The 144179-nt window shown below is 41.7% G+C and overlaps 1 protein-coding gene across 1 annotated transcript; it reads left to right on the top strand.

The window, feature by feature from the left end:
• Positions 1 to 49580: 49580 nt before the first annotated feature.
• Positions 49581 to 114557, top strand: vstm2l (V-set and transmembrane domain containing 2 like). Its single transcript, XM_024386049.2, has 4 exons — positions 49581 to 49923; positions 105539 to 105705; positions 113502 to 113546; positions 113705 to 114557. Exons 1-4 carry the CDS (start codon positions 49806 to 49808, stop codon positions 114017 to 114019), a joined length of 645 nt encoding a protein of 214 aa, XP_024241817.1. The 5' UTR covers positions 49581 to 49805; the 3' UTR covers positions 114020 to 114557.
• The last annotated feature ends 29622 nt before the right edge of the window (positions 114558 to 144179 follow it).

The raw sequence follows: 144179 nt of genomic DNA, 5'->3' as shown, positions 1-144179 counted from the left end.
GGTGTACAGCAATCTTTAAGTCATACCACAGATTCTCAATTGGATTGAGGTCTGGGCTTTGACTAGGCCATTCCAAGACATTTAAATGTTTCCCCTTAAACCACTCGAGTGTTGCTTTAGCAGTATGCTTAGGGTCATTGTCCTGTTGGAAGGTGAACCTCTGTCCCGGTCTCAAATCTCTGGAAGACTGAAACAGGTTTCCATCAAGAATTTCCCTGTATTTAGCGCCATCCATCATTCCTTCAATTCTGACCAGTTTCCCAGTCCCTGCTGATGAAAAACATCCTGCTGCCACCACCATGCTTTACTGGGGTTGGTGTCCTTGGGGTGATGAGAGGTGTTGGGTTTGTGCCAGACTTAGTGTTTTCCTTGATGGCCAAAAATCTACATTTTAGTCTCATCTGACCAGAGTACCTTCTTCCATATGTTTGGGGAGTCTCCCACATGCCTTTTGGTGAACACCAAACGTGTTTGCTTATTTTTTTCTTTAAGCAATGGCTTTTTTTCTGCCCACTCTTCCATAAAGATGCCAGTTGTGGAGTGTACGGTTTAAAGTGGTCCTATGGACAGATACTCCAATCCCCGCTGTGGAGCTTTGCAGCTCCTTCAGGGTTATCTTTTGTCTCATTGTTGCCTCTGATTAATGTCCTTCTTGCCTTGTCCGAGATATTTGGTGAATACATATGCACGCACCACTTTTCCTTTTAATTTTTCTCTTTCATTCCACTTCACCAATTTGAACTATTTTGTGTTTTTCCATCACATGAAATCCAAATAAAAATCCATTTAAATTACAGGTTATAATTAAACAAATTAGGAAAAGCGTCAGTGGGGATGAATACCTTTGCAAGGCACTGTACCTCTGTCAGAAACTGGGGACCTTTTGTGCTCAAAGTGCATTCGTCTTTGAAAGTAGTAATGGGAGACTTGGTAAACTCTTCGATGGCACTCAAGGTGTACAAATACTGGAAATGTTCACCATCTACCAACACATCCCGACACTACTCACTATTACATTCAGCACAGAATCAAACCAAGCTAGCAAAAGGTTTGTTGAAGATATGTTAAGGGGCTACAAACTCGACAACAAATGTTAAAAAAGAAGACTGTATTTTTACTAGGGTATCCTGTTGCACAGAACCCTACATCAAGGGAGGCTTTTCTCCTTGGAGAACTACAGAACTATCTTTAATATGAATTGCATTCTTTCCAAAACAGAAAGCACCTTATCGAAACGAGTAAACCATGTAGTCATCACCTATCATGTCAGTGGGGATGGTCAGGTCTTTTGCTGACATTGGCAGTGAAGTGGGCTATGCTTTTATAGCCCAACAAATTGGAGATTGTATGAGAAAGGGTTGACCCGCTTAACTTAACTGGAAACAACTTTATTTTACATCGTATATATTTATTCAGAAAATGTATGAATGAAGGTGCTTCTGGCAGCATGACCAATGCATTATTACATTGACATTAATTACATTGACTGAACTGTGTGCCTATTGAAACCATTATCAATTGTGTTGGTATCTATCGAATAAAAATAGCATACTCTATATTTATTGCATGTGGACATTGTCATTTATTACATTTCTCATCTGCTGAGTTAAAATGTCTGGTATTGCACTACATTTCAAAAGTATCTTATTTCTGTTTTCACAACATACCGTATCTCACATCCTGTAGTTAACTTGAAATTGCCATATCCTGCAGGAATATCAAAATCCTGCAGGTTTTGGTCCTGCATGATTCCTGCAGGAGTGTACTTGGTCCTGCAGGTATTGCCATATCCTGTACGAGTATCACAATCCTGCAGGTTTTTGTCCTGCAGGACTCAACCTGAAATTGACTTGGTCCTGCTGGAATTGCTATATTCTTCAGAAATATTCAACGTTTCTGCAGGACAAGCCATACTCCTCCAGGAGTCCTGCAGGAGGACACCTGCACAATAACTTCACAAGAGGTTGAATTCCTGCAGGATTCCTTAGGACTTTTTTGTAAGGGTTGCAACATTGCAGAAAATTCAATTAAATTCTGTTTTGTCAGAGGTGTGCTCTATAGACATTATCAACATCAATATTTTTTGATGGTGTTTTAATCTGCTATTCTCACCATAGACTGTAAAAAGAATCGTCACACACTGTTGCACCTACTACACTAATCTGATGAGCACTGTAGGCGCTCCGCCCAAGCAAGGCAATTGATTGGTTTGACATTTAGCGAGGAGTCACTGATTTACACTGGTTTGCCACCCTTATTTAGCTATTTTTCCCCCCATGAACTTCCCCAAGCTTACCTGTATTAGAGAAGCCTGGTTCTCGACAAGGGTAGCTTCGTAGAAACCAAGCCCCGGGCCCTTAGGCTCTATTAGGATACAATACGCATTTCTCAGACTGGCCTCTGCCTGGGGCCACCAAATCACTAAGTCCACCCCTGGAGGGAGGGGAAGGGGAGAAAGAGAGGAAGAGAATGGGAGATAGAGGGAGAACAAGTAAGCCTCCTACCCAAACTGCCACTGCCTCGAACGGAACCAACTCAATTACTGGCACTTGTTTGTCCCAAGGACTCCAAGGCATTCAATCTTCTGATTGGATAGCTCAGGAAATTCCATCACCCTGCTCCATCTCAGAAAATAAGTACAAACCAGCCAGTCCAGGTAATATAATGTCAGAGGTTCTGTTGGTAAATGCAGCCAGATTGGTGGGTGATTAGATCTCTCCTGCATTATGTAATTGACAACATTAAAGAAGATTAAAATTGGTTGATCGAAAGCCACCCGTTTAAACATGTGCAGAACACTGTAGAAATGCATTGTAAGATAAACCTTTTTTTGTGTGCATTTCATTAAGTTTCCATAGCTCAGTCCTAGCACTTATTTTTGGACTTAACTGCCAAGATATTTAAATGGATACTGTAACTCTCACCTGGCCTTGTTGGTGCGTGAAGACAAATTCTTCATAGATCAAAATGAATAGATATGCGGCAAGAACTTGTGAGCTTGTAATATGCTAACCGTGATAGCCTTTATAACCTTTATAATGTTATGGATCATAAGATTGATAACATACTCTGACTTGGTGTCACTATATTGGTGTCAAAAGTTGGATCTTTCAAACTATCAAATCTCATAAAATCCTCTTGCATTGAGGTTTGTTAGCACATTCGCATGCTTATTATTTCTGCAATATGCAAAAAACAAGACCTCAATTTTTCTTGCTTCAAAAACATCCCGAAGACACTTCAGAACACTTTTCTTTCCCCTACCAGTGTAAACGCTATCCTCTCTGCTTCTCTGTAGTAGAATTGAGCCGTATGCTATGAGGAGGGAACACATTTGAGCAAGCCAATTTTTTTATTATCCAAATTGGCAGCCTGGTGGTCAACACCTCGGTGAAAATGGAAATACCAAATCTCATCCAATGGCACTATTATAGAGCTCAGTTTCAATCAGACAATGAAGTGGCCTCAATGAGATGTGATAAAACTCATACATTTTAACAAAGCTGCTGGTCTCTCTCACTGCCCGGCAGCCCTGATTCCAGGACATCCCCTGTCCGCCCCATCAGCTGAAGTGTGGACAGACACTCTGGGGTTAATCAGTGTCACTAATGGAGGACCGGCCGCTTAGAGACGTGTGGCTATTACCAATGGAGCGCAGGATCATGGGCTACGGAATGGTACAGTCAAAACTAATTGAAGTCAGTTGACTGCATGGGAGGGTAGGAAAGAGAGGGTACGCTGAGAATGGAAATGTCCACTACTTACCAGATAACTTATGTAGGAGAAGAAAGAAAATCTGAGACAAGTTTCCAAACTCAATTTGTGTATGAAACAGTTGTTTATTGAAAATTAAGATTATTTGGATGTCTTTCCAAGAGTTGAATACAGTAAAAACAAAGACATACTATTTCAGAAATTCATAATAATTGTATAATAAAAACACAAAAATTGGTACAGTATTATTGTATATAAACGTGACAGAGCCATAATTTGCTGTAATGGATTATTTGGGTTACAGTTCAGTGACAGGTAGGCCATTTTATGACATATTCAAAAGTGCCATCTGTTTGCACACTGCAGCATACCAACTCTCCTCTGGGGTAGAAACATCAGACCATCGTGCAGCACAATCCTCCATGCCCCAATCAGGCTGTCCTCTCCACCAGTACGCTCTGGTCAGTGATGTGCCATCCACCCAATTGACCCTTCACTAAGCCTCTCCCCCCTTGGTTAGATTTTCCCAGGAATCCTAATTTCCCATTCAACCACTGGCAAAATCCTCTCACAATGATCTCAAACTGTGTTTCTAATAAATAATGATATTAAACACAGACTACCCATTGATAATTAGGAAACTATTGGGTATGGTAAACTGGTCAAATTAGGTTTTTAATGTAGCTAGCCACAAAATGCCGCTGAATTCACTGTCAGCATGCAGTCAAAGCTATAATTATTTTGGAACTAACTAGTGCTCTCATTGTATCCTGAGATCGACAGCAGCTGGGAATTAGTACATTAAACTGGTAAATTAGCTAGCAAACACATTTTGAGAAAACAAGTTAGATTTAGTGGCTAGCTAGCTAGCGTTAGCAACGTTTGGTAGTCAATGAGAATGAGCGCTTGCTAACCAGTTGATCTAGCAAACAATGTAACAAAAGTATAAATTCAGATTTGAAAAATACTCCAAGAGCCTCTGCATTTCAGGAATCACAGTAGCAAGTACTCCTGGTGCACTGTTCAATTATTCAGCCATTTAAACATTTATTTTTTAAAGAAAACTGTTTTTTTGTCATTGCCCTCACTGGCTTTCATGCGATTTAAGTGAGCTTGTCCAGGTTTTTGGACTTTATGACCGTTACTTCTCTGTATACATCAATGATGTCGCTCTTGCTGCTGGTGAGTCTCTGATCCACCTCTACGCTGACGACACCATTCTGTATACTTCTGGCCCTTCTTTGGACACTGTATTAACAACCCTCCAGGCAAGCTTCAATGCCATACAACTCTCCTTCTGTGGCCTCCAATTGCTCTTAAATACAAGTAAAACTAAATGCATGCTCTTCAACCGATCGCTGCCTGCACCTGCCCGCCTGTCCAACATCACTACTCTGGACGGCTCTGACTTAGAATACGTGGACAACTACAAATACCTAGGTGTCTGGTTAGACTGTAAACTCTCCTTCCAGACCCACATCAAACATCTCCAATCCAAAGTTAAATCTAGAATTGGCTTCCTATTTCACAACAAAGCATCCTTCACTCATGCTGCCAAACATACCCTTGTAAAACTGACCATCCAACCAATCCTCGACTTCGGCGATGTCATTTACAAAATAGCCTCCAATACCCTACTCAACAAATTGGATGCAGTCTATCACATTGCAATCCGTTTTGTCACCAAATCCCCATATACTACCCACCATTGCAACCTGTACGCTCTCGTTGGCTGGCCCTGGCTTCATACTCGTCGCCAAACCCACTGGCTCCATGTCATCTTCAAGACCCTGCTAGGTAAAGTCCCCCATTATCTCAGCTCGCTGGTCACCATAGCATCACCCGCCTGTAGCACGCGCTCTAGCAGGTATATCTCTCTGGACACCCCCAAAACCAATTCTTTCTTTGGCCGCCTCTCCTTCCAGTTCTCTGCTGTCAATGACTGGAACGAACTACAAAAATCTCTGAAACTGGAAACACTTATCTCCCTCACTAGTTTTAAGCACCAACTGTCAGAGCAGCTCACAGATTACTGTACCTGTACATAGCCCACCTATAATTTAGCCCAAGCAACTACCACTTTCCCTACTGTATTTATTTTATTTATTTATTTATTTTGCTCCTTTGCACCCCATTATTTTTATTTCTACTTTGCACATTCTTCCACTGCAAATCTACCATTCCAGTGTTTTACTTGCTATATTGTATTTACTTTGCCACCATGGCCTTTCTTTGCCTTTACCTCCCTTATCTCACCTCATTTGCTCACATCGTATATAGACTTGTTTATACTGTATTATTGACTGTATGTTTGTTTTACTCCATGTGTAACTCTGTGTCGTTGTATGTGTCGAACTGCTTTGCTTTATCTTGGCCAGGTCGCAATTGTAAATGAGAACTTGTTCTCAACTTGCCTACCTGGTTAAATAAATGTGAAATAAAAAAATAAAAAAATAAACTATCTATTGGAGCGTTGCAATTGGTTGCCCAAAATTCTGGGACAGGGCTTAGCGAAGGGTCAAATCTAGACCTGATCTTCTCTACTGTTTATGATCACCAGGTCTGCTCCTCTTCTCAGACAGTCCTGTCTGCTCTCTTCCCAGGTTTTCTTCTTTGTAGAGATGAAGTACAAACTGGACTTGTAATACCCCCATCCCTATTTTACATGTTGTTCTAGCACAGTGAGCTTTGCCTGGAGATATTCTCTCTATGCCTGGGGTTGGTCTCTCTCTTTAGTCATGGCATTGTACCTGGTCTGGAACTGGTCTCTTTCTGTTGAGGAGTTGGTTTTATAAACTAAGATGTTCTCCTCAAAACTGCCCATCACTTCATTATAGTCACACAGAGGCCTATGATCCCAGTCAGTAGGAGAACACACAGAAGTACAAGACACACTGCAGCAGTCTCCTCTCTGAACTCTCAGTACCTGGGTTTTTAGCCCATGGTCTGCTCTTCGGGGTGAAATAATTTTCCTTGTTTTTGGAGTCATGAGAATTGATATAAAGAAGTTATACCATCTTCATTGGTATAAAGATTCTCAACCCGTTCTGCAGCCCCATAATTGTCAATGCCAAATTCATCATTGGTGTAGATCTCGGACATCTCCATTGTCTACCACTGTCTCTGTGATTTTACCTGACACAATCAATGCTCTAATTTCAGAGCTGTCCAGCTTTCTGGGACTTAACATATCCTATGTTTCACTAACCAGTGCTTAACTTGGGGCGTAGCTCTATTTTTGGGGGAACTGTGTACTGACTCCTCTATAAAACAAAGCAGCCTATCACCGGCCCGGATTCACACACAGTGGCTAGGAGGCTGTTCGAGATTAAGAATGCACACCTTGAGAATGAGCACGATGCGCTGTTTCAAGTTGTCAAATCCAGGGTTGGTATGGTCATGAAAATCCTGGAAAGGTCATCAAATGTTTATTGTTTTTTTTGGCCTGGAAAAGTTATGGAAATTAGTTTCAGAATGTAAGGCACACGTAAAAATCTACATTGGAGACATACAGGCTTCTCAAAGCCACAGCTCCAAGAGGCCATGGCACTTTCATGTATGTCCATCAGTATTTACACCTGCCCGCTTTTGACATCATCCTTTGCAGCAAAAGATGGACTAAGACCTTTTATCTGTCTTGCTGTCGAGCCTTCATTGACAAAGGACACCAGAGCACACAAATCACCACATCCTACATACACTTGCAGGGTCTTTGTAATGTAGACGCAGGGATTCAGGAAGCAAGTGCAGTTAGTGAGTTTAATGGCGAAGAACATGGAACAATACAAAACAAGAGAGGCATCTAACATGGAAACATGAACAATATTGCCTGGTGGGTGACAAGCAGAGTCTGTTAGCAGGTCGATGGTACAGTCCCAGGGGAGATGAGGAGGGAGACAAGTGGCACAAGTCTTGGACAAAACCTCCGGGAGATCCTGGTAAACCTCCAGGTCAAAAGAAGGGAAGGAGGCGACGGGAGTGCCGACGCTCCTGGAGGAGGTTATTCAGATGGGTGGCCATCGTGATGAGTGCATCCAATGAGAGAGTGATGTCTCGGCATGCCAGCTCCGACTGGACCTCCTCACCCAATCCACTTCTGAACAAGGTGCGGAGCGCCGGCTCATTCCATTCACTGGATGCAGCCACTGTACAAAATGTGAGGGCGTACTGCGCAGCAGTCTGGTCTTCCTGCCATAGTTGGAGTAGCCACTCACCCCCTCTCTGCCCTCCGGTGGATGATTGAGAACTCATCTGAACAGAGCCATGAACCTTCCATAGGTATCCAGCTCCTCCTCTCCTCTCTCCCAGGTGGTCGTATCCCATTCCAACACCCGCCCGGTCAACTGGGAAATAACCGTGGCAACCTTGGACCTCTCGGGGGTGGGGGCTCCCTCTATTTTTGAAGAGAAAAATAGAGGGAGCCATGGCATTTGTATGGAGTCCCATTATATTTGTCTGACAGGGACAAATGGGCATCGCTGACCTGGGCAAACTGCTGAATTGGCTGGGGTTGGGGGTGATGCCCCTTGGGGAAGATCTTGATGATGAAGAATGCAGAGGACCTCATCATTCGCTGTCCCCAGTTGTGCCAGCTGATCGTGGTGTTGGCGAAGTTGGTCTCCCTGTTCGCCGACCATCTGGGAGATGTCTTGGTTGGCTGCTGCTTCCATTTTGTGAGGCAATATTCTGTAACATAGACGCAGGGAGTCAGGAAGCAAGTGCAGTTAGTGGTTTAATCTTGAGACTAGGGGGCAGTATTTTCATTTTTGGAAAAATAACGTTCCCAAAGTAAACAGGCTATTTCTCAGGTCAAGATGCTAGAATATGCATATAATTTACAGCTTAGGATAGAAAACACTCTAAAGTTTCCAAAACCGTAAAAATATTGTCTGTGAGTATAACAGAACTGATATTGCAGGCGAAAGCCTGAGAAAAATCGAATCAGGAAGTGACTCTTATTTTGAAACCTTTTGCATTCCTATGCCTCCCTATTGAGCATTGATGTGTCTACAGTCACAAGACATAGTTTCAGGCTTTTATTTTGAAAAATGAGCGTGAACGACAACATTGCGTCAGTGGTCAGCTGGTGGCTATGGGACAAAAGGCCCGCCATGTTAAGCAATCACGAGCAGTCAGAACAAAGGCAGGCCGCACGCTCAACCAGCGAGCAGCAGACAAAGACTTGTGGTAAAAGACACAAACCAAAGAGTTGTCCTGCATTCAATATTGAGTGTAAAAATGTGGCAAGATAAATCCCTTTTCAGCTCTGTGTAGGTAAGGGACATGTACTGTCACGAAGTCCATGCCTCTCCTTGTTCGGGCGGTGCTCGGAGGTCTACGTCGCCGGTCTTCTAGCCATCGCCGATCCATTTTTCATTTTCCATATGTCTTGTCTTGTTTTCCCACACACCTTGTTCTCATTTCCCTCATTATGTGTTGTGTATTTAACCCTCTGTTTCCCCCATGTCTTAATGTGGTATTGTTTATTCTGTTTCATGTTATGCGCACGTTAGTCTGTTGCGCTGCGTTATGTTAACTTTTATTGTTATTTCGTGTTTACTTTGCCGAGTGCTTTTGGTTCGCCTAAATAAAAAGCTCTGTTGGCTACCCAATATCTGCTCTCCTGCACCTGACTCCCTTACAGCCATTTATGCATACCTGACAGCCCATATAAAGTCTGTTACGACCGAGTATACTTTTTTAAAAAATGTCTTCAATTGGTATTACCAAAAAGAAATGTTAAATCTTTGGGAGCCATGCCATTCTAAAGAGGTTTATTCAACCTGTAAGATTCTTTATATATTTGTTGTTTGTTGTTAAGCATCCTAAGTATTTCATATTTTTTTGTGGTCCACTTACAGGAATGCTGTAGATCATGAGATATTATTTGTATTTTTCCCATTTCATTTTTTTCCCACATTCATTTCATATCCTGAGATTTTAAGAGTATTCTGATTTTTTTTTTACAAGGGGGGCATTGATTTGTCAATTTTAGTCAGGTATATCAGGAGATCGTCTGCAAATAAGGCTACCTGCCACCCCCCAAAAAACATTTATCAGATAATGTATTATTGGTGTATACTTTTGCTTTACAATATTTATATAATGTTTTTCCAAAATGTATTTGACGGCTTCCAAAGTTTGGACTGAAAAAGGCCATTCAAGACAGTCAAAAGTATTTTGACATCAATAGCTACTATTGATAAATCTACATCGTATTGTGTTATACTGACACATTTGTTTGTTAGTGTCTATTTTGAATAAACCCACGTTTGATTAATATGTATGAAGTCTGGTAAGACTTTTGCTATTCTGTTGCTTATAAGTTTTGTTATTATTATATTGTTGCAATTTATTACATTTATAGGTCTGTAATCTGCAGGGGACTCCAGGTTTTCCTGGTTTTAAATAGAACTGAGATTACTGTTTGATACATGGAACTAGGAAGCACTGAATTGAGTGACGTGTGTTGTCATTTGAGTAAATAGGTGCGCTACTCCCAGAATGCTGAGTAAAATTCTATGGGAAATATACCTGGTGCTTTTCTCTGCGCGAATGTTTTAACAGTGGCTAACGGAACACATTTCCGTTTGTTGGCAATGTCAACTCTTGCTAGCTGGACAGGCAAAAGCTGTTGAGTACTAGACTCTAAACCAATCAAAACCCATGGACTATCCATGGTACTATCTCTGCTGATCACGTCAGTCAATCACGTTATCTGTACCTAAGGTTGTAGACAGCTGGTCACAGCTCGAGAGAGATCTCCATCCAACAAACTGCTATCGTGATACCATCAATGCAAGCTGTAAAATAATTCCCAACTTAGAACACAGCAAACTTAGTAATGTAGTTAGCTTGCTAGTTACCTAGCTAGTAATCTCTCGTTGAGAGATTCACATGTAATTGTCTAATTATGTAATTACGAGCAGCAGTAGTTCCTCATTTTGGGTTTTCTTTATTGATTATTTGGACGAATCAGGATTAGCTAGATCCCATTAGCTAGCTAGCTAGATCCTACAGATGTAACCTGTATAATCCTGGTGTAACTCCCTGTCAGAGAGATTAGAGGGTTAGGCAGGAGGCCCTGGGCCAGTAGGAGGTCAGGGGTGAGGGTTCTATTTCAAGCACACTCACTACCTCTATCCATCTCTTTCCAGATGCTACAGAGACCGAATGGTCCAAGGACCTCCAGAGCCTTCTGACCAACGACCTGAAATCTCTCCAGAGCACAAAGAAATAAGCTGCACTCATAATAGTATACTAGATGCACCCTGTTAAATCTTCTTCACTATAGCAGTCTGCCTGTGTGGTTGCATTGCATATTATCCAGGGCGACTCATTGGATAAGATTTAAAATACACTAGTTATGCTATTTTGGAACCACCAGCCTGTTTATACTTTTTCATAACGACAGTGACAAGTTTGACGTCGGATGACAATATAATGTTCATTATGTCACTGCGACAACTGTTGATAGACGTAGTATACACCAGTCTTTAGTCTTGAAATCTTTGGTGGTTTAGTACATGGCCTCACATGAGAATCCTTAAAGAGATAGATGGGGCTAAGGCTTAATAGGGTCTGAACAATCCAAGGGCCATTTTCTCAAATGTGAGGTTACAAGTTTATCAACTTTCAAAGCAGAATTACTTTCCCATTGTTCCTCAACTGTAGTGTATGATATCAAATGTTCTAGCTCTGAGTCTTTTATCCTATGTAAAAAACACAATTTCAAATTTTGCTAAATAAGACTGAATCGAGCCGGTCCATCACATATGTTGCACTAAGAGTTGATCAAAGTTGGTAGAATATTATAAAAATGATTCACAGGTGTAAAACCCAATATATGCTTGATCCGAAAATGTGGTCAGAAGCTTCTTATGGAGGGTGTGGCGCAATTGCGGAGCCTCTGGAGGCACACAGAGGCCTGATTAAGCTCCGTACTGCATCGCCGTGCTCCTCTTAAATTTGGTAACAATGCAGAGTGCTCCTTAAAGCTCTGCATCGAAATGATTGGTTGACAGTAGGTGGGGGCGGTACGTTCTCTATAAACACAAACTCACTTCCTTGACAACTTCCTTCTCAGTAGCTCTGCTCTGCTCCGCTAAGCGCAAAATGTATGAACGCCCTGATGTCTGCTGCGGAGGCTGCATTGCATAAATACAGCCACTTCAGACCACTGATTAACCATGCAAAGCCTTTAAGGATTCCACCAAGTATTAACTCTGGGATGTGAAGACCTACCCAATCAAGACATCTTCATTTTTTTTTATTAATTAAAAAAAAACATCTTTAACTTTCTATCACTTTGAAAATGTGGAGTAAGATATGCAAATCTGTTGGAGGAAAATCTAATGTAATCCCTTTGTAGATTGAATTTTAAGGCAGCAAAATGTGAAGATTGTGCAAGGGATGTGCAGACTTTCACTTTTTTACTTTGTTGCCGTGCATAAAGCTACCTTTTCATCTACAGTTTCCACCAGCAATGGGTATCCTGGGGTAAAATAGACTTTATTACAATTACCACCAGTAAAGAGTTTCCTGGGGTAACATGTAATCTCTTGAATCATATGGAGCCCCAAAGTTTCACTCCTGCTATGTCCTCCTAACGTGAATGCAGGAACCTTGAATCGCATGGAGTTGCAACGAAGTATCACTCCCGCTACTTTCACAAACATGACCGCAGCAACCTTGAACCATCTGGAGTTGCACCAAGATATCACTCACACCACATTCCCCTGACTTAAACACAGCAACCTTGAATTGTGTGGAGTTTCCTCCAGCTGAAGTTTCAACTTAATGGTTTCCACCTCAGCAACTTGTCTTACATTTCTATTTTCATTCCCCTACATCACATTCACACCCAGCAGCATCCACCAGCAGCACACATATCAGTACAGAGATAATAGAGCTTATTAAACAAAGAGCTGGAGAGCTTATTAAACAGAGATAAGAGTCAAGGCAACATAACATAAGAACAAATGCAATAACAGCTAATGCAAAGCAATTGATATTCTACATCTCAAGGCAATAACAGCAAGTTGAATGCAACTGATATATATATATATATATATAATTGAATAGATTACAAAACAATTACACTTAGATCTATCTACCGAGCTATGTGGTTTCTGAGCTAGATTCACCTTCAATATCAGATTTTCACCTTCAGGACCTGTTTTTCCACTTTGTTGTCCTGCACAAAAAGTGTCTAATCAAAATCAAAGATCAGCGGCATATTGAGTTTGTCTTGTGGGAATGTAACAATAGAGACAACCTAGTTCTCTTTCATTTACAAATGTCATGATGTGGCTCAGAGACGTTGTTATGAGATATACTGTGGTAAAGTATTTTGCGGGATTTTTTTTTTACCTGAGCCTGCTAGCTAGCTAGAAAATTGTTGTATTGGTATAGCTAGCTGGCTAACTAGCTAGCTTATGCTGTTAATGATACCTATGCCAGAAAATAATCATAAATCATTTGTACTATGCAAATTGACGCAATAAGACCAAACAGATTTAACAAAAACGTTGTAATTTCAAATCTTGATTACATTGGTACACCATTGCATACTGTATTTCTCTGTATTTATGAGTGGAAATACTTGGGGATAGATTTCCTGAAACAATTTTGAGCTGAATACTACAGATTTGACAGTTTTTTCTGTCCAAATATAATAATGCTCACAAAACATTGGGGATCTCGGCATCCTGAGTGGCACAGTGGTCTAAGGCACTGCATTGCATTGCTAGCTGTGCCACTAGAAATCCTGGTTCTGTCGCAGGCGGCCGGGACCGGGAGACCCATGGGGCTGCACACAATTGGCCCAGCGTTGTCCAGATTAGGGGAGGGTTTGAACGGAAGGGATTTTCTTGTCCCATCGTGCTCTAGCGACTCCTGAGGCGGGCTGGGCGCAATGCACACTGACACGATCGCCAGGTGTTAACAATTAACTGTCACGTGTGCTCCCTCTTCGGCCTCTAGGTCACCAGGCTGCTCGCTTAGGCGCACACCTGTCACCAGTGTTACGTGCATAATGACACTCACCTGGACTCCATCACCTCCCTGATTACCTTCCCTATATGTGTCACTCCCTTTGGTTTCTTCCCCAGTCATCACTGTTTCTGTTTCACGTCTGTGCGTTGTTCTTGTTTCTTGTTTTGTATTATGTTTAGTTTATTAATTAAATCACTCACTCCACGAACTTGCTTCCCGACTCTCAGTGCACATTGTTACATTAACAAGCTTGTTAGATACCACATTTTCTTGTCAAACTGTCAATAGTTGCTAGCAAGCAACAAGACATGCCAAATAATTGTCTAAAAACCACTTGAGAGCAAATAAATCAGATTTGACACATCACATGGCCAGGAATCAGATTTGTCAGATTTATCTGACTTCAAACCACCTAAGAAGGTGGCTTGGAATATCTGATTCCATTTGCTTTTTGGCTGTTCAGACTACAGGAAAAAGAACAGATTTGAATCGGAAATGCAAATAAATAGGATTTGAGTCACTTCAAACTGCCAATGTGAACATGGCTTAAGAGCTTTCCACACCTGGAAAAGCAATATTTGCCCATTATTGTTTTCAAAATTCTTCAAGCTCTGTGAAATTGGTTGTTGATCATTGCTAGACAACCATTTTCAGCTCTTCCCATAGCTTTTCAAGTAGGTTTAAACTGTAACTCGGTCATTCAGGAACATTCCCTGTCTTCTTCGTAAGCAACTCGAGGGTAGATTTGGTCTTGTGTTTTAGGTTATTGTTCTGCTGAAAGGTGAATTAAATCTCCCAGTGTCTGGTGGAAAGCAGCCCGAACCAGGTTTTTGTCTTGGATTTTTCCCGTGCTTAGCTCTATTCTGTTTCTATTTTATCCTGAAAAACGCTCCAGTCTTTAACGATTACAAGCATACCCATAACATGATGCAGCCACCACTATGCTTGAAAATATGCTGAGTGGTACTCAGTAATGTGTTGTATTGGATTTGCCCCAAACATAACACTTTGTATTAAGGACAAAAACGTAATTAGGTTGCCACATTTTGTTTTGCTGTATTACATTAGTGCCTTGTTGCAAACAGGATGCATGTTTCGGGAATAATTGTATTGTATTGTATGTACAGGCTTCCTTCTTTTAAATCTGTCAATTAGGTCAGTATAGTTGAGTAACCACAACGTTGTTGATCCATCCTCAGTTTTCTCCTTTCACAACCATTAAACTCTGTGACTGATTTAAAGTCACGGAAGGACGCCTGTATCTTTGTAGTGACTAGGTGTATTGATACATCATCCAAAGTGTAATTAATAAGTTCACCAATGCTCAAAGGGATATTCTATGTCTGCTTTTTTTGTTTGTACCCATCTACCAATAGGTGCCCTTCTTTGTGAGAAATTGGAACACTTCCCTGGTCTTTGTGGTTGAATCTGTGTTTGAAATTCACTGCTTGACTGAGGGACCTTACAGATAATTGTATGTGTGGGGTCCAGAGATGAGGTAGTCATTCAAAAATCATGTTAAATACAATTTTTGCACACAAGTCACAACCTTATTACATGACTTGTTAAGCAAATGTCTACTCAAATTCTTGGTTAAATACACGTGTTTAGCAGATGTTATTGCGGGTGTAGCGAAATGCTTCTGATTCTAGCTACGACGGCGCAGTAATATCTAACAAGTAATATCTAACAATTTCACAACATATACCGAATACACACAAATCTAAGTAAAGGAATGTAATTAAGAATATAAAAAAAATGGACGAGCAATGTCAGAGCGGCATAGACTAAGATACAGTGGAATAGTATAGAATACAGTATATACATATGAGATGAGTAATGCAAGATATGTAAACATTATTAAAGTGACTAGCGTTCCGTTTATTAAAGTGGCCAGTAATTTCAGGTCTATGAATATAGGCAGAAGCCTATATGTGCTAGTGATGGCAGTTTAACAGTCTGATGGCCTTGAGATAGGAGCTGTTTTTCAGTCTATCAGTCCCAGCTTTGATGCAGCTGTACTGAGCTCGCCTTCTGGACGATAGTGGGGTGAACAGGCAGTAGATTGGGTGGTTGTTGTCCTTGATGATCTTTTAGGCCTTCATGTGACATCGGGTGCTGTAGGTGTTCTGGAGGGCAGGTAGTTTGCCCCCGGTGATGTGTTGGACAGACCGCACCACCTTCTAAAGAGCCCTGTGGTTGCATGCGGTGCAGTTGCCATAACAAGCGGTGATACAGCCCGAAAGGATGCTCTTAATTGTGCATCTGTAAAAGTTTGTGAGGGTTTTAGGTGCCAAGCCAAATTTCTTCATCCTCCTGAGGTTGAAGAGGCTCTGTTGCACTCTCTTCACCACACTGTCTGTGTGGGTGGACCATTTCAGTTTGTCAGTGATGTGTACGCCGAGGAACTTGAAGCTTCCCACCTTCTACACTGTGGTCCCGTTGATGTGGATATGGGGATGCGTCCTCTGCCCTTTCCTGAAGTCCACGATCATCTCCTTTGTTTTGTTGACATTGAGTGAGAGGTTATTTTCCTGGCACCACATTCCCAAAGCCCTCACCTCCTCCCTGTAGACTGTCTCGTCATTGTTGGTAATTAAGACTACTACTGTTGGATCATCTGCACACTTGATGATTGAGTTGGAGGCGTGCTTGGCCACACAGTCTTGATAGGGCAGGGAGTACAGGAGGGAGCTGAGCACGCACCCTTGTGGGGCCCCAGTGTTGAGGATCAGCGAAGTGAAGGTGTTGTTTTATACATTCACCACCTGGGGGCGGCCCGTCAGGAATTTTAGGACCAAGTTTCACAGAGCGGGATTCAGACACAGGGCCTCGAGCTTGGTAATGAGCTTGGTGGGTACTATGGTGTTTCATGCTGAGCTAGAGTCAATGAACAGCATTCTTACATAGGTATTCCTCTTGTCCAGATGGGATAGGGCAGTGCGCAGCCTGATGATTGCATCATCTGTGGATCTTGGATTGGGGCGGTAAGCAAATTGAAGTGGGTCTAGGGTGACAGGCATGTTAGAGGTGATATGATCCTTGACTAGTCTCTCAAAGCACTTCATGATGACAGAAGTGAGTGCTGCAGGGTGACAGTCATTTAGTTCAGTTAACTTTGCTTTCTTGGGAACAGGACAAATGGTGGTCATCTTGAAGCATGTGGGGACAACAGACTGGGATAGGGAAAATTGAATATGTCCGTAAACATACCAGCTAGCTGGTCTGCACATTCTCTGAGGACGCGGCTAGGGATGCCGACTGGGCCGGCAGCCTTGCGAGGGTTAACATGTCTCAATGTCTTACTCACGTCGGCCACGGAGAAGGAGAGCCCACAGTCCTTGGTAGCGGGCCGCTTCGCTGGCGCTGTGTTATCCTCAAAGAGTGCAAAGAAGGTGTTTAGCTTATCCGGAAGCAAGACGTGGCTGGTTTTCCTTTTGTAGTCCGTGATTGTCTGTAGACCCTGCCACATACATCTTGTGTCTGAGCCGTTGAATTATGACTCCACTTTGTCTCTATACTGACATTTTGCCTGTTTGATTGCATTGCGGAGGGAATATCTACACTGTTTGTATTCTGCCATTTTCCCAGTCATCTTGCCATGGTTAAATGTGAAGGTTCGTGCTTTCAGTTTTGTGCAGATTCTGCCATCTATCCATGGTTTCTGGTTAGGGTAGGTTTTAATAGTCACAGTGGGAACAACATCTCCTATACACTTCCTGATAATCTCAGTCACCGAGTCAGTATACAGTGGGGAGAACAAGTATTTGATACACTGCCAATTTTGCAGGTTTTCCTACTTACAAAGCATGTAGAGGTCTGTAATTTTCAACTGTGAGAGACGGAATCTAAAACAAAAATCCAGAAAATCACATTGTATCATTTTTAAGTAATTAATTTGCATTTTATTGCATGACATAAGTATTTGATCAACTACCAACCAGTAAGAATTCTGGCTCTCACTCTCACTCATTACCTGTATTAACTGCACCTGTTTGATCTCGTTACCTGTATAAAAGACACCTTGTAAAAATCCAAATAACTTCACAGATCTTCATTGTAAAGGGTTTAAACACTGTTTCCCATGCTTGTTCAATGAACCATAAACAAGTAATGAACATGCACCTGTGGAACGGTCGTTAAGACAATAACAGCTTACAGACTGTAGGAAATTACGGTCACAGTTATGAAAACTTAGGACACTAAAGAGGCCTTTCTACTGACTCTGAAAAACACCAAAAGAAAGATGCCCAGGGTCCCTGCTCATCTGTGTGAACGTGCCTTAGGCATGCTGCAAGGAGGCAGGACGACTGCATATGTGGTCAGGGCAATAAATTGCAATGGCCGTACGGTGAGAAGCCTAAGACAGCGCTACAGGGAGACAGGATGGAAAACTGATCGTCCTCGCAGTGGCAGACCACGTGTAACAACACATGCACAGGATTGCTACATCCGAACATCACACCTGAGGGACAGGTACTGGATGGCAACAACAACTGCCTGAGTTACACCTGGAATGCACAATACCTCCATCAGTGCTCAGACTGTCCACAATAGGCTGAGAGAGGCTGGACTGAGGGCTTGTAGGCCTGTTTTAAGGCAGGTCCTCATCAGACATCACCGGCAACAACGTTGACTATGGGCACAAACCCACCGTCACTAGACCAGACAGGACTGGCAAAAGTGCTCTTCACTAACGAGTCATGGTTTTGTCTCACCAGTGATGATGGTCAGATTTGCGTTTATCGTCGAAGGAATGCGTTTTACACCGAGGCCTTTAGTCTGGAGAGGGATCAATTTGGAGGTGGAGTGCCGTCATGGTCTGGGGCGGTGTGTCACAGCATCATCGGACTGAACTTGTTGTCATTGCAGGCAATGCGTTACAGGGAAGACATCCTCCTCCCTCATGTGGTACCCTTCCTGCAGGCTCATCCTGACATGATCCTCCAGCATGACAATGTCACCAGCCATACTGCTTGTTCTGTGCGTGATTTCCTGCAAGACAGGAATGTCAGTGTTCTGCCATGGCCAGCAAAGAGCCCGGATCTCAATCCCATTGAGCACGTCTGGGACCTGTTAGATCGGAGCGTGAGTGCTAGGGCCATTCCCCCCAGAAATGTCTGGGAACTTGCAGGTGCCTTAGTGGAAGAGTGGGTTAACATCTCACAGCAAGAACTGGGAGATCTGGTGCAGTCCATGAGGAGGAGATGCACTGCCGTACTTAATGCAGCTGGTGGCCACACCAGATGCTGACTGTTACTTTTCGTTTTGACCCCCCCTTTGTTCAGGGACACATTTTTTTTTGCCGAGTTTACATCTGTTGAAGAGCTCTTCTTTGTCTACACCCATTCAGCATTGTTCACACCCTCTTAAGCCTTAGCCCCACCCACCTCTTTAAGGATTCACATGTGAGGCCATGTGCTACATCCATAATGAGTCCCAGTCACACCTGGCTAACTTTAGGGTTCATGTAATCATCTGGTGAAGTGGAGTCTTTTGTTTAGAGATGCAGCTAGCTAGCTAGCTAAATAAAGAATTAACCATGATCACAACCATACAGTATTAGTACTAGAAATACCTACGGATTGTCATAGCTAGCCACCATCAATTAAATGCTGTTGTCACGCCCTGGTCTTAGTATTTTGTGTTTTCTTTATTTATTTGGTCAGGCCAGGGTGTGACATGGGTTTATTTTGTGGTGTGTTTGTGTATTGGGGTTTTTCGTAGGTTTTGGGATTGTGGCTTAGTGGGGTGTTCTAGCAAGGTCTATGGTTGCCTGAGGCGGTTCTCAATCAGAGGCAGGTGATTCTCGTTGTCTCTGATTGGGAACCATATTTAGGCAGCCATATTCTTTGAGTGTTTCGTGGGTGATTGTTCCTGTCTCAGTGTTTTGTATTTCACCAGATAGGCTGTATAGGTTTTCACGTTCCGTTTGTTGTTTTGTATTGGTCGTGTTTATTCTTTATTAAACATGTATGTAAATTACCACGCTGCATTTTGGTCCGACTCTCCTTCGACGGAAGAAAGCCGTAACAGCTGTAGTATGAATCTGCAGGTAGCTAAAGCTAACCAACTAGGTTAATTGTTAGATAGCTAGCTAACATTAGGCTTTAACTAGCAATTCAAAAGGATTTTTGAGATATAAATAATATTACTACACAGATCATCACGTAAAGTTAGCTAGCGAGCGAGTAAACTAGCGTTAGCTAACAGTACAATTTAACTTGCAATGAAAATGACTTTCTGACAAAATTAGAAACATAATATCTGAAAATGTAGCTCGAAACTTACCAGAATTTTCTCCTCTCATACTCTGTTTCCAACAGGGATTACACTGATTTCTAAACTAAGTCAACTTCTTCCGTGACAATAACACTGTTGATCGCCGTTTTTCCCCCGTCACTGTCATCAGAATACAATGTCTGGTTCAATGAAAATGTTTTTACCTAAGTCAGGGATGTTCTCATCGTCGTATTCATTTTCAGAGTCAGCATGGCACGATCGTCATCCAGAAAGTAATCCATCACAACTTTTTCCCACTGGTCTTTGTCGATAGCGCCTGCTAAATTCAGGGCAGCAATCTTGTTGAGAGCAGTAGCAACACCTTTGCAGTTCTCTATGGCTACTATATCTTCAAAAGATCCACAGTAGCAAGGAATATCTACACTGAGCGGCTCACGTTATAGACAGAAGCATGCTACATGACAGACCAATCTGAACTCATCTCTCGACAAGTCCAGCTCATCCGTTATCTCAGCCAATCATGGCTTGCAGAAAGGTTCCTGTCTTTTTCTGTGGCTACACCAACTAGGCTCGTAATTTAACAATGTTATATGCATTTACAGATGGCTTAAACGTTTGTTATTAATGCACATGAACTTTCACATGTTCCAGAAGCCATTTCTGCCCAAAATCCCATTTTGAATAAAAAAAACATTTTAAAAAAATGTTCAAATGCCTCTCCTGTGAAGTAGTGATGTGCAACATTTGCCTAGCTTCCTGAATCAGATAACAAATATCAATTACTTAAACACCTCAAACCAACAATAAATTGAGGATATTCATACAAATACTGAAAGCATTTGATGAGAAAACAAAAAGGTGTGCAACATGAAAATATGGTCTCATTTACCTTTTGTAATTCATTGATGGTCCCTTACTAGCCTCTGAGATAGGCTATCCATGTCAAACCAACTTTGCAACAGTCACACATCAGCATCCGCAAGCTAATTGGCTAAATAATTTGGCTAAGTCTTCCCACCTGTAAACACACACGAGACACCCAAATCAAACCACCTCCCAAAACCAACTTGTTTGAATTAAGTCATGGCCTTTAGCAAAATCTAACACGAGGCCAAATCAAGAAGTGCAGTCTTTAATAGTGCAGAAGTGCAACCTTTAATAGTGCAGCTCTTCAATGTATTACGTGACTCGTTTAAGGAAATTAGGCGCATGTCGCAAGTCAGGAGAGGCATTTGAATGTCATCATAATTCAAAAAATCTAAATGTGTTTTTTTTTTGCAGAAATCCCTTCTGAAAGATGTGAACTTTCATGTGCCTTAATAACAAACTTGTACTACCTTTCTGTAAGTTGTTCTCCACAAGACGAACAGTTTCAGAAAACATCAGTTCAGAGAACTGGACTAACTGGGTAGCAGCCATGTCACAGCCTACTTGAGGGACCATTGGCTATCTTATGCAAAATTGTGGGCCAATTTTAGATGATCCTTCTTTAACCATAACAGTGAAATGAAAAACAAGGCAGAGAGGCTGGTACTCTTTGTAGCAATACATTGAAGCTAATCTGTACTGTCTGATGTAGTTTAACCAAGAGAGGCAGTTAGACAACCACCCCCCACCATTAAAACATATATATTTTTTGCAGATTTTTCCTTACTCTTAAATATCAATATCTGCAAGGGCAAGCTAATCGTAGCGTGGACGAGTTTCTGCAACTGCTGTGCGGGGATGTACAGAAGTACTATAGGTAATATCATTTGACTGTTCTCTATGGACTCCTCCTACTATTGTCTTTAATATATTCATCATCCTACCCTGCAGAAATTAGCCAAATATGGGTGTACTTTGATGGAAGTTGAGTTGTGGGATTGTCCTCTTTTTTTCAATTTTCACCTAAAATGACATACCAAAATCTAACTGCCTGCAGCTCAGGACTTGAAACAAGGAAATGCATATTCTTGATACCATTTGAAGGGAAACACTGAAGTTTGTGGACATGTGAAATTAATGTAGGAGAATATAACATATTAGATCTGGTAAAATATATTTGATTTTGTACCATCATCTTTGAAATACAAGAGAAAGGCCATAATGTATTATTCCAGGTTAGGCACAATTTAGATTTTGGCCAATAGATGACAGCAGTGTATGTGCAAAATTTTAGACTGATCCAATGAACCATTGTGTTTCTGTTCAAAATGTTGTATCAAGACTACCCAAATGTGTCTAAATGGTTTATTAATACATTTTCAAGTTCATAACTGTGCACTCTCCTCAAACAATAGCATGGTGTTATTTCACTGTAATAGCTACTGTAAATTGGACAGTGCAGTTAGATTTACAAGAATTTAAGCTTTCTGCCCATATCAGATATGTCTATGTCCTGTGAAATTTTCTTGTTACTTACAACTTCATGCTAATCACATTAGCCTACATTAGCTCACCCGTCCCACAGTTATAACAATCATTCTATTATCAAGAAGCTTTTTTCACCTGAAGTCCAAATATTTGGTCTAATGTACATTTAGTTGAGATTAATGTTTTCAGCATCATTGCCTTGAATAGGCATTTCTCATTCCAATTCACCTTCTTCAGAGCGAAAATAAGCTGTCCCCGAATTAACTTCCTGGCACGCTAAAAGAAGAACCCAGTTTTTACAATCTAAATTCAAAACTGCTGGTGAGGAAAATAATAGCGAGGGAAGGGTAGTATTGCAACCGTGGCAGGGCGCTTTGTCGACACCCATCAGGGAGAAATGATTACCTCTATTAAACAACCTTTCACACCTTACCACAGGCACCCGCATACACACACACACACGAAAACATGGTATTAAATTCATCTAAGATGCTGCTGAAAAGCCTTGTTGCAGACCAGATACACTGGAATACTTGTAAAGTATGATTGAATGAGCATATGCAGTTTTCAGGGTGTATGCATTATTCATTATCCAAACGTATAGGCACAGAAGCTGGAGATCACTGTGAGTGGACATTTACCTTCTTTCAGTGGCCTATGCAGTATCCCCTTTCAGTAAACACATGCTTTTTTCAACGAATGAGCCCAACCTTACAGAGAGAAAACATTGTGAAAAGAGATGGCATTTGGCATTACATCTGCTGAATTTGTGCATTGATATACTGTGGGACATACAGCATTCTAAACTGAATTCCAAGTGTATGTCCCAAATGGCACCCTATTCCCTGCATAGTGCACAGCTTTTCACTAGACTTTGTTCAAAAGTAGTGCACTACATAGGGAATAGGGTGCCATTTGGCACATATTTAAGTATGCAGCTTGGATCAATTCATATCACTGGCCCTTGAGGCTTTACATGTAATCAGGTCATCCAATGGCAGAATCCAATATGGAATACGCACTCCTTAGCATTCACATAGCATCATTAAAATCTATGGCCAGGGAGGCAGGCAATGGCAGAATGCTATTAAAGGGCATACTGTAGCATATCCCTAGGATATACCTATGCTGTTATGATTAATGCCATTGTAATGCATGTTAATGTTTCTTACGCTCTTCACATTCAACAGAAGTCTGTGACATAGTCATTAGCAGTGTATTTCAAGAGGTCACTGACTTTTTTGAATAGCCTCCTAAAGCAGTATATTGCATTAAAAGGGTCATTGTTGAATTAAGGCTGTCTAATACAGAGCCTTCAGAAAGTATTCACACCCCTTGACCTTTTCAACATTTTGTTGTGTTACAGCCTGAATTTAAAATGGATTAAATAGATGTTTGTTCTCACCCATCTACACACAATACACCTTAATGACAAAGTGACAACATGTTTTGAGAAATGTTTGCACATTTATTGAAAATTAAATATCTCAAACACATACGTATTCACAGCCCTGAGTCAATACTAGAAGCTCATTTGGCAGAGATTACAGCTCTGAGTCTTTCTGGGTAAATCTCTAATCTCTTTCCACACCTGGATTGTGCAACATTTGCCAATAATTATTTTCAAAATTATTCAAGCTCTGTCAAATTGGTCATTGATCATTGCTAGACAACCATTTTCAGGTCTCTATATAGATTCCCAAGTAGATTTCAGTCAAAACTGTAACTCGCCCACTCAGGAACATTCAATGTATTCTTGGTAGGCAACTCCAGTGTAGATTTGGCCCTGTTTTAGGTTATTGTGAATTCATCTCCCAGTGTCTAATGGAAAGTAGACTGAACCAGGTTTTCCTCTAGCTTTTTGCCGGTCCTTAACGATTACAAGTACTGTATAACCATAAAATAATGCAGCCACCATTATGCTTGAAAATATGGAGAGTGGTATTCAGTAATGTGTTGTATTGGATTTGCCCCAAACATAACACTTTGTATTCAGGACTAAGAGTTAATTGCTTTGCTACATTTTTTGCAGTATTACTTTAGTGCCTTGTTGAACAGGACGCATGTTTTGGAATAGTTGTATTTTGTACAGGCTTCCTTTTTACTCTATCTTTGTAGTGACTGGGTGTATTGATACACAATCCAAAGTGTAATTAATAACTTCACCACGCTCAAAGGAATATTCGATGTCTGCTTTTTTTACCGATCTACTGTACCAATAGGTGCCCTTCTTTGATAGGTATTGGAAAACCTCCCTGGTCTTTGTGGTTGAATCTGCATTTGCTCGACTGAGGAACCTTACAGACAATTGTACGTGTGGGGTACAGAGATGAGGCAGTCATTCAAAAATCATGTTAAACATTACTATTGCACAGTCCATACAATTTATTATGTGACTTGTTAAACACATTTTTACTCCTTAACTTATTAGGTTTGAAATAACAAATGAATACTGAATACTTATTTTTGAATACTTATTTACTCAGAATATTTCAGATTTTCATTTTTGATTAACTTGCAAAAAATAAATAAAAATCCACATTGACATTATGGGGTAGACCAGTGACAAAACACCTCAATGTCATCCATTTTAAATTCAGGCTGTAACACAACAAAATGTGGGGGAAAATCAAGGAGTGGGATGACTTTCTTGAAGGCACTGCATAGGTGACATATAACCAATACATCTTCATAGGTGACATATGCCAACATGAAGGAAACGGCAACATAAAGTGTCTTAATATGTCGTTGGGCCACCACTAACCGCCAGAACAGCCTCAATGCATCTTGGCATATGTTCTACAAGTCTGGAATCATATGTTCTACAAGTCTGAAATCTGGAATTCTATACACCATCTATACACCATTCTTCCACGAGAAATTCCATCATTTGGTGTTTTGTTGATTGTGGTGGAAAACGCTGTCACAGACGGCGTTCCAGAGTCTCCCATAAGTGTTCAATTGGGTTGAGATCTGGTGACTGAGACACACACACACACCATTTGAGACCCCTCTTTCAAAGTCACTGAGATCTCTTCTTCTAGCCATGGTAGTCATAATAATGGGCAACTGGGAATTGTTATACATGACCCTGAGCATGATGGGATGTTAATTGCTTAATATTCTCAGGAACCGCACCTGCTTTCAATATACTTTGTATACCTCATTTACTCAAGTGTTTCCTATTTGAATAATTAAGGTTTTGTACAGCCTGATTTGTTTTTGGGGGTATCTAGATAGGGAGTATCCATTCTGCCTTCCAGCACTGAACAAGCCATGGGCATACGGTTATATAAACACTGTCTCCTGATAATTGGCATGGTAATGGTTAATAAACTGTCCCTCTCTCCCTCTCGCCCACCCCTCTCTGTTTCCTTCTTTCTCCCTATCTCTCTCTCTCTCTCTCTCTCTCTCTCTCTCCCTTAAGTGGGGTAACTATTAAAACAGCAGGAGTAGATGAAAAGAGCCGACTGGGAGTCAACAAGAGAGGAGTGGCCTATCTGTCAATGCCACGAAGGCCGTGTGCATGACATGCCAATAGCCTAGTCTACCCACCAGGCTCCTTTCACAATGTCCCATACCTGGGAGACTGAGAGCAGTGTTGGGGCCCTGCAAGAAATATAGGAAGTTCATTTGTTATTCTACAACTACAGTGTATCAGTCATATGGGCAGCCCATGTCACTGGTCCAGCTCTCTGTGAGGTATTCACTGTGGTGTAAAAAATAATTGACCTTCTCTCTGTGTGTGTGTGTGTGTGTGTGTGTGTTCGCACATTGCACTCTGACCATAAAATTGCATTAGGAAATAGAGATGGATGTCCAAGTACAATATTAACCTCAGTGGAAAAGCGTCAGAAACCTGTGTCTTTCTTCCCTCAAGACACTGTTCCGACAAGGATTCTGTTACATAACCAGGTAGTTCACTGAAATCGTAAATGCTTCTCTTTTCAATTTCAAATCCTACCGGAATAAAGTTTGTCTCTTTCGTAGATCATTCAAATCAACAAACATATACAATGTGTATCCGCAAACAGCCATACAACTGTTACGGCAAACCTTACAGAAGCTGGGGTCACACCATATCGAAAATATTCTATGGAGCGATATCCATCTAGAATTGTATACATTTTGTATTGATTGGCAGCATGACTACGGGAGCGTTAACTACCTTTCCATAACCTCTCCAATATCCCTAGTCTCTTCACCCTCTCTATCCATACCAGAATATCCATCTCATCGATCTGTCTCAGCCTGCAGAAGGACACGTTCATTTCAGAGGTCAATTCATTTTAATTACCCAGCATCTCAATAGCCCATCATTGGGGTGGAGTGGTGTGTGTATGTGTGGTGGGAAGGAGAACTTAATTAACCTTAAAGTTCTGAGACACCTATTCACCCAGGCCACGAGTCAAGACACTTTAAATGTAATTTGACAAGACACGGCAAATCTACGGGGTTTGAGATGACAGACTGAAACATGATAGTTGTCTGAAGCTTCACGTGCCTCCTTAACTTTTACTTTTAGTCTAGCCTATCTGTACCTTTTTGTCGACAACCTCAATAAATTGTAGCTCTACCTGTTCTTGCAGCTATTCATGTCTGTTGTCATCCCCACCCTCATCCGTTTGCTTAAATGTAGTGGTTTTGTACTTAAGAACACTTGACCTTAACCAATGCTACCAATTGCAATCTCTAACCATTGTGTACCACTTGCGGAAAAAGAACACCATGTTGCTACGCTATCTTCAATTGAGCCAAACCATTTGTCATCACGAGAGTGTGGAGATTATTTGCCACCGACGAAACGATCGAAGGCTATATTTGCAGAAAAAAAGGTTCTCGATGGAGGTGGGCCAGACAAAGAACGTTCCGGTCAAAAGCCCAGCAAAGACCAGCTAAAGTAGCTTGTTTCTGCACGAACACACCCACGTTCCAGATCACCGTCCCCTGCCTCAGCTCATTATCCACCTGCTCTCTGCGTTGAAGGTAATTTGGCACCAACTGATTTAGATTAATGCTGAGCCCTGTGCGCAACAGCTGCTGCCAGCCAACCACTTTTTGTTGCTACCCTAGAGCGGCTGTAGCCTGTTACATTGCATTCCAATGAAGGCCATAGTACTTATTCAACATTTACTGTGCAACACTGCGATTGTTACAGCTGATGGAGGACTCATCTCTGATGCTTACTAATAAGGGCAACAGCGAACGCCCAAAGCATACCATCACCATTTTTGTTTACTTTGAACATTTTGGGGTGGGATATGGCTTGGTTTGTAGTGCGCCTCTCGATTCTTTCCAATTCACAGAACTTAAATGAAGTGTCAGAAACAATTTTAAAAAGCACCCGCACGTCTGAGTTATCTTGTGACAGGTGCATGGGAACAATGCGATAATAAAACGAGAGAAGAAAAACTCCCAGACTGCTCTAGCTAGTATAACTTATTTTATTCAATGTTGTCCTTTTGGCCTTCGTCAGAGCTTTTTTTCAGATGTCATATACACTAATGATAGTTAAAGTGGACAAAGCGGTGTTAACAACTGAAATATGAACTAGATCAAATGCAAATACTGGCTGAGAGAACTTCATTGGCCTACAATTCAGTTATTTTCCGCCTTTAAAACCAAGGTGAGACCCAGATGCAGACACGTGAGGCAGATGGAGTCTTTGATATTTATTATAATCCAAAAGGGTGGCAAGATAATGGTCGTGGACAGGCAAAATGTCAAAACCAGTTCAGAGTCCAGGATGTACATTATGGCAGGCAGACTCAAGGCTAGGGCAGGCAGAAGGGTTAGGCAGGTGGGTACAGAGTCCAGAAAACAGGCAAGGGTCAAAACCGGCAAAGAGAGACAGGAAATACAGGGATAAATACACCGGGGAAAATAAGCAACACCTGGAGGGGGTGGAGACATTCACAAGGACAGGTGAAACAGATCAGGGCGTGACACCAAGAGTGAATTGACAAACCGGTGCGTCAATCTAAGTAACATAATAAAAAAATCCCCATCAAAATCTGTCAGTTTAAGCTAGAGATATCTGTTTTTGCATTGGGTTGTATCTCAATCCTCCACAGCCACTGATGTCGCACTTCTGCTTCATCAGGTGGCAGAGCTAGAGCGGTGTTTGTCAGACCATGAGACATCCCAAAAATCGGTTTTCTCACAAAAATGTGTGTATGGTTGACCTACAAACTAATGTAAAAAAAGGGGAGATTCTCACGAATACGATGGTTTTCTCCGTTTTGCTCTTCGACTCCCACAACTGTCACAGGACTCGCTGGAAGGTAACCGGTACCGGTTGTAAAAAATGAATTGAAGTATGAAGATAGTTTTGTGCCTACCCCAAAAAATTGGTTAAAAAAAAATATATACAGTATATTTCCTGATCTTTCTTATTTTTCATAGATATAGGACACACTTCAAAACCTTGTTTCTTATCATTTATTTTTGGACTGTCTTTTTTGCCTTTCATTAATGTGTTATTCAATTTGTTTCTCTGGGCTATAGTAGGTAAGGCCATATTCAATATTTGTGACTTGTTTCAGGAAACTAGGAGTATGTCGCACATCACTACTTCACAGGAGCGGCATTTGAACTTAAACATGTCTTTTTTTATCAAAATGTGTTTTTTGGGCAGAAATGCCTTCTGGAACATGTGAACTTTCATGTGCCTTAGTAACAAACTTGTATTCCATCCACGAGCCTAGTTGGTTTAGCCACAGAAAAATGGAGGAACCTTCCAGCAAGCCAATTGGCTGAGATAATGGCTGGGCTGGACATGCCGGTAGATGAGTTTTGATTGGTCTGCCATGTAGAATGCTTTTGTCTATAACGTGAGCTGTTGAGTATGTGTTGACAGTCCTTTCTACCACGCTGTTTTGGAAAGATATAACGTTAGCCATCGAGAACTACAAAAGTTTTGCTACTTTTCTCAACGACATTGATGCCCTGAATTTAGCAGGAGCTATCGACAGACAGAAAAAGTGATGGGCTACTTTCTGCACACGCCACAGTCAGTGTGAACTGGAGTGCCTTGACACAATGCTGGCCAAACAAAATGTAGCTACAAACAAAACAGAGTTAAATGGTTCCTGTCTGCTGTGAAGTGTTCATCCATGTATACGCATAAGAGTCTAGCTACATTTTCCGATATACGTTTCTAATTTTGTCATAAAGTTGTTTTTATTGTAAGTTAGCTAGCAAATGTTAGCTTGCTGGCTCGCTAGCTAACGTTACGTGTATGATCTGTATGGTAATATTATTTGAATCAGAAATCCATTTGCATTGCTAGTTATAGCCTAATGTTAGCTAGCTAACATTGAACCGAGTTTGTTAGCTTTAGGTCCCTGCAGATTCGTGCTACAGCTATGACAATGTTTGTATTGGTAGTAGAATGAGTCGGGATTATGCCGGTTCATTGTTTAACTAGCTAGCTACGTCTAAACAAAGGACTCCACTTTGGCCAGATTATTACATTACCCATCAAATTAGCCAGGTGTGTCTGGGGGTGATTATTGCCATTTATTGTATTTCAAGAACAAGTGTACATGTCTAGAAAATAGTGATCCATCCACTTAACTAGATGGGGCTGGGGGGTGGTTAGAGAATTTCCTTCACATTACCCATCAATTTAGACAAGTGTGTCGGGAAAGTTATAATTTAATATTAATTAAATATTTACAAAATATTTTTATCGCGACACTTTCTGTTTTTGATGTTGATACCACTTCACTGTACCATTTACACCTTCTGTATCCTGTGCATATGACAAATAAACCTAGATTTTCTTTGATTTACGTTGCTTGTGTTTACCACATGGCCTCACATGTGAATCCTAAAATAGATGGGTGGGGCTAAGGCTTACGAGAGTGTGAACGATGCTGAATGGATGTCGATAAATAATAGTTCTCCAGTAGGTGTACCAAAACATTCAAGGACCTTTTTCTCAAAAGTGGGGTTACAAGTTTATCAACTTTCAAAGCAGAATTACTTTCCCATTGTTCTTCAACTGCAGTGTATGATATACTATTTTGTAGCTCAGAGTCTCTACTTTTATCCAATGTAAAAAACACAATTTCTAATTTTGCTACATACACTTTTTTATACATAAAGGGGACCTGAAATTCAAAATCAACTAGCTAAAAGATCCATAGTATGACCATCTTAAATCAATTCCATATGTCAGTCAAAAAATTTGCACAACAAACAAGGTTTTGAAGTGTTTGTCCTTTGTCTATGAGATATAAGAAAGTTCAGGAAATATTTATATATTTTTTGTTACACATATTTAACGGCCCGTCTGGAAGTCCAGGATCAGGTTGCAGAGGGAGGTGTTTAGTCCCTGGGTCCTTAACTTGGTGATGAGCTTTGAGGGCACTATGGTATTGAACGCTGAGCTGTAGTCAATGAATAGCATTCTCACTTAGGTGTTCCTTTTGTCTAGGTGGGAAAGGGGAGTGTAGAGTGCGATAGTGACTGCATCATCTGTGGATCTGTTGGGGCAGTATGCAAATTGGAGTTGGTCTAGTTAGGGTTTCTGGGATGATGTTGTTGATGTGAGCCATGACCAGCCTTTCAAAGCACTTCATGGCTTCAGACGTGAGTGCTTCGGTCGGTAGTCATTTAGGCAGGTTACTTTAGTGTTCTTGGCACAGGGACTATGGTGGTCTGCTTAAAACATGTTGGTATTATAGACTCGGACAGGGAGAGGTTGAAAATGTCAGTAAAGACACTTACTAGTAGGTCAGCGCATGCTCACAGTACACGTCCTGGTAATCCCTCTGACACTGCGGCCTTGTGAATGTTTACCTGTCTCTCTAAAGGTCTTACTCTCATCGGCTGCAGAGAGCATGATCACACAGTCGTCCGGTACAGCTGGTGCTCTCATGTGTCAGTGTTATTTGCCTTGAAGCGAGCATAGAAGTAGTTTAGTTCGTCCGGTATGCTCCTGTCACTGGGCAGCTCTCGTATGGGCTTCCCTTTGTAGTCTGTAATGGTTTGCAGGCCCTGCCTCATCCAACGAGCGTCCGAGCAGTTGAGTAAGATTGAGTCGTACCACATCTATTGACGCTTTGCCTGTTTGATGGAACGTCGGAGGGCATAGTGGGATTTCTTATAAACTTCCATGTTACGTACTGTCACTGTGGGGACAATGTCATCAATGCACTTATTTATGAAGCCTTATTTATGATGTGGTGTACTCCTCAATGCCATTGTAGGAATCCCGGAACATATTACAGCCTGTGCTAGCAAAACAGTCCTGTAGCTGCTTAGCATCTGCTTTATCTGACCACTTTTTAATTGATCTAGTACTTCCAGCTTAAATTTGTGCTTTTAAGCAGGAATCAGGATGATGGAATTATGGTCAGATTTGCTCAATTGAGGGAGAGGGAGAGCTTTGTATGCATCTCTGTGTATGGAGTATAGGTGGTCCAGAGTTGTTTTACCTCTAATTGCACATTTAACATGCTGATATATATTTGGTAACACTAATTGAAGTTTTCCTGCATTAATGTACCCGGCTACTAGGAATACCGCTTCTGGATGAGCGTTTTCTTGTTTGCTTATGGCAGATAATGATCATTCAGTGCTATCTTAGTGCCAGCCTCTGACTGTGGTGGTATGTAAACAACTACAAAGAATATACAGTTGAAGTCAGAAGTTTACATACACTTAGGTTGGAGTCATTAAAACTCGATTTTCAACCACTCCACAAATTTATTGGTAACCTCTTGAGTGTATGGGGCAGTATTTTGATGTTTGGATGAAAAACTGCATATTTCTCACGCCCAGAATCTAGAATATGCATACACTCTAAAGTTTCCAAAACTGTCAAAATATTGTCTGTGAGTATAACAGAACTGACATTGCAGGCGAAAACCTGAGGAAAGTTACTTTTAAGGGTGGAACCAACATGCAGTACTTACAGCAGGCAGAGAGGCAAGAACCATTAATTCGCACACTCAGGGACATGCAACAATGTTCACAGCCCTGTGTAATGTTCAATATAATGTCATTACTTTACTTTTTGAAACGCAACGTATTTGTATTTTTTTACTTTTTAATTTGACATCCCATGTGTTAGGGATAGTGAGGTTGTTAAGTGGGGGGTGGGGTATTAATGGGAAGGGGTTTAACATGTAAAAAATAAAATAAATATATGGTTTAACCTCTCTGGTACAAGTGGGACGCTAGCACAACAGCCAGTGAAATTGCAGGGCTCCAAATTCAAAACAACAGAAATCCCATAATTAAAATTCCTCAAACATACAAGTATTATACACCATTTTAAAGATAAACTTCTTGTAAATCCAATCACAGTGTCCGATTTCAAAAAGGCTTTACTGCGAAAGCACACCATGTGATTATGTTAGGCCAGCGCCTAGTCACGGAAAACCATACAGCCATTTTCCAGCCAAGGATAGGGCTCACAAAATTCAGAAATAGCGAATAAATTAATCACTAAGCTTTGATGATCTTCATCAGATGGCACTCCCAGGACTCCATGTTACACAATAAATGTGTGTTTTGTCCGATAAAGTTCATCTTTATGTCCAAAAACCTCACTTGAAATTGGCGCGTTATGTTCCGAAATGCATTGTCTCAAACAAACATCCGGTGAAAGTGCAGAGAGCCACATGAAATTACAGAAATACTCATCATAAACATCGATCTAAGATGCAAGTGTTTAACATTAAAGATAAACTTCTCCTTAATGCAACCCCTGTGTCAGATTTTTAAAAAAAGGCTTTATTGCAAAGCACACCATGCGATTATGTTAGGTTAGCGCCTAGCCACAGAAAACCATGCAGCCATTTTCCAACCAAGGAGAGGTGTCACAAAAGTCAGAAATAGCGTTAAAATGAATCACTTACCTTTGATGATCTTCATCTGATGGCACTCCCAGGTTTCCATGTTGGACAACAAATGTTTGTTTTGTTCGATAAAGTTTATCTTTATGTTCAAATACCTCCTTTTTGTTCGCGTGTTTAGTCCAGTAATCCAAATGCACAAGCTGCGGGCTCTAAGTCCAGACAAAGTCAAAAAAGTTCCATTACAGTTTAGAAACATGTCAAACGATGTATAGAATCAATCTTTAGGATGTTTTTATCATAAACCTTCATTAATTTTCCAACCTGACAATTCCTTTGTCATTAGAAATGAAAGGGAACGGAGCTTGTGCTCACTGCCACGCGCGTGACTAAACTAAAGGCTTTCAGCCTGACCACTGGTTCAAACAACTCTTATTCTCTCCCCTTTCATAGTAGAAGCCTGAAACAATGTTCTAAAGACTGTTGACATCTAGTGGAAGCCTTGACCCCATAGACACAGTATATTGGATAGGCATTCACTTGAAAAACTACAAACCTCAGATTTCCCACTTATTGGTTGGACTTTTTCTCAGGTTTTCACCTGCCTCCTCTTCTGTTCCCATGGATGAATGTGTCAGAGACCTGACTGGGCCCAGCACCGCATGGTATGGATTGCTATATTGTCGTGTGGGTGTTTGTGTACTGGGGAACATGGAACTTGGTTACAGAAGAAAGCCACTTTCAATGTCCTTATGTTGGAGGCTTTCATCAAGGTAACATGACTTTAGAGCGTGTGTGATCCTGCAGCACAACACGTCACCCTTCATAAAGCACATGTTTATGTCATATTCGACATTGGTGATTATGTGACACACTTATGCCACATTTTTGAACACGTTATAAAGCATGACATACAGTTATAGATGATTTGTGACACATTTATGAGACTTCAAAAGGGTGCTTCATCGATCACTGAGTCATATAGAGTAGATGTCAGCGCCTCCGCTGAAATCTAATTAGCGTAATAGCAAAATCCCTATCAAAATCCATCTGTTTAAGCTAGAGATATCTGGGGGGTTTTGTACCGGATCCGACGATGTCGGCCTTCCTCACCTGGGGTAAAAGGTGACAGAGCTACAGCTGTGTTTATCAGACCAGAAGACTTCTCGAAATTGCGTCAGTATGGTTTGGCCTACAAACTAATTAACTCTCTATGGAAAGATGAGACTCTCATGAACACGATGGTGTTCTCCGTTTTGTTACGACCCCCACAAGCATCAGGGGACTCATCTGAAGTTGGTACCGCTGATCTGACAACTTTTGTCTGTAGCGTCTGAACCGTTTGGGCTACACACTAAATGACATCAGAAATAGAGGAAGGACCAAATAGAGTAAAGACTAAAAACAAACAAAATATAACTATTGTAAAATAGATTGTGTCTGTAAAATGCCTATAAGATGTATAAACTGAAGGTAGAAGCCTAAGTGTTATTGTTTATTAGTTTACTCCAATTGGGGGAAGGGTGGTAGGGTTTGCGGGGAATAATAAAGGTATATTCTAAAAAAGTATGTATGTCTATATGTGTATATGTATGCATGTATATGTATGCATGTGTATGTATGCATGTGTATGTATGCATGTGTATGTATGCATGTGTAAGTATATGGACATTGACATTTAGCCCCAAAAATATATGGGGGATTGGAAATGATGCAGACAATTACATTGATGGAAGCAACAATCTTTCCCCAATATTAAGCTGATCCACCCCTTAATATTTAAAAATAAAGAAATAAAATGAATGAACCCTCTATGGAAAGATGAGACTCTCACAAACATGATGGTGTTCTCCGTTTTGTTACGCCCCCACAAGCATCAGGGGACTCATTTGAAGTCGGTACCGCCGATCCGACAACTTCTGTCTGTAGTGTCTAAACAGTTTGGGCTACACACTAAATGACCCCGCCATCGAAAGGTGAGACTGTCACGTTCGTTATAAGGATCGGAACAGCGTACTATGCGTACATTCTTATTTATTTAAAGAATGAAACACTGAACAAACTAACAAAATAGCAAAATGAAACGTGAAGCTATACAAACGAGTGCTGACAGGCAACTACACATAGACAAGACCCCACACCAGAAAGTGGGAAACAGGGCTGCCTAAATATGATCCCCAATCAGAGACAACAATAAACAGCTGTCTCTGATTGGGAACCATATCAGGCCAACATAGAAATACAAACCCCCCTAGACCTACAACAACCCTAGACATACAACAACCTAGATATACACTCTAGTGTACGAGACCTTCAGTTTCTTTGCAATTTCTCACGCAGAATAGCCTTCATTTTACAGAATAAGAATAGACTGACACGCTTCAGAAGAAAGTTATTTGTTTCTAGCCTTTTTGAGCCTGTAATTTAACCCAGAAATGATGATGCTCCAGATACTTAACCAGTCTAAAGAAGGCCAGTTTTATTGCTTCTTTAATCAGGACAACAGTTTTCAGCTGTGCTAGCATAACTGCAAAAGGGTTTTCTAATGACCAATTAGCCTTTTAAAATGATAAACTTGGATTTGCTAACACAACGTGCCATTTGGAACAGCGGAGTGATGGTTGCTGGTAATGGGCCTCTGTACGCCTAAGTAGATATTCCATATAAAATCTGCCGTTTCCAACTACAATAGTCATTTACGACATTATCAATGTCTACACTTAATTTCTGATCAATTTCATGTTATTTTAATGGACCAAAAATGTGATATTCTTTCAAAAACATGAAAGGAAATATCTAAGTGACCCCAAACTTTTGTTTTGCACTAGGATGCCCAAAAGCCTGACAAGACTCATCTGAAGGTAGCCCAGTACCAGTTTAAAAAAGAAATGGAAGTATACACTGTACAAAACATTAGGATCCTTCCTAATATTGAGTTACAGACCCTTTTGCCTTCAGAACAGCCTCAATTTGTCTGGACATGGACTCTACAATGTCTCAAAAGTGTTCCACAGGGATACTGGCCCATCTTGACTCCAATGCTTACCACAGTTGTGTCAAGTTTGCTGGATCTCCTTTGGGTTGTGGACCATTCTTGATACACACAGGAAACTGTTGAGTGTGAAAAACCCAACAGCGTTGCAGTTCTTGACACACTCAAACCGGTGCGCCTGGCACCTTCTACCATACCACTTTCAAAGGCACTTAAATATTTTTCTTGCCCATTCACCCTCTGACACATATCTCAATAGTATCAAGGCTAAAATGGTTTTTTCCTGCACCTAATGTCCCCTCCCCTTCATCTACACCAGCGTTTCCCAAACTCGGTCCCCGGGACCCCAAGGGGTGCACGTTTTGGTTTTTCCCTAGCCCTACACAGCTGATTCAAGTAATAAACTAATCAAAAAGCTTTGATCATTTGAATCAGCTGTGTAGTGTTAGGGCAAAAAATCTAATCCTGCATCACTTGGGGTCCCGAGGACTGAGTTTGGGAAACGCTGATTTTCACTGATTGGATTTCACTGATTGGAAGTGACATCAGTAAAGGATAATAGCCTCACCTGGGTTCACCTGGTCATGTTTTGTACACTCAGTGAATATGGAAGTAATTTAGTGCCAGAAGAAATTCGATAATATGGGTAAAATGTCTGTCACGACTCCGACCGAAGGACACTCCCCTTCCCGTTCGGGTGGTGCTCGGCGGTCGTCATCGCCGGCCTACTAGCTGCTACTGATTATTTCCTCCCCTCCTTATGTGTTGATTGTGTGCACCTGTTTTGAGTTAGGTAGTAGGCTTTATTAGTCAGCCGGCCCGCAGGGTTCCTTGTGCGGGATTAATTATTGTGATCGTCTGTTTGGTGTACTTATGTGCACGTCTATTTGGGTTTTGTGTTTTCCCATTTTGTGGGTTTTCCCTGGACGGTTTAAGTCCCCCTGTTTGGGGCATTTGTTTGTTCAGTACGCCCTGTGTTTTGTGAGGGTTGGCTTATGTTCAGCGTTTGTGTCAGTGCATTAAAATAGCACTCCCCTGAACTCTCTGCTTCCTGCGCCTGACTCCTCACCCACTACACTCAGACCGTTACAGAATCCCGCACCTCTGGAATGGAGTCAGCAGGAGCAACAGCCACTCCCCTCCCATCGATGGAAGAGAGGGTTCTACATCACACCACCGTACTCCATCGGATTGGAACGGCGATGGATCTGGTGATGGAGAGAATGGACCGATGGGAGAGAAGCGGTCTCCTCTCCCTCTCTCCACCTTCGGCCCCTCCTCCTCAGGACTCCCCATCTCCCGACTCCAGCACCCTCCGTCTTACGCTCCCAAGGGTCTATGATGGAACGGCAGCAGGGTGCCAGGGGTTCTTACTCCAGCTAGAACTGTACCTGGCCACCGTCAGACCTACTCCCTCGGGAGCGGAGAGGGTGAATGTCCTCATTTCCTGCCTCACGGGTCGTGCTCTGGAGTGGGCAAATGCAGTTTGGAATGGCCCAGACTCAGCGAAGGAGCACTACCCCGAGTTTTTCGCCGTTTCCGCGCCGTGTTTGACCATCCTCCAGATGGCCGAGCGACAGGAGAACGACTATTCCATCTCCGGCAGGAGAAAAGGAGCGCCCAGGATTACGCGTTGGAGTTCCGTACCTTGGCAGCAGGATCCGGGTGGAACGACAGGGCCCTTATCGACCACTACAGGTGTAGTCTCCGGGAGGACGTCCGCAGGGAGCTAGCGTGTCGGGACACCGCTCTTTCCTTGGATGAGCTAATTGACATGTCCATCCGACTGGACAATCTGCTGGCGGCCCGCGGGCGTTCGGAGAGGGTCCTGTGTGTTCCACCACCCAGCACCTCCACTCCTGTTCCGATGGAGTTGGGAGGGGCTTTGCCGAGGGGTACCGGAGGAGGAGGCTCCCTCTGCACCAACTGTGGTCGGAGAGGACACACGGCCGATCGGTGCTGGGGGTCCGTCTGGGAGTCGAGATGGTAGGCGGAACATTTCTCGATCACCCCAGGTGAGTCAGCACCAAACTCACCCAGAACCCCTGTTGGTCACATGTTTGTCTTGATTTTTTTCTTAACTTTTTCCCCTCTTCCCAGCATAGGGCGCTAGTCGATTCAGGCGCAGCTGGGAACTTTATGGATCGCGGACTTGCTATTAAATTAGGTGTTCCGCTTGTGCCGATAGATTCTCCCTTTCCCGTGCACTCCCTAGATAGCCGGCCATTAGGGTCAGGGGTGGTCAGGGAGACCACAATCCCACTGGACATGGTAACGCAGGGGAATCATAGGGAGCGTATCAGTCTCTATATTATTGATTCGCCTGCGTTTCCAGTGGTGTTGGGGATTCCCTGGCTGGCCCGGCACAATCCTAAAATTTTGTGGAGACAGGGGGTTCTCCAGGGGTGGTCAGAGGAGTGTTCTGGAAGGTGTCTGGGAGTTTCCGTCGGTGCCACCTCGGTGGAAAGTCCAGACCAGGTCCCACAGTGTGCATTCCCCGAGTATGCCGATTTGGCAATCGCTTTTAGTAAAAAGAAGGCGACTAAATTACCACCACATCGACCGGGAAGGGATTGTGCGATAGATCTCCAGGTAAACGCTGCGCTTCCCAAGAGTCACGTGTACCCATTGTCCCAAGAGGAGACGTTGGCTATGGAGACATATATCACGGAGTCTCTGGGACAGGGGTACATTCGGTCCTCCATTTCACCCGTCTCCTCGAGTTTCTTTTTGTGAAGAAAAAGGAGGGAGGTTTGCGTCCTTGTATTGATTATAGAGGTCTAAATGCCATCACAGTGGGGTTCAGCTACCCACTACCTCTCATTGCTACGGCAGTGGAATCCTTTCAGGGAGCGCAGTTCTTCACAAAATTGGATCTCAGGAGCGCGTATAGCCTGGTGCGTATTCGGAAGGGAGACGAGTGGAAAACCGCATTTAGTACCACATCGGGCCACTATGAGTACCGCGTCATGCCGTATGGGTTAAAAAATGCTCCAGCCATTTTTCAATCCTTTGTAGACGATATTCTCAGGGACCTGCACGGGCAGGGAGTGGTTGTTTATATCGATGACATTCTGATCTACTCAGCCACTCACGCCGCGCATGTGTCTCTGGTACGCAAGGTGCTTGGTAGACTGCTGGAGCATGACCTATACGTCAAGGCTGAGAAGTGTGTGTTCTCCAAATGAGCCGTCTCCTTTCTGGGTTATCGCATTTCCACCTCGGGGTGGAGATGGAGGGTGACCGCAGTAAGGCCGTGCGTAATTGGCCGACTCCAACCACGGTAAAAGAGGTGCAGCGGTTTTTGGGTTTTTCCAACTACTACCGGAGGTTTATCCGGGGTTTTGGCCAGGTAGCGGCTCCAATTACCTCACTGCTAAAGGGGGGCCCGGTGCGGTTGCAGTGGTCAGCGGAGGCGGACAGAGCTTTCAACAGGTTGAAGGCGCTGTTCACGGATGCACCCGTGTTGGCGCATCCGGACCCCTCTCTAGCATTCATAGTGGAGGTGGACGCGTCCGAGGCTGGGGTGGGTGCCGTGCTATCACAGCGCTCGGGTACGCCACCAAAACTCCGCCCCTGTGCTTTCTTCTCCAGTAAGCTCAGCCCAGCGGAGCGTAACTATGATGTGGGGGACCGGGAGTTGTTAGCGGTGGTCAGGGCTCTGAAGGTGTGGAGATACTGGCTTGAGGGGGCTAGGCACCCCTTTCTCATCTGGACCGACCACCAGAATCTGGAATATATTCGGGCAGCTAGGAGACTGAACCTGCGGCAGGCAAGGTGGGCCATGTTTTTTACTCGATTCCGGTTCACTTTATCATATAGACCGGGCTCCCAGAACGTGAAGGCGGACGCACTGTCCCGCTTTTACGACACGGAGGATAGGTCCACCGAACCTACTCCCATCCTTCCGGCCTCAAAGCTGATGGCACCGGTGGTATGGGAGGTGGACTCGGACATCGAGCGGGCGTTACGGGCTGAACCAGCGCCTCCTCAGTGTCCGGCGGGGCGGAGGTACGTGCCGCTTGGTGTTCGGGACCAACTGATTCGGTGGGCTCACGTCCTACCCTCCTCGGGTCACCCTGGGGTGAGGAGGACAGTAGGAGCCTTCGGGGAAGGTATTGGTGGCCTACCTTGGCTAAGGACGTTAAGGTTTATGTCTCCTCCTGTTCGGTATGCGCCCAGAGTAAGGCTCCTAGGCACCTTCCTAGAGGGAAGTTACAACCCCTCCCCGTTCCACAACGGCCATGGTCACATCTATCCGTAGATTTCCTGACCGACCTTCCCTGTCTCAGGGCAACACCACAGTTTGGTGATTGTGGATCGGTTCTCTAAGTCCTGCCGTCTCCTCCCGTTGCCCGGTATCCCAACGGCCCTACAGACTGCGGAGGCATTATTCACCCACGTCTTCCGGCACTACGGGGTGCCTGAGGACATCATTTCTGATCGGGGTCCCCAGTTCACGTCCCGAGTATGGAGGGCGTTCATGGAGCGTCTGGGGGTCTCGGTCAGCCTGACCTCCGGTTATCACCCTGAAAGTAATGGGCAGGTGGAGAGAGTAAACCAGGAGGTGGGTAGGTTTCTGCGGTCGTACTGCCAGGACCGGCCAGGGAGTGGGCGAGATACATCCCCTGGGCGGAAATGGCCCAGAACTCATTGCGCCACTCCTCTACTAATGTGTCCCCCTTTCAGTGTGTGTTGGGGTACCAGCCGGTCCTGGCACCGTGGCATCCGAGCCAGACCGAGGCTCCTGCGGTGGAGGAATGGGTGCAGCGCTCCAAAGAAACCTGGAGGGCCGTCCAGGAATCCCTTCAACAGGCTAGTGGACGGCAGAAAAGGAGTGCTGACCGCCACCGCAGTGAGGCCCCCGTGTTTGTACCAGGGGACAGGGTCTGGCTCTCGACCCGAAACCTGCCCCTCCGCGTGCCCTGCCGGAAGCTTGGACCGCAGTGTATAGGGCCGTTCAAAGTCCTGAGGAGAATAAACGAGGTGTGTTATCGATTACAACTCCTTCCTATTATCGTATTAACCCCTCGTTTCATGTGTCTCTCCTCAGGCCGGTGGTAGCTGGTCCCCTACAGGACGGTGAGGTGCTGGAGGTCCCTCCTCCCCCTCTGGACATCGAGGGGTCCCCGGCGTATACGATACGGGCCATTCTGGACTCGAGACGCCGGGTGAGGGGCCTGCAGTACCTCGTGGACTGGGAGGGGTACGGTCCGGAGGAGAGGTGCTGGGTACCCACCAGGGACATTTTGGATCCGTCGATGTTGAGGGATTTCCATCGCCTCCATCCGGATCGCCCTGCGCCTCGTCCTCCGGGTCGACCTCGAGGCCGGTGTCGGCGCGCTGCGGGAGCCACGCGTCAAGGGGGGTACTGTCACGACTCCGACCGAAGGACACTCCCCTTCCCGTTCGGGTGGCGCTCGGCGGTCGGGGCCTACTAGCTGCTACTGATTATTTCCTCCCCCTCCTTATGTGTTGATTGTGTGCACCTGTTTTGAGTTAGGTAGTAGGCTTTATTAGTCAGCCGGCCCGCAGGGTTCCTTGTGCGGGATTAATTATTGTGATCGTCTGTTTGGTGTACTTATGTGCACGTCTATTTGGGTTTTGTGTTTTCCCATTTTGTGGGTTTTCCTGGACGGTTTAAGTCCCCCTGTTTGGGGCATTTGTTTGTTCAGTACGCCCTGTGTTTTGTGAGGGTTGGCTTATGTTCAGCGTTTGTGTCAGTGCATTAAAATAGCACTCCCTGAACTCTCTGCTTCCTGCGCCTGACTCCTCACCCACTACACTCAGACCGTTACAATGTCTCTCAGATATACAACCGACACTTCCAAACATACTACTGTTCTGTATTTCTTTTACTGTATGTTTTGCCATGTATGAAAATGTTATTCAATGCATTTCTATGGGCTAATGGCAATAAGGCCAAATTCAATGTTTCATCAAATCATTTGTAAAACGTTTTTATGTACTTACAGGGGTACTCAAATTCAAAATGAAATATCTAAATGATCCTTGATATGACCTTCTTAAAACAATTCCATATGTTAGCTTAGTAGAAACCCAGCCCCAGACCGTTAGACCTTAGGGGGTTGTACATTAAGTGCAGTAATCAAGCACAGCAGTGTAGGAACAACTCCAGTTACCACCGTAATGCACGTACTGTATCGGTGCATTTGTCTCTTGCTTGTCAAATGCAAGTCTCGTAAGAGCTATACATCCATCCAATTGCCAAATGCATAGGGATACACTGCTCAAGGGATGATCTATAGCAAGGCTTCAATGGGGCCTACAGTGTTTACGATCATTCATATATGGACAAACAAGACCATACAGGTCTCCCCAATGCAGTTGATGTGATGGAATGCCAATTGTGATGCATAATGTTCCCCAAACCGCCAGAGACATCATGTGTGGCCCATTCATCACAACCAGTGGCCTCTATTCATAGCCATATCCATGTTAATTTCATCTCTCTGTCAAGCCATATTAACTTTTGGGAGGAAGGCAGTAAATGCTGAAGTAAGTTCATGTTCAGAAACTCCAGCTGCAGGGTGGCTGGTTGACATCTCCGCTCTCTGAGGCAGCGAGTTGAAATTGCTCTGGAAATGAACAGCGAAAGATCTACTGGAGCAAGAAGTTATAGTCAGTGAACCAGGAAATGGCCGCGAAGTTTCACCATCATATAATTTTTCCTGAGCGGTCAGCCCGATGACAGGTGGAGACAGAGGAAGGAGCTGACTGGGGTGTGAAAAAAACATGTATTCCTTCTGTTGAAAACTTGTGTGAAAATATAACGTTATTTAGAGGTCATTTTGGCAAATGCAACACCGTAGCATTTACATCGCTACAACTGACATATTATGGTGAATACAGAGTAATGAACACCGATTTAGTCTTACAAGTGCTGTTTTAGTGCTATCAAAACAATGTACTGCCACATTCCTTGTATTGCAATTCATATTTCCCTCCCAGGTTCTAAAATAGAAAACCAGGCCTCCACACATTTACCCCTGTTTCTGTTCCATTATGCGTTTCAGTCTCTCACTGACCCAAGAGAAACTCTCCTCAAAGCATAATCCCTGCTCATCCTTACTGTGCAAAGTTACATTTCCCACTCCCTACATTTGACTCACAAAATAGTCTCCGTTTTGGGGGGGATACCCATGTCATTTACAGTAACTTCAGAAAGTATTTATACCCTTTGACTTATTCCACATTTTGTTGTGTTACAGTCTGAATTAAAAATGTATAATATATATATATAATATATATACATATATATATATATACATATATATATATATATGTATAATATATATATATATATATATATATATATATATATATATATATATATATATATATATACATATATATATACATATATATATATATATATATATATATATACATATATACATATATATATACATATATACATATATATATACATATATATATATATATATATATATATATATATATATATATATATATATATATATATATATACATATATATATATATATATATATATATATATATCACCCATCTACACACAATACCCCATAATGACAAAGTGAAAACATGTTTTCAGAATTTTTTACAAATGTAATTGAAAATAATTACACAAATATCTAATTTACAAAAGTATTCACAACCCTGAGTCAATACATGTTAGAATCAATCCTTTGGCAGTGATTACGGCTGTGAGTCCTTCTGGTCTCTAAGAGTGATGCACACCTGGATTGTACAATATTTGCCCATTATTATTTTCTAAATTCTTCAAGCTCTGCAAATTTGTTGATCATTGGTAGACACCCATTTTTAAGTCTTGCCATAGATTTCAAGCAGATGTAAGTCAAGAATATAGCTCTGCCACTGGGAACATTCACTGTCTTTTTGGTAAGAAGTGTAGATTTGCCCTTGTGTTTTAGGATGGTGTCCTGCTGAAAGGTGACTTAATCTCCCAGTGTCTGGTGAAAAGCAGACTGAACCAGGCTTTCCTGCTTAGCTCCATTCCATTTATTTTTTACCCTGAAAATAATAGCCCTTCTTTGGAAGGCATTTGAAAACCTCCCTGGTCTTTGAGGTTGAATCTGTGTTTGAAATTCACTGCTTGACTGAGGGACCTTACAGATAATTGTATGTGCGGGGTACAGACAGGTAGTCATTCAAAGGGATTGAAGACTTATTGACTCAAGACATTTCAGCTTTTCATTTTAAATTAATTTGTCACAATTTCAAAAAGCATAATTCCACTTTGACATAGCCATTGGAGCCTTAGCCATTGGAGAATGTAAAGCCCATGGAATTAAGCGCCTCCGGATCTAAATCCCTGCTGATCTTATAAAGGATAGCAGCGGCTTCCCGAAACAGCCTCATGACACGGGCAACAATTGAGTACGCAAACAGCTTCACCCACATTAAGCCATTACCTCTTGCAGTAAAGCTCAGGATATTTGGTTTCTCCAAAGCTCGGAGCATGGTTTAATATTCATAAAGGTGTCGAGATCTCTGGTCACATGGGAGCTAATATATATTTTGTTCTACCGGCATTAAAATGGTGGATGAGGTAAACAACAGTGGTGCAAAAAGTAACTACACAGGAGAGAAGCCATTTTCAAGACAAACTACAAATTCCTTAGCCTTTTTGGAATATCAGCAGACGTAACAGAACTTCAAAGCCATCAGAAATCCATCAGAAAATGCTTACAAGTTCCATTGCTTAGCAGAAAGTCTAACATATGGCCAGACACATTTATGCCTACACATACTGACAACCTGTCTTTGAGAAAGCAAATGGTTTATTCCATCATGAACAATGCCTACAATCATATTTCTTTCATAACAGAGGACAAGTAGTAGAAGTACGCATGGTTGAGAGAATTCAAGAGAATAACCATTGTGTTCTACCTGTTGATGGTGCACTGGCCTTGAAAATAAATTTGCCTCATAAATGTAAAATATTGTATTCAAATGCAGCAGTTAAAAAGTCAACCTATAGTAATGTGTCAGAAACTCAATACATTCTGAGTTTAAAGACCATGGAAAAGCCACAGCTTTGACATTCTTCCAGTTCCACACACACACGCACACATACCTTCCACATCTCTGGATGGGCTGTCTAAAGCATTTAGTGCCGGGAGGTGTGGAGCTCAGGGCTGCCAGGCAGGTGTTGTGTCCTTCTCAGTGCCTCACGTCTGCATACATCAGTTTCACTTCCCCCACAGCTCCCTCGGCTGCAGCCTGGACATGATACTTCCAGGGAGAGAGCAGAGAGGAGTGGAGCTCCTGGAGAGAAGAAAAAAAGACACGGACCTGACAAAAAGTCAAAATGGGAGAGTTTCTGCAAGACCCTAAAGGTTAACTGCTTTTCAAGGCCTTGACAGGATTTCTGACTTCTCTTCAAAGGGAATGTTCAAATCCTACTGTATGTCTTCTTGAGAGAAACAAACATTTCCAGGTTTGATATAACAGAGTGCTGTATGTTCATTAAATGCTCAAATAGATGATATTCAAACTGAAAAATGTATATCATGTACTCAGATAAAGCTAAATATAGAATATACACTGAGTATACAAAACGTTAGGAACACCTTCTCTTTCCATGACATAGAATGACCAGGTGAATCCAGGTGAAAGCTATGATCCCTTGTTGATGCCTCTTGTTAAATCCACTAGAATAAGTGTAAATGAAGGAGAGGAGACAGTTTAAAGAAGGATTTGTAAGTCTTGAGACAATTAAGACATGGATGATGTACTTGTGCCATTCAGAGGGTTAATGGGCAAGACACCATTTTGAAGTGCCTTTGAATGTGGTATGGTAGAAGGTGCCAGGCGCACCGGTTTGTGTGTGTCAAGAACTGTAACACTGTTGGGTTTTTCACGCTCAACAGTTTCCTGTGTGTATCAAGAATGGTCCACCACCCAAACGACATCCAGCCAACTTGACACAACTGTGGTGTGCATTGGAGTCAACATGGGCCAGCATCCCTGTGGAACACCTGTAGACACCTTGTAGAGTTCATGCCCTGACGATTTGAGGCTGTTCTGAAGGCAAAGGGGTCTGTAACTCAATATTAGGAAGGTTCCTAATGTTTTGTACACTCAGTGTAAATAAAACCACTTCATTCTCATTGACAAGAATAGTTTCATATTGCTCTCTGGAGTTCAACCTCATATGAAATCGGAAGTTCAACAAATGAAATTAGATGGGAAAAATGATGAATAATCTTAATCTGCAAATAATACTACATACTCATAACTGCATAATTTTCAATGTTCCTAGCAGTTTGTCCCCCACATTGAACATTGTACCACAGATGGAGTTTTGTCAACAGGATAAATAGTCCTCCTTAGTGCCACCCTTTGCCATGATGAGAGCTTTGCAAATTTTTGGCATGATCTCAACCAGCTTCATGAGGTAGTCACCTGGAATGCATCTCAATTAACAAGTGTGCTTTGTTATTTTGTGGAATTTATTTCCTTCTTAATGCGTATGAGCTAATCAATTGTGTTGTGACAAGGTAGGGTTGGTATACAGAAGATAGCCCTATTTGGTAAAAGACCAAGTCCATATTATGGCAAGAACAGCTCAAATAAGCAAAGAGAAACAACAGTCCATCATTACTTTAAGACATGAAGGTCAGTCAATGTGGAAAATGTCAAGAACTTTGAAAGTTTCTTCAAGTACAGTCGCAAAAACCATCAAGCGCTATGATGAAACTGGCTCAGAGTTACCTCTGCTGCAGAGGATGCGTTCATTAGAGTTACCAGCCTCAGAAATTGCAGCCCAAATAAATGCTTCACAGAGGTCAAGTAACATACTGCGTGATTCAGGCCTTCATGGTTGAATTGCTGCAAAGAAATGCTACTAAAGGACACCAATAATAATAAGAGATTTGCTTAGGCCAAGAAACACGAGCAATGGACATTAGATCAATGATCCTGTCCTTTGGTCAGATGAGTCCAAATTTGATATTTTTGGTTCCAACCGCTGTGTCTTTGTGAGACACATAGTAGGTGAACGGATGATCTCCACATGTATGGTTCCCACCGTGAAGCATGGAGGAGGAGGTGTGATGGTGTGGGGGTGCTTTGCTGGTGACACTGTCAGTGAATTCAATGCACACTTAACCAGCATGGCTACCACAGCATTCTACAGTGATACGCCATCCAATCTGGTTTGCACTTAGTGAAACTATCATTTCTTTTTCAACACGACAATGACCCAACGCACCTCCAGGTTGTGTAAGGATTATTTGACCAAGAAGGAGCGTGATGGAGTGCTGTATCAGATGACCTGGCTTGATCTGACCTGATGACCTGGCACAATCACCCAACCTCAACCCAATTGAGATTGTTTGGGATGAGTTGGACCACAGAGTGAAGGAAAAGCAGCCAACAAGTGCTCAGCATATGTGGGAACTCCTTCAAGACTGTTGGAAAAGCATTCCTCAGGAAGCTGGTTGAGAGAATGCCAAGTGTGAGCAAAGCTGTCATCAAGGCAAAGAGTGGCTACTTTGAAAAATCTCAAATATAAAATATATTTAGATTTGTATAACACTTTTTTTGGTTACTACATGATTCCATATGTCTTATTTCATGGATGTCTTTACTATTATTCTACAATGTAGAAAACAGTAAAAAAGTACAGTAGGTGTGTCCAAACTTTGACTGGTACTGTACTTCTTAGAAACGTATAGAGCTAAATAGGTTTAATGTCTTGTGAAGGCCTACTAGCAGGTCGGTATGTTTAGTTTGTTGAATTGTTAACAAGAGAATGCTGATTCCTCGAGATACATTATCAATACATGTGTTATTGTATCCAAGCCTTGGTAAGTATGTCAACTAGTATAGACAGCACATTTTCTGTTTTTGTGTCTGCCTACTGAATTACAACCCTGTTGACAATTGAAATGCTTTTAAGTAGATCTCCTCAAGTAATTAGTATACTGAAACTGGACAAAAATCAAGGAAAATCTATCTTTGCAATGTGCTGTAAAGCTTTCACAGATAGCACAGGTTGTGAGAGAGGGACTGAAGAGGGTAGGCCACTGTAAGGAGACTTTATGTTAACCAAGCCACTGTTGTTTCCGTGAGAGTCGGGACATTCAACGAATTGCAATTGTAAGTACACTTGAAGCTCAGTCTTGTGTTGTGTGTAACTGTAACCAGAGAATCAGAAGGTCTCTGTTAGCTTGTGGTTTGGTGAGACCTCATGACTGTAGGAATTGTGTTTGCTTGATCAGCTGTACAGCACAGTAAGCAGCAAAAAAACTTGCCTTTTCTACAAGAGAAAGGATTGATTTGTCTCTACTAACTAGGGTACCTATTGTAACTTGTGAGTACTTGGGACAGTGTTTGAGTGAGTGTCCATGTGCTTGCGCAGGTGCCTGTAAGCTGTGACTGCGCCAAGGGCTAAAATATGGTGTGTTGTCTCTTCGTGTGCAGGGCAAATAAAAAGAATCCAACCGGCAGACCTGCAGTTGTGTCCTAATTAAAAGTACATAACGCAGATCGAACCAAGCTACATCTCTATTTGGGCAGAACCCGTATTAACTTGTATAGAAGCTAGTGTTGCCAAACGTAGCTCATTCAGTATGACGAACGAGGCTCACATGCTTAAAAAAAATGTTATGCCCTGTGTAGGTGTTCAACTACACTATGTGTTCAACCACACGTGTCCCTTAATTAAGAGCCTGCGAGCTCACTGCATGCCAATACGAGCCCCATAGGAGGAAATGTACGGCTAGGCCAACAGCTGCAGTAGCGCTGAGTCCTAGGTTAATACTGCTGTAAGGCCATGTGTTAGATGTGATGACAGCAGGTTGGTTGATGTATTCCTCTAGTGGTTTGGAAAAGGACAGTCTCGCATAAAGTAGCATTTCTATGGAATCAATCTGTTTGCAGTAGGCTGAGAATCATATGCCTAACCCAATATCACATTTGATCAAATATACCAAATATATCCATTATATTATAGTGATAATGATGATAATGATAATGATGATAATGATGTTAATAATAAATAATGATTTTGAGATGCTTTTTTTTCCTATGATTTGGGGAGATTTGAATGTCGTTGTCTTTCTTGAATAAACTGATGAATAGATAGATTGCTATGCCATGCTAGGTATATGGAATGCAATACAGGCCAACTGCAATTGTAAACGTTGCCTATGCCCAGAAAAATACACATTAGCCTACCTTTTTGAGTTGCCTATATAGCAAGTAAAAACATATTTGTAAAGAAGTAAGAATAACTGTACAGGAGCTTTGACTATTGAACATATATTTTTTATAATGAGTATTCAGAAAAAGGATGTTAAAACCTCAGATCCCCGAATGTAACTTGTTATAAAAGTTAATAACAGTAGGCCTATAATGTTTCTAGATCCCTCCGCCTAATTGACTTTCTCTGCAAGCCACTGCACTTGTCCCCATGTATTTCTCCGTCCGCCTCTACTGGAGGTGCTTGCTTGCAGAAGAAATACAGGGAACCAGTGCTGATAATATCCCGCAGGCGAATAGGGTACACCTTGCGCCTCATAGCGCAATTTTTGTCCGGTTCTATTTTGTATCTAACCTCCGAGGGTGCTGTCATCCAGGAAGGATTTGGATACTGTTTAGTGAGCGTGCTCCGCCTAATGTGAGTTTTTCGTCCACGGCTTGAAACAAGAACAAAAGCAATGGGAGCATTTGGAGTGATAATATGGATTTTACATTATATGGGACTCTATATTCAATTTAACGCCGCTTACAAACCGACTGTGCGAACCGAGGTGGACAATCATATATCTGGAAATGGTAGGTTTAATTCTGTCGGTAATTATGTAGCCAATTCATTATGTTGTATATTTAATACAACTGATACATTGTGCCATGCACTCGCGACTATTCTGATTGGGTGGGGTTGACTGATGTCAAGATGGTGATGATAGTTGCGACTATTGTTTAGAGTATAAAGTTATCTGGGACACACATTACTAGTGTCTTGTAAGCGCATGTGGACCGGGCACCGGTAGCTAGGTGTATGACACGTAAATCAAAGAAATCCTTCAATCATTAACATCTTTATGACAGAATAGCATTTTTAATCATTTTGGCTCTTAAGACTTCCCTGGACTGTTTAGCCTGTATCTGTGAAGATTGCTTTGTTATTATAATACATTAAACATGTGTGATATTAATGAACGCAACATTCCTTTATATGGCACGTTTGAGTATTGAAAAGGGGAATGAGTTCATGTCAACCCGGAACAACTGTTACATTAATCCAACTGTGCAATACAATTGTATGACCTCAAAGACCATTTTTGTGAGGGGCAGTTCAAACTTGATATCTGACAATGCTATATTTGGAGCAACTGTTTTGAGCTATTGCTGTTGGATTTCGTAAATGGTATTTCCAGTTAGGTAGCGATGCATCTTGGGCTAATTTACTGACAGAACAACACAGACAAGAGGAAAATCAATGTTCATGTCCCAAAGCTATAAATCATCCATGTCATTTTAAGTTTGTTGGAGGATATATTTTCTTTTTCAATTTTTGCTTCGTTTGCGTGCTGTGAAATCAAGGGTGGCAGGGGGGTGCATTGTTGGCAGAGGTGGGATTTTAAGGGAGGATTTTTTTGGAGGGAAGGAGTAGATAGGTGGCAGGTGATTCAGACCCGTATATGGCAGGTGTGAGGGCACTAGTCACGGTCTGTTGAGGGTAAATATATGACTTACTTAGGAAGTTACTATGGGAATAACGGGTGAAAAAGACCTCACATAAGAGCGCAGTGTGCAGAGTCTCATTTCACTTTCTAGTTGATTTTTTTAGTAGCCAGCACCTGCTCAGAGACAATGGATGTGTGTAATCGTTCCCTATTCTAACGTCCTATGGGAGACATTGGTAATGGATTGGACAGACAAAGCAATAGTTTAAAATCTGTATTAATCAATCATGTTATCTACAAAAATTAGTTTTCAAAATGTTAATGAGCCACCACCCTGAGAGACCCTGGAGTTAGGTTGGGAGGAAACATGAATAAACCAATTTATCTTATTAAGATTTCTGGACTTTTTTTGAATGAACTCATTATTTTTTTTCAGATTTTCTTTCAGATCCCCATTAGCTGTTGAAGAAGCATCAGCTATTTTTCCTGGGGTTGACACAAAACATAGAACATGACAAAATGCAGAACACAAATGGACAAGAACAGCAATGATATGTTGATGCATTATTTTAACAGCAATACCTTACCAGCAATGAGTCTGCTTGTACATACTCAGATAAAATGTAGCTCAGTAGAAGCTTACTAATTGGTGTGGCACTGCATTTTTGCCATATTCCCTGTCACAAAGATGTTTCTACAGTATTTTGGCTCTAACTGCAGGCTGCTATACAATTTAATTTGATCGTCTGCGATAAACACTTTATCATTGTGTCTCCCTATTCTGTCCCAGGAGCTCTCTCTCTCTCTCTCTGTCCTTAGCGCGTCAGCTTTAGCCAAATCAATATGAATGAGTGTAGCGTATACTGGCGCTGGATGAATTGACAATCTTGGATGGGTAGAAAAATCGATTACACGCATCACTCCCAGAGGGAGTTAATTAAAATGGGGTTTAACTGCAATGTTCTCTCCCCGGTCTTACGTGTAACCAGCCACAAAAAAGAATGGCTCAGGGTGGGAATTTCATAAAAGGGGAAAGCTCATCATTTCAAAATAGGCTACTGTAGCGTAGCTATAACTCAGATCCTACTATCTTCATTCGCTGTTCTCTCTTTGGTGACCTGGGAAAAAATTGCCTTTTGTTTCACTCTTGGAGGTGACTGGCTTCTCAACCGAAATGAGAGCTGCATCCCATTGAGGTTAAGTCGTACCTTAACGTCAACTAAACAAATTAGCTGATCGTGGACTACAGGAGACAGCAGAGAGGGCATGCCCCCAACCACATCGACGGGGCCGCAGCGGAGAGGGTCAAAAGCTTCAAGTTGATCTGCGTGCACATCACTGACAACCTGAAATGGTCCTTTCACACAGACAGTGTGGTGAAAAAGCTGCAACAGCACCTCTTCAACCTCAGGAGGCTACAGATGCACCATTGAGAGCATCCTTCCGGGCTCTATCACCGTACCTATTGGCTATTGAGCAAGTTGAGGAGACTAAACTGGTGGGTGTAACCCTAAATAGCAAGCTGTCATGGTAAAAACATATAGACTAAATGGTCAAGTACCAGTAACCTGCCCTGGGCCACTGCCCAGCTTTGTGGTCATGTGCAGCTAAGAAGGACATAGGTCAATTGCAGTTGGTCCAGAACAAAGCAGAACGTGTTGCACTTAGATGTAAACAGAGGGAAAGTGTCCGTAACATGCATGTCAGTCTCTCCTGGCTGAAAGTTGAGGAGAGATTGTCTGCATTACTGTTGGTCTTTGTGCAATGTATTGTTGTGATGAAGGTACCGAACGGTCTGTTCAAGCAGTTGGCACACAGTTTAGACACTCATCGGTACAACACAAGACATGCAACCAGAGGTCTCTTCGCAGTCGTCAGGTCCAGAACAGAGGCTGGGAAACGCAAACAATTAAATAGAGCCATGACATTGGCTAACGCTCTCGGTAGCCGATGTGAACAAAGCCTTTAAACAGGTTAACATTCACAAAGCCGCTGGGCCAGACGTATTACCAGTATGTGTACACAAAGCATGCACGGACCAACTGTCAAGTATCTTCACTGACATTTTCAAACTCTCCCTGACCGAGTCTGTAATACCTACATGTTTCAAGCAGACCACCATAGTCCCTGTGCCCAAGAAAGCGAAGGTAACCTGCCTAAATGATTACCGCCCTGTGACACTCATGTCAGTAGCCATGAAGTGCTTTGAAAGGCTGGTCATGGCTCACATCAACAGCATCCACCCAGATACTCTAGACCCACTCCAATTCGCATACCGTCTCAACAGGTCCACAGATGACACAATCTCAATCGCACTCCACACTGCCCTTTCTTACCTGAACAAAAGGAACACCAATGTGAGAATGCTGTTCACTGACTACAGCTCAGCGTTCAACACCATAGTGCCCTCGAAGCTCATCACTAAGCTAAGGACTCTGGGACTAAACACCTCTCTCTGCAACTGTATCCTGGACTTCCTGACGGGCCACCCCCAGGTGGTAAGAGTAGGCAACAACACATCTACCATGCTGATCCTTAACACTGGAGCCCCACAGAGGTGTGTACTTAGTCCCCTCCTGTATTCCCTGTTCACCCACGACTGCGTGGCCAAACACAACTCCAACACCATGATTAAGTTTGCTGATGACACAACAGTGGTAGGCCTGATCACCGACAACGATGAGACGGCCTATAGGGAGGAGGTCAGAGAACTGGCTGTGTGGTGCCAGGACAACAATCTCTCCCTCAATGTGAGCAAGACAAAGGACCTGATCGTGGACTCCACGAAAAGGCAGGCCGAACAGGCCCCCATTAACATTGACAGGGCTGTAGTGGAGCGGGTCGAGAGTATCAAGTTCCTTGGTGTCCACATCACCAACAAACTATCATGGTCCAAACATACCAAGACAGTTGTGAAGAGGGCACAACAAAACCTTTTCCCCCTCAGGAGAATGAAAAGATTTGGCATGGGTCCCCAGATCCTCAAAAGGTTCTACAGCTGCACATCGAGAGCATCCTGACCGAATGCATCACCGCCTGGTATGGCAACTGCTCGGCATCTGACCACAAGGCGCTACAGAGGGTAGTGCGAATGGCCCAGTACAGCTTCTAGCCCCCACCCCCATTGTACACTGCTGCTACTCGCTGTTTGTTAGGTACCTATGCATAGTCACTTCGCCCCCACCTACATGTACAGATTACCTTAACTAGCCTGTACCCCTGCACACTGACTCGCTACCGGTGCCCCTGATATATAGCCTCGTTATTGTTATTATTATTGTGTTACTTTTTAGTATTACCTTTTATTTTAGCCTAGTTGGTAAATATTTTCTTCTTCTTGAACTGCACCGTTGGTTAAGGGCTTGTAAGTAAGCATTTCAAGGTAAAGTCTACACTTGTTGTATTCGGCGCATGTGGCAAATAAATTTGATTTGATTTGACTACATATAACTCTCTGCCACACCAGGTAACTCAAGCTAGAAATAAAACCAGTTTCAGGTTAAAAAAAACAGGTAAAAGAACACCTGACTGCACAAATGGGACCGTGAAGAGACAGCCATTTTCTATATCTTGTATTGTAATTTGCATTGTACTATGTATTCAGTGGCAATTTTAGCATGTAAATCTTGGTGGGGCAAAAAAAAGTGGGATGCATGCCAGCAAAGCCACAGAAAAACATAGCTGATATGGCAGACTTACTTAAACAAATGTGGTTTCTACTGACCTTGAGCCTTCTTGGAAGGGAACTTCTAATATATCAGAACCCAAGGGGCAAACATTTTTGAGCACTAACCTTAGAATTGGGAATGACGTACTGTCCATGAGTGACAGAAAACTGAGTCAATGATGACAGAAAACTGAGCCAATCAGGCTCAACTCTCTGTATTTTCTGCTGGCTAGCCCCACCACCACAGAAAGCACTGATCTATTCTGCCTTACTCAAGAAATAAAAAAAGAGACCATGTTTGTATATGGCTTTATTAACTCAATTACATTTTTTTTTACATTGTTTGCAAGCTGATATGTGACATGTATTAATGCCAAAATATCAAGCAAAACAGACAAGCCCCCCAATTAATGAAAAAAATTAATTATTTATGTATTTATAACCTAAAAGTGTGATGCTCAAAACAGGTGGGGCCCACCTGCCCTGAATGACGGGTCGCCACTGTATGTATTAGACCTAGATATTGGGCGTATGTTTTGATATGTAGGCTATGTGTGACGTTTTAGGTGTATGTATTTCAGTCCTTGACTAATAATGTTCTGTACTATGTATGATGTCATGTTTCATGTGGATCCCAGGAAGAGTAGCTGATGCTTTTGCAGCGGCTAATGGGGATCCTAATAAATACCAAATACCAATACCACCTGGTATGGCAAATGCACCGTCCACAACCGTAGTTCTCTCCAAAGGGTGGTGAGGTCAGACTAAAGCATTTATTCGGGGGCAAACTGCCTGCCCTCCATGACACCCGGTGTCACAGGAAGGCCAAGAAGTTCATCAAGGACATCCGCCACACGAGCCATGGCCAGTTCACCCCGCTTCCATTTATAAGGAGGACACAGTACAGGTGCATCAAATCTGGGACCAAGAGACTGATCAACAGCTTCTATCTCTAGGTCATCAGCCTGTTAATTCTTACGGCTTGGGGTTCCGCTAGCGTAAACCCTCGACAACATTCCGCTGAAAAGGCAGCGGAACTTTCATACATTCACAAGTGCAATACACCAAATTAAAGATAAACTTCTTGTTAATCTACCCATCGTGTCCGATTTCAAAAAGGCTTGACAGCTAAGTACACAATTTGATTATGTTAGGTCAGAGCCTAGTCACAAAAACACACACAGCCATTTTCCAGCCAAAGAGAGGAGTCACAAAAAGCAGAAATTGAGATATAATTAATCACTAACCTTTGATGATCTTCATCAGAAGGCACTCATAGCACTTCATGTTACACAATACATGTATGTTTCGTTCGATAAAGTTCATATTTATATCCAAAAATCTCAGTTTACATTGAAACTTTATGGTCAGTAATGTTGTGCCTCGAAAACATCTGGCGAATTTTCAGAGAGCCACATAAATTTACAGAAATACTCAATATAAACTTTGATAAAAGATACAATTATTATGCACAGAATTATAGATATACTTCTCCTTAATGCAACCGCTGTGTCAGATTTCATAAAAGCTTTACGGAAAAAGTAAACCATGCAATAATCTGAGTACGGCACTCAGACACAAAAACATGCAGATACCCGCCATGTTGTGGAGTCAGAAAAGGCAGAAATAGCATTATAAATAGCCACTTACCTTTGATGATCTTCATCAAAATGCACTCCCAGGAATCCCAGTTCCACAATAAATGTTTGTTTTGTTCGATAAAGTCCATAATTTATGTCCAAATACCTCCTTTTGTTAGCGCGTTCGGTAAACAAATCCAAACTCACGAGGCACGGGCAAGTCCAGGCGATAGTTCAGACGAAAACTTCAAAAAGTCATATTACAGTTCGTAGAAAAATGTCAAACGAAGTATAGAATCAATCTTTAGGATGTTTTTAACATAAATCTTCAATAATGTTCCAAAGAATTCCTTTGTCTTTAGAATTGCAATGGGACGGAGGTTGCTCCCATGTGTGCACGCATAATCAGCTCATGCCACTCTGGCAGGCCTCTGGTTGATTCAGCTCTCATTCTCCCCCACTTCACAGTAGAAGCCTAAAACAACATTCTAAAGACTGTTGATATCTAGTGGAAGCCTTAGGAAGTGCAATATGACCCCATAGACACTGTATATTTGATAGGCAATGAGTTGGAAAACTACAAACCTCAGATTTCCCACTTCCTGGTTGGATTTTTCTCTAGTTTTCGCCTGCCATATGAGTTCTGTTATACTCACAGACATCATTCAAGCAGTTTTAGAAACTCAGAGTGTTTTCTATCCAATACTACTAATACTATGCATATATTAGCTTCTAGGCCTGAGTAGCAGGAGGTTTACTCTGGGCACGCTTTTCATCCGAACGTGAAAATGCTGTCCCCTATCCCAAACAGGTTTTAAACAGTCATCACTAGCCGGCCTCCCCCAGTACCCTTTCCTGAACCTTAGACACTGTTACTAGCCGGCTACCACCTGGTGCTCTACCCAGCACCTTAGAGACTGCTTCACCCTATGTGTATAGAGACATTGAACACTTGTCACTTTAATAATGTTTACATACTTTTTGTGTGTAATGTTTTGTATTGTTAGGTGTTACTGCACTATTAAAGCAACAAACCTCAGATAATATCTGCAAATTGGTGTATCCGACCAATACAATTTGATTTGACTTTATATCTATTCAGTATACTGTATTCTCGTCATGGCTCATCCTATATAACTACTGATGTACAAAACTTTTATATTCATATGCTGCCCATACTGTCTATAACAAGGTTCTCCATCTATACTGTATACAGTGCCTTTGGAAAGTATTAAGACCCCTTAACCTTTTCCACATTTTGTAATGATAGACTTATTCTAAAATGGATTAAAAAAGAAAATCAGAAATCTACACACAATACCCCATAATGACAAAGCAAAAACAGGTTTTTAGATGTATACCAAATTTTAAACATAAATACCTTATTTACATAAGTATTTCAACCCTTTTTTTATGAGACTTGAAAATGAGCTAAGGTGCATCCTTCTTCCATTTTTCATCCTTGGTATGTTTCTACAACACAATTGGTGTCCTGTGGTAAATGCAATTGATTGGACATGATTTGGAAAGGAACACACCTGTCTATATAAGGTCCCATAGTTTACAGTGTATGTCAGAGCAAAAACCAAGCCATGAGGTCAAAGGAATTGTCCGTAGAGCTCTAAGACAGGTGTGATTCGGCAGCCCCTGTCACGGCAGATTTCCTCCTCTTCCTCTGAAGAGGTGAAACAAGGATCGGACCAATATGCAGCGTGGTAGGTGTCCATGGTTTTTAATAAGAAAAACTGAACATGAACACATATACAAAATAATAAAGTGAACTGGCAACGAAACGGTCCCGTGTGGCACAAACACTGACACAGGAAACAATCACCCACAAAATACCCAAAGAATATGGCTGCCTAAATATGGTTCCCAATCAGAGACAACGACAGACAGCTGCCTCTAATTGAGAACCAATCTAGGCAATTATAGACATACAATTTACCTAGAACGGGGCCAGCCCCATTAACTTACAAAAACCCCTAGATAAGACAAAACACATAAATCCCCCATGTCACACCCTGACCTAACCAAAATAATAAAGAAAATAAAGATAACTAAGGCCAGGGTGTGACAGCCCCTTCGCCACTCGGGAGCCCCTACCCCAACAGACACTGCGAGAAAACCAAGTAACCAAGATATTGATGGTCACTCTGACAGAGCTCTAGAGTTCCTCTGTGGAGATGGGAGAACCTTCCAGAAGGACAGGTCTCTGCAGCACTCACAGGCCTTTATGGTGGAGTGGCCAGTTGGAAGCCACTCCTCAGTAAAAGACACATTACAGCCCACTTGGACTTTTCTGAAGGGCATGTAAAAGTCTCTGAGACCATGAGAAACAAAATTCTCTGGTCTGATGAATCCAAGATTGAACTGTTTGGCCTGAATGCCAAGCTTCACATCTGGAGGAAACCTGGCACCATCCCTACGGTGAAGCATGGTGGTGGCAGCATCATGCTGTGGGGATGTTTATCAGTGGCAGGGACTGGGAGACTCGTCAGGATCGAGGGAAAGATGAATGGAGCAAAGTACAGAGAGATCCTTAATGAAAACCTGCTCCAGAGTGCTCAGGACCTCAGACTGGGGGCAAGATGCACCTTACAACAAGACAACGACCCTACGCACACAGCCAAGACAACGCTTCCGGACAAGTCTCTGAATGTCCTTGAGTGGCCCAGCCAGAGCCCGGACTTGAACCCGATCGAACATCTCTGTAGATACCTGAAAATAGTTGTGCAACGATGCTCCCCATCCAACCTGACAGAGCTTGACAGGATCTGCAGAGAAAAATGGGAGAAACTCCCCAAATACACGTGTGCCAAGTTTGTAGCGTCATACTTCAGAAGACTCGATGCTGTAATTGCTGCCAAAGGTGCCTCAACAAAGTACTGATTAAAGGATCTGAATACTTACAGTATGTAAATGTGATATTTCTGTTTTTCTTATTTTATAAATTTGCAAAAAATTCAAAACATCTTTTTGCTTTAACATTACTTGGTGTTGTGTGTAGATTGATGAGGGAAAAAACTATTTATTACATTTTAGAATAAGGCTATAATGTAACAAAATGTGGAAAAAGTCAAGGGGTCTGAATATTTTCTGAATGCACTCTATGTATAATGGTGTGTAAACAGCTTGAATAAATTTTTTTAGAGTAATGTGCAGTGCAAATATTGTACAATCCAGGTGTGCAAAGCTCTTAGAAACACACCCAGAAAGACTCACAGCTGTCGTCGCCATCAAAGGTGATTCTAACGTGTTTACTCAGGGGTGTGAAAACTCACAGTATGTAAATGAGATATTTCTGTATTTTATTTTCAGTAAATTTGCACACAAAAAATGTAAGCATGTTTTCACTTTGTCATTATGCATTATTGTGTCTAGATGTTTGAGAGAAAAACAATATATTTCATCTATTTATCTATTCATCTATTATATAGGCTGTAACACAATAACATGTGGAATAAGTCAAGGGGTATGAATACTCTCTGAATACTCTACTCTCTGCATTGCACTCTTTTTTTTTACCCCTGAGTCAATACGTGGTAGAACCACCTTTGGCAGCGATTACAGCTGAGAGTCTTTCTGGGTAAATCTCTAAGAGTTTTGCACACCTGTCTTGCACAATATTTGCACATTATTCTTGAAAAAATTCTTTAAGCTCTGTCAATTTGGTTTCGGATCATTACTAGACAGCCATTTTCAAGTCTTGCCATAGATTTCCAGAACTGTAACTAAGCCACTTACAAACATTCAGCATTGTCTGTTCAGCAACACCAGTGTATATTTAGCCTTGTGTTTTAGGTTATTGTCTTACTGAAAGGTGGATTTATCTCCCAGTGTCTGTGGGAAAGCAGTCTGAACCAGATTTTCCTCTAAGATGAGGATGTTGCCAGTGCAAAGCTCTATTCCATTTATTTTCATGCTAAAGAACTCCCCAGTCCTTGCGAATGACAAGCATACCCATAACATGATGCAACTACCACCATGCTTGTGGCACTCAGCGATGTGTTGTGTTGGATTTGCCCCCAAACATAGTTCTTTGTATTCAGGACATAAAGTACATTTCTTTGTCACATTTCTTTGCCTAAATGCAAACAGAATGTATGTTTTGGAATACTATTATGCTGTGCAGGCTTCCTTCTTTTTACTCTGTCATTTAGATTAGTATTAGTATTGTGAAGAAACTACCATGTTGTTGATCCATCCTCAGTTTTCTCCGATCTCTGTAACTGTTTTAATGTCATCGTTGACCTCATGGTGAAATCCCTAAGTGCATTCCTTCCTCTCCGATTAGGAAGGACTCCTGTATCTTTGGGGAATTCTAAGCTGACATGGAATTGTTTTAAGATGGCCATACCATGGATCATTTAGCTATTTGATTTTGAATTTTAGGACCCCTTTAGGTATCCCCCAAAATATTAAACAATTATTTGATAAAATGTTGAATTTAACCTTTACTACTATAGCCCATAGAAACATTTTCAATAATACATTCATAAATGGCAAAAAAGACAGTCCAAAAATAAGTCATAAGTGTCGGTCCTATATCTAGGACATAAAAAAGAAACATCCTCTCACTGTCAACTGCGTTTCTTTTCAGCAAAATTCACGTGTAAATATTTGTATGAACACAACAAGATTCAACAACTGAGACTTAAAAAAGTTCCACAGACATGTTACTAACAGAAAACATAAGTAACAGTCAGTATCTGGTGTGGCCACCAGCTGCATTAAGTACTGCAGTGCATCTCCTCCTCATGGACTACACCAGATTTGCCACTTCTTGCTGTGAGATGTTACCCAAATCAAATCAAATCAAATCAAATTTATTTATTTAGCCCTTCGTACATCAGCTGATATCTCAAAGTGCTGTACAGAAACCCAGCCTAAAACCCCAAACAGCAAGCAATGCAGGTGTAGAAGCAGGTGTACCCCACTATTCCACCAAGGCACCTGCAAGTTCCCGGACATTTCTGGAGGGAATGACCCTAGCCCTCACCTTCCGATCCAACAGGTCACAGACCTGCTCAATGGGATTGAGATCTGGGCTCTTCACTGGCCATGGCAGAACACTGACATTCCTGTCTTGTAGGAAATCACGCACAGAACAATGAAGCTCTGTGAAGTTATTTAATAGTCTATAAGAAAGTTTCTTTTTTTTACACATATGTAACACCTTTTTTTGCGTAGACACAAAACTACCTCTATACTTACATTACATTTTTAAAGCCGGTACCAGTTACCTACGGACAAGTCCCGTGACACTCGTGAGAGTCTCCCCTTTCCATAGAGTGGTCATAATCGATTTTACGCCAAACCGTTTGGAGGCTATAGACGTTTTTGTGATAAGACCAGTTTCAGGATATCTCATGGTCTCACAAACTCCGCTGTAGCTCTTCCACCGCAGATGCGGAAGGCCGCGACAGGCAGATCTGGTGGATTATTAGACAGATATCTCTATCTTAAACGGATAGATTTTGATGTGGATTTTTAAAATTATGTTACTTAGATTGACGCACCGGTGCGTCAATTGACTCTAGAAGTCATTAATAACTTCACCACTGCTCAAAGGGATATTCAATGTCTACTTTAAAAAATAATACATATATTCATATTATGGAATTGTTTTAAGATGGTCATACTTATGGATCATTTCGCGATTTGATTTTGAATTTTAGGACCCATTTAGATATAGCAAAAAAATATTTTTCAAAACTGGTGCGCCAATCAACTTTTAATAACTTTACCATGCTCAAAGGGATATTCAATGTCTGTTTTTTGACATTTTTACCCATCTACCAAAATGTGCCCTCCTTTGCGAGGCATTGGAAAACCTCCCTGGTCTTTGTGGTTGAATCTGTGTTTGAAATGCACTGCTTGACTGAGGGACCTTACAGATAAATGTGTGGGGTACAGAGATGAGGTAGTCATAAAACAATTATGTTAAACGCTATTATTGTGTATTGTGTGTAGGCCTGTGACAAAAAAATCTCGATTTCATACAGTTTAAATTCAAGGCTTTAACACAACAAAATGTGGAAGAAGTCAAAGGGAGGCATAGTATACATATGTCTCTCTCTCTCTCTCTCTCTCTCTCTCTCTCTCTCGCTCTCTCTCTCTCATATATATATATATATATTTACAGTACCAGTCAAAAGTTTGGACACAAGGGTTTTCCTTTACTTTCTACATCGAAGCTGGTTGAGAGCGTGCAAAGCCGTCATCAAGGCAAAGGGTGGCTACTTTGAAGAATCTCAAATATAAAATATATTTTAATTTGTTTAACACATTTTGGGTTACTACAGGATTCCGTAAGTGTTATTTCATAGTGTTGATGTCTTCAATATTATTTTTGCAATGTATAAAATGTAAAAATAAAGAAATACCCTTGAATGAGTAGGTGTGTCCAAACTTTTGACTTGTACTGCATATATATATATATATATATATATATATACTGTATATATAAAGCTCTGGAAAATATTAAGAGACCTGTGCAACATGAGTTTTACTATTTATAGGTATGTGTTTGGGTAAAATTAAAAATGTTGTTTTATTCTATAAACTACTGACAACATTTCTCCCAAATTCCAAATAAAAATATTGTCATTTAGAGCATTTATTTGCAGAAAATGACAACTGGTCAAAATAACAACAAAGATGCAGAGTGTTCCTCAAAAAAAATAACCTCAAATAATGCAAAGTTCATATTCATTTTCAAACAACACAATACTAATGTTTTAATTTAGGAAGAGTTCAGAAATCAATATTTGGTGGATTAACCCTGATTTTCAATCACAGCTTTCATGTGTCTTGGCATGCTCTCCACCAGTCTTTCACATCGATGTTGGTTGACTTTATGCCACTCCTGGCACAAAAATTCAAGCAGCTCAGCTTTGTTTGATGGCTTGTGACCATCCATCTTTCTCTTGATCACATTCCAGAGGTTTTCAGTGGGGTTCAGGTTTGGAGATTTGGCTGGTCATGACAGGTTCTTGATCAGTTGCTCCTCCATCAACACGTTGATTGACCTGGCTGTGTGGCATGGAGCATTGTCCGGCTGGAAAAAGTTTTCTTCCAGGACAACCTTGTACGTGGCTTGATTCATGCGTCCTTCACAAAGACAAATCTGCCCAATTCCAGCCTTGCTGAAGCACCCCTAGATCATCACCGATCCTCCACCAACTTTCACAGTGGGTGCGAGACCTGGAGAGGCCTACAAGCCACAGTGTCTCGCACCCAGTGTGAAATCTGGTGGAGGATCGGTGATATATATATATACTCTGACATTGTTTGTTCTGATATTTCTTCATTTCTTTATTTTTTACTTTTTGGATAACATGCATATTGTTTTGTTTTGGTTGGTATTATTACTGTACTGTTGGAGCTAGAAACACAAGCATTTTGCTGCACCTGCGATAACATCTGCAAATCTGTGTACACGACCAATAAACTTTGATTTGATTTATCAGGCCAGACACTGATGGGTTGATATATTGACCTGGCACCCAGGAGCTGTGGAGCACCGGCACTTATGTGTGGCTCAGTAGGTAGCGTACCCCGCTTGCAAATGCCAAGGGTTGAGGGTTTGATTCCCCATGGGGCCACCCATATGTAAAATGTATGCATACATGACTGTAAGTTGTGTTGGATAAAAGCATCTGCTAGATGGCATTTTATATTATATTATAGAACACAGCAGCCGATGCAGTGTTCCATAGAGCGTTTGTTTTATTTAGCCCAGGCTCATTTGTATCCAGCCCCAGATAAGTGCATTTGTCCCGGGTTTCGTGGCCCTGCATGGCCACTGCACATCCGACGTGTACAGGTCCGTAGGTCTAACACCTGTGCAGCTAGGCGGAACATTGCATGGCATCGGAAGGGAAGGTGAAGAAGTCAGGTCTAACAACACCTGGCTCCTTTGACACGTGTGTCTGGGTCTGCCCCGGTCCTGCCAATCTCACGGCATCAGGTCTCGGAAGGTTGCACAGAGAAAAGACGAGGGAGGGGGGGCAATGTTGAGTGTGTGTCCATGTGTACCTGGAAGAGCAATAATGAACACAGTACAAGACATAAGATCTACTCTAGTAGGTAAAATGCGACATTGGACGTCATAATTGTCTGGTTGTAAATTGGTTCCCTAATTGTAGAGGCATCAGCTTATCACAAGGAAAATATGTATATTTTGTTCACGATGACACCAAGACGTCTAGCAATGGCATATTATTATCTGTGTCACGCCCTGGCCATAGAGAGGCTTTTATTCTCTATTTTGGTTAGGCCAGGGTGTGACTAGGGTGGGCATTCTAGTTTCTTTATTTCTATGTTTTCTGTTTCTACGTCTTGGCCGGGTATGGTTCTCAATCAGGGACAGCTGTCTATCGTTGTCTCTGATTGGGAAGCATACTTAGGCAGTCTGTTTTGCCACCTTAGTTGTGGGTAGTTGACTTTGTTAGTGGCCTGTATAGCCCTAGTAAGTGTCACGGTTGTTTTTGTTGGTGACATTCAAAATAAAAAGGAATGTACACTCACCACGCTGCACCTTGGTCTGGTCATTTCATTTCCCTGACGACGTTCATGACAGTCTGGTAAGATATCCAGGTAACAACCATCAGAACAAAAACACCAGACAACACCAGATGATCCGGATCAACACAACACCAGATGTATTTCTCCTGGTCGCTAAAAAGCATGAAAAAAAACTATCTGTAGGCCTATACAACTTGACCATGACCTCACAATATGTTATTGACGCCATTAAAATCAGTTTGCCCTAGGACACTGTTTTGTTGAATATTCTGCACTGTGACAGCAGTACAATTTGACAACATTTCAAATCCCACCCAACAGAACGTCAATGTACTCTGATTTTTCACCATGTAATCATTGTTCACACTACATTTACCATCTGGACGTACTGTATAAGTTAAGTTACGCACAAAATATATTTTTAAATCCTCCTCCACTATTGTCAATACCCATACTGACAACGACAACCATCATCAATACTGTCACACCCTGATCTGTTTCACCTGTTTTGGTGATTGTCTCCACCCCCCTCCAGGTGTCACCCATCTTCCCCATTATCCCCTGTGTATTTATACCTGTCTTCTCTGTTCATGCCAGTTCGTCTTGTTTGTCAAGGCAACCAGCATTTTGTCTCAGCTCCTGCTTTTCCCTCGTCTCTTTTTCTCATCATCCTGGTTTTGTCCCTTGCCTGCCTGCCATCCTGTACCTTTGCCCCTACTCTGGATAACCTACCTCTGCCTGACCTGACCCTGAAACTGCCTGTCGGCCTGTACTTTTGCCCCACTACTCTGGATTACCAACCCCTGCCTGCCTTGACCTGTCTTTTGCCTGCCCCTGTTGCTGTAATAAACATTGTTCAGCACAGTCTGCATTTGGATCTTACCTGAAACGTGATAAATACCTAATCACCACCAAGTTCCTACCTTTTATTCCCTTGTTATCTTCACCAATAAGTAATAATACTATTACTCATATTGGCATTAATCATAAAAACGGTCATATTAATAGCTATAATAAGAGTAATAATAGTTGTAATTATAATAATAACATCAACGACAATACAATCATCATCCTCACCATCAATAAGTCAACCGAACAGCAAAAACAAGAGTGTGCAGATATTCATATACAGCAGCTCATTATTTTCTCACTTTGTAAGTTGGCAGTCTTCAATCACAACACAAGGTATATCAGACCATTTTGTTCAGTTCATTAGATTCCCTTGCCAATGAAAATGGAAGAAAAGTTCAGAAATAACATTATAGGCTAACTTAGGCCTAGATTCCATCAGATCAAGCCTTAACCAGTCATAGCAGACAGCAGCATAGCAGATGTGTTGCTGGTGTTGGAACTGCTGATGAAGACAGCTTGGCTGTCGAAAGGTTGGTAATTACATTTTTTGCATCTGAGCTCCCAGAGTGTGCGGCTCTCTTTAATTTTCAAGTTGGAACTGCTTTTGCCATCATTCCTCACAAAGCCAAAAGTTCAGAACAAGAAAGTGGGCTGCATGGGATTTCTCTTAATGTGACTCCGTTCAGCCACTGGCATTGTCCGCTTTAGGTATAATGCCAGGAGCCGCTTGTGGATTTGACAGCTCTGACGCAGTTCCAACTCCGTCACCGCCAAACAACCGCTATGTGGATGTCGGCTGAAGCGGATCTGATTGAATAGAGCCATTATTCACATTCAGACAATCACAACAGAGGAAAGGCAGATCAGCCCAGTTTGTTTCAAGTTCATTAGATCCGAATGTCAGTGAAATGAGAGAAAGAAATTGAAAACAACAAGAGCAGTTTTTAAATGTCCATTACTCACACGTTGCCTATTAGGCAGAGAACATATTTCCACATGCCATCCATATTCTAGCATTAAAAATACTCATTTGAAGAACTGGCAATAACTGATAACGGGTATCTGCTTTACACATCACAACACCCTTGAAAGAACACAAAATCCTCATTTGGAATCGCCCTTGACACTGAAGGACAAGTATGGGAAAATAATAACACATCTCAATATGCAGATCTGGTAATTGGAGCGATTATTAAATATGTATATTTTAACTGTAGATCTACCCATATGAAATATTATACCATGACACCTATTATATCATGACCCCTTTTCCATGATTTGGAAAAGGGGTCGGAGAGAGAAAGGTAGCGTAAACAAAACGAATCAGTTCAAAATGTCCCACCCCATGGAATGTAGTGGTTTAAAATGTACTTTCTTAAACCATCTACTGTTGGGTTTACTCGTTTAATTTAGGCTAACATTAGTTTGACCCAATGTTAATTCCCCACAACACTTCCCTCCATCAGAAGACCAAGGGGAACAAAGGTAACATTGGACTTCATATCTTCATCTCAACACTCTGCCTTGTGGAGGGTTTTTCTGGTTCACCTGTAATGGTTAGTGCAGTGCAGAATGGCTACACTTCTACTAATGTGATCAGCATTAAGGTTATGTCTGTCTCTATATCCGTTCCATTGCCTATTTGGTTGAACTTAGAGTTTGCTGTTCAGGAGTTATTCACAACTTGGATGCTATGGTTCATGTACCTACAGTAAATACCACAGGTATCAGAGAGTCAAACGTGAAGAATTCCATCTCATGGAACTAGTTTTTTACCACAGATGAAAGTTCAGAATTGCGAATATGGAGTCTTCAATACACCTGTTTGAGTGAGTAATTCACCAGTTTTTCACAGTAAACCCTTTGAGTCTTGAACCTCACATGGGGGATATCCAGGATTTATGCAGCCAATAATAGATAAGGCCTTGCAGGCATGCACAAAGCCCAATCCCCCAGGCTCCCTGCTAAGTGTCACGTTCTGTGGACCTATTTATCGAAATGTTACACTGCCTGTGATCTTGAAGACTCCTCTCATCAGATCAAAGACTCAGAGCATTTCTTTTGATACTCCTTGCCATAAATTCAGTGCCATGTCTAGCCCCAAAGTCCCCAGGAGCCTAATTGTTATTACACCACATTCAATTGATAGCATGGTAGAGAAGCATGTGCCTATTTCAGAATCTGTGTATTGGCCCGACAAGACTCTCGGATGACCGTCATATTGAAATGCAACAGTTTTATATTTGAAGTATTTCCAACTTCCTGAGACTGAATGTTACAAAATGTGACGTTGGTGACATAGACTTCTTTTTGGCGTCAGACTAACAGTAAACATTTGACAGGAAACATGAGATTTCCTAAAAACAGTATAATTCTAACAAACAAACAAATTCCCAGACCAATCTATCATACAGTCATAGAGTCTTAGAGAACTACTTTTGTGTAGAAATCTTGTGGATTGACCCTCCAAGGTTCAATCTTGGCTACAAAGTGGAGCTCTCCTTTCCCCGGTGTCCTCCTCCTCCAACACACACCACTGTGCATCACTTCATCCATGTCAGACCTGTCATTCCGCTACACTCACTCACCAGGTCTCTGTCATGACCCTCTGCTGTGACAGTGTAAATGTCCAATCTGTTGGCCCCTCTCTCACAGCCAGAGCCACATTCAATTGAAAGCCAATGCAAACTGCCTGGGCAGATGAGACTCATTAAATGGACACCAAGCAGAGTGTGTAGGAGGATTTCAAAGACTTTTTGTGCATAATTAACTGATACAGTACGCCCAGACGGTACATTTAGTGTGAACAATGATTACATGGTGAAACAATCAGAGTGCATTGACATTCTGTTGGGTGGGATTTCAAATGGTGCCAATATTGGACTATGCCCTCACAGCACAGAATATTCAACAAAAGAGTGTCCTAGGGCAAACGGATTTCAACTACAATAACATATTTTGTGAGGTCATGGTCAGGTTGTATAGGCCTACAGATGTTGTTGTTTTTTTCATGCTTTTTAAGCATACCAGGAGAAATACATCTGGTGTTGTGTTGATCCGGATCATCTGGTGTTTTTGTTCTGATGGTTGTTACCTGGATATCTTACCAGACAATGATGTGCCATCTTTGCTAGAAGTTTTGGTGTCGTCGTGAACAATTATGACGTCCCATGTCGCATTTTACCTACTAGGGTAGAGCTTATGTCTTGTACTGTGTTCATTTTTGAACTTCCAGGCACACATGGACACACAATCGACATTGCCTGCCTGCCCCCCACACCACTGCCACTCTCTGTTGTCATCTATGCATAGTCACTTCAATTAACTCTACCTAGATGTACATAGCACCTAAACTAATTGGTGCCTCTGTACCGGCACACCACTGTATATATAGTTATTTTTTACTGTTGCTCTTTAATTACTTGTTACTTTTATCTCTTATTCTTATCCGTATTTTTTGAAACTGCACTGTCGGTTAGGGGCTCGTAAGTAAGTATGCTCACTGTAAGGTCTACACCTGTTGTATTCGCATCATGTGACTAATACATTTTGATTTGATTTGACATTGCCCCTCCCTCCCCCCGTTTCCCTCGTCTTTTCTCTGTGAATCCTTCCCGAGACCTGATGCTGTGAGATTGGCAGGACCGGGGCAGACCCAGACACACGTGTCAAAGGAGCCAGGTGTTGTTAGACCTGACTTCTTCACCTTCCCTTCCGATGCCATGCAATGTTCCGCCTAGCTGCACAGGTGTTAGACCTACAGACCTGTACACGTCGGATGAGCAGTGGCCACGAAACCCCAGACGAATGCACTTATCTGGGGCTGGAAACAAATGAGCCTGGACCAAATCTACCAATACTAATACAGACTTATAATAATATACACTTCTCTTTCCATGACAGACTGACCAGGTGAAATCTATGATCCCTTATTGATGTCACTTGTTAAATCTTCTTCAATCAGTGTAGATGGAGGGAATGAGACAGGTTAAAAAAAAGGATGTTTAAGCCTTGAGACAAGGATTGTGTATTTGTGCCATTCAGAGGGTGAATGGGCAAGACAAAAGTGCCTTTGAACTGAGTATGGTAGTAGGTGCCGGCAATGCTTAATTTGAGCCATATCCTGCCAGAACAGAGATCCGGCACCTCTCAGATTTGACCTTGTTCGTTCCGGCACCTCTTTGACCGGCTACGGTACGTCTCACAGCATTATTTATACAATTTGTTCACTGTTTGCATTGTAAACATTTTTTTTTTAAAGCGATCAGAGTTAAATCAAGTTGCATCCTGGTCATTTCTCCCGCCTCCCTGAAAAACCATAATGTAGAAGCACGGTGATCCTTCTGTGCAACCATACTATCCTTCCACACTGATTTCAGACCTGCTCTCTTATTTGTACATATAGGTTATGGGGTGGGCCGGCAAGGTAAGTAACTGATTTTGAAGCAGGTCTTGGCAGTGGTGGTCAGCTAGTGAAGAGGTCCCTACGTAATCATGTCAGATAGCATAGGCTAGTAGTCTCCCTACTGAATTTTAAACATGGAAAAGACAAATAAAAAATGGATAAGCAAAGGCAATCAACTTTAATGAAGATTTTCAAGTCCAAAAATCCTGAAAAAAATGGTGAATCGAACCTGAAACGAGCCAGAGAACTGTCAATGGCGGATGAGAGGAATGGGGGGATGGTCAGAAGTTTACATACACTAAGTTGACTGTGCCTTTAAACAGATTGGAAAATTCCAGAAAATTATGTCATGGCTTTAGAAGCTTCTGATAGGCTAATTGACGTCAATTGGAGCTGTACCTGTGGATGTATTTCAAGGCCTATCTTTAAACTCAGTGCCTCTTTGCTTGACATCATGGGAGAATCAAAAGAAATCAGCTAAGACCTCAGAAAAAAAATTGTAGACCTCCACAAGTCTGGTTCATCCTAGGGAGCAATTTCCAAACGCCTGAATGTACCACAGTCTGCACAAACAATAGTACGCAAGTATAAACACATGGGACCACGCAGCTGTCATACCGCTCAGGAAGGAGACGTGTTCTGTCTCCTAGAGATGAACGTACTTTGGTGTGAAAAGTGCAAATCAATCCCAGAACATCAGCAAAGGACCTTGTGAAGATGCTGGAGGTAACATGAACAAAATGATCTATATCCACAGTAAAACGAGTCCTATATCGACATAACCTGAAAGGCCGCTCAGCAAGGAAGAAGCCACTGCTCCAAAACCACCATAAAACGGCCAGACTACGGTTTGCAACTGCACATGGGGACAAAGTTTGTACTTTTTGGAGAAATGTCCTCTGGTCTGATGAAACAAAAATATAACTGTTTTGACCATAATGACCATCGTTATGTTTGGAGGAAAAAGGGGGAGTCTTGCAAGCCGAAGAACACCATCCCAACCATGAAGCACGGGGGTGGCAGCATCATGTTGTGGGAGTGTTTTGCTGCAGGAGGGACTGGTGCAATTCACAAAATAGATTGCATCATGAGGCAAGAAAATGATGTGGATATATTGAAGCAACATCTCAAGACTTCAGTCAGGAAGTTAAAGCTTGGTCGCAAATGGGTCTTCCAAATGTACAATGACCCCAAGCATACTTCCAAAGTTGTGGCAAAATGGCTTAAGGACAACAAAGTCAAGGTATTGGAGTGGCCATCACAAAGCCCTGACCTCAATCCCATAGACAATTTGTGGGCAGAACTGAAAAAGTGTGTGCGAGCAAGGAGGCCTACAAACCTCTGTTACACCAGCTATGTCAGGAGGAATTGGCCAAAATTACCCAACTTATTGTGGGAAGCTTGTGGAAGGCTACTCGAAACGTTTGACCCAAGTTAAACAATTTAAAGGCAATGCTGCCAAATACCAATTGAGTGTATGGTAACTTCTGACCCACTGGGAATGTGATGAAATAAATAAAAGCTGAAGTAAATCATTCTCTCTACTATTTATTCTGACATTTCACATTCTTAAAATAAAGTGGTTATCCTAACCTACTTAAGACAGGGAATTTTTTACTCGGATTACATGTCAGGAATTGTGAAAAACTGAGTTTAAAAGTAGTTGGCTAAGGTGTATGTAATCTTCCGACTTCAACTGTATCTGCTGGTGGAATTGTCCGTAATCTGTTATCTACGTTAGAGGGTGTGAAGTTTACTGAAAAAACCCTCAATGGAATGACGTGTGATTGTGCGTCTGTCATGCTGCGATGCAAGAGCGAGGTAGTAACAAGGCTTCAGGCCCTCTTCCCTAATATAACCGTTTGGCACTGCTCGGCACACAGGCTTGAGCTCGCAGTAGGTAATGTGGTAAAAGAGATGAGAGCAATCAATTATTTTAAAATACTTATGGACAAGCTATATACGGTTCATAGCATATCCAACATAAAACAAATGAAGCTAAGAGAGTGCACAGAGAGTTTAGACATTCAGCTGTGCAAAAACGGCAGGATCTTTGATGGGTGGCATCCAGTTTTTGAGTTGTAAGAGTCTGTGTGGAAAAATTACCCAGCTCTTCACAAGCATTTCACCACAGCAGCTGAGGATGCCCGCCGAGTTTAAGTGGTCTTGCCATGCAAATATCGTCGCATGCGTTTGTTAACAATCTAGGCTTTATCTTTGATACTCTTCAAGAACTATCTGAATTGTCACTCGAGCTCCAAAAGAGAGATTGCACAATTATTACTGCACACAGGGCAGTCATCAGGGAAACATTGCAATGGCAGAGCAGCCAGGCCGACACACACAACTCAGCCAGAGAGGGATTGAGAACTCTTTCCAAGGAGTCAAACTGAATGGTGGAAGACCCAGCGACAGAGTCCTTAATCAGAGGGATTTTTACAAGGGCTTGGCGAGGAACATGGAGGCTAGAATGTTATCTCAAGGAGGACAGGCGGTGGACAATACAGGATACAGACAGTTCATCAAGGAGCTGAAGATGCTTTACGCGCAATACTGGCCAGATGACGCAGGAGCAATGTACAGAGAAACAGAGTTTGAATCTCTCTGCCAGCGGTTTGGCATTGACAGTCCACTTAGGGTCATACAGGCCTACAGGCAGTACAGGTACTACAGGTACAATCATGGTAACGATAAAGGTGCCATTCTAGATGGACCTAAAGAGCTGTTGGTGGCAGTCAGCACCAATGTAGAATGCAAGTGAGGATTTTATCATATGAATCTGATTTGCACCTCATCCTGCGCCCCTCTGCTTTCCTCCACCATATCAGGACTTCTCTTTCTGAACCTTGTTATCCCAACCCTGATCAAATTCAAGCCAGTTCCCTATGTGAGATCATGGATTTCTAAAGGACACAGATGTCACAGACACCAGGAGCAAAACAAGAAATAGGGAGAAGACGCACAAGGAAATGTCTGTGTTGAGGGAGATTTTTGAAAACTAAGGTAGGAACATCTTTTTCCTTTACATACTTGTTCTGTACTGTGAAGTTAATCTGAATATGCACTTCATGTTATCACAAGTAGGAGGCCTATATATTCTGATGTACGTTCTGCTGTAGCCTACATTGGATACTGAACAGAAATCACAATGTGTAAAGTGTTGGTCCCATGTTTCATGAGCTGAAATTAAAGATCCCTGAAATTTTCCATACACACACAAAGCTTATTCCTCTCAAACGTTGTGCACAAATTTGTTAACGCCCCTGTTAGTGAGCATTTCTGCTTTGTCAAGATAATCCATCCACCTGACAGGTGCAGCATATCAAGAAGCTGATTAAACAGCATGATCATTACACAGGAGGGTTAAATGGTAGGAACCCGATTACTGGGATTTACCGCCCACAATCACACTTTTCCCGGGATAAATAACTGTGAGAAACCGGTAAATTATAATAAATTATTTATATTAACAGCATGGCGTGAAATAGAACTATTATATTATATGCAATGTCTAAATCTGGCTTCTCTACAGCCTCTGCATGATGAATCATCAATGCTCTAGGTGGGGACAGACAGCCCATCTCAGTCTGGAGCACAGTTCACAATGCATGTAGACCTATCATCTCATCATGGTAGTGTTTTTTCTTGTGACAGATAGGCCTACATTTGTTACAGCATAGCCTATGCTACAGTGATATAAAGACCGAATGCACATCTAATTTACTCATCTCTATCTGACTTTTGGGATTCACCTTGGTTTTTATTTGTAATGATTTGTTTTTTGAGTTTTTGAGAGTTTTGAGAGTTTTTAAACAGCCAATCACTTAAGCAGCCTTTCTCTCCATCAACTCCATTCAAATTGGATCCAAAATAGATAATCCTGTTCTAGATTGATATATGGCACTAAATATAGATGTCCAAGTCTACCTCTTTCAGGTAATAAATGCAATGTAGTATTAGCCTTATATTTAGCTAATTAATGATGGGTTATGCAAAATAAGCTTACAACGTATAGCCACTGTCTCTTGCGCAATACATACGCATCTCTGCTCCACTGGCTTCTCCTTAAAAACACTCCTTAGCTCTTGAACTAGAATAGCTTGCTGGACATAATTCTTTTGTATTTCTCATACTAATAGACTATTCCAAGAGGGACGCAAGCTCTTTTTTCGTCTATGTTAAATACAGCAGCCAATAGAACTCATGGGTAGTTTGAAAGAAGAGTTGAAAGCACGATGTTTGTAGACTATAGCGGTTATTTATTCAAACCCATAAGCAGAGCCCCACCTGTTTTGAGCCCCACATTTTTAGCATTTATTTTTGGGGGCTTGCCTGTTTTGCATGTTATTTTGGCATTAATACATGTTACATATCAGTTTCCAAACGATGTAAAAAAGAATATATATATATTTTCTTGAGTAAGACAGCTCCAAAAGGCAGGCGTTTCAGCCTAGCTCAGAGCTTTTTGTGGTGGTGGGGCAAGCCAGCAGAAAATATGGAGCGTTGCACCGTGATTGTCTCAGTGTTCTGTCACTCATGGGGAATTTACGTCACTGCCAAGTGTAAGAGGAGACATTGAAAATTCTAGCCCTTCGGCTGCTGCCATAGAAGTGCCCATCCAAGAAGGCTCAAGGTCATTGGCCACGGATAAAATGACGTCAAATCACGCTTTATGTACAGTAGCTTATATTGGACTGATCATGTCAACATCACACTTTCACAATCTTAGCCTAATAATTTGGTCTATTTACCTCTCTTTAATTTTGCCTACTGTTCTACCGTAGCCTATAACTAATATTCTAATATGCCCCCTTTATTTATTCTACAGTTCTAACTTGGTGTACAGGGAGAGCACTGAAAGAACGTCCCATGTTCTGAATTCTGTCGCTGTACATTTCAAAAGTGCTAAACAAATAGTTATATTGACTAACACTACGTCTGTCCTAGCTTGCTCGTTGTCTTAGTCGAAATTATGAATTGCCTCTTATGCGCATGTCGTCCCATTATGCCATAGTTTGTACATCTCAATTGTCATTAGAAACCACATTTGCTAAAGCAAGTCAGCCATATCAGCTATGTTTTTTTTATTCAGTAAATGAGGTTGAATGAACTGTTTCGCTGCCAGACAAGGCTCCGCTGATAACCAGGTGTAGCAGTGGTAAGATGTTGGGACAAGAGGTCGGCCGATTAATCGGAATGGCCGATTAATTAGGGCCAATTTCAAGTTTTCATAACAATCGGAAATTGGTATTTTGCCTTTTTTATACCTTTCTTTAACTAGGCAAGTCAGTTAAGAACACATTCTTATTTTCAATGATGGCCCAGAAACGGTGGGTTAACTGCCTCGTTCAGGGGCAGAATGACAGATTTTCACCTTGTCAGCTCGGGGATCCAGTCTTGCAACCTTACAGTTAACTAGTCCAACGCAATAATGACCTGCCTCTCTCTCGTTGCACTCCATAAGGAGACTGCCTGTTACGCAAATGCTGTAAGCCAAGGTAAGTTGCTAGCAAGCATTAAACTTATCTTATAAAAAACAATCAATCATAATCACTAGTTAACTACACATGGTTGATGATATTACTAGATATTATCTAGCGTGTCCTGCGTTGCATATAATCTGACTGAGCATACAAGCATACAAGTATCTCACTGAGTGGTGGTAGGCAGAAGCAGGTGCTTAAACATTCATTCAAACAGCACTTTTGGGTGTTTTGTCAGCAGCTCTTCCTTGTGTGTCAAGCATTGCAGCTGTTTATGACTTCAAGCCTATCAACTCCCGAGATGAGGCTGGTGTAACCGAAGTGAAATGGCTAGCTAGTTAGCGCGCGCTAATAGCGTTTCAAACGTCACTCGCTCTGAGCCTTCTAGTAGTTGTTCCCCTTGCTCTGCATGGGTAACGCTACTTCGATGGTGGCTGTTGTCGATGTGTTGCTGGTTCGAGCCCAGGGAGGAGCGAGGAGAGGGACAGAAGTTATACTGTTACACTGGCAATACTAAAGTGCCTATAAGAACATCCAATAATAACTACAACCTATAATAACTACCCATTCCTATAATAACTACAAACTAAAACTTCTTACCTGGGAATATTGAAGACTCATGTTAAAAGGAACCACCAGCTTTCATATGTTCTCATGCTCTGAGCAAGGAACTGAAATGTTAGCTTTCTTACATAGCACATATTGCACTTTTCCTTTCTTCTCCAACACTTTGTTTTTGCATTATTTAAATCAAATTGAACATGTTTCATTATTTACTTGAGGCTAAATTGATTTTATTGATGTATTATATTAAGTTAAAATAAGTGTTCATTCAGTATTGTTGTAATTGTCATTATTACAAATAAATAAAATAAAAATCTGCCGATTAATCGGTATCGGCTTTTTTTTGGGTCCTCCAATAATCGGTATCGGTATCAGCACTGAAAAATCATAATCTGTCGACCTCTAGTTGAGACTGTTGTTGGGACAGCTTTATATAGGCCCTAACAGTTTGTGGGCACCTTCTGTCACAGTTATAGTGGAATTCATGTATTGTTTAGTGTTGTGTAGTGTAGTGGCTTTGCTGGCATGCTTCCCACTTTTTTTTCCCTACTAAGCTTATATGCTAAAATGTAAGCTTGTCGTGTGTATTGTGCACTAGCCTATATCATATAGCCTATCCTATTGGATAACGACACAATCATTTGGGCTTTTTTGGGCTTGGGCTTGTTAAAGGTCCAATGTATTTAATGTATGTCTCATCAGGCTTGCATTTTCGATCAAAGCTTTATTCAAATCCAGACATCGGCCTATTTATATGCTTTATAATACTTTTGAATGACGCTTTTGGTTTTGGGACGTGGAACATTTGTAAAATACTGGAAAAGTATTCAACCTTATTACACAAGTGCACCTTGTGCTGGAGACAATACAAGGCCACTTTAAAATATGCATTTTTGTCTCACAACACAATGCCACAGATGTCTCAAGTTTTGAGGGAGCATGCACTTTCTCTACCATAAGCCGCCTCCAATGTTGTTTTAGAGAATTTGGGAGAGCAACCAGCTTCACAACCACAGACTATGTGTAAACACGCCAGCCCAGGACCTCCACATCCGGCTTCTTCACCTGCAGGTTTGTCTGAGACTTGCGAACCTGGACAGCTGATGAAACTGATGAGTATTTCTGTCTGCGATGAAGCCCTATACTGGGAAAAAAAACTCATTCTAATTGGCTGGGCCGGGTTCCTAAGTGGGTGGGTTTATGCCCTCCCAGGCCCACACATGGCTGCGCCCCTGCCCAGTCATGTGAAATCCATAGATTAGGGCTTAATTCATTTATTTCAACTAATTTATTTCCTTATATGAAATGTAACTAAGTAAAATCAATTGGGTTTGGCTCAATTGGGCTCAATTTGGTTGAGGTCGGGTGATTGTGGAAGCCAGGTCATGCAGCACTCCATCACTCTCTTTCTTGGTCAAATAGCCCTTACACATACTGGACTTGTGTTGAGTCATTGTTCTGTTGAAAATCAAATGATCGTCCCACTAATTGCAAACCAGATGCGATGGGGTATCGCTGCAGAATCCTGTGGTAGCCATGCTGGTTAAGTGTGCCTTGAATTCCAAATAAATCACTGACAGTGTCACCAGAAAAGCACACACCATCAGATCTCCTCCTCCATGCTTCACGGAGGGAACCACACATGCGACGATCATCCGTTCTACCCTACTCTGCTTCTCACAAAGACACAGTGGCTGGAAACATAAATATCACATTTGGACTCATCAGTCCAAAGGACAGATTTCCACCGGTCTAATGTCCAATGCTCGTGTTTCTTGGCCCAAGCAAGTCTCTTCTTCTTATTGGTGTCCTTCCTTAGTCGTTTTTTTTGCAGCAATTCAACCATGAAGTCTCCTCTGAACAGTCGATGTTGAGATATGTTTGTTACTTGAACTTTGTGAAGCATTTATTTGGGATGCAATTTCTGAGGCTGGTAACTCTCATGAACTTATCCTCTGCAGCAGAGGTAACTCTGTGTCTTCCTTTCCTGTGGCGGTTCTCATGAGAGACAGTTTCATCATAGCGCTTGATGGTTTTTGCGACTGCACTCAAAGAAACTTTCAAAGTTCTTGACATTTTCCAGATTGACTGACCTTCATGTCTTAAAGTAATGATGGACTGTTGTTTATTTTTGCTTATTTGAGCTGTTCTTGCCATAATATGGACTTGGTCTTTTACCAAATAGGGTTATCTTCTGTATACCAACCCCTACCTTGTCACAAAACAACTGATTGGCTCAAACGCATTAAGAAGGAAAGAAATTCCACAAAATAACTTTTAACAAGGCACACTTGTTAATTGAACTGGTTGAGAGAATGCCAAAAGTGTGCAAAGCTGTCATCAAGGCAAAAGGTGGGTACTTTGAAGAATCTGAAATGTAAAAATGATTTCATGTTTAACACTTTTTTGGCTACTGTCACGTTTACTCCCGCTCCTCCCATCTGGCGTTCGACGTTGCCGGTATACTAACCACCAGTCCTGGGATCCATCATTACATGCACCTGGCGTCAATCATTATGCGCACATTCACATCATCATGAGGCACACATGGACTCCATTACCTCACTTATTACCTCCCCTATATCTGGCAATCCCTTAGGTTCCTTCCCCAGTCAGTATTGATCCTGTGTTTATGCAGAGACGCTACTGTTATGTTGTCTCGTTTGTTGTTTTATTAAACGTTTCACCTGCACCTGCTTCTCTACTCACAGCGTCTTCGTTACAGTTACTACATTACATGATTCCATATGTGTTTTATCATAGTTTTGATGTCTTCCCTATTATTCTACAATGTAGAATATAGTAAAAAAATAGAAAACCCCTGGAATGAGTAGGTGTGTCCAAACTTTTTACTGGTACTGTATATATACAGTGCATTTGGAAAGTATCAGACCACTTAATTTTTTTCCACATGTTGTTACGTTACAGCCTTATGCAAAAATGTATTAAATTCATTTTTTCCTCATCAATCTGCACACAATGCCCCATAATGACAAAGCAAAAACAGTTTTTTTTATTTTATTTTTGCAATTGTATAAAAAATAATAATAAAACAAATACCTTATTTACATAAGTATTCAGACCCTGAGCTCAGGTGCATCCTGTTTCCATTTATCATCCTTGAGACGTTTCTACAACTTGATTGGAGTCCACCTGTTGTAAATTCAATCGATTGGACATGATTTGGAAAGGCACACACCTATCTATATAAGGTCCCACAGTTGACAGTGCATGGCAGAGCAAAAACCAAGCCATGAGGTCAAACGAATTGCCCGTAGAGCTCCGAAACAGGATTGTGTTGAGGCACAGATCCTGGGAAGGGTACCAAAACATTTCTGCAGCATTGTCCCCAAGAACACAGTTGTCTCCATCATTCTTAAATGGAAGAAGTTTGGAACCACCAAGACTCTTCCTAAAGCTGTCCGTCCAGCCAAACTGAGTAATTGGGCGAGAAGGGCCTTAGTCAGGGAAGTGATTAAGAATCCAATGGTCACTCTGACAGAGCTCCAGAGATCCTCTATCGAGATGAGAGAACCTTCCAGAAGGACAACCATCTCTGCAGCGCTCCACCAATCAGGCCTTTATGAAAGAGTGGCCAGAGGAAAGCCACTCCTCAGTAATAGGCACATGACACCCCACTTGGAGTTTGCCAAAGGGTACCTAAAGGGCTATCAGACCTAGAGAAACAAGATTATTTGGCCTGAATGCCAACCGCCATGTCTAGAAGAAACCTGACAACAGCGGCATCATGCTGTAGGGATGTTTTTCAGCAGCAGGGACTGGAAGAATAGTCAGGATCGAGGGAAAAATGAATGGAGTACAGAGAGATCCTTGATGAAAATCTGCTCCAGAGCGCTCAGGACCTCAGACTGGGGTTAAGGTTCATCTTCCAACAGGACAATCATTAAGTCGATTTGACAACATCCGGTGAATTGGTAGATCGCCAAATTCAGATTAAATTACTATAAATATTAAACTTTCATGTAATCACACATGCAATTCTTGGATGGTTTGTCCAAGGGGTTTCTCCTGCCAAATAAGTTCTGTTATACTCACAGACATCATTCAAACAGTTTTAGAAACGTCAGAATGTTTTCTATCCAAATCTACTACTACTAATAATATGCATATCCTAGCTTCTGGGCCTGAGTAGCAGGTAGTTTACTTTGGGCACGCTTTTCATCCGGACGTGAAAATACCGCCCCCTAGCCTAGAGAGGTTAAAGAATCTCTTCCGTGATGCCCCAAATTCCCAATGAGTTAATTGTTACATAATTAATTTAATCGGATAAAAATTAAACATAGTTAGTGGATTAAATAATAACAGTCTTCAGATGAATGAAAGTAATGTCATGACACTGCAGTTACATGACATACCTAACGCCATGTATCACTCAAAACCTCTCAGTGCTCTTTAAATGACTCTCTGCATGTATAAGACTGACGACAGTGTAATATGTTATTTTCAACAAATTACTCTACAAGCTAGTATCTATTTGATAGTACATTTCCATGATATGACAGTTCAGTTACAAATTTACAAGCACAGTAACTACACACAATGGTCGAAGCGATCGGAACGTCCAGTGACTGCAACCCTTACACTTTGTTGACTACGGATGACCATTTAGGATTAATATTTAGGCCTGACGAAAAACAAGTGCAGGAAAGGAAGCAGGATGGATGGAAAGTGTTGAATGGAATGAGAGAATGAGCGATGACAACACACGACTTTGACAACACAGTGTTTTGTTTTTGTTTTCTGTCACTGTTGTCCGTCTTTTCGCCTGATCAGGCATCTAGTTCTCGGTTCCAGACGTAACGCATATGGCTCTAACCCATGGTAATTAGAGTACTGTGATTTGGCCGAACTCATCCAACTCCCTTTAGAAAGACTGAAAGACTGAAAGAGAGAGAGGGAAGGGAGAGAGAGAGAGAAATAAAAAGAGATTGCCAGATCGACCTCACGCTGGTACTTCCTCACTGGATTTATCTGTCTAATTTCATGTTGGACTCCCGTGAGGAGGAAGCGAATTTTATAGAGTGGCGTCTCTCGAGATTGAGCTATGTTACATGAATTGGTTTAGATATTTATTTACTTCAAGCACTTTCCGCTTTATTTAAATATTTATCCCCTTTTCATTTTTAATGAGGCTTCAGGCGACAGCTGCCGGCAGTGTCTGTGTGTTAGGGCCACATTTCTATCATAGTGCTCCAAGTCATACAGTGAAAATGCCACGTGTGCGTAGGGCGTTTAAAAATGCACATGTTGCATCTTCAAACGAGCATCGTCTGCAACTGCCGGGGGAGGATTATGACACCACTGCCTTTATGAGGTTTTCTGCTTGAAACTGCACAGTAGCAAATGTAAAATTGCTGGCTAGCAAGGCTGACTGTACATAACATTATTCAAGTTGACTGAATGAGAATGTTTCAATTTAGAAACTGCTCCCCTCTCTTGGAAGGATTTTTGTGGTAGTACGAAATACCACAAAGGTGTCAGTATTGAAATTCAAACGTTGCCATTTGATTCCCGCTGTCGTTCTCAGTGGCGAGAGGCCGGCGAAGCGGACTGGAGGTATGCAACATGTTGACTTATCATCCAGCCAAGGTTAGAGGATTGATTTCCCACCACACTAATGTGATTTTAAGTCACGAACGTGCTGGATGTTTGCTGAGCAGGCCTGTCAGGACCTGACGTTGGCACAAAGCACCCTGGGATATGGCCTGTTTGTCAACAAGTCATGTTTTATACTTCGCTGGAAGAAGGCGCCTGCATACTGAGGTGGAAGGCAATTTGACATCTGTCAGATCAATAAGGCAGGGACACAGAGAGAGAGAGAAAGAGAGCGAGAGAGAGAGAGAGATGCAGAGCCCTTTTCCAAGCATTATTTGCTGGTGGTGATGATGTGTTGTAGATAGAAGTGTGTGCTCAGCATGAAGTGTTGATGTGAGTGGGTGGGTGGAGATGTGTGTGAGTGAGTGAGTTTGTGGGTGTATTGTATGTATTTGTGTGTGAGTGTATAGGCAGCGCTTTGATGATTGAAAAAAAATATATATAGTGCCTTCAGAAAGGATTCATACTCCTTGACTTATTCTACATTTTGTTGCGTTGCAGCCTGAATTCAAAATGGATAAAACAGATTTTTTTCTCTCACACATCTACACACAATTAAGTGATAAAGAAACAAGAGGCCAAACTTTACAGTATGATGAATATAGTCACAGGTAAATGGCATTATTCGGCCAGACGCGATAGCGGGGAGTCGGTCAACCCATTTACCTGTGACTGTATTCATGATACAGCACTGCTTCATGTGCCTTATTGCTTTAATAATGTGTCACCAACATATTAATAACACATTAATACCAATTAATTACATATTTTCAATACAACTTTATTTTAATAAATACATTCATAAAATGTCATTATTCTACCAGAAGATATAGCCCAAAACAAAAATCTGGTTGTTAGTTATTTTGGTCATGTTGCTACAGACAGGTACGACCCAGTCATTCATTATTTTTGTGATGTTGCTATGCAAACAAAATGGTTGTTATGTAGGCTGGATAATGTTCTTGTTACTTGCTAGCTAGCTAGCCAACTTTTCAGCTAACTCATTCATGTCAAACATTGAACTAACTCATTCATGTCAAACACAGCATCATGCTGTGGGGATGTTTTTAATCGGCAGGGACTAGGAAACTGGTCAGAATTGAAGGAATGATGGATAGCGCTAAATACAGGGAAATTCTTGAGGGAAACCTGTTTCAGTCTTCTAGAGATTTGAGACTGGGACGGAGGTTAACCTTCCAGCAGGACAATGACCCTAAGCTTACTGCTAAAGCAACAAACAAGTGATTTAAGGGGAAACATTTACATGTCTTGGAATGGCCTCGTCAATGCCCAGACCTCAATGTAATTGAGAATCTGTGATATGACTTGAAGATTGCTGTACAACAGCGGAACCCATCCATCTTGAAGGAGCTGGAGCAGTTTTGCCTTGAAGAATGGGCAAACATCCAAGAGGTGCCAAATTTATAGAGACATACCACAAGAGACTTGCAGCTGTAATTGCTGCAAAAGGTGGCTTTACAGAGTATTGAATTGGGTGGGTAAATAGTTATGCACACTAAAGTTTTCGATTTTTTTTGTTGTTTGTTTCACAATAAAAAATATTTTGCATCTTTAAAGTGGTAGGCATGTTGTGTAAATCAAATGATACAAAACCCCCAAATTCTATTTTAATTCCAGGTTGTAAGGCAACAAAATAGGAAAAATGTCAAGGGGGTGAATACTTGCACAAGTTTAACTATAATATTTGTTGTAATGTTTGTTCTGTATTTTCTGCTGGATTAAACTGAAATTGAAACCAGCTTTCTATGGCTTGTTTTAAAAATAGCAATATTTTGGAGATTATTTTATTTTCAGAAAACCGAAAGGGAGAGTTTGTAATCTGATTAAAGAGAAAAATACCATTCTTGAACATGGGGTGAGCCATTCTTACTAATCTGCTACAACTGGTTTTGGATTGAAGTATAGCTTTTGTATGACTGAAACCTTTAGTGAGAGGTCCAATGTTAAAATATCTACTCCTTTCTGCCCTCCAAATTCATATTCAATATATAAATAGGCCTGTTAAATTTTATCTGGCTTGTTGTTCCAAATAAAGTGGAATATTTTTTGCTCATATAATTAAAAAAACAAGTCATTAGGTGTAGGCAGCGCCATGAGCAAATAAGTATACTGGGATATGACTAAAGAGTTAATCAGGGTGATTTTTCCTCAAATAAACAGGGATTGCCCTTTCCATAGTATCAAGATCTTATCTCTTTTTGCCAACTTTCTATGAAAATGTATTAGAGTGAGAATTTCTTCCTTTCAGAATATAAATACTGATTGTAATCCAGAGCGGTCAGAAAAATTCTGTGAGGCTGTGCAGCAATCCAAATAAAATCCAAATATTTAAAAAAACATGTTTTTAAACCCTGGATTTATAGCACCTTGATATTATTGTTGGATCTGATATTAATAGCTAACATTTCGATAGCCATAAATAGATATGCCTATAGTGGACAACCTTGTTTTACTCCTCAGTTTAATACTTTCTGAGAAGTAGACATCATTTTATTTGTACATCGGGGGTTACTATACATAATTTTAACCCATTGCATAAGAGATTCTCCAAAATGAAAAAAGTCCAGGCATTTCTATATAAATTCCAAACGTACTTTATCAAAAGCCTTTTCAAAGTCCGCTATGGATACCAGGCCTGTTTTCCCAGATTTTTCATAGTATTCTATTGTTTCCAGTACTTGTCTTATATTATCTCTAATGTATCATCAATGTAAAACGCCTGTCTGATTAGGATTAATAATATCTGTCAATGCCTTTTTAATTCTGTGCTCTATGCATTTTGCTATCATTTTTGCATCACAACACGGAAATGAATGGGGCCTCCTGTTTTTTTTAAATGGACTGGATCTTTATTTACTACCTGGTTCCTGTTTCAGTAATAGTGAAATCGGACCTTCTTGCTGAGTGTCTGACGGTCTACCATTTTTATAGGAATGGTTAAAACATGCTAATAACAGACCCTCTGAGTACATCAAATAAGGTTTGATATACCTCAACTAGTATGCCATCCAGCCCTGGAGTTTAAAGCCTTTTATTGCATCATGAAGTTCAGAAAATAATCGGAGAGGATCATTCTGACCCACATACAACAATATCAAGATCACAGAATCAGGATTTTCAGTGCTTTGAACAGGCCTACACCATGCCATCTACTGGACAGGTTGTGGTACTACTTCCACACTGTCATGGGGAAACAAAAAGTTAACTACATAAATTAAAGTAAGAAAAAAAAAATGTTACAGCTTTCATATCACTTATAAGTAGATGCATGTATTTTACATGTCTCAATATAACAACTGACCACATACCTATACTAGGGTCAATTTAACATAATGAACCTTTGGTTTTAACGTTTTTTAAATCTCACCTTAGTTACATTGGCATTTCTTGGTTGTGGTGCCTTTCACCTTTCAAATACCCCCTGAATCCCCCTTCCAAGATAGTTTTGATGCTGGAAATCTGAATTATCATAACTACTTTTGAGTTTTGAAAAACAAACAAAAAAAATTATCCTGTTTAAAGGTCAGATTGGACTACCAAATCCTTATTCCTTTTCAGAGGATCAGAATAAAAATGTCAGTTTTGAAAAACCCAATTCCAACATTTAATCCTATCCGATTGCCGAAATCTGATGAATTAACTTTAAAAAACTGGGCCCTGTGTCAGAGTCTAGGTGATGTGGGTAAGGCAGAGTCAGGCACACAGGACACAGAGATGAGTAATAACAGTAACTTTACTCAAAAATAATCTTCCAACAAGGAGAACGAAAATCCAGAATCACATAAACGAAACAACTGATAACAATAAACACGCACAAAACCATGATGGCTCCAGAGGGTTAAATAGGGAAATAATTCAAACGTAATGGGAAACAGGTGTGTACAATACAGACAAAACAAATGGAAAAAGAAATGTAGATTGGTGGAGGCTAGAAAGCCGGTGACGTCGACCGCCGAACGCCGCCTGAACAAGGAGAGGCACCAACTTTGGCGGAAGTCGTGACCCCCTGGTTTCCTGCATATTAGTAGAATAAATATCACAAACAGGACAATAGGAGAAACAGTGACAAAAAGTGTTGCATTTTATAAGTCATGGTCCTGCTGGGTTTTTCCACGCTCAACAGTTTTCCACTTGTATCAAGAATGGTCCAACACCCAAAGGTGTATTGGGAATAAATATATTTATTGTTATCTTTTTACCCCTTTTTCACCCAATTTCATGATATCCAATTGTTACTTACAGTTTTGTCCTATCACTGCAACTCCTATACGGACTCAAATCAAATCAAATCAAATTTATTTATATAGCCCTTCATACATCAGCTGATATCTCAAAGTGCTGTACAGAAACCCAGCCTAAAACCCCAAACAGCAAGCAATGCAGGTGTAGAAGCACGGTGGCTAGGAAAAACTCCCTAGAAAGGCCAAAACCTAGGAAGAAACCTAGAGAGGAACCAGGCTATGTGGGGTGGCCAGTCCTCTTCTGGCTGTGCCGGGTGGAGATTATAACAGAACATGGCCAAGATGTTCAAATGTTCATAAATGACCAGCATGGTCGAATAATAATAAGGCAGAACAGTTGAAACTGGAGCAGCAGCACAGTCAGGTGGAAGTTGAAACTGGAGCAGCAGCATGGCCAGGTGGACTGGGGACAGCAAGGAGTCATCATGTCAGGTAGTCCTGGGGCATGGTCCTAGGGCTCAGGTCAGTTGAAACTGGAACAGCAGCATGGCCAGGTGGACTGGGGACAGCAAGGAGTCATCATGTCAGGTAGTCCTGGAGCTCAGGTCCTAGGGCTCAGGTCCTCCGAGAGAGAGAAAGAAAGAGAGAAGGAGAGAATTAGAGAACGCACACTTAGATTCACACAGGACACCGAATAGGACAGGAGAAGTACTCCAGATTTAACAAACTGACCCCAGCCCCCGACACATAAACTACTGCAGCATAAATACTGGAGGCTGAGACAGGAGGGGTCAGGAGACACTGTGGCCCCATCCGAGGTCACCCCGGACAGGGCCAAACAGGAAGGATATAACCCCACCCACTTTGCCAAAGCACAGCCCCCACACCACTAGAGGGATATCTTCAACCACCAACTTACCATCCTGAGACAAGGCTGAGTATAGCCCACAAAGATCTCCGCCACGGCACAACCCAAGGGGGGCGCCAACCCAGACAGGATGACCACAACAGTGAATCAACCCACTCAGGTGACGCACCCCCTCCAGGGACGGCATGAGAGAGCCCCAGTAAGCCAGTGACCCAGCCCCTGTAATAGGGTTAGAGGCAGAGAATCCCAGTGGAAAGAGGGGAACCGGCCAGGCAGAGACAGCAAGGGCGGTTCGTTGCTCCAGAGCCTTTCCGTTCACCTTCCCACTCCTGGGCCAGACTACACTCAATCATATGACCCACTGAAGAGATGAGTCTTCAGTAAAGACTTAAAGGTTGAGACCGAGTTTGCGTCTCTGACATGGGTAGGCAGACCGTTCCATAAAAATGGAGCTCTATAGGAGAAAGCCCTGCCTCCAGCTGTTTGCTTAGAAATTCTAGGGACAATTAGGAGGCCTGCGTCTTGTGACCGTAGCGTACGTGTAGGTATGTACGGCAGGACCAAATCAGAGAGATAGGTAGGAGCAAGCCCATGTAATGCTTTGTAGGTTAGCAGTAAAACCTTGAAATCAGCCCTTGCTTTGACAGGAAGCCAGTGTAGAGAGGCTAGCACTGGAGTAATATGATCAAATTTTTTGGTTCTAGTCAGGATTCTAGCAGCCGTATTTAGCACTAACTGAAGTTTATTTAGTGCTTTATCCGGGTAGCCGGAAAATAGAGCATTGCAGTAGTCTAACCTAGAAGTGACAAAAGCATGGATTAATTTTTCTGCATCATTTTTGGACAGAAAGTTTCTGATTTTTGCAATGTTACGTAGATGGAAAAAAGATGTCCTTGAAATGGTCTTGATATGTTCTTCAAAAGAGAGATCAGGGTCCAGAGTAACGCCGAGGTCCTTCACAGTTTTATTTGAGACGACTGTACAACCATTAAGATTAATTGTCAGATTCAACAGAATATCTCTTTGTTTCTTGGGACCTAGAACAAGCATCTCTGTTTTGTCCGAGTTTAATAGTAGAAAGTTTGCAGCCATCCACTTCCTTATGTCTGAAACACATGCTTCTAGCGAGGGCAATTTTGGGGCTTCACCATGTTTCATTGAAATGTACAGCTGTGTGTCATCCGCATAGCAGTGAAAGTTTACATGATGTTTTCGAATAACATCCCCAAGAGGTAAAATATATAGTGAGAACAATAGTGGTCCTAAAACGGAACCTTGAGGAACACCGAAATTTACAGTTGATTTGTCAGAGGACAAACCATTCACAGAGACAAACTGATATCTTTCCGACAGATAAGATCTAAACCAGGCCAGAACTTGTCCGTGTAGACCAATTTGGGTTTCCAATCTCTCCAAAAGAATGTGGTGATCGATGGTATCAAAAGCGGCACTAAGGTCTAGGAGCACGAGGACAGATGCAGAGCCTCGGTCCGATGCCATTAAAATGTCATTTACCACCTTCATAAGTGCCGTCTCAGTGCTATGATGGGGTCTAAAACCAGGCTGAAGCATTTCGTATACATTGTTTGTCTTCAGGAAGGCAGTGAGTTGCTGAGCAACAGCCTTCTCTAAAATTTTTGAGAGGAATGGAAGATTCGATATAGGCCGATAGTTTTTTATATTTTCTGGGTCAAGGTTTGGCTTTTTCAAGAGAGGCTTTATTACTGCCACTTTTAGTGAGTTTGTGCGGTGAGAGGGGAAGGAGAGGGGAAGAGGGGAAGGTCGAGAGCCATGCACCCCCCGAAACATGACCCTGCCATGCCGCACTGCTTCATGACACACTGCTCACTTAACCTGGAAGCCAGTCGCACCAATGTGCCAGAGGAAACACCGCACAACTGGTGACTGAAATCAGCGTGCATGCGCCCAGCCCTCCACAAGGAGTCGCTAGAGCATGATGGGACAAAGACATCCCAGCAGGCCAGACCATCCCCTAACCCGGATGACGCTAGGCCAATTGTGCGCTGCCTCATGGGTCTCCCAGTCGTGGCCAGCTGCGACACAGCCTGCGATCGAACCTGGGTCTGTAATGATGCCTCAAGCACTGCGCCACTCGGGAGGCTGGGAATTAGTATTTGACATGTGTACATACAGTATATATACAGTGGGGAGAACAAGTATTTGATACACTGCCGATTTTGCAGGTTGTCCTACTTACAAAGCATGTAGAGGGGTTGCAACAATGGCAGTGGATAGTTTTAGAAAGAGAGGGTCCAGATTGTCTTGCCCAGCTGATTGTACGGGTCCAGGTTTTACAGCTCTTTCAGAACATCTGCTATCTGGATTTGGGAGAAGGAGAAGCTGGGGAGGCTCGGGCGAGTAGCTGCGGGGGCGGCGGAGCTGTTGTCCGGGGTTGGAGTAGCCAGGAGGAAGGCATGTCCAGCCATAGAGAAATGCTTATTGAAATGTTCAATTATCATGGATTTATCAGTGGTGACCGTGTTACCTAGCCTCAGTGCAGTGGGCAGCTGGGAGGAGGTGCTCTTGTTCTCCATGGACTTTACAGTGTCCCAAAACAATTCCCAAAACTTCTTAACCTCATTGAGCATTCTGCACTGTGCTCTTGCGGTCATCTTTGCAGGACGGCCACTCCTAGGGAGAATAGCAACAGTGCTGAACTTTCTCAATTTATAGACAATTTGTCTTACCGTGGACTGATGAACATCAAGGATTTTAGATACTTTTGTAACCCTTTCCAACTTTATGCAGGTCAACAATTATTTATCTTAGGTCTTCTGAGATCTCTTTTCTTCGAGACATGGTTCACATCAGGTAATGCTAATTGTGAATAGCAAACTCAAATTTTGTGAGTGTTTTTTTTATAGGGCAAGGCAGCTCTAACCAACATCTCCAATCTTGTCTCATTGATTGGACTCCAGGTTAGCAGACTCCTGACTCCAATTAGCTTTTGGAGAAGTCATTAGCCTAGGGGTTCACATACTGTTTCCAACCTACACTGTGAATGTTTAAATGATGTATTCAATATAGATATGAAAAATACAAAAAATTAGCTTAAGCACACTATGTTTGTCTATTGTTGTGACTTAGATGAAGATCAGATCAAATTTGATGACCAATTAATGCTGAAATCCAGGTAATTCCAAAGTATTCACATACTTTTTGTTGCCACTGTATAGTCACTGAAAGGAAACAAATACTTTGACCCATGTTTGTTCACAACCATTGCGCTATATCTATCTATCTTTCCATCAGTCTGTTTGTCTTATCATCGCCATGTGTCTGTATGTCTGACTGTCTGTCTTTTTAGCAAGATACTCTTTATCGACACGAAATATACAAAGTATGTGGACAGCCCTTCAAATGATTGGATTCGGCTATTTTAAAATCTAACACACAGCCTTGCAAACTCCATAGACAAACATTGGCAGTAGAATGGCCTTACAGAAGAGCTAAGGGACTTTCAACATGGCACCGTCATAGGTGGCCACCTTTCCCAAAAGGTAGTTGGTCAAATTTCTGCCCTGCTAGAGCTGCCCCGGTCTACTGTAAGTGCTATTTTTGTTAAGTGGAAACAAGGAGCAACAACAGCTCAGCCATGAAGTGGTAGGACACACAAGCTCACAGAACAGTACCGCCAAGTGCTGAAGCGCATAGTGTGTAAAAATCATCTGTCCTCCATTGCAACACTCACTACCGAGTTCCAAACTGCACTGGGAGCAATGTCAGCACAATAACTGTTTGTCGGGAGCTTCCATGGCTAAGCAGCCTAAGATCACCATGCGCAATGCCAAGCGTCGGCTAGTGGTTTGAAGCTCGTCGCCATTGGACTCTGGAGCAGTGAAAATGCTTTCTCTGGCAGTGCAACAGACAAATCTGGGTTTGCCGGATACCAGGAGAATGCTATCTACCCCAATGCATAGAGCCAACTGTAAAGTTTGGTGGAGGAGGAATAATGGTTTGGGGCTGTTTTCATGACTCTGGCTAGGCCCCTTAGTTCCAGCATACAATGACATTCTAGAGGATTCTGTGCTTCCAACTTTGTGGCAACAGTTTTGAAAGGTCCTTTCTGTTTCAGCATGACAATGCCCCTGTGCACAACACGAGTTTCATACAGAAATGTTTTGTCTAGATTGGTGTGGAAGAACTTGACTGGCTTGCACAGTGCCCTGTCCTCAACACCTTTGGGATGAATTGGAACATTGACTGCAAGCCATGCCTAATCGCCCAACATCAGTGCCCAACCTCACGAATGCTCTTGTGGCTGAATGGAAGCAAGGCCCTGCAGCAATGTTCCAACATCTAGTGGAAAGCCTTCCCTAGAAGAGTGGAGGCTGTTACAGCAGTAAAGGGAGGACCAACTCCATATTAATGCCCATGATTTTAGAATGAGATGTTCGACTAGCAGGTGTCCACATTACTTTGGCCATGTAGTGAATCGTGCTCTGTATTTTTAAGCCTGAAGCATTACTGACATGAAACAAGTTATTTTCACATTTCTAAAACAGGCATGAGCAAGCACAAACAAGATTAAGAAACGCATAGAGTACCAGTCAAAATTTTGAACACACTTACTCATTCAAGGTTTTTTTTACTATTTTCTACATTGTAGACATAAAAACTATGAAATAACACATACGGAATCATGTAGTAACCAAAACAAGTGTTAAACAAATGTAACACTTGAGATTCTTCAAAGTAGCCACCCTTTGCCTTGATGACAGCTTTGCACACTCTTGGCATTCTCTCAACCAGCTTCATGAGGTAGTCACCTGGAATGCATTTCATTTCACAGGTGTGCCTTGTTACTGTAAACGCTCATTTGATTAATTACAATAACATCACATCAACAACCCTCTACCACTGCATGGTTAAGAAAATCAACAACTCTAATTAAGAACGTTACCATGTTGCTGATTTTGCTAAATAATTCACTGTTTCCTTGCATGCAGTCAATGCATAGAGAATCACTCTTCCGTGTTATTTTTTGTCAATTTCCTATACACGGGGGATACAATTCTTGTTTTCATCTTTGATCTCTGAAATGGTTCTAATTCTCTGTAAATTGGTAGGGCCAAGGCTGCATGCATCCTTCCTTTCTTGGAGTATAGAAGGACATCATGGATGGAATTCCTACCTAGAGATGTCCTTTCCACTCTGCACTCACTCACACACACCCACACACAGACACACGTAAGGAGACACATAAGCACTAGAGTGCCACTGAGAGCATCACTGTGTACCAGACAGGAGAGGAGGAACAGGGACTGCACACTCAGCGAGAGAGAGAGAAAAGAGAGAGATGGGGGGGTTATAGAGAGGGAGTGAGTGAGAATGAGAGAGAGAACAGAGGTGCAGGGGGGTATAGAGTGGGAGGAAGGAGTGAGAGAATAAGAGGAGAGGCAACAGCTCTCAGTAGAGGGGAACCAAGAGGGAGAAAGCTGAGGGTTTGTTTTAGAGGATGAAAGCAACTCAGTGTGAGTGTGAAACTGTAGGTGAGGGAGAGAAAGTGGGAACAAAAAATATAGGGATACACACCACAGGAGGTTGGTGGCACCTTAATTGGGGAGGACTGGCTCGTGGTAATGACTGGAGCAGAATAAGTGGAATGGTATCAAATACGTCAAACACATGGTTTGATTGCATTGCATTCCCTCCATTTCAGCCATTATTATGAGTCGTCCTCCCCTCAGCAGCCTCCTCTGATACACACATATGAGAGAGTGAAAGATAACAATCGAGAGAGAGGGAGGGGAATTTGAGAGAAAATGCTTGAGTCTGCAGAATTAGCATTTTTAGTAAGTGTCTTTTGGGTTGGATTTGAAAGAGCAGGGTCTACCTCAAAAAGCAATTCCATGGTAACAATTTTGGTTTGTATGGACTTGACCAAATCTGCTCCAATCATAGACATCTATCTTCAAGTTTGGACATCGCAGTACAGCACAGTAGAGTATAGTTCACTCTACTCTAGTGTGCACTACTGTAGAGTACTATAATGTATTGTACTGACCTATACTCTACTTTTCTTTACTGTACTGTACTTTACTGTGCTGTCCAAACTTGTGAAAAAGACATATGTGATTGGTTCAGATTTGGACTACTTTTCAACGCCCATAGACGTCCGGTGTCAGTCTGTGCTTAGTGGGTGAGAGGGCTGGTTCCAGTAAATGGAAATAGAGGGGGCTCATGGGTAGGTAAGAGCGGGAAGAGGTGACATTAGCTGAAAAGAGAGAGACAGGGAGAGAGAGAGGGAGGGCAGTCCAGACTGTTTTCACACTTTTGCTTTGACCACCACGCAACAGAAAGAGAAAGAAAACAGTTATGGGCTGAACATAACAGTATGCCAGTAGCAGGTGACCCAACTGTGGTTTGTGACTACAATGAATTCCCATTGTAGCCAATTCAGTTGAATCATATAAAATCAAATTTGATTTGTCACATGCGCTGATGAGTACAACAGGATTTTTAAAAAAATATGAAAAAGGCAATGCCACAGAGTGACGTTCTCCACAATCACACCATTGACAAGACTAAATAAAAAGATTGCTTGAGTTTTCTAACATTTTCAAGTTTCCCAAGTGGAATAGAATAGCCCTGAAGGAAAGTTTATATCTTAGAATCTCCTTCCCCACTTTCTCTGCTCATAGACAATAATTTTTTTAAAGAAAATAGTTCGAATTTTAGAGCCAATCTCAATCGAGATGGACCTCCCATTCAAATCAATTAATGCTCTTTAGCTTTTACATACTAGACCCTACTAGACCCTACACTACATACTAGACCCTACTAGACCCTACACTACATACTAGACCCTACCTTATAGTGAAATGCTTACTTACAAGCCCTTAACCAACAATGTATTAAGTAAAAAATAGAGAGTAAAAAATAGAGCAGCGGTAAAATAACAATAGAGAGACTATATACAGGGGGTACCGCTACAGGGTAAATGTGCAGGGGCACCGGTTAGTCGAGGTAACTCAGGTAATATGTACATGTAGGTAGAGTTAAAGTGACTATAAAAAGATAATAAACAGAGACTAGCAGCAGTGTAAAAGAGGGGGGCAATGCAAATAGTCTGGGTAGCCATTTGATTATCTGTTCAGTAGTCTTATGGCTTGGGGGTAGAACATGTTAAGAAGCCTTTTGGACCCAGACTTGGCTCTCCGGTCCCGCTTGCCGTACAGTAGCAGAGAGAACAGTCTCTGACTTAGGGTGGCTGGAGTCTTTGACAATTTTTAGGGCCTTCCTCTGATACCACCTGGTATAGTGGTCCTGGATGGCAGGAAGCTTGGACCTAGTGATGTACTCTACTGAGCCGTACGCACTACCCTCTGTATTGCCTTGCGGTCGGAGGCCGAGCAGTTGCCATAACAGGTAGTGATGCAACCAGTCAAGATGCTCTCAATGGTGCAGCTGTAATCTTTTCAGTCTCCTGAGGGGGAATAGGCTTTGTCGTGCCCTCTTCACGACTGTCTTGGTGTGTGTGGACCATGATAGTTTGCTGGTGATGTGGACACCAAGGATCTTGAAGCTTTCAACCTGCTCCACTACAGCCCCATCGATGAGAATGGGGGTGTGCTCAGTCCTCCTTTTCCTGTAGTCCACAATCATCTCCTTGATCACGTTGAGGGAGAGGTTGTTGTCCTGGCACCACACGTCCAGGTCTCTGACCATAGGCTGTCTCATCATTGTCGGTGATCAGGCCTACCGCTGTTGTGTCATCGGCAAACTTAATGATGGTGTTGGAGTTGTGCAGTGTTGAGTGAACAGGGAGTACAGGTCGGGCCTGAGCATGCACCCATGAGGGGCCCCCATGTTGAGGATAAGCGTGCTGGTCAGGAAGTCCAGGATCCAGTTGCAGAGAGAGGTTTTTAGTGCCAGGGTCCTTAATTAACAGAAGTCATTTAAGTTTTAATCACTTAAACCAAATTTATATCAGTATAAACACTATAACTAATTGCTAGATCTATCTTGTTATGTGGTGGAATATTATATTCATTTGAGAGAGACTTTGTAATTTCTTCAAAAAATATATATTTTTCTAAATCAATTAATTATTGCAATAATGAAACCGTCGACCCGGCAGTCTTGCCTACCCTTTACAGACCATGCTGTTCCTTATATACCTGTTACTAAGATTGCTCAGTTTTAGCTGGTTCAACCCCTCCCATATAGATTGGGGGCAACATAAGCCACTTTGGGTTCCTCCTGTGGTCATCTGCCAGGATAATAATGAGGCCTTTGTTCTGTTCCTCCAGGCTATCTCTATCTTGGTGGCTCTCACCACATCTGATCTATGGAAAGCCAGCTGTAGGGTTTTTATCACCAATCCATCACTTAACCAGTTGCCAGCCCAAGCTCCATAAAGACTCCTCTCAGTTAACTCAGAACCTTACTCTAACAAATAAAACAACCATTTGGTGCATAAACATAACATTACATTGTAATCCAGCTACCACATTCCCCCATTTTGAGAATTCTCTCAACTTAAAAGCAGAATTATTGTTTAAAAAAAAACATTTATTCCGGTTAGTGCCTAATGAACATGCCCTAGGACAAGTATCATGATTCCACCATGTATAAGGCATCGCCTATGGACTCTATGTTCTATTAGCATAAACCTGCTATAGTTCCTGAGTATTATCATTATCAAAAATTACAATTTGGCAATGGATATAAATCCAATAGATTAGGATCAAATTTACTCTCAGGACCAGAGTTCACCTCTCCATTCTCAAGGCATGGTGAGAATAGTCATTGGTCAACATTTTCAGTACACAACAACTTCTTTATCTATGTCACAATCATCATAACAACAATCAAAACAATCAATCCATAATGTATTAATTGCTCCGATTAACATACCAAAAATGTCTCAAATCAATTGGGCAGTTTAAAGAATCATTCAGCTTCCAAATCAAAATTAAAACCCAAATAATTATTCTGACAAAGTTTAGAATGACATTGCTCAGTGATTCACATTGGTTCTATCACCCAAAATGAAAACCCTCAACTTAACACACTGATAGAATGTACATTTATATTACTATACAAAAGATTCATCTCATAATTCTAGTATTAAGTTTCTTATCAGGGTTATAATTGCAGATCAGTATCTCAATGCATTCCTAGCCTAAATCACTATACATTTTGCAGTGTATAAACCTCCTCAATCAACCTGATACCCAAGTCTAAATCAGTTACGGGCACAGGTGACCAACCCCCTCCTTTTCCCGGCCCTCAATCTTGTGGCATTTCTTAAATTTTCTTCTGCAGATAGATTTACAGTTCAAAGTGGATGGCCCATGACAATGTCCCAATTTCAATGTCTCACTTGAACCCCACCACAACTCCTACTATGTCTTGTCCATTTGCCAACCAGTATACAAGCAATATGAGAGAAGTTTTGGAACGGATCTCTCCCCATGCTCACTCCATGTGGACTTCTGTTGTATTCCTGGGAGAAAAGGCATGAGAGAAAAGGCAGTTGATAACTTCAACTGGATACTGTACACCGATTGCTCGGTTCGGACTCAGGTCACTCGGTAGAGGTGGTGCAGGACAGGGCCGTAGTGAACACCATTTCTACACCTGGTTAGAGGATGTTTTGAGGTCCACACCATTTGGTAAAATTACCCCTCACATGCATTTTAGATCCCATCTCCACCATAACCTTAAGAAAGGACAGATCAGAACAATAATTCAGTTCAGTGCATCTCTGATTCCGTAAATCCAAACAAATCTACTGTATGACAAAGTATTACTACAATCCAAAAATTTTAATGCAAATCTCTAAAACACATGTCTTTGAAAAAAAATAACATCACATTCTGTTGAAACCATTTTTCCAATTAGCCCTATACTCCCCTTATCACACTGTCAACCTCATGGCAGAGTCATAGGATCAGGAAATGATCTTGATCATTCAGCAGACCCAATCTGGTGAGATTTATCGAAACAACCATTTTGGTGCATAAATATAACATAATCTTGTAATCCTGCATCCACAGTTACTTCTGCGAAATGTAATCATCTTCCCTCCGCATGAAGGAGAGAAATAAGAAAATATCTTAAAGATAGGTGGGTTTTTTGGAACAGAATGACAATTATTTCTTAAATTTAACAGAAGGCAAATTATTTTTGCAAAGCTAAATATAAACGTTGATATTATTTGGCAGGGTCTTTAATTCAACATGAATGTGTTTTCATGTATTGTTAATAGCTTTTAAGACTTTTTATGTTTTCTAAGACTGCTTTTTCATCTGATACCAGATTCAAAGTCTTTGCCTATTCCACATTTTTAGGATGGAAAATGGTTGAATAATGTATATGCCTTAATTTCTCAAAAATATAGAATCTTATCTTTCATTTTATGTGGTCCTATGAACTTCACGTTAGTGCTCGTGGGGAATACGGATACGGTGACAGAGTTCATCAGGAAGTGTATAGGAGATGTTCTGTGACTATTAAAACCTACCCAAACCAGAAAATGTGGATAGATGGCAGCATTCACGCAAAACTGAAAGCGCAAACCACCGCATTTAACCATGGCAAGGTGACTGGAAGTATGGCCGAAAATGAACAGTGTAGTTATTCCTTCCATAAGGCAATCAAACAGGCATCACGTCAGTACAGAGACAAAGTGGAGTCGCAATTCAACAGCTCAGACATGAGACCTATGTGGCTGGGTCAACAGACAATCACGGAAAAAGGGAAAACCAGACACGCCGCGACCACCCACGTCTTGCTTGCGGACAAGCTAAACACCTTCTTCGTCTGCTTTGATGACAACACAGTGCCACCGACGCAGCCCGCTACCAAGGACTGTGGGCTCTCTTTCTCCGTGGCCAGCATGAGTAAGACATTTAAGTGTGTTAAACCCTCGCAAGGCCGCCAGCCCAGACGGCATCCCTAGCCGCGTCCTCCCTTATAGGGCACTCCACAAACTCTGGGTCATGATCCCCACCACAATTGCAACACGGCCGCTCTTCACTCCGATTTTTGTACACTCCACTCATCTGCACACACTTGAAACATGTTCAAATCCTTTACTGTTTTTACATTGTAGTGGTTTTGGGACAAATGCTCTTATCTCATATACCCTACGTGCTCACTATCAAAAATGATAGAACTGACATGCTTTCTTCCTATTCTCCATCTACCATCGGGGTCAAGCGATGAGCACTAACCACACCTGGGATTCTTGATGTAAGGTTTTCTGCCTTAACTTCCCTCAACACCCTTGAGGTAACTTCCGTCGACACCCCTGGGATGACTCCCTTAACAGATGCCCAACTCCGGAGTTCAAAGCACGATACTTCAGATGACACGATTCTTGTGAGGCCCGCTGTCCTTGTCCTCTATTCCTCAGGCACATAATTCATTATTAGAACAAACCGACTCCTGGTCACTCAGATTGATTTCACTTTTCCCGGCAAACAATTCACCCGCTTCATGACCCCAGATAAACATCCTTGTTAGAAAAAAACAGCCCAATTTAGTTTACCTTTATTTAACTAGGCAAGTTACACCCCATCCCGTGAACGGGACCGTTGTCATCATCTGACACTAATTAGCATAACGCAACGGACATAAATCTTCCTAGAAAATATTCCTATTCATGAAAATCACAAGTGAAATATATTGGAACACAGCTTAGCCTTTTGTTAATCACCCTGTCATCTCAGATTTTCAAAATATGCTTTACAGCCAAAGCTAGACAAGCATTTCTGTAAGTTTATCGATAGCCTAGCATAGCATTATGCCTTGCTAGCAGCAGGCAACCTTGTCACGAAAATCAGAAAAGCAATCAAATTAAATCGTTTACCTTTGATGAACTTCGGATCTTTACACTCACGAGTCTCCCAGGTAGATAGCCAAAGTTCATTTTTTCCCAAAATATTATTTTTGTAGGCGAAATAGCTCCGTTTGTTCTTCACGTTTGACTGAGAAATCGACCGGAAATTGCGGTCACTACAACGCTGAAAAATATTCCAAATTAGCTCCATAATATCGACAGAAACATGGTAAACGTTGTTTAGAATCAATCCTCAAGGTGTTTTTCAAATATCTATTCGATAATATATCCACCGGGACAATTGGTTTCTCAGTAGAAGCGATTGGAATAATGGCTACCTCTGTACTTTACGCGAGATTTTCTCCGGGAGCATCATGTGACCACTTGCGCAATGTAGCCCCCTACGGGTATTCTTCAACATAAATGCGTAAAACTACGTCACAATACTGTAGACACCTTGGGGAATAAGTAGAAAGCGTAAGCTAGTTCATAGCACATTCACAGCTCAATGGGGACTCATTGGCACGCAGCGCTTTCAAAATATTGGACACTTCCAGATTGGATTTTTCTCAGGCTTTCGCCTGCAACATCAGTTCGGTTGTACTCACAGACAATATCTTTACAGTTTTGGAAACATTAGAGTGTTAAGAACAAATTCTTATTTTCAATGACAGCCTAGGAACAGTGGGTTAACTGCCTGTTCAGGGGCAGAATGACAGATTTGTACGTTGTCAGCTCGGGGGTTTGAACTTGCAAACTTCCGGCTACTAGTCCAACGCTCTAACCACTAGGCTACCCTGCCACCCCGATAAGAAGTGAACCCTTGTACGACATACACTTATCATACCCTTCAATTTCCGACACCTTTTTCATTCCATTCTTCGACTACTACTGTTGTCTGTTCATCTTCTCCAACTCTGCACTTCTCGTTTCAAATTTGACATCCACTTCCACCATGATTCTTCATGGTCCTCGACCTACTATCGACGCCGAAAAACCATGCATGTAACCAAAATCCACACGTGTTTACTTTGTTTTGAGCATGTGCCGGTGAAATAAATGTAAACGACAGTACCGGTGGGATGAGATAACTTGTGCTCCATAAACCACACCCCAGTGGGCAGAGGCATGTTGCTTGTTCACTGGGACACATTTTACCACGAGAAAGACAGATAGCCCTCTCATTTTACAATGGTCTACGCTAGTTGACAAGCCAGACCTGCTTGACATTCCCTCTCTCGTCGCCCTCTGTCCCTCTCTCTCTCCTTCTCACAAATGAGGCTGCTCCCTGGCCACGAGCAGTGGAGCGTCGAGGACAGACTTGTGGGAGCTCAGTCAGTCATTCTGTGCTGAACCTCCCTCCCGAAAGAAAATGTATTTCAATAAATGCTATGCTAGGCTATGATAAACTTACACAAATGCTTGTCTAGCGTTGTCTGTAAAGCATGTTTTGAAAATCTGAGATGACAGTGTGAGCAAAAGGCTAAGCTGTGTCTCAATATATTTCATTTGTGATTTTCATGAATAGGAAGATTTTCTAGGGATATTTATGTGCGCTGCATTATGCTAATTTGTTTCAGGCGATGATTACGCTCCCGGATCAGGGATGGGTAGTATCAATAAGTTTTTAAGGGATTCATTTATGAATTAAAAATGCATTTCAAAAGAACAGAATGTCATATTTTGAGTTTAAATATATTACTGTGCTTTGAGTGTAGGAGTGCATGTGGGGAGCGGATGTAATAGCAGTAATTCTGCCCCCAAAAGTTATATTTTGAAATATAGCTCATTTTTCAGAGTTGTTTGGCAAGCATAGGTGATTTGGAAACTGCAGAATCTGCACTTTCTGATACTATATAGACATCAAAACGTCTTACCTGCTTGTGACACTGTAAGAGAATTAGCATGAGTCACTTTTTGGCACTCCATTTAATTTCCCTGCCTCAGTTGTCAATTCCAAACTGTGCTGTTTATCAGATTATTCATATACAATCTAACAATTGATAATATTCTCACCCATTGGACTATAGTCAATTTAATGTTTGTCTTTAGGCTAACTCTATTATTATAAGTGTGAAATTAGTTTCGATGTAGTTTAGATTTTGTTTCAATGGGCCGTCATTAGCTGCAGAAGCCTGACAGGCAGGGGGGAAACATTGATATGTCCTCTTAAAACTGCTTAGAACACAAATTCTGTTTGTGTTATTAAGATTCTAACAACGATAGTTTGTTAGACTTATTTAGCAAAAGTCAAGGACGAGTGGGACATAACTTTAAAAATGACAGGGTAATAAAAAAGCGCATGTGTTTTGAGTCAATATGACGCTCTCTGCTCTCCTAGTGTTAAATGGTTACATTTGTGGCCGCCTTGTCCCTGAGCCTAGCCTAACCTACTACCTCCAGGTCCCTGAGCCTAGCCTAGCCTACTACCTCCTGGTCCCTGAGCCTAGCCTATTATCTCCTGGTCCATGAGCCTAGCCTAGCCTACTACCTCCTGGTCCCCGAGCCTAGCCTAGCCTACTACCTCCTGGTCCCTGAGCCTATTATCTCCTGGTCCCTGAGCCTAGCCTAGCCTACTACCTCTTAGTCCCTGAGCCTAGCCGAACCTACTAACGCCTGGTCCCTGAGCCTAGCCTAACCTACTACCTACCGGTCCCTGAGCCTAGCCTAACCTACTACCTCCTGGTCCCTGAGCTTAGCCTAACCTACTACCTCCTGGTCCCAGAGCCTAGCCTAACCTACTACCTCCTGGTCCCTGAGCCTAGCCTATTATCTCCTGGTCCCTGAGCCTAGCCTACTATCTCCTGAGCCTAGCATAGCCTACCATCTCCTGGTCCCTGTAACTGGCCTACTATCTTCTGGTCCCTGAGCCTAGCCTATTGTCTCCTGGTCCCTGAGCCTAGCCTACTATCTACTGGTCGCTGAGCCAGTAAGATGTTGCCAAGCCTATTGGGATTATTACTGTTATAGGGCATTATGTTCCAGCCTCATAGTCTATTAATTACCGGCCTATGGTTTACTATGTGAGTTGCATGTTAAATGCAAGAGTCATGGATTTACATAGGCCTATAAGACTATTTGGTCTCTAATGCAAAATCACATGTTAGATGGTTTGTTGTGTGCTATCAATTACAGTCAGATACGATAGGTTATGCTTTTATGATGATTTAAGTACCTAAATGTTGACGCTTCTCACTTATAAATCGATCTGTGGACACCATAGATCGAAATGGCTTACATTGAGCAATAGCCCTGGTTTTTATTTAACTAGGCAAGTCAGTTAAGAACAAATTCTTATTTTCAATAAGGAACAGTGGGTTAACTGCCTGTTCAGGAGCAGAACGACAGATTTGTACCTTGTCAGCTAGGGGGTTTGAACTTGCAACCTTCCGGTTACTAGTCCAACACTCCAACCACTAGACTACCCTGCCGCCCCCAGGACAAAGTAGTATATTTTCTGTGTGACATAGGATGTGAAATCTGAAACCACTTGAAGCTGGAATGTCACTCTTAGCATTTCATTGGCTCTTCTGACAGTCCATCAACTCCTGTCTAAACCCTACATCACAGACACTGACAACGCACATGCCTGCAATCCATATATTGTAGTGCAGCAGTAGAGAGTGGTTTCACCACTGTAGCACATTTATAATTATTCATCTAAAATAATTTACATTTTAAACAAAAAAAACACTATGTTTTTCATAGACGGGCAAGATTAATATGGGATGAAAGGTGAGTGCCTAACGAGTTCAGGAAGCCAAGATAAAGCTCTGTGCAATTCACAGCGATTGGGGGCAGGCATTTTGATCAAGAGAGACCATTTAGAAAATATGCAAATGTTCTGTTACGCTAAACATACACATATGTATTTTACAATTATAAGGAAGGTGAAATCTTATAGTTAGTAATTGTATCATTAGATTATACTATATTTATAAAGAATATAAGTAATTTCAAGCCTTATTCATATCATTTTGTTGAATAGCAAATGCATCATATAAAATATTTTGTATTTTCATATTTGAATCATGTTTGTACTGTGTACTTGAGCTTGTGTCCTCAAAAGTGACTACACCTCAGCAATTTATAACAATTTGTACCTGAAAGGTGAGATTTGAACCTTTCTTGGAATATGCAGCATTGCTAGTTATTGTTTATGGCCCTCTCATGATAAATAATTACTTTTGGGGATTACGTAGATTGCATTTTGTAACATTTAGCTGTTTTAAAGGCACTGTTATCACCCTCTTCAGAGGAGCTTTATTTCATAGACTAAAGCATGTTACCTCTCGTGCCCCCAGTCTAGTGAAATACTCGGTCTCTCCGGAAGATAGATGTATCCTATCATAATAAATACACTACTCTGACAGACAGCATCTCCCCTAGCCTACTCTCTACCCACCACGACACCTCGTACGGGTCCCCTTTTCATGGTCAACTTTTCCTTTGAACCGTACTCCAGGTCGCAAGTTTTCATTTCCCAACTTTCTTCCTTCCCACCATTCTCAGGCACAGCAGCAGCTGCACCTTCCAGACCCTCCGCTATTTCTCCGCTCTTCGACTCACCCTTACTCATTACAGCTTTCCCAATCTCCATCTCACTCCCTCTATGATCACTACCATCCAGAGGAGGCTGGTGGGAGGCGCTATTGGAGGACAGGCTCATTGTAATGGCTAGAATGGAATAAATGGAATGGAGTCATAAGTGGTTTTCATGTGATTGATTAGTTTGATATTACCTTTTACATTTGACATTATTCCAATCCAGCCATTACAGTGAGCCTGTCCTCCTATAGCTCTTCCTCCACTGCTACTATCAGAAGTAGAAGGTACTCAAGCTCAGTTTTATTTTATTATTCATGAAAAGCAGGAGTTGTATAAACCGGATATGTAGGTTTCCTTTTTGGAGATCTACTTCTGATTTTCCGCCATCTTTTTTTGCTCATCTTAATTTTGCGTTAGTCATCGTGGTCATTATTTTTCTTCTTGTCCTCCATCCTGCTCAAATTCCCACTTTTCCTCTCATTTAGCAGCATTTTGCTGTAGTCCGCCCTGAGTAGATGTAGCTTGCTTCGTGGTATACCACTCAGGTGTTTATGAGAAGGACCCCGTATAGTGATGAGGTGTCCTCAAACTTGCCTATTTCATGGTTCTAGACGCTGGGAATTCAGAACACAGCCTTTCCTCTCAAGGTTAAAGCATTTGGCTGCTGAAGTACAGCAGTGTTTATGTACCTGTTAACATATTTACCATTTGCCCTCACCAAGCAGAGGTAATAGTTGAATATCCCTTGGTAAATGGACAGATGTATAATCATTTCTAATACATTTTAACCATGAGGTTTTCACTCCATCTTTTATGCATACTTTTAGCTATATTTTGTATCCTGTGCAAATTTGAATTGTCTTGGAACTACTCTGCATGATCTGTTTATTGAGAAACAATATTTGTGCAAGAATATAAAATAAACAAATAGGAGTAACCCACTTGTTCAGGAAAATGCACTTACTCCCAAAATAACTCACCACTGTAAGTACGTAGTCATATAAAATCAATATGGAGAGAGAGTGAGCAAGAGCGAGAGATCTTTTTAGTAAAAAATGTGAGACTCAACGGGGTGTGATGAGTGTACAATCACACATGACCTCAGGCTGCTACGCTGTGTAGAGCAGGAACTGAATGTACTGAACATACATCTAGTTTCACCACACATTATTAACCACCATCATTAGTGTGATGATAGATCAAATGAAGATAGATCAAAATGATTGATGTGAATGTAATGAACCAGTTGTCATTGTCCTGAAAAGCTACTGGGGATGCAGGCTTTCGTTCCAGCCCAGCACTACCACACCTGATTTAACTTAGCATGGTCCAGTTTGAAGATCACGAATTGGTTGATTATTTGAAACAAGGGTGTTCATGCTAGGCTGAAGCAAATGCCTGCACACCATGAATGGGAATTGGAGAACCCTGGAATATACCTTGATTTAATAGAGGCATGATACGGTGATAAGGTGTATTGTGTTCTCTAAGCGTTTGTCGTGCAGGGATGCTGGGACAATATTTAATCACAACACAAGACAAAGGCTGCTCTATGACCGGTGTAGTGTTTCCTTAATGTTTCTCTATGTTCTATACACAAGGGGTCGCTGCAGGAGAGATGGAAAAACAATAGGCAGTCAGGAAGGATTGCGAAATGTAATGGACGCAGAAATGCCTACAACCCTTTTAATTCTTTTCCATAGGGGTATATCTTTTCAGGGGTAAATCACTTAGATAAGACACACATTTTCACAATCGTACTATCCATATCTATTGAAGTAGTTATTTATTATGATACATTTTGTACGCATGCTTCGCATTACCTAAAGGAAGACATCCTTAAAAAGCATGACTCAAAATGCGATTAGATGAACCAGTCGAATTGCATTTGTCTGATACATCTGTAATGTCTTTAAGAAACACAAAACATTTCTCCTACTCACATCTCCCTACAGTATACAAGAACATCCCTTCCAAAATCCCCAAAGTGCCCTTCAACTTAACTATCTTCATCCTCGCTGAAGTTTTATCCTCATAGCAGATGGTGCATGTTAAACAACAACACATCGCTTAAACAGAATACCAGTGGCTACCTTATCTTTCAAAGACTTGTCTATAAGACTAAAGCACTTGGTGGAGGAAGCCTTTGTGGTGGTGAAGTTATAAAGGATGATTAGTCCATGAATTAGCAATGTGTTTTAAGGGAGCAGTTAACAGGATTTAGCGATGGTCTAATAGCTGGATGTGTGGGGATAGATAGGGGATATGAGGGAGTGATGTCTTTGTTTGAGATATGTCCCAGGCTACTTTAGCCCTCCGAAGGATCACGAAAACAAAAAAGCCCACAGCAAAGCTGGGTGGTATTCATTAGGTGCCAAATGGAAAACAAACGACTGAAACAGGGAGGGTCTAGCTGAAGATGTCTAATAAGAAACACTATTTTTTTAGTGTTACTGTTCTTTAGCAATTATTTTGCTAAAGTTTCACAGACAGGGACTTTTTGACCCTTTCGTGATTTAAAGTCACAAATATATCACTTTTATTTCCAGTGCTACCCCTGGTTGGTCACTTTTTCTGGTCACTTTTCGGGTGCATACATGCTCAGTCTCTTCACTCTTTCTCCATTAAGCTCTCTTCACGGAGGTCCCTCATGACACTACAACGCATAGCGGTCAGGATGTGGAGATGGCCTGTTCATTCCGGGGGGCGGGGCCCTCCTACTCCCTGGAGATCCAGTGGTGGTACATGAAGAACCACAGAGACTGGCCAGAGAAACCCGCCTGGACCTCCAATCAGGTGAGCCGCTGAGAGGAATGTTACGGTCGGAGGGCGGGACTTGCCTTTTAAGGGGAGATTGTTTTTGGCCGTTGGGTGTTTGAGTGACACGTGAGTCAACGATCCGAGTTACTGTTCTGTGATTCTGTTTGACATAGAGTAGCAGTGGTTGTGTTAGCTCAGGACTTGGTGAGCACAATTAAACAATGTAGTTTCACTCACTAAATATTAGTAACTGTCAACCCTGGTTTGTCTATTGAAAGGTTACAAATGGAGCTCCGAATCACTACTTGAGATACATGTTTCGGTGTGTGTATAACATTTTCCCAACCTCCTAGTGTCAATACAATATTCACTTGAGATATTTTCTTGTTTCATAAAAGAGTAGCCCTGTATCTGATTATCATTGTCATCAATATTTGATTAATTCTCAGCTAAAATATTTATTACCTTTTAAAATGTATTCTAAATGTACAGCAGTCGGGTTTTAGACCAGGTCATAGAACTATCTCTGCTACATCCACAGTTATAAATGATGTTGTTATTAACTGTATGAATAAAAAGCAACATTGTGCTGCCCTCTTCATTGACATGTCAAAGGATTTCGATACTGTTGATCTCTCACTGCTAATTCAGAGGCTCTCCTCAAATTGACCTAGACCAGGCTGCATGTAACTAGTTAAAAAATACTATAGAGATAAAACTCAATGTACAGTACATTCTGAAAATATTTAGACCCCTTGAATTAAAACATTTTTGTTGCGTTACAGCCTTATGCTAAAATATTCCCCCCCCCCCTCATCAATCTACACACAGTACCCCATACTGACAAGGCAAAAACAGCAAAAACATTTTTGCAAATTTATTTTCAAAAAATGAACTGAAAAATCATTATTCACATACATTTTCAGATCCTTTACACAGGACTTTGTTGAAGCACCTTTTGCAGCGAATACAGCATTGAGCATTCTTGGGTATAATGCGACAAACTTGGCACACCAGTATTTGGGAAGTTTCTCCCATTCTTCTCTGCAGATTCTCTCAAGCTCTGTCAAGTTGAGTGGGGAGCGTCACTGCACAGCTATTTTCAGGTCTCTTCAGAAATGTTCGATCGGGTTCAACTCCGGGTTCTGGCTGGGCCCCTCAAGTACATTCATTGTCCCGAAGCCACTCATGCGTTGTCTTGGCTGTGTGCTTAGGGTCATTGTCCTGTTGGAAGCTGAACATTTGCCCCAGTCTGAGGTCCTGAGTGCTCTGGAGCAGGTTTTCATCAAGGATCTCTCTGTACATTGCTCCCTTTATCTTTCCTTCAATCCTGACTAGTCTCCCAGTCCCTGCCGCTGAAAAAAGAGTTCAATCTTGGTTTCATCAGACCAGAGAATCTTGTTTCTCATGGTCAGAGTTCTTTAGCAGCCTTTTGGAAAACTCCAAGAGGGCTGGCATGTGCCTTTTATTGAGGAATGGCTTCCGTCTGACCACTCTACCACAAAGGCCTGATGGATGGAGTTCTGCAGAGATGGTTGTACTTCTGGAAGTTTCTCCCCTCTCCACAGAGGAACTCTGGATTTCTGTCAGAGTGGCCATTGGGTTCTTGGTCATCTCCCTGACGAAGGCCCTTCTCCCCCGATTGCTCAGTTTGGCTGGGCGGCCAGCTCTAGGAAGAGTCTTGGTGGTAACAAACTTCTTCCATTTAAGAATGATGGAGGCCACAGTGTTCTTGGGGACCTTCAATGCTGCAGAACATTTTTGGTACCCTTCCCCAGATCTGTGCCTCGACACAATCCTCTCGGAGTTCTAAAGAAAATTCCTTCGACCTCATGGCTTGGTTTTTGCTCTAACATGCACTGTCAAACTGTGGGACCTTATATAGACAGGTGTGTGCATTTCCAAATCATGTCCAATCAATTGAATTTACCACAAGTGGTCTCCAATCAAGTTGTAAAAACATCTAAAGGATGATCAATGGAAACAGCAAAGTGTCTGAATACTTATGTAAATAAAATGTAACATTTCTAAAAACCTGTTTTCGCTTTGTCATTTTGGGGAATTGTGTGTAGATTGACGAGGAACATTTAATCAATTTTAAAATAAGGCTGTAAGGTAAGAAAATGTGGAAAAAAGGCAAGGGTTCTGAATACTTTCCGAATCCACTGTATATCTAGTGGTGTTAAATCAGGTTTCCTGATATTACAAAAGGTGTCCTGCAGGGTTCAATTCTGGGTCCTGTACCTTTTGCATTAACAATATCGACTTATGTACAAAATTGTAACCTGCAGTTGCATGCCGATGATACTGTTTTGTGTACTATTGCCCCCACGGTTGACCAGGCTCTATCTGAACTACAGTCCGCCTTCATTGTATTACCGAAGAACTTTATTGACCTGAAATTAGTACTGAATGCAGGTAAAACAAAGTCTATGTTGTTCTCTAGAGTGTGTAAAAATAAGTCTGATGATTTAAGCATACGTACTTTGGATGGTGTCCATATTGATTGTGTCTGTGTGTAACGAGTCGGGAAGCAAGTTCAGGGAGTGAGTGTTTTAATAAATAAAATGAGGTGAGTGTCATGAGGTGAGTGTCATGAGGTACAGGTGCGCGGGACGATGGTGACAGGTGTGTGGGATAATCAGCAGCCTGAGGACCTAGAGGCCGGAGAGGGAGTATACATGACAGTAGCCCCTCACTGACGCACGGCTCCAGCTGCAGGACGCTGTCAAAGGGGACGAACCCGGGGATCAGGAGCGGACTGGTCACCCCTACTGATGCGTGAGAACCTGTCATGCCAGGTGAGGCACGGACACCTGTCGAGTCAGCTGGGCCGCGGGAACCTGACAGATCGGTTGAGGCAGGGGAGCCTGGCGATCCGGCTGAGGCATGAGAACCTGACGAGCTGGTGGAAGCAGGGGAGCCTGGCAATTTGGCTAAGTCATGAAAGCCCGACGAGCCGGGTGAGGCAAGGGAGCCTGGCGATCCGGCTGAGGCATGAGAGCCTGACGAGTCGGCTGAGGCAGGGAAGCCTGGCGATCTGGTTGAGGGATGAGAGCCTGTAGCAGTTCCCGGACCATTCATTATTACTCGGACACATTTTTTTTAAATAAATCAACACTGCCTGTTGCTTCCCTTTGGTGAGGTGTTATTCTGTAACAAGTGTGCTGAGAGTTGGGAAGCAAGTTCAGAGAGTGAGTGTTTTAATAAATAAAGTAAACACGAACCACAAACGCACCGACATGAAAACAGAGTCAATAACACCTGAGGAAAGAACCAAGGGGGGTGACAGATACAGTGGGGCAAAAAAAGTATTTAGTCAGCCACCAATTGTGCAAGTTCTCCCACTTAAAAATATGAGAGGCCTATAATTTTCATCATAGGTACACTTCAACTATGACAGACAAAATGAGAAAAATAAATCCAGAAAATCAATTTGTAGGATTTTTAATGAATTTCTTTTCAAATTATGGTGGAAAATAGGTATTTGGTCACCTACAAACAAGCAAGATTTCTGGCGCTCACAGACCTGTAACTTCTTCTTTAAGAGGCTCCTCTGTCCTCCACTCGTTACCTGTATTAATAGCACCTGTTTGAAGTTGTTATCAGTATAAATGACACCTGTCCACAACCTCAAACAGTCACACTCCAAACTCCACTATGGCCAAGACCAAAGAGCTGTCAAAGGACACCAGAAACAAAATTGTAGACCTGCACCAGGTTGGGAAGACTGAATCTGCAATAGGTAAGCAGCTTGGTTTGAAGAAATCAACTGTGGGAGCAATTATTAGGAAATGGAAGACATACAAGACCACTGATAATCTCAGCCTCGATCTGAGGCCCCACGCAATATCTCACCCCGTGGGGTCAAAATTATCACAAGAAAGGTGAGCAAAAATCCCAGAACCACACGGGGGGACCTAGTGAATGACCTGCAGAGAGCTGGGACCAAAGTAACAAAGCCTACCATCAGTAACACACTACGCCGCCAGGGACTCAAATCCTGCACTGCCAGATGTGTCCCCCTGCTTAAGCCAGTACATGTCCAGGCCCGTCTGAAGTTTGCTAGAGAGCATTTGGGTGATCCAGAAGAAGATTGGGAGAATGTCATATGGTCAGATGAAACGAAAATAGAACTTTTTGGTAAAAACTCAACTCGTTGTGTTTGGAGGACAAAGAATCCAAAGAACACCGTACCTACTGTGAAGCATGGGGGTGGAAACATCATGCTTTGGGGCTGTTTTTCTGCAAAGGGACCAGGACGACTGATCCGTGTAAAGGAAAAAATGAATGGGGCCATGTATCGTGAGATTTTGAGTGAAAACTTTCTTCCATCAGCAAGGGCATTGAAGATGAAAAGTGGCTGGGTCTATCAGCATGACAATGATCCCAAACACACCGCCCGGGCCACGAAGGAGTGGCTTCGTAAGAAGCATTTCAAGGTCCTGGAGTGGCCTAGCCAGTCTCCAGATCCCAACCCCATAGAAAATCTTTGGAGGGAGTTGAAAGTCTGTGTTGCCCAGCAACAGCCCCAAAACATCACTGCTCTAGAGGAGATCTGCATGGAGGAATGGGCCAAAATACCAGCAACAGTGTGAGAAAACCTTGTGAAGACTTACAGAAAACGTTTGACCTCTGTCATTGCCAACAAAGGGCATATAACAAAGTATTGAGAAACTTTTGTTGTTGACCAAATACTTATTTTCCACCATAATTTGCAAATCAATTCATAAAAAATCCTACAATGTGATTTTCTGGATATTTTTTCTCATTTTGTCTGTCATAGTTGAAGTGTACCTATGATTGTAAATTACAATGTTGATGAGTTGGTGAAGAAGTTGAGAATAAAAATGGGCTTCTTCTGTAGAAATAGGTCTTGCATCTCGCTCAATAGTAGAAAGCAGATTGTTCCGTCGATGTTCCTATCGGTCCTACACTATTGCGACATCATCTATGTGAACACAGCCGCCACGTCATTAACGCCACCGGATGCAGTTTATCATAGCACATTCCGCTTTATTACGGGTGCCATTTTTAGTACTCGTCACTGTATTCTCTACCAGCAATTTGTTTGGCCCGCGTTGATGTCATATAGGTTCAGACGGGCCTGGACATGTACTGGCTTAAGCAGGGGGACACATCTGGCAGTGCAGGATTTGAGTCCCTGGCGGCGTAGTGTGTTACTGATGGTAGGCTTTGTTACTTTGGTCCCAGCTCTCTGCAGGTCATTCACTAGGTCCCCCCGTGTGGTTCTGGGATTTTGATACATTGCTAAGTTTTCATTCCTCAAGCTCTTTTACACAAAGACCCACTGTACCTAACATCATTTACTAAACTTTAGACATATGAGTTACCACATCCGGTCTCAGGGATGGCTAATTCTGGAAATCCCTTTGACCTCTATTGAGTTAGGTCAATCAGATCTTAGTTTTCTTGCATCTTATTATTGGAACACTTTTTTTAATGTGCTGGTGCCTCTAGGGAAATTCAGAAAGCTGATTGAGGACTTTATTTCTGGTGAATGTGTTTGTTTTCTATGACTGTGTTTTTCTCGCATTTTTTGCATGCGTTTTGTATTTATATTTTGTTAAGTGTATTTCAAGTAATTTATCATGGCTCATCGGTAAAGGAAACCTTGGTCTCAGTATGACTCCCTGATAAAATAAAGGTTAAATAAAATACATTTGAAAAAATGTTTAAAAAAAACATTCATTAAGCCCACATGGACTTTGTTAACACACTATTACCATTCAAAGAGATCATGTTCATTACTGTTGACAGAACTGAATCGACTGAATCCACATTTGTCTATAATACAGCACGCAGAGGAAATACACTACCCACAGCCCTTGGCATTGGAAATAATAGATAATTGCTGATTAGTATTTTACTAGCACTGTGGGAGGAGGTTGACTACAATAACGTATGGAAACTCAAACCCCCTGCTGTGATGCTAGACACTGTAATTGGCACTAAGGAAGGAATAGATTTTCCAAATCTCTGTTTGATGCATAATGCATACCCATGTCCCTAAGAACATTAACAACTTGATAGTTAAGAACACTATAATAATATGGAAGAAAACAAAACATATTCTACAAGAACCAACATCACTCCCTAAAAATACAACCTTATGGAACAATCCTCGGATAGGTTTTCAGAATAAATTGGTCCAAATGGAAAACTAAAGGCATAGAAACCATAAACGACTTGGTAACAGGAAATCCATTTAGCTCCATGACAGAATAAAAAATACACTTTGGACTGACCAATGTATTTAGTTTCTAATGCACGCAACTTAAAGGTTACATATCACAAAATGTCGATTTGAAATCCTTTGGACCACCAAAGCAATCTTGAGGGAATCTTATTTGAGTCAAAAAAGGATGTTCATATGATACGGAATATATACTGTACAAAACATTGTAGAGAGCATATCCAACTGACAATCTCTTAGAAGAACATATAAACTATTGGAACCAAGACTTAAAAAGAGCTGATGTTGGCACAAGATGGGGGGGGGTTGGAGTATAACTACTGAAATTACAGTTAACGAAAAAAGTACTCTTAATCTAGTATAAACGAATGTATAGAATTTATTGCACAAGAGACAAAATTCACATATTCTACAGCACAACAGCAGAGTCACATCTTAAGTGTAAAACCAATAATGATTGAATAATCCATGCTTTCTGGGAATGCTATGAAGTCCAAAAGTTATGGGCGGAGCAAGAAAGTTGGCTGTCAGAACTATTACAATGTAAACTTGTTTGAATCTGTCCGTCTGCATATTTCAAGACATACCTACTGATCTTGAAAAAAACATACATTAAAACTTGGAAATCAATCAATCCGCCACACGCCACACAATGGAAAAATGAAATGACTTATTATTGAAATATTGAAATTAGCATTGGCGTCCGAGATAGACGAATGGGTACAATGTAAGGCCAAGTGGCAAACAACAATGCAGGCGCTAGGGATGGGGGTGTGAGCATGCAGGTCTGGGAAAATTAGATGCATCCATTGTTTGTGTGCGTCTGTAAGTTGTTGTTTGTATGTATACGTTTGTATCTGGAGTTTTAAAAAAAAAAGACAAAGAAAATATTATTTTAAAAAAATGAATACCTTCTCCTCCCCAACTTTCCCAGGTAGCCTGTTCAATTGACACCACGAAATAGCTAGCAGACATAACAGCAAAAAATATATTAGACTACCCAGTGTGGATAGAAACTAGTTTATCTGAGCACAGTGCTAAAGGTTTTGAATTGCCGATGTGCGAAAGCAAATATATGTACGCAGTATCACATTCCACTGGTTCAGGTGGTGGAGTCTAACACATTTTCATTTGTTGATTATCTGACGTGTAACATATTTGAAAGTATGTCGACATACACGGTATATTATATATATATATATAATATATTTAAATTTATTTTAACAGTTTAACAGGGAGTCATGCTGAGACCAAGGTCTTTTTCACAGTTGAGACCTGTATATACATCAATACACATCAAACACATCGATTTGTTTCGTTTTTTACCTTTATTTAACTGGGCAAGTCAGTTAAGAACACATTATTATTTTCAATGACGGCCTAGGAACAGTGGGTTAACTGCCTTGTTCAGGGGCAGAACGACAGATTTGTCAATATACTCTCTGCACATCAATAAACATCAATATACACATCAATACTACATACACTAAAAGCAAAACACAATCATAGAAAAACACGTGAAGTCATATTTGATTATATCTCAATTGATAATGTATGTCTCTTACTAATGTTATTTCAGCCATATGCCTGACTTATTTTAACAAATTCCTTATAGGTGGTGCCAATGGAGGAGATGTCTAAGGATGCCACCAAAATAAGTGTGAGGAGACACATGTACAGTCTTCAGTACTGCACTGTAAACTAAATGGACTCTTAACTAAACATGATTAACTCATTATGAACCTAATTATTTCTGTTGAAACCCAGGAATATGATTCATATTCATGTGACTCACAAATACATGATCTCCTGCCACAGGTGGTGAAAGTGGCTGGGAGCAACATCTCCCACAAGCTCCGCCTCTCCAGCGTCAAGCAGTCAGACGAGGGCACATACGAGTGCCGTGTCATCGACTTCAGCAGCAGCGTTGCGCAGCACCACCGCGTCCGGGCCTACCTCCAGGTGGAAGCCGAGAGATGGCTGGGTCACGGGTCAGCAGACACCCAGCCCCAGGAGCCCCGACACAAGGGACAGGGGAGCCAGGTGCACCCCCACCAAACAGAGGACCGGGAACTGAAGAGGCGATCGGCCGATGACAGCACCACGGACTGCACTGAGAGCTGTGTGCTCTAGAGTCTGGTTCTGTGTCCAGATAGGAATAACAGGAGTGCATGTTCCCGATTATCTTAAGAAGGATGATTATTTTTACACCAGCAGAGGCCTGGACAAAAACTGCTTAATTTATGTTAATTTATGAATCGATTTGTTTGGTTGTTTGTTAATCTGAGATTTGTTTATGTTTGTGTTTGTTATGTTTGTCGGGTTGTCACAGACCACCAGAGGGCATGATCGTGTTGTCTTGGTTCTTAAATGTAATGTTATTTCTCATCGCCTTTGTTAAATGCTTTGTCCATGATTTCTGACTCTGGAGTTGTGATGGGTGAAGATGAGGGTGTCGTTGGGTGGAAAGGATGCGGGGAAGGCCTGTATCTCAATAGTATGAAGTATCTTCCTTCCTTTGTCTCCTTTCCTTATTAATAAGCACTGATCTGAAATTAATGGAAAGGACAAAGCAATATAGACTTTTGGGCTCTTAAGTGGCGCAGCAGTCTAAGGCACTGCTTCTCAGTGATAGAGATGTAACTACAGACCCTGGTTCGATTCTAGGCTGTATCACAACTGGCTGTGATTGGGAGTCCCATAGGGCGGTGCACAATTGGATTCCTGCATCATCTGGGTTAGGGTTTGGCCGGGGTATACTGGCATTGTAAATAAGAATTTGTTCTTAACCGACTTGCCTAGTTAAAAGGTTAAATAAATAAAACAATTAAAATACTGAACAAAAATATAAACGCAACATGGAACAATTTTAAAGATTTTATTGAGTTACAGTTCATAGAAGGAAACCAGTCAATTTAAATAAATTCATTAGCTCTAATCTATGGATTTCACATGACTGGCCAGGGGCGCAGCCTTGGGTGGGCCTGGGAGGGCATAGGTCCACAAGCTTGGGAGCCAGGTCCACCCAGTGGAAAGCCTGGCCCAGACAATCAGAATGAGTTTTTCCCCACAAAAGGGCTTTCTTACTATCCCGCAGGTGAAGAAGCCAGATGTGGAGGTCCTGAGCTGGCATGGTTACACTTGGGCTGTGGTTTTGTGGCCAGTTGGATGTACTGCTAAATTCTCTAAAATTATGTTATGGCTTATGGTAGAGAAATTAACATTACATTCTCTGGAAACATCTTTGTTGGATATTCCTGCAGTCACCATGCCAACTTGAGATATCTGTGGCATTGTGTAGTATGACAAAACTGTACATTTTAGAGTGGCCTTTTATTGTCTCTAGCACAAGGGGCACCTGTGTAATGATCATGCTGTTTAATCAGCTTCTTGATATGCCACACCTGTCAGGTGGACGGATTCCTGCTCTTGGCAAAGAATAAATGCTCACTGACATGTAAACAAATTTGTGCACATAATTTGAGAGAAAGACACTTTTTTTTTTGCATACAGCATGAATCATTTCTGGGTTCTTTTATTTCAGCTCAAGAAAAATGGGGCCAAAACTTAACATGTTATGTTTACAATTACAATTTGTTCAGTTTAGTAGCTACCAACCCAGGTATTTCTGTATCTGAAGTTATGAATTAAAGGAGACAATTAGAGGAAGTGATTCAGGAGTATTTAGACCCCATAGTTCATCGAAAGATACATTTTGCTCTCGGTGACATACACTTTGAAATACCTTGTTTCTTAATGGTCTTTAATTTAAAAAAAGCTACAGTATTTACATGTAAATAACACTTTAATTGATCAAGCTCTGTGAAAGGACTTTTGAAGGTTGTTCTTTGGTTTGTACTTACATTTTGCTTTGATGTTTTGTAAAAAAAATAATCTTGATCGAAATGTGTAACTTTCTAAACCACTTCTAGAATATCCAACGTAAACCCAAACATACATGTATGCCTTCATAACATTGAATATATTGTCTATTATCTCCACACTGTACACACACACTTTTCCTATCAGCACAACACAATGTATGAAAGTGCTAATTAACCAAATGAATCATTGCACACTATGGGCCAGTTTCCCAGCCCCAGATTAAACCTAGTCCTGGACTAAAATGCATTTTTAACGGAAATTCTCCATTGAGAAGGATTGTTAGTCCAGAACTACGCTAAATCTGTCTGGGAAACCTGCCCTGAGAGTATGTTAATTCTAGCTTTTTTGTCTCAACTAGCGCTGGGTCTTTTTTTGTGCAATTATTTTGTCAATGGAGTTAAAATGACAAGTTGTGTTTTTTAACTTCTCATCCTACTTTTCTTGACTGTATTTGTTCTTCAATCTAAGTGATGCTGTTTGATAGCTATTCTGTTAAATACATTGATTTGATGGAGAAAAAAAACCTTGGTCTTTGGATTTTTATTTATTTATTATTGTTCAGTTACAGGACTATGATGTCTGCGTGATCTCCTGTCAGAGAAAAATTGTATCCCAAAAATCAAAACATTTCAACACGATAGTTGATGAAACAGTTGTATCTCAATGGCGGTATTGAATGCACGACAGGGTACCAACTACAGATCAAATCTACTTAAGCCATGAACTCACCAGTAGTGTTCAGTGCAGAGAGCCTTGTGTTCCTCAGTCGACGGTTTGTCCTGTCTTTTTCCTTTCAATAATGAAAAGGTAACAAGGTGTATAAAGTAATCTCTTCAAGTAAAAATGTGTGAACACCATAGAATAGAAGACAGGCAATTACTGTTACACATTTGATTAATCTTTTTTCAAAGATTCACAAATGGTAGTAGATAGTAGGGACAACAATTCATATTTTAATTTAGTCAAGTTTGTTTTAACATACAATACATACAACCATGGAATAATACTACGTGGGGTTATAAGCTAGGTTTAATAGAAGGGTTACAAGCCACAATAAACTAGGGTTAATTTAACTATTTCTCATTGTCTGTTTGTTCATAGCAGATTGGGATACAGTGCCCTGCTGCTGCCTATAGGGCTAAAAATGAATTACAATTCCTGATGCATTTCTCTTGTACAGATGATAGAAGTCCATGTAACACTATCCAATCACATGACTCATACCTGTTTTCCATTTCACAGTGATACATTAAATGCAATGTGTGATTTTAAGGCCTTTACAGTTCGAAGAGGGTTATTGTTTAACAAACACACACACGTCCTATATCAACCTTGATTCAACCAGTGGGGAACTTCTAATCTTTTCCATGATGGTGGCTGTTATTCAATTGGACATTGGAATGAGTATTATACCGATCGTCAGTGGCCGTACTCAACTACAATACTCCAACAAATGTTTTAGCGTAAGCCAAGCGTTGTATGTAAGCGGGACCCAGTTTGTTTAGAAAGGACTTCATGCTCAAACACAAAGCAGCTCCTTTCTTCAGCACCATGTCAATGACGTCACGTGCCTTCTCGTCCCTCACACAAATCCCCTTCACTGCTTTCACATCATTGGCAATAGTCCTTTTCTGTTACAGAATTCCATCCGGCAAAACATCAATAACAGGCTTTGACACTCAAGCCACAAACTCCTTCCCCACAGAGCGCTGTTGTTTCTCTGCAGAACTCAGAACTCAGCTGTTCCTTTGCTGAATCACTCTCAGCCTGGAAGAGGTAGAATATACCTCTGCCACAGCAGTACGTCTTGATCCAGATTAGTCAGTGAGTTTAATAACATCGAACATGGAATGATACAAAACTGATAACAGCGGTTCGCAATCAAGGGAGTAATGAAGTCCAGGTGTGACTGTTGAGGCTGAGACGCAGGTGTGCGTAAAGATAGGTTGCCAGGACCAGTGGTTAGGATACTGGTGACGCCGCATGCCGGAGCAGATGTGACAATTGTTGTGACAGAACACTGAGCCAATCACAGTGCAACTAGAGAACATACCAATCGACTATATCCATCAGTAATTTCTGCTTTTTGTTCTTTGCAGATTCATTTGGATGATTAATTTAATCAAATGTTCTTGCAGCTTTTTCTCCTTTGTCTCACTCCTCCTAATGCCCCTTCTGTGGCTTCCTCAACTGCTCCAGCCTGTAAACCAGCTACTGTCCGACCTGCTACTCTACCTGATGCACCATTCCCTATTTAAACTACCCCTCTTAGTTTAACTGATGTCCCTCACAAAATTGCAACCTTTTCTCTGTCCCCAGCCATCTTATCTTTCCCATTTTGCCCCCATACATATGGCTTCTTTGTTTCTGTCTGGGATCACTAATCCAACCACCTGTAATGTATACCTTTCAGCTCCCAGGTCTACCACCGCCTCTAAATGTACCAATTCCAATCCTGCTGCCCCACCAGCAACTCTACCTGCTGCCCCTGCATCTCTACCTGAACCTCTGCCTGCATCTGCCCGAAACTCTGTCAGACCTAAAAAAGATTTGGTGACAAAATAAATAAATACAATTTGGGGGGTGTTACAGGTACAATATTCATAACAATTCATATATTAGGTTTATATAACATGTACCCATGGTCTGCCACTCAAAATAAAAACAAAAGTAAGAAATACATCATATGATCACACAGGATTTTGTAATAGGTAGTTGGGTTTCTCCTGAGTGGCGCAGCGGTCTAAGGCACTGCATCTCAGTGCAAGAGGTGTCACTACTGTGTTCCACACGGAACTGTTTCGGTTAGTTATTTCACGTGTCGTTTATTGTTTAGTTTCAGTGTTCGCTTGTTTTAATAAAGAGCATGAACACGTACCACGCTGCCATTTGTCCTCCGATCCTTACTGATCCTCCTCGTCGGAGGAAGACAGCCATTACACTGAGACTCTTTTTGCTTATGGCGATGGGCTTGTCCGGTCTGCAGTGAGCGGCCAGCTGGATAAGACTGCCGAACGTGGTGTAGGGCTTCTTAACCACCAACTGTTTGGTCCTCTTGCAGAAGATTTGCTGGTACTGGACATCTCCTGGAAAGTGGACGAGACGTAGGGCAACATTACTTTGTTGGTAATGGTGTCAATCGAATGGGACCAGCTAGTTTAGGGACAATGGGGGGGGGACATTGGGAGCTGCTTTTGAGAGGGGGGCTAAAGGTGTGAAAAGTCTTAGGAAGGCAGTTCTTACACAGTATGAATTGATGTGTATGGGAGACTGAAGAGAAATGGCACCTCAATCCAGTGTTGTATCGGTCTCGAGACCACATATTGAGTGTCTTGGTCATCTCTGTGTCAGATATTTTTACTCTGTCTTGGACAGTGAGGACTCATCATTTCTTCGAGAAAAGCCGAGACCAGCAGAGTAAAAGAGATCAGCTTACACTCAGTCAGCAGATTAAACCATTTTGCCAGGCCAAATATATACACTCCTTTCTTGAAACCTTAATATTTTAAACAGCTTTTTTTATCCAGGGCTGCAACGTTCACTGGGGACAGAGGGGTCATGTCCCCCCCAGTTCTATCATTGCAATGTTATACAAAAAGCTGGCAACTGTGAGCTTTAGGATCATGCGGATGCCTTTGAGCAGTCGGATAGGCTGTTTGGAGTGTTCAGCAAGTTGGATTTAGGGCAGCACAGACACCACAGGCTGTGTGAAGGCAAAGCTTCTGGAAGGCTGGCTGGACCAGCACGGGAGAGTTGAGCATAGTTCAGTGTGTGTATGGCGCCCTTTCACCAAGTTGTAAATGCAGAGCAGAAACTGGCTACTATTTAGTTGGCTGATGTAGCTGGCAAGGTAACTGCAGGTCAGTTTTAGCCTCTTTATGTCAGTCATAATAGCCACCTCAAATCGCTATCTAACAGCTGTTATTTGTATGGAAATGTTTTGGAGCCTTTGTTTTGTCTCATTTCAAAAGTAAATTAACTTGGCTAGCTTTCGTCAGTGGATGTACCTGAACACATTCTGGGTGTGTTCATAAATTCAGTCTACCTCCGTTTCAGAGCACTTGTCCGAGTGTGCCAGAGCGCAGAATAACTGATGAATTTACTAACCCTCAACACCAGTTGAATATTGACGGTGTCAGTAAAAGCCGGCAAAAAAAAAGCATAATGCAATTGTTGCCAGCAGCACAGTAAGTCATCAACCCTCAGGATAACATGAAAACAGCCTAACCAGCTCTGGAAGTAGCTAGCAAGCTAGCCAATGTTAACTTGGGTGCTTGACTGAGGTCAGAACATTCGGATCAACCCTACTCATCGGCCAGAGTATCCAGTGTGCGCCGAGAGCAAAACGCTCTGAATTTACAAATGGACAATCGTACAGCACAGTTGCTCTGGATAACGTAACGGCCTAACCAGCTCTGTTAGGGCGAGTAATGTTCAGTGAGCTTGATACACACGCCTCTTGGAGGGATTGCAACACTCAACTCCCCATGGAGTGAAAGAGGTATGTGATTGCAGGTGCGAGTAAGGATGACAGAGGCAGAGAATATTATAATTTACTGGGAATTTATTTCCTTAACACGGTAATGTGGGGAAAAGGGGCTGGACAGAGCAAAAGCAAAGAAAGTACAAGTTAGAGTCCTCTCTCCTACCTTACCTGCCTACCCACTACTTAGCTAACCTTATCGCCACCTGGTGCACCCAGGTCTTACCTAGTGTGCATTGACAGAGTACATACTACGGGTATATATATATGCCTCTTGCCTAAGCACTCCCAAGATGTCTTCCCCTTCGGAACAAATGAAACAGAATACAAACTTAAAGTGAACAATCAAGAACACTGAGTCCTATTCTCTCTCTCACACTCTCACACACACACACACACACACACACACACACACACACACACACACACACACACACACACACACACACACACACACACACACACACACACACACACACACACACACACACACACACACACACACACACACACACACACACACACACACACACACACACACGTTTCTGAGCAACAACCAACTCAGGACATCCAAGAAGCTCTCTCTTCCACAAAGGGACCCTGGCTTTTATCCAGCTGCAGAAGGAGTTTGTAATTGCCGACAGCTGTATCCCCTAACGAGAGGGTGGGATCAGAGCGCCAATCTGCAATGGGGCCAACCAATCAGCTGCTTGGGGGAATCCAGGAAGACATTTCCTGAAATACACACATACATATGCACAACCCACAACACAGAAACTGGGGAACGTAACAGAGCTGTTCTCTCATTTGTGTCTGGAAGTTGCTATCAAGTTAGCTTGAGTGCTTGACTGCTATTTTTTTAAAATTATTATTATTACTATTATTATGAACAAAACAAATACAAAAACAGAAATATACAAACAAGAGTACAAAAACCTAACAGTATTACATATCGAGATACATGTATTATTTGATAAAAAGTTACTTACTAATAATTTCTAAATAATATTTAAATTATTTCTTAAACAATGTGAAAAGGGCTTTGTTCTCCGCCCACTTCCTTTTATGGATAAAGAATCTGCCATGAAAAATAAACAAATGAACAATGAACATTAAACCAGGGTACATATACTTTGGATCTAAATAAAACATCATATCAGAGTCTTTCAAATGAACATGAATAGTAGTTTCTTTTAACTGCCACGTGATTATTTGCCCATGTAGGTTAACCAGGAGAGGTAGGCTACTGGAGTTGAAGCAGCGAAATAATGTGGAAAAAGATGTGCTTTTAATACAACGGGTTAGCTAACGCATACAAAGCACAAAGAGGACCGTCTCCAAATAATCTGTGGGACAACAACAATGTTGTCATCCCCAAAATCGTCTGTCTGACCGCCTTCAGTGTGAAAAATGCCGACCCGCACTGATCTCTGTCAGGAACCATAGGTCCTGCAGGCATCCTGCAGGAAAGGCAGCCCTCTAGTGCAGTCAGTACACAACACTATGCTCATCATGTCTTAGCAGGACCAGATGGTGACAGGGGTCGCAGCAGGATCAGACAGCCAGGGAAGACCAGTCTACGGAGCTCAGGTGAATTTCGCAGTATAATAACAATGTCAGTGAATGTTCCACCTTGAATTGATGGGTAGACCCAAATTAGCTACAGGACAGCAGCTTAAATTTATAGCTACAGTCTGTGATCTGGGAATAATGGTCATTTTAATGATGGAATCATTGATTCTATTCTTGTATAATATAATGTATAAAAGTACACCAAGGTAATTCTTTGTCACATCTCATTTTAGGAGGATCAGATTTTAAGGCAGTCTGACAAACCTCCAAAGTTGATTTCAAAACTGTAACAAGGGTTGATAGATGCTTTTCCTGATGACACAAAACATGTAAAACAAAAATGTGATGAAGACCTGGAAGAAGCTATTGATGATGATGAATGAATATAGATACTGTATGTTTGAATGCCTCTTCATGTCCATATAATCTCAGACATAAATTACTGCATAAATTAAGACCATCCATAGAACATACTATTTGCCAGGGAAACTGAATTACATGCACTCAGAAATGCCATTCCTGTGCTGGAGGTGTTTGAAACACAACAGGGGACATACTGTATTTGCAAATGTTATGGTCTTGTAAAGGCTGGCTGCATTCTGGCAAAGAGTATTTTATCAGCATGTCTACAGATTCTCCCTTCTCCCTGTTTTTGTTTGCTTGGAAATGTTGATACAAGAGACTTTTATCTGAAGGAACTGTGTAACCAAGTCCTCAACTGGCAGTTCATTAACTTCTTATGGTATAGGGGACGCTTTTGTCCCACTTAAGCAAAAGCCAGGGAAAATGCAGCGTGGGAAATTTTAAAAAATGATATAAAAATCAAACTGTCATTAAATCACACATGTAAGATACTCAATTTAAGCTACACTCGTTGTGAATTCAGCCAACATGTCAGATAAACATCACAATTGTTCCTTTTGTTTGATTAATTCCGTCCATATATATCCAAAATGTCAATTTATTTGGCGCGTTTGATCCAGAAAAAAACAGCTTCCAAAATGTGCAACTTCACTACAAAATCTTTCAAAAGTTGCCTATAAACTTTGCCAAAATATTTCAAACTACTTTTGTAATACAACTTTAGGTATTTTTAAACGTTAATAATCGATCAAATTGAAGACGGGTCTATCTGTGTTCAATACAGGAACACAACAAACCAAGCTACTTTTCAAGTCTTGCGCAACTCTCAACAGTGTTACGCAGTTCCTAGATGGCCGTACTTCTTCATTGCACAAATGAATAACCTCAACCATCGTTTGCCAATGTGAACTCAATGAACAGACAGAGACCTCAAAAGAAAAAATCTGAACGGTTAGTCCTTGGGGTTTTGCCTGCTACAAAAGTTCTGTTATACTCACAGACATGATTCAAACAGTTTTAGAAACTTTAGAGTGTTTTTTTATCCAAATCTACGAATGATGTGCATATCTTATATTCTTGGCATGAGTAGCAAGAAGTTGAAATTGGGCATGCTATTTATCCAAAAGTGAAAATGCTGCCCCCTATACCTTAAGAAGTTAAATAGTACCCGCAAACTCCAGTCTCAAGGTCAACAGCGAAGAGGCAACTCCGGGATACTGGCCTTCGAGGCAATTGCAAAGAAAAAGCCATATCTCAGACTGGCCAACAAAAATAAAATATTTAAGATGGGCAAAAGAACACAGAAACTGGACAGAGGAACTCTGCCTAGAAGGCCAGCTTCCTGGAGTTGCCTCTTCACTCTTCTGCCTAGAAGCTGCCAGTTGAGGACTTGTGAGGTGTCTATTTCTCAAACTAGACACTAATGTACTTGTCTTCATGCTCAGTTGTGCACCGGGGCCTCCCACTCCTCTTTCTATTCTGGTTATAGCCAATTTGCGCTGTTCTGTGAAGAGAGTATTACACAGCGTTGTATGAGATATTCAGTTTTTTGGCAATTTCACCCATGGAATACCCTTCATTTCTCAGAACAAGAATAGACTGACAAGTTTGAGAAGAAATGTATTTGTTTCTGGACAATTTTAGCCTGTAAATGAACCCACAAATCTTGATGCTCCAGATACTCAACTAGTCTAAAGAAGGCCAGTTTTATTGCTTCTTTAATCAGACCAACAGTTTTCATATGTGCTAACATAATTACAAAAGGGTTTTCTAATGATCAATTAGCCTTTTAAAATGATGATCTTGGATTATCTAACACAACATGCCATTGGAACACAGGAGTGATGGTTGCTGATAATGGGCCTTTGTACGCCTATGTAGAAATTCCATAAAAAATGTGCCGTTTCCAGCTATAATAGTAATTTACAACATTAACAATGTCGACACTGTATTTATGATCAATTTGATGATATTTTAATGGACAAAAAATGTCTTTCTTTCAAAACAAGGACATTTCTAAGTGAGCCCAAACTTTTGAACGGTAGTGTATATTTGACGTGCACTGTATGTGTTTTTTTTGTTTTGTTTTTTGTTTCCAAACCTTTCCCTTGGAAATGAAAAAATTGGTATGAACTGGGAAGGGAATTGGGTTGGGAGAGAATTTAGTTATTGACAATCAATCACATTTATTTCTAAAGCCCTTTTTACATCAGCAGATGTCACAAAGTGCTGTACAGAAACCCAGCCTAAAACCCCAAACATCAAGCAATGCAGCTGTAGAAGCACAGTGTCAGCGAACAACTCCATAGAAAGGCGGGAACCTAGGAAGAAACCTAGAGAGGAACCAGGCTCTGAGTGGTGGCCAGTCCTCCTCTGGCTGTGCCGGGTGGAGATTATAACAGAACATGGCCATTAAGGCCAGATTGTTCTTCAAGATGTTCAAACGTTCATAGACGACCAGCAGGGTCAAATAATTGTTGGATGTGGCAGGTCTTGCAAACTATTACAGACTACAAAGGGAAGCACAGCCGAGAGCCCAGTGACACGAGCCTACTAGACGAGCTAAATAACTTCTATGCTCACATCGAGGCAAGTAACACTGAAACATGCATGAGAGCATCAACTGTTCCGGATGACTGTGTGATCACGCTCTCCGCAGACGATGCGAGAAAGTCCTTTAAACAGGTCAACATTCACAAGGGGGCCAGATGGATTACCAGGACGTGTTCTCCGAGCATGCGCTGACCAACTGGCAAGTGTCTTCACTACACATTTTCAACCTCTCCCTGTCTGAGTCTGTAATACCAACATGTTTCAAGCAGACCACCATAGTCCCTGTGCCCAAGAACACTAAGGTAACATGCCTAAATGACTACCGGCCCATAGCACTCAAGTCTGTAGCCATGAAATGCTTTGAAAGGCTGGTCATGACTCACATCAAAACCATTATCTCAGAAACCCTAGACCCACTCCAATTTGCATACCGCACCAGCAGATCCACAGATGATGCCATTTCTATTGCACTCCACACTAACCTTTCCCACCTGGACAAAAGGAACACCTATGTGAGAATGCTATTCATTGACAACAGCTCAGCATTGAACACCAAAGTGCCCTCTAAACTCATCACTAAGCTAAGGACCCTGGGACTTAACAGCTCCCTCTGCAACTGGATCCTAGACTTCCTGATAGGCCGCCTCAAGGTGGTAAGGGTAGGTAACAACACATCTGCCATGCTGATCCTCAACATGGGGGCCTCTCAGGGGTGTGTGGTCAGTCCCCTCATGTACTCCCTGTTCACTCATGACTGCACAGCTAGGGACAACTACAACACCAACATTAAGTTTGCTGATGACACAACTGTGGTAGGCCTGATCACTGACCACGATGAGACAGCCTATAGAGAGGAAGTCAGAGACCTGATTATGTGGTGCAAGGACAACAAACTCTCCCTCAACATGATCAAGACAAAGTAAATGATTGTGGACTACAGGAAAAAGAGGACCAAGCACGCCCCCATTCTCATCGCTAGGGCTATAGTGGAGCAGGTTGAGAGCTTCAAGTTCCTTGGTGTCCACATCAACAACAAACTAACATGATCCAAGCACACAAAGACAGTCGTGAAGAGGGTAAGACAAACCTATTCCCCCTCACGAGACTGAAAAGATGTGGCATTGGTCCTTGGAACATCAAAAGATTTTACAGCTGCAGCATCGAGAGCATCCTGACGGGTTGCATCATTGCCTGGTATGGCAACTGCTTGGCCTCTGACCGCTAAGGCATTACAGAGGATAGTGCGTACGGCCCAATACATCACCATGGCCAAACTTCCTGCCATCTAGGACCTCTATACCAGGCGGTGTCAGAGGAAGGCCCTAAAAGTGGTCCAAGACTCCAGCTACCCTAGTCATAGACTTCTTCCTGCTACCTTCCTGCTACGGCAAGCGGTACCGGAGCGCCAAGTCTAGGTCCAAAAGGCTTCTAAACAGCTTCTACCCCAAGCCATAAGACTCCTGAACAGCTAAAGAAATGGCTACCCAGAATATTTGCACCCCTCCCACGCTGCTACTACTCTGTTACTATCTATGCCCAGCCACTTTAACAATCCTACCTGCATGTACGTAATTATCTCAATTACCTCCACATCGTTTCCCCCGCACATTGACTCTGTACCAGTACCCCTGTATATAGCACCGCTATTGTTATTCACTGATGCTCTTTAATTATTTGTTTTTCTTATCTCTTACTTTTTTCTTAATTTTAATTTTTTAGGTATTTTTTTAAAACTGCACCGGTGATTAAGGATCTGTAAGTAAGTATTTCACTGTAAGGTCTACACCTATTGTATTCGGCGCATCTGACAAAAACATTTGATTTGATTTGACCGACCAACAACTTATTACCCTGAGAGAAGGCTGAGTATAGCGCACAAAGATCTCCACAGCACTAGCCTGAGGGGGCAAAAAAATAACAACAGGAAAATCATGTCTGTGACTCAACCCACTCAATGATGCACCCCTCCTAAGGACAACATGGAAGAGCACTAGCAAGCCAGTAACTCAGCCCCTGTAATCGGGTCGGAGGAAGAGAATCCCAGTGGAGAGAGGGGAGCTGTCCAGGCAGCGACAGCAAGAGCGGTTCATTGTTCCAATGCCTTGCCGCTCACCTTCACACCCCTGGGCCAGACTACACTCCATCATAGGACCTACTGAAGAGATGAGTCTTTAAAGGTCGAGACAGAGTCTGTGTCTCTCAAATGGATAGGCAGACCATTCCAAAAGCCCTGCCTCCAGCTGTTTGCTTAGAAATTCTAGGCACAATAAGGAGGCCTGTGTCGTGTGACCATAGCATATGTGTAGGTATGTATGGCAGGACCAAATTGTAGAGATAGGAAGGAGCAAGTCCATGTAATGCTTTGTAGGATAGCAGTGATATCTTGAAATCAGCCTTAGCCTTAATTAACAGGAAGTCAGTGTAGAGAAACTAGTACTGGAGTAATATGAACACATGTTTTGGTTCTAGTCAAGATTCTAGCAGCTGTGTTTAGCACTAACTGAAGTTTATTTAGTGTTTTATCTGGGTAGTCGGAGAGGAGAGCATTGCATTAGTTTAATCTAGAAGTGACAAAAGCATGGATTAGTTTTCCTGCATCAATTTTGGTCAAAACGTTTAAGATATTTGAAATGTTACGAAGATGGAAAAAAGCTTTCCTTGAAATATTATTAATATGTTTGTCAGAAGACAGATCAGGGTCCAGATTAAAGCCAAGGTCCTTCACAGATTAATTTGAGATGACTGTACAACCATCAATATTAATTGTTAGATCCAACAGCAGATCTCTTTGTTTCTTGGGACCTAGAACTATCATCTCTGTTTTGTCCGAGTTCAAAAGTAAAACAGGCAAATGTAAAGCTTTGCCCAGTTTCCTCAAAATGTACAGCTGTGTGTCGTCCGCATAGCAGTGAAAGTTGACATTGTGTTTCTGAATGACGTCACCAAGAGGTAGACTATATTGTGAAAACAGTAGTGATCCTAGAATTGAACCTTGAGGAATGCCACAACTTACATTTGATTTGTTAGAGGACAAACTATCCACAGAGACGAACTGATATCTATCTGACAGATAAGATCTAAACCAGGCAAAAACTTTGTAAGACCAAGTAGGGTTTCTCATCTTTACAAAAGAACGTGGTGATGATGGTCTCAAAAGCAACATTGAGGTCTAGGAGCACGAGGACAGATGCAGAGCCTTGGTCTGATTCCATTAAAAGGTAATTTACCACCTTCATGAGTGCAATCTCAGTGCTATCATGGGGTCTAAAAACAGACTGAAGCATTTCGGCATACATTATTTGACTTTATTACTGCCACTTTTAGTGAGTTTGGTACACAGCTGGTGGATAGGGAGCAATTTATTATGTTCAACATAGGAGGGCCAAACACAGGAAGTAGTTGGAATAGGGTCCAGTATGCAGCTTGAGGGTTTAGAGGCCATGACATGTTCATGAATGTGTCAAGAGATACATGATTAAAAACTTTAGTGTCTCCATTGATCCTAGGTCCTGGCAATTCTGTGCAGACTCAGTGCAGACAACTGAGCTTTGGAGAAGTACACAGATTCAAAGGGGAGTCAGTAATTTGCTTTCTAATGATCATGATCTTTTCATCAAAGAAGTTAATTAATTCATCACTGCTGAAGTGAAAGCCATCCTCTCTTGTTGAATGCTGCTTTTTAGTTAGCTTTGCGACAGTATCAAAGATACATTTTGGATTCTTCTTATTCTCCTCAATTAGGTTGGAGAAATAGGATGATCGAGCAGCAAAGTAGGCTCTTCGATATCCAAGCTAGTCGAAAGACTTCCAGTTTGGTGGAGCGCCATTTCCATTCCAATTTTATGGATGCTTGCTTCAAGAATTGTGTCGTTTTTGTATAGCAGGGAGCAAATTTCATGTGACAATTTTGTTTGTTTTTAGGGGTGTGACTGCATCTAGGGTATTACGCAAGGTTAAATGTAGATCCTCAGTTAGGTGGTTAACCGATTTTTGAACTCCGACGTCCTTCGGTAGGTGGAGGAGTCTGGAAGGGCATCGAGGAATCTTTGGGTTGTCCGAGAATTTATAACATGGCTTTAGATGATCCTTGGTTGGAGTGTGGGCAGATTATTAGTTGCGATTGCAAATGCATTCCAATGGTGATGAGCTAGTCCAGGATTATGAGGAAAAACATTTGGATCCACAATATTTAATCGATGTGACAAAACTAGATCCAGGGAATGACTTTGGTAATGAGTAGGTCCGGAGACATGTTGGACAAACCCTATGAGTCAATGATGACTCCGAAAGCCTTTTGGAGTGGGTCTGTGGACTTTTCCATATGAATATTAAAGTCATAAAAATTAGAATATTATCTGCCATTATCTGCCAAGGTCCGATAGGAATTCAGGGAACTCAGTGAAGAACACTGTATACAGCAGCTATAAAAAGTGATTGAGTAGGCTAGAAGCTCAAAAGATGAAAGCGCAGTCATTTTTAGGGGGGTATATTGAAATTTGCTGTTGTAAATGTTAGCAACACCTCCGCCTTTGCGGGATGCGCAGGGGATATGGTCACTAGCGTAACCAGGAGGAAAGGCCTCATCTAACACAGTAAATTCATCCGGCTTAAGCGATCTTTCAGTCAGGCCAATCACATCAAGATTATCATCAGTGATTAGTTAATTGACTAGGACTGCCTTGGAAGTGAGGGATCTATTTTGAGATATCAGAATCTCTTTCAACCATGACAGGATTGGAGGAGGTTTTTATTCCAGTGAGATTGCTAAAGCCATAACCCCCATATTTAGTTTTGCTCAACCTACATCGAGGCACATACACTGTTTCAATGACTACACTGACTGTGCTAGTGGCAGACTCCACTAAACTGGCAGTCTGGCTAACAGCCTGCTGCCTGGCCTGCACCCTATCTCATTGTGGAGCTAGAGGAGTTAGAGCCCTGTTTATGTTGATAGATAAGATGAAAGCACCCCTCCAAATAGGATGGAGTCCATCACTGCTCAGCAGGCCAGGATAGACTGGTGGGGATTGGGCTGGCTGGTCGGTCCGGCTGAAAGTTGATAAAGAGGATGTCTTAATAAAGACAACCAAAAGTCTTTGTATTTTTTCAAGAGTTGTTCATTTGTTAGCGTATTGGTTAAAGGTGCAACACAATGTGTATTATTGAATTACCTTTGATCTATTTCAGTCTTATTAATCACTTAAACATATTTAATAGCTTGATGACTGTGGGCATTTTAGCTGACTTTGTATTCTACTGTAAATAGAGACTGCATATTGGATTATGTAAAAATGCAGGAAATGAACTTTAGATGATCAAACAAATTCTGAGGGAGCTTATGCCCCACTTCTAAAACCAAAGTGGCGCCCCTGTTAATATCTATTATAGATATGTTTGCGCAGTGGCGAACCTATAGGCCTTCAGTGTGTGTAACAGGTTCATGATTCTGAAAGGACACTAACTGTAATACCAGCGCACTCATGTAGGAGGGGGCACTTCTTGTCAAACACAAAGGGCCAGTGGTGTAGTGGAGGGTATACACAGGTATAAGCCGTATCTATACACACTCTTTCTATTAGTGGGCATTGCTTATACTCACTTCTTAATCCCTACTGACACGTATCAAAGTAGTGTAGAGGTGCTAGCCGGCTGAGACTGGTTGAGAACCAACTAACCAACCACAGACGATTTAGACACAAGCATCATTGCTCCCAACACACAAATAGAGAGTGAATTAGCTATATCAACAATTGTATTTTTAGCAACGGAGTGTTTTCTAGACAAGGGTGGAATACATGGCTACCAAGTTGATACCAAATAAGTGTAACATTGGCTAACTTACGTTAGTTAACACCAGTCAAACATAGAACAAAGGTAGCTATCAGTCTTGAAGTGACAACCATGGGCATAAACAAAATTGATTGACAGTGTGTCAAAAAAAAGCTATATGATTTAGCTGATGGCTTTCAGATTTCAATACAGGACTGTATTAGCTAGCTAGCTAACTTACCCAGCTACAGTAGTCCAACTAGGCTAGCAAGCAAGCTAGGTTACCTCTAATTGAGAATCGACTGTTTTGCCTCTACCTAGCGGGCGGTATCAGTATGTCTATGTTTGCCTGACTTTGTGGTTCACTATGAGCAGACGAATACACGGGGAGTCAAAACTTCCTGATTCTACCAGTGAAATGAAAATGTCCCAGTTCTAGCTTGTGGTTTGGATAATGGTGATGTTTATGTTAACAATATAATGTTGTTAATATAGTAATGACTATATGCCATGTCAGAGCCAGGGTGAAATTCCCCTTTAATAAAAGCGAAATTGGTGCTGTATTCACATCTCTCTCAAATTAACCTTTGTGACATGGTGTTCAAATCATTTTGAGCAATAGAAGACCTAATTGATTCCAACATTTCAGATAGACCTATCTAGGTGATTTGCCTTTTATGCATGCTATCCAATGCCCTTTTGAGTTCATTGAAAGAGATTTGGGCTCCCAACGAGGCGGCTTCCTCTTTGGAAAGGAGAGGAGTTCTTAATTGTTTTAGAAAGGACTTAGTCTGGCTTGATGTGGATTTACCATCAGTGGTGAACAGTTGTTTTATAGAAGCGGGAGAATATTTTACTGATTCATTTGGGTTCTGATAGTAATTCTCCTGTTTCAGATTCAAATCATTTCTATATTAGCTGATTGATCATTAGGTCATATGGGTCATATGTCGATTATAGGTGTAGATAATAATATAACATCGATTTAGGAGAATATTTTATGCCTGTTTGAGTAAAAGGTTACTTTTTTGCTTTGGATTACGTACTCCTCCAGGCATAAATGAGCTTGTAATCAGAGAGTATACCTTGGAGAGCCTTGTTTGCTTGTGAATTGTCATTGGTCTTATTAGATTTGTCCCATATGTCCAAAATGGCATTCATGTCTGTCCCAATAACCAGATGGAATTTAGTTAATTCTAACAATAGGCTGTTCAGAGAATCAAAAAAACGTAGGACCATATGAATATGGATATGGAGCATACATATTAAAAAAGGCCATTTTGTTTCCATTATGATTACGTTTAAGGAAAGTGATTCTGCGATTCTTATGTATTATTATGATAAACACTTTAGTTTTTAGATTTTTTTGGGGGGTCGTTGATAAAAATCAGCCAGTCTGAACAAATAGTTCTATATTCTATGCGTCCTTTTGGAGCAGGTGAGTTTCTTGAAGCAGTGATACAGTGCCTTCAGAAAGTATTAATACCGCTGAACTTATTCCACATTTTTATTATGTTACAGCCTGGACTCAAAATTGATGAAAATATTGTTTTTCTAACCCATCTAGACATGACACCCCATAATGACAAAGTGAACACATGTTTTTAGCAGATATTTTTGCAAATGTATTGAAAATGAAATAATGAGGATCTCATTTACATGCAGTACCAGTCAAAAGTTTGGACACACCTACTTGTAGAATAAATAGTGATGACATCAAAACTATGAAATAACACATACGGAATCATGTTGTAACCAAAAAAAGTGTTAAACAAATCTAAATATATTTTATATAAAAGTAGCCACAATAAGCCTTGACAGCTTTGCATACTCTTGGCATTCTCTCAACCAGCCTAATGAAGCTGTCACCTGGAATGCATTTCAATTAACAGGTGTGCCTTGTTAATTTGTGGAATTTCTTTCCTTCTTAATGTGTTTGGGCCAATCAGTTCTGTTGTGACAACGTAGGGGTGGTATACAGAAGATAGCACTATTTGGTAAAATACCAAGTCCATATTATGGCAAGAACAGCTCAAATAAGCAAAGCGAAACGACAGTCCATCATTACTTTAAGGTCAGTCAATCCTGAAAATAAATTAACTTTGAAAGTTTCTTAAAGTGCAGTGTCAAAAACCATCAAGCGCTATGATGAAACTGGCTCTCATGATGACCGCCACAGGAAAGGAAGACCCAGAGTTACCCCTGCTGCAGAGGATAAGCTCATTAGAGTTACCAACCTCAGAAAACGGCAAATAACTACACCTCAGATTGCAAATCACACAGATTAAGTAATAGACATATCTTAACATCAACTGTTCAGAGGAGACTGTGTGAATCAGGCCTTCAATGTCGAATTGCTGCAAAGAAAACCTCTACTAAAGGACACCAAAAATAAGAGGAGACTTGCTTGGGCGAAGAAACACGAGCAATGGACATTAGACCGGTGGAAATCTGTCCTTTTTGAGATTTTTGGTTCCAACCGATGTGCCTTTGTGAGATGCAGAATAGGTGAATGGATGATCGTTCCCACCGTGAAGCATTGAGGATGAGGTGTGATGTTGTGGGAGTGCTTTGCTGGTGACACAGTCTGTGATTTATTTAGAATTCAATGCACACTTAACCAGCATGGCTACCACAGCATTCTGCAGCGATACGTCATCCCATCTGCTTAGCACTTAGTGGGACTATCGTTTATTTTTAAACAGGAAAATGACCCAAAACACACCTCCAGAATGTGTAAGGGCTATTTGACCAAGAAGGAGAGTGATGCAGTGCTTCATCGGATGACCTGGCCTCCACAATCACCCAGCCTCAACCCAATTGAAATGGTTTGGGATGAGTTGGACCGCAGAGTGAAGGAGATTGACCTTTCAGAAGATGATATTAAGAAAGCAGCTTGCCCGCATGAATTGAACCCTTATTAAAAAAAATTGGTGCAGAAATCATTGCTGCCCATCTCACACATATTAACTCTTTCATTGGCGAGTAATATGATTCCAAATGTCTGGAAAGCAGTGTCCAGAGTTATCAAAAGCTGCCTTCACATAAGGGTGGAGATCAGTCCCAGTTGGATAACTATCATCCCATTTCTGATTAACAGTCTGCACTGGCAAAAGTTTAGGAAAACTGGTGAACTCGCAGTTAAAAGACTTTCTTCATAGTATATGTTACTCAGTTTTATCTCAATTCCAGTCGGGTTTTAGAACCAAGCATAATACAATTACAACCAGCTTTCACTTTTAATTGACTTATCGAAGGCCTTCGACACTGTTGATAATGCCCTGCTGTTGTATAGACTAAAACTGGTTGGTTTAATTGTTGATGTATTGGATTGGTTCCGAAATTACCTTTCTGACAGAACACAGTTTGTAGCATAGGAGGGTATGAAATCTGAGTATGAGTTTCGAAGGCTAACAAAAGGAGTTCCCCAGGGCTCAATTTTAGGTCCAATCCTTTTTACACTGTATACAGTATACAGCCATGGCCAAACGTTTTGAGAATGACACAAATGTTATGTTTCACAAAGTCTGCTGCCTCAGTGTCTAGATATTTTTGTCAGATGTTACTATGGAATACTGAAGTATAATTACAAGCACTTCATAAGTTTCAAATGCTTTTATTGACAATTACATGAAGTTGATGCAAAGAGTCAATATTTGCAGTGTTGACACTCCTTTTTCAAGACCTCTGCAATCTGCCTTGGCATGCTGTCTAATTAACTTCTGGGCCACATCCTGACTGATGGCAGCCCATTCTTGCATAATCAATGCTTGGAGTTTGTCAGAATTTATGGCTTTTTGTTTGACCACACGCCTCTTGAGGATTGGCCACACGTTCTCAATGGGATTAAGGTCTGGGGAGTTTCCTGGCCATGGACCCAAAATATCGATGTTTTGTTCCCCAAGCCACTTAGTGACTTAGTCACTTTTGCCTTATAGCAAGGTGCTCCATCATGCTGGAAAAGACATTGTTCGTCACCAAACTGTTCCTGGGTGGTTGGGAGAAGTTGCTCTCTGAGAATGTGTTGGTACCAATCTTTATTCATGGCTGTGTTCTTAGGCAAACTTGTGAATGAGCCCACTCCCTTGGCTGAGAAGCAACCCCACACATGAATGGTCTCAGGATGCTTTACTGTTGGCAAGACACATGACTGATGGTAGCGCTCACCTTGTCTTCTCCGGACAAGTTTTTTCTGGATGCCCCAAACAATCGGAAAGGTGATTCATCAGAGAAAAAACCTTTACCCCAGTCCTCAGCAGTCCAATCCCTGTACCTTTTGCAGAATATCAGTCAGTCTCTGGTGATTTTCCTGGAAAGAAGAGGATTCTTTGCTGCCCTTCTTGACACCAGGCCATCCTCAAAGTCTTTTCCTCACTGTCTGTGCAGATGCACTCACAGCTGCCTGCTGCCATTCCTGAGCAAACTCTGTACTGGTGGTGCCCCGATCCCGCAGCTGAATCAACTTTAGGAGATGGTCCTGGCGCTTGCTGGACTTTCTTGGGCACCCTGAAGCCTTCTTCAAAACAATTGAACCGCTCTCCTTGAAGTTCTTTATGATCCAATAAATGGTTGATTTAGGTGCAATCTTACTGGCAGCAATATCCTTGCCTGTGAAGCCCTTTTTGTGCAAAGCAGTGATGACGGCACGTGTTTCCTTGCAGGTAACCATGTTTGACCGAGGAAGAACAATGATTCCAAGCACCACCCTCCTTTGGAAGCTTCCAGATCTCCAGCCTTGACCTCGTCAACACTCACACCTGTGTTAACGAGAGAGTCACTGACATGATGTCAGCCGGTCCTTTTGTGGCAGGGCTGAAATGCAGTGGTAATGTTTTTATGGGATTCAGTTCATTTGCATGGCAAAAAGGGACTTTGCAATTAATTGCAATTCATCTGATCACTCTTCATAACATCCTGGAGTATATGCAAATTACCATCATACAAACTGAGGCAGCAGATTTTGTGAAAATTAATATTTCTGTCATTCTCAAAACGTCTGGCGATGGTACAGTAAATTACAGAGGGAGACTGACTCTGCAAATCTTCATCTGTATGCTGATGACACAAGTATTTATTCTAGCGCATCTAATATTGAGAAGTCTTTTCAGGACTTACAGTTGGCTTTTGATGCTGTTCAATGGCAACTTTTCAAATTGAAACGTGTGCTTAATGCAAGGAGAACTAAAAGTATGATTTCCTCTTCTCTGAAAGTAGACAGATGCAGTCACTTGCAGATTTTAACTCTAAAAGGCCAGGAAATGTATAGGGTCACCTCCTATAAGAATCTTGGCATTTGGTTAGATGAAAAGCTGAATTTTAAACAGCACATTAATAAATTGACCAAGAAACTGAAGTTGAAACTGGGTTTCTATTTTAGGAAAATATATTGCTTTTCACTGTCAGTCAGAAAAGATCTTGTGATAGTGATAGTCTATGCAGGCCTCAGCAAGTACCTTAAGAACTCTGGACACAGTGTATCATGGTGCTTTAAGATTTATCACAAATGCTAGATCACTCACCCATCACTGTGATTTGTCTGCCATGGTGCAATGGACCTTTCTCTCCATCAGGAAGCTAAAGTACTGACACACTTTTGTATACAAAGCATTGATAGCGCAACTCCATTTGGATCTCTGTTCCTTACTGACCAGATCAGTCACTCAATGCAGTCTTTTTTCACAGTTGCTGCTGTCTGTTCCTAAGGCTAGAACTGAGATGGGGAAACAATATTTTTCCCATAATGCCCCTTCATCCTGGAACATGCTTCAAAATATATTAAAGTTATGGGAGTTAGTGGCCTTGCTTGTTTTTAAGACTCTGATCGACAACAGTTTTTGATAGCGCGCAGTTGTTCCTAATCTTCAAATGTATCTGTAATTTGTGACACTTTGACTTTAGTGTGTATTTTGTATTTTCTTTCTAATATTTTATGTACACACATGCTATTTCCCTGTTTTGCCTTCTTGCCATGTTGCTCTTGCAAAATAATTTTTTAACCTCAATGGGTCTTACCTGGTTAAATAAAGGTTAAATAAACAATTAAAAAAAATGTCTTTTCCCAGAATGGTGTTTCCTGCACTGCTCTTTCCAGCTCTGGTTTTTCCCAGCAGCACAATCCTCAGTTGATTAAAAAGAGATATCAAATGAGAAATTATATTGTGTGTTATAAGTGTTTCTTTCCAAAACGCTACATCCACCAATTTTTCAAACGTGTGTTTTTCAACATAAATTATTGCTTATGGGTACCTTCATGTGTGTAAAATATTACTGTTCTCAGACTTTTTATGTATATATTTTTTTATTTGAAAGATTTTTATTTCTTCTAAATTCTATCCACTGAGTATACAAAACATTAAGAACACCTGCTCTATCCATGAAATAGACTGACCATGTGAATCCAGGTGAAAGCGATGATCATTGGAGTCAACATGTATTAAGGCATTAAAACAGTGCCTTGCAAAAGTATTCATCCTCCTGGGTGTTTTTTCTATTTTGTTGCATTACAACCTGTAATTTAAATGGATTTTTATTTGGATTTCATGTAATGGACATACACAAAATAGTCCAAATTGGTGAAGGGAAATTTTAAAAAATGTCTTGTTTCAAAAAACAAACAAACAAACAAAAAAACAACGGAAAAGTGGTATATGCATACTGTATGTATTCACCTCCTGTTCTATGAAGCCCCTAAATAAGCTTTGGTGCAACCAATTACCTCCAGAAGTCACATAATTAGTTAAATAAAGGCCACCTGTGTGTAATCTAAGTGTTACATGATCAGTCACATGATCTCAGTATATATATATATATAAAGGCCCCGGAGTCTACAACACCACTAAGCAAGGTGCACCACCAAGCAAGCGGCACCACCAAGCAAGGGGCCCCACCAAGCAAGTGGCACCACCAAGCAAGGGGCACCACCAAGCAAGTGGCACCACCAAGCGGCACCACCAAGCAACGGGCACCACCAAACAAGTGGAACCACCAAGCAAGCGGCACCACCAAGCAAGGGGCACCACCAAGCAAGGGGCACCACCAAGCAACGTGGCACCACCACCAAACAAGTGGAACCACCAAACAAGTGGAACCACCAAGCAAGCGGCACCACCAAGCAAGGGGCACCACCAAGCAAGGGGCACCACCAAGCAAGCGGCACCACCAAGCAAGGGGCCCCACCAAGCAAGTGGCACCACCAAGCAAGGGGCACCACCAAGCAAGTGGCACCACCAAGCGGCACCACCAAGCAACGGGCACCACCAAACAAGTGGCACCACCAAGCAAGCGGCACCACCAAGCAAGGGGCACCACCAAGCAAGGGGCACCACCAAGCAAGGGGCACCACCAAGCAAGGGGCACCACCAAGCAAGCGGCACAAACCAACAGCGGCACCACCAAGCAAGCGGCACCACCAAGCAAGCGGCACAAACCAAGCAAGGGGCACCACCAAGCAAGGGGCACCACCAAGCAAGCGGCACCACCAAGTAAGCGGCACAAACCAAGCAAGCGGCACCACCAAGCAAGCCATGAAGACCAAGGAGTTCTCCAAACAGGACTGGGACAAAGTTGTGGAGTAGTACAGATCAAGGTTGGGTTATAAAAATATCCAAAACTTTGAACATCCCACGGAGCACCATTAAATCCATTATTAAAAAGTGTAAAGGCACCACAACAAACCTGCCAAGAGAGGGCCGCCCACCAAAGTTCACGGACCAGGCAAGGAGGGCATTATTCAGAGAGACAATAAAGAGACCAAAGATAACCCTGAAGGGGCTTCAAAGCTCCACAGCGGAGATTAGAGTATCTATCCATAGGACCAATTTAAGCTGTACACTCCACAGAGCCGGGCTTTACGGAAGAGTGGCCAGAAAAAAAGCCATTATTTAACCCTTTCATGCGCGAGTTCCAAATATCTCTAACGGTCGCCCCAGCGTGAGGTTTTTTTATGCACGTGATGTTAGAACGTTCTCTCAATTCCAGGATGTGATTGTTACGCAACAGTACATTTAACCCTCAAACCAAGGCACGCAGCCTGTTTTTATTTATAGGCTGTTTTCAACTTGTCAAATTATTTTCTAACAAGTTTTTTTATTTTCTAAGAACAGTTTTAATTGAGGTGTGTTCCGCCTCATATATTCACATAAAAGTCATCATTTTTACTTAGGTAATGAGGTAACGTTACTAATTTCATAACCTTTATGGTGTTATACTCAATGCTTAGGTAGGTAGCTACATTATTCTATTAGCTCTGGAAAACAATGCTAATTGCGTCAGAGAGGTATTAGCGTGTGTTGTATTTTGAAGATTTCCTGGCCTTATGACTCCCAAGTGGCGCAATTGTTTAAGGCAATGTCTCAGTGCTAGAGGCGTCACTACAGACACCTAGGTTCAAATCTAGACTGCGTTTCTATCAAAGTAAGTGCCGTATTATGTTATAATAGTTTCTGTATGTCATGTTATACTGTTTCTACTGTAGCTCACTGTGTGTATGGATTATAATATATTTGTGTATATTCCTTATAACCGCGGGCATGAGGTAACGTTAATATTTCATAACCTTTATGGTGTTATATTCAATCGTGCGTATGTAGCTAGCTACATTATTCTATTAGCGCTGTAAAACATTGTTATTGCATCAGAAATATTGGCTTGTTGTATTTTGAAGCTACCCTGAAAAAAATTGAAACATATCTTCTTATACTACTTGGTTGTTTTCTGAGTGCATTCCACAATGCGGTTTATCTTGTCCGCCTTATCCTCTGCCCCCATTTTGAGGTTATAGTCAAGCACACAGTCTGGTTTGATTTTTCTCTCTCCCCTCAGGTGGTCCACCTTCCCTGTGGCCGGCGTGGTAGCTGTGTGGAGAGTACATGGATGTCTCGTTTGTCATGCCACTTTACTGCCAGGTGTTGACATTTTCTATTTTGTATAACGACTCATTTAGGATGGCAGTAGCATTGTTGATGAAATGCTGTCATAGCAGCAGAACTAGGAAACAGTCTTGGGAAAAGAGGGTGGCAAAGAAGGGAGTTGCAACCATAGGATCTGTGCTCCAGTATTCTCTTATGGAGTTCTTCTTTACTATCCCCATGAGAAGGACTGTCACCAGAAAGGTATACATTTCACTAATTGTGGTTATCCCCCCGACTCCTGGCTCTCTCTTCTCCTGTAGCTCCAAGGCATAGCGTTTGGTCTCTGCTATGTCTCCCACCAGCTCCTCTGTCAGAAACAACTTGAAGCACTCTGCCTCAGATGAAAATGGCAAGGGGCGTTGCCCTCCAGACTGGGACTCATCAAAGCAAACAGCAGGGTCAGGAAGGGTGAAATGGCTGTCAGCCTTCCAGCTACCACAGGATTCCTGTATTTCATCCATTGTTGGCCTGCCTCCATCACCACCAGCATCTTCAAAGGGAACTGGGACTTTGTCAGTGGACAAAGGGTCCTCAGGTTCCTGGTCCTCAATGGCTGGGGGGCAGCTCCTCACTGTCACTGTCAAAATCTGATTCCTGACTTTTAGACTCATTGTCAGAATTGTAAAAAATCTCCAGAATTTCCACATTTGTAAGTTGTCTCCTTTTGAAAGACATTGCTAATGCTACAGCTTAGCTCACTAGCTACATACAGTACATAAACAACAACACTGAATGGGCTCAGAGTGGGAGTGAGAGGTTATGTGATTGACTGCCTGCACGTGCCATTTGTATCAAATCACTATCATAAAATGTTTTGTTTGGTAATTATTGATATATTTACTGTTTTATTCACATGTTTTTCAAGTACCTGTGATAAATCATGCATTCCAATTATTGCATAGATTGTAATGGGCATATTATTATGTGTGTAAAATACTTTTTTGAAGGTTGTACTGATTATGATGAGCTAAGCTAAATCCAGCTAGGTGTGGAGCCATGTTTGTTGACATACAATGCATTCTGGGTTTTACGTAATCGTCTGTCAGACCAAAGATGCTATAACAAAATGAGGTGAGTAAGGGTTCACTAATTTTTTGAGAACTTCAGGAAGTGAATGGTGGGATGTGAACAATGGCAGACGACACACCCCTTCAACTTGTATACTATAAAGAGACCAAACTCATCTCGTCTTACCTTTGATTTCTGTGAGGGGAAAAAAGCATGGCGGTAGCTGAAACTAACTGTCGGATTAGTTTCGATTTCTAGAAAGTGTTTTACTATAATTCATTTGTTCAATGGTGAGTTCACCCGTGATGTGAGTAATTATAAAGAGTAATTGCTATTATCTAATTCATATTGTAATTTGTCAGCCGAGAGTTATACAATATAACCGCTTGTGTTGCATCAATCCTTCCTCAGTTAGCGCTAGGACAAATGTAGCCTACATTTTTCCAGTTTGGATGATTGCGTTAAGCTATAGATACTTCTGTGAATATCTGAACATTGCATCCAAAAATAAACTGCTCACATTCTGGACATAACTTTTATAAGGACTGTGTTTGTGCAAAATGTTTCCGAAAAAACAGTGTGGAAGACTGCACTCTGGTCAGATGAGACTAAAATTGAGCTTTTTGGCCATCAAGGAAAACTCTAGCGCAAACCCAACACCTCTCATCACCCCGAGAACACCATCTCCACAGTGAAGCATGGTGGTGGCAGCATCATACTGTGGGGATGTTTTTCATCGTCAGGGACTGGGAAACTGGTCAGAATTGAAGGAATGATGGATGGCGCTAAATACAGGGAAATTCTTGAGAGAAACCTGTTTCAGTCTTCCAGAGATTTGAAACTGGGATGTAGGTTCACCTTCCAGGAGGATAATGACCCTAAGCATACTGCTAAAGCAACACTTGAGTGGTTGAAGAGTAAACATTGAAATGTCTTGGAATGGCTTAGTCAAAGCCCAGACCTCAATCCAATTGAGAATCTGTGGAATGACTTAAACATTGCTGTATACCAGCGGAACACATCCAACTGGAAGGAGCTGGATCAGTTTTACCTTGAATAATGGGCATAAATCCCAGTGACTAGACGTGCCAAGCTCATAGAGATATACCCCAAGAGACTTGCAACTGTAACTTCTGCAAAAGGTGGCTCTTCAAAGTATTGACTTTGGGGGGGTGAATAGTTATACACGCTCAAGTTTTCTGTTTCTGTTTCTTTTTTTCATTTCACTTCACCAATTTGGACAATTTTGTGTATGTCCATTACATGAAATCTAAATAAAAATCCATTTAAATTACAGGTTGTAATGCAACGAAATAGGAAAAACGCCAAGGGGGATGAATACATTTGCAAGGCACTGTACAATTAGAGCAGAGTGGGTGAAGGTTATCGTGAAGTTACAATTACATACTCTCTGAACATTTTAAAGGAGAGCAGGGATGCAACATACACAAGGTTAAACTGCCACTGGGAAATATTTTAGGATACACAAAACAATTCTGGTGTTTTTAATAAAATTTAATTAAAAAAATAATACATTTGGCCCCTTTAGTTGGTCTATGTTGGTCTGGGGATACAACAATGTAATAGGACGTTCTCACACCGTACTAATCAATACAGATTGAGATACAGTGCATTACTGCCGCACACAGTACTAACGATGAACTACAATTACCGGTGCTCTTCAGCCTGCTTAGTTACACTTCCTTGTTTAAACAGTAGGGGTCAGTGTTACACCGGCCTATCCCCTGCTGACTGTAATAGGTCCTGAGCTTTCCCTGCTAAGCTCTTAGGGTCAGGAAAAACTCTAACCATTAACCATTACACATATTTCTTCGACTACTTATCCCTTTGAAAACGTCTTTCTCAATAACTGCTCTTGTGCGGTTTTGAGTGGAGTGATGTTACATTCACAGACCATGTAAACCAGGTTGCACCATGAACCCTAGTCAAAAGGTTTTGGTTTGAGGTAATGCTGATGCCAAAGTATCTGCTGTGAAATATACAGTAAATGATCTTAGATAAGGGAGAACCATATTGCCTTTGTTTATGTGTGTGAGGTATTTTACACATAGATGGTGGGAGACATGTTCCATTTCAGCAGAGCTGGTTCACTGTGGTGCTCTAAAGCAGAGGTTCCCAAACTTTTTAAAATTCTATTTTATTCTATTTAGTCTATTTCTATGGGCACAAGCACTGTTCATGACACAAACTGTTCACACCCCTCTTGTTGGTGAAGAGAATTCAGCAGGTTTAAAGCTTCTTCTGTCTTGCAATTCTAGATTTTTGCCATGGCTAATAGGTATTCATGTGATATTTGAGTGACTAAAATATTACAACATCATCTCTGGGCTAAAAAAACCTAAATAAGAAAACGTTAGCTGGGCTAGTTGATCTGGATATTTCTGACAAGTTATAAATAGCTCTCTAAGGTATGCAATTACTAACATGACAAGAGGAACTGATGATGCACTACCCAATTTCAAAATTGCACCTTGTGCATTCTACTATTACAACTCTCAAGAGTAATTTTAAAGTCGGACTGAGTTCCTGCACCCCACTGCCGACCCCTCGTGCCCCCTACACATTTTGGGAATCACTGCTCTAAAGCATGTCTGGAAACGCTGTAGAAATCCCAGCCTAGATGAAAACACCACCCAAAATGGAAACCCTTAAGTGATTAATGCACCAAAATTACACAAAAGCTGCAATGTTGTGTATGTGCTGAGGGCAGGTTAGAGTTATCTGAGGTCATTGGTATAACTACTTTCAGACTAAGTTGTTTGTGTTAACACACTTGATTTACAACTTATACTTGCACTTATTTTGCTTGTTTTCAAACAATCAAACCCTTAAAAAGCTAAACATGAAGTAAAATTGTACAATATCTTCTATAACTTGAAGGTCAAATCCGCATTTAGGGAAACTGTGCCAAAGCGCCTTTTTGTATTTTTTTGTTGTTGTTGATGAAATGGAGGATTGTCCGGTAGTGTGGTAAAAAAGATATCTGTACATATTATGCTGTTTTATTGCGTGTGCAATGATGTCCGAGGGGGGGAAAAAAACAGTGTTCTTTATTTGCAGTAACTTCTTAGTTGTGGCATTATCCCAAACGGACGTAGCAGTTTGACCAAATGAGGATTCTAGCTTTAAAGGGGCAGTTTGGGATTGGTACTATCAGAACTCAGGATAAGACCCAGATGCAGACAGCGCAAGTCACAAATGTTTATTGAGCCAAAAACGGGGCAGGCAAAGACTTGTCCCTGTGGCTAACTTTTCTATGCACAACGAAATGGAGGTTGTCGTGGAAATTCAGTACTGAGAGAGACTTAGTAATTTCTTCAAATAATCATCTTTATTTAATATTGATTAATTATTGCAATAATGAAACCGTCAGCCCAAGAGTCTTGACTGTTGGACCGAGTGCTTGAATCATACAGAGAATACTGTGTCTTTATATACCAAACTTAAAAGTGTTTCAATTATGGCTGGCTCCACCATTCCCAGATAGATTGGGGGTGCACCATGAGCCACTTTGGACTCATCCTGTCTTTATCTGCCCTGGCGTTATCTTAACCCCCCGACCCTGGCCTCATTTCCCAGGCCAGGATGTCTAAGGACCACTGAGGCCTTTGTTCTACTCCTCTCTATCCCAGCTAAACATACACCATATCTTGTCTATGGAATGCAGGCTCAATCAGACCAGAGACATATGTCTCACATGCACCACTAATCATAGAATGGAATGTGGATA

This window comes from Oncorhynchus tshawytscha, linkage group LG02, assembly GCF_018296145.1.
Source record: "Oncorhynchus tshawytscha isolate Ot180627B linkage group LG02, Otsh_v2.0, whole genome shotgun sequence".
NCBI classification, from domain to species: domain Eukaryota; kingdom Metazoa; phylum Chordata; class Actinopteri; order Salmoniformes; family Salmonidae; genus Oncorhynchus; species Oncorhynchus tshawytscha.
This window is presented reverse-complemented; position numbering and strand designations above follow the sequence as displayed.

Bases quoted from the DNA above. Each gene is read 5' to 3' on its own strand.
- vstm2l (XM_024386049.2), top strand. From the start codon at position 49,806: ATGGGAGCATTTGGAGTGATAATATGGATTTTACATTATATGGGACTC. The intron at 49,924-105,538 runs GTAGGTTTAATT...TTCTCCATTAAG, and splicing joins CAATCATATATCTGGAAATG to CTCTCTTCACGGAGGTCCCT. The intron at 105,706-113,501 runs GTGAGCCGCTGA...AATTCCTTATAG, and splicing joins CCGCCTGGACCTCCAATCAG to GTGGTGCCAATGGAGGAGAT.